Source organism: Ammodytes marinus (genome assembly GCF_949987685.1).
Source record: "Ammodytes marinus genome assembly, chromosome: 23".
NCBI classification, from domain to species: domain Eukaryota; kingdom Metazoa; phylum Chordata; class Actinopteri; order Uranoscopiformes; family Ammodytidae; genus Ammodytes; species Ammodytes marinus.
Genome location: NC_137227.1, coordinates 5406917 through 5540327, shown reverse-complemented (window position 1 = coordinate 5540327; position 133411 = coordinate 5406917). Strand labels below are relative to the sequence as shown.

The following is a 133411-nucleotide window of genomic DNA, read 5'->3' as shown; positions in this document are numbered from 1 at the left end:
AATTGCACCCTCACACAAGCACACACACACACACACACACACACACACACACACACACACACACATACACACTCAAATACACACACTGATTTCCATGTACTTGTAATGAAGACAAAGTGCCCCATTAGTTCTCCATTAATGACTTAGAACAACAGCATGTCCAATCAAGTGATTTGGTCCACTGTTCATTTTTTTGGTTTCTATGGTGACAGACCTAGTTGAACCTCTCAACACTTGTACAGTAACAGTGAAGAGTGTGCATCATAGTGTAATCCATTATGATGCACTCCATCCATTGTTAATCAGGACAATTAACAATGCAATCACTCAGCACGTGGCTTATACGTCTGCTGAATAAAATAAAACACTTCGGGTCTCTTGCTTCGATCCACTATCTACTTTTCCAACATTCACCCAATATCAACATCTTTCCTAACCACAACCAAACCATGTGAGTGCCTACATTTGAGTCAATCATGGTTTAGTTGCTGTTTAGCAGATATTGTAAAAGACTTGGCAGGAGCATTCATTTCCATGATGCGAAACATCATTTCGGCAGCTTTACATGACGCTCAAAGGGAATTCGAAAATAAAAATGATGAACCATATCAACATAATCTTTTGGCAGACCGGGTGGCTTGACATCAAAGTGAGCCCGTTATTCCTCTAAGCATAACTTCTAAACAAGACTAACGTCAGAAAATGTAAATTGCCTAGCAGAAAAAAAATCATACAAATAGAATATCCTAATGCATGTCTAGAAGCGGAGGAAAATATTACTAAACTACAAACATTGTCCTACTACACAAACTAAGCGATGTGTGCAGTCTGGAGGATTTAGAAGGACTACATCAGTAGAAAGGGTCCATATCTCCCAACACTCACACTCAGTGTTTCAGGCCTGGCAGGGTAATTAAAACTGGCCACTACGCATCAGTACCAAAGAGACTAAAGGCATTCAGCTCTATCTATTTTGGGATGGTTAAGCGCCTAGCAGCCTGTTTTTTTTTTCTTTGTGAATTGAGCCGTTTCTGGCCCAAAGCAATTAGGCAAACTTGCTAGCCCTGTCAGCGAATGCATTGAATGCAATCCTGCTTTGAGAAATGAACCATCAGGCAGATACTATGTCTACCTTCCATCACTACAACATTCACTACATCTCTTTCTACCTCATTTTTCTTCCTTTTGATGAAATGACAGAAAGAGTAATTAACTTCTGAAATCCGCCTGTTGCCCCCCTCACACACACACACACACACACACACACACACACACACGCACAGTCACACATGAAAACTCAAATTCATCATTCATGTTTCATGCGAGGGGCCGCTGAACAGTGCCGCTTGGAGAGCCCAATTTCCATGACAACAGGTCTGAGGATTAGGGTGAAAAACTGTCATTCCAGAGCAATTGTCAGGGCACCTTGATTTAGAGGAGCACTTAAGAGGCAAAGGAAGGAGCGGAGGGCAGCGGTGGAAACGGAAGAATTTGGCTCTGTGGGAAGGATCAAGGAAGAAATGGAAGATTGGGTAATGATCCTGCTGAAAATCACCTTACCTCCACATCCCCATATGCATAGTAAGTCACTATGGATAGAGGGTAAACAGCTAAAATGCAAAACGTACAGCAGTAAGATATGAAAAGATGAGAGAGAGAAGGATGAGTAGAATCAGGGGGAAGGGAGGAGAAGAGGGGCTTGTGCCGACAAAGAAGGATGGGAAAGGGAGCGAAAAGAAAAACAGTCCAACAGTCCCTCCAACTGCTGCAGCCTCCACTCTCTGCAAGGTGGCTTAAGGTGCTGAATAATAGGCTAACAAATCCTTTGTAGCTCAAAATATGTGGATGTTACATTTGTGATTTGTGCTGGGAATTAGGTAGGAAGAGGATGAGAGAGAGAAACATTTTTCAGCAAATTAATGTGAAATCAAAGTCAAACTATGACCAAATATCGTATCTGCACAGTGAAGGCCAGTCATCCAAGCAAGGTGACAACCAGCCAAACACATTTTTGAGTGGAAGGGGACAGTGGGGGGAGGGGGGGTTGGCTTTCAGACATGTATGCGACAGGATGTCTTAAAAAGGGGCTCAGGCAGGTACAGTAGGTGGAAGGCGGCAGGAAAACATGACATGACCATGAAGAATTCTCAGCTGCAGAGGTAATTTTAGGCATGCTAGATAAACATGGAGGGGACTGGAGGCAGATTAAAGGAACACCTTGACATTTTTAAATTCTGGCTTCATTTTTAAATTCTGGCTAATCTTTCTTTGACAGAAGGATCTTTTCAAAGCGCAGCCAGGAAGCAAAACCATCTTGTGTGGGCATGTGGCACATGTGACAGCTTGTCAGTCTCTTCTCTAAAGTTTATAACCAGCTTTGTGTATTTTCAAACCTCTGCCTTTTCATTTGAACGAGAATCTGACAGGTTGTCTTATCCTGATCCATATGTTTTTTCTCCTGCTTGGAAGTGATTCCCTCCGTTACACACAAATCTTCAGCCCACCCGCAATGCAATTTAAGGCTCTTTTCATTCAGCACAGTCTCTTCTATGAGGATCGGGCTTGGAACAATGTTTGCTCGGGTGGATGCAGCCACCCTCCAATTAGCTGTTCCTCAGCTAGCAGCCACTCATGTTCATCTCTAAGCATCTGCTTTGGTTAAATGTACAATATAACACAATACCATATATCAGGAGTCACGAAAGCTAAATTGCACGTGGTAGAGGATGTTACACATTAGGTATTATGCCAAAACATACACGCACATGACATGAATGTTTAACTTATGATCAACAAGATTCATGAATATGTTAAACAAGCTCCTTGTGCAGGACACTACGGTCCATCCATTCATATACAAAGACACAAACAGACACACACACACATACATCAGTGAGCTGTGAGCGGATGTAAAACACAGGGGGAGAGCGGTGACATCGTTACCATGATGTGCTTAGCTCCATAGTCAACACACCTCTAGTGCCACACACAAGTGAGAGTGTACAAACATACTGTGTTAGGAATGGCTGCCTGACCATATTTCATATTTCAACCATCAAATCACTGGAACTGATCAACAAACCCATCAATCAATGGACTTTCATTGAATTTTCTAAATATAACCACTGACATGCAATCTTTAAAAAGATGCACAGCCTTAAGGTCATTAACATGTCGGGCCACCACAGCTGGCACAATCTCTAGTCTATGCCGCTGCTTGTTCCTTCTCTGAATGTGGAACAGAGTGCATGGGAACAAAGAGCAACAACAGGGTGGATTGTTGGAGAGTCACGTGACCCATGGGGCAGATCCGATGAGACCGTGCGGTGCCGCGACTGTTACTGTACGGAGCCGTGCCCTCTATACCGTCCCACAGCAGAGATAAGCAGGAAGCGCTTCCTGACATCTTGACAGCAACACATGTGGTGAGAGGACACAAAGAACACCAATGTACACTTTTTGAAGGCGACATGTATACACAGTATGCCATGTCTGGGCCCATTCCACCATCCGCTGATAGTCTGTGTTGTGAGCTTAAATCGTGTTTTACTCTATGTATTATATTATATCATTTTTCAGTTTGGTATCAGATGGGCGTGGCTTCTCCTCTTATGATGTCATAAGGGGAAGAAATCTGACTAGGGTTTCTGAACACAGGTTTTAAGAAAAGTGTAGGGGAAGAAAAAGTTAGGTTTGTTTTTTTCTAATACCCTGTAAAAATCGAGGCCTTTTTTGTAGAGATATACCAATTAGGAATATAACAAATATATTTGCATTTGTATTTGCCATCAATAGCATGTTAGTGGAAAGTAAATATGGCAATAGCATGTAATCCTACTGTAGGTCTATTTAAGAAAGGCTAGGCCAAATGAAGGCACCGCATACCCTGTGGTTACATAATGATGATGTAACAAGTCACATGGATATAATAGAATAATTAATGAGATCACAGGACACACAGGACCTGACCTGATCAGCAGAACATCATGGAACTCTAACGCATTAGCCCTAGAGGTGTTGCTGTGCGCTCCGAGATGAGTCATCCATGTTCACAAGGACTCTCTCTGGAGTGTGTTCCCCCAGAGAGCATCACTCCTGTTCCGGTGGTACTTTAGGAAGACTGACTTATTGATGAGGCTGCTGCAGTCACAGGATCATCAGGAGCTTCTGTAGCCTGATAGACAATCTGTGTCCTATATGGATTTTGTCACACGGCCGACGGAAAGCGCCTTTCGAATGAGCTCACACAGCCAAGATGAAACAAATGCTAAGCTAAGCTGAGCCTGGAAACAGTGATGGTGATGTGGTTCGGACTGGAAGAGAGTATCCCTGTTGCCAATCATGTATCAGTTGCATGTTCATCTCAAAGATATCAGGGAGTGGCACCTCTCCTGCTCCTGGCAGAAGACCAGCAAAGACTCTCCATCCATCATCTCATTAGAGAGGGAAGAGACCCCAGGCTTTCTCTAACAAATTAGATTGCCGTTGATATGTAATGCATGATTACATTCAGCGGCACTTGAATGGTATCAGTTACATGCTGAGCAAGCAAGGCGGAATACTCTGCGGAATGAATTGCTCCAGTAGGAGGCTGTTGCCTGCTCAAATCGGTTTCTAAATTAGAAAGAAAGAAAGAAAGAAAGAAAGAAAGAAAGAAAGAAAGAAAGAAAGAAAGAAAGAAAGAAAGAAAGAAAGAAAGAAAGAAAGAAAGAAAGAAAGAAAGAAAGAAAGAAAGAAAGAAAGAAAGAAAGAAAGAAAGAAATATATATATAAATAAAATAAAGGACACGCTAAATTAAGTGTAAATATTTTAAGAATTTTTAATGGTTTCTATTTAAGTCTGGGCCCTGCAACCTCCCTACCACCCCCTACTCATTACTCTAAAAAACATTCAGTTATGTCCGTCTCCAAGAGCTATATTCTTTTGTTTAGACATGGGGGCAGCACTTAGCAGCACTCAGGAAGCATTAATGGCCTCTGATGGTACTTGTAGATCAGGAAAGTAATCTTTCTGATGTCTGGGAACCATCTGAGCTGATTTGTACCAATACAGACCAGAACACCTCCCTCCCCACTTTGAATGAATGCAACTAAGCAAAGAAACAGGTAGCTATCTTGATGCTAATGCTCTCTATTGAGGAAGACATGCTACATGTCACATACTGGTAAGCAGAAGCCCCCCCCCCCCCCCCCCCCCACATTAGACCATTAAGCCATAAAGGGTCTACACCCATCCTTTTACTGTAAAGCACTCCCATCATGGCAACCAACCATTATATTCATCCACCCTTTTAGCTACATGTGCTCCTGTGCTGCTCGACTATAATCTGTGGCAGCAGTAAACCCCAAAAAGCCACAGTAAACAGCTTTGGCTTTGTGTTCTCACGCACAAAGCCTTGCTTCACGTGTGCACAAACATGCACAATCACACGCACACCCAGCCAAAGACGCATTCCAGTGAGGTCCTTTTCCCACCAAGATTAAAGTATTGATGTATTAACCACCTCTTAAGTCCACAACACAAACACACAGACTTCCGAAACAAATCTTCTGTAACAATAGTATGATTGGTTCTGAAATGTCGATAAATAACAGAATTGTGGTCGCTTGTCCATATTTGTACTTCTGTCGCCCAGCGTATTCAAAGTGGTGTCTCCCTCGAAAAATCGAGTGATTTTGTCATGGCGGTTCGCAGTTGCCTACGGGTACAAAGCTTGAAATATTTGTATGTACAGGAAATTTTAATTTAATGAAAGCAATTTTGCTACAGAGACGGAAAAGCAATGGCCTCTGAATAAATTGTTGGTAATGTGCCGTTGCCAGGAGCGAAAATATATCATTTATGAACTCAAATAGTTATACTGAAATGTGGGAATTTCAAACAAAGGCATACCAGTGCAGGTAGAAGACATAGTAAGACGGAGCTTCAAGTCAGTTACATCCCCTCCTCAGGGTAAATGCCTTCAGGTGGTTTAGCTACATCCTTGTGAATGTTTACACTTGTGTATAACATGTCAGGCAGAATTTAGCTACCCCAGATAGCCAGATACATAGCACCCTGCTGTGATGTCTTCACATTCTCAGTCTCAGTTGACTTGATTCAGAAAGTTGAACAATCTCTTCACCTGTCTCCTTGAGGAGTGCTATCTAGTTTCAACATAACAAAAATAAATATCTGAAACCGCACTGTGACGCTTTGTGATGCAAATACCTGCAGTGGTGGTTCAATGGAAGTCCGACCTCTTGCGTAAAAGACGGGATGCGTGAGAGATGTGCTGTGCTGATACTGTTAACGAGCAATTTTCGCAATCCATGTTTACCTCTAAAACAGCTCTTTCCATAAAACGATAACGTGGATAACGTGCTGAAACAAGCCTTTTGTTTTAACAGTTACTGCACATACACAATGGTAAAAGTCAACGTGCAATAACCAGGGTGGATGAGGGTATTATTTTTTTTCTCTGAACAAATTCAACATGCAACTCTGACACATTATTCCTGCTAAAGGAATAGGTGGACCTTTTGAGGAAATTCTTCATGTGCTTACATGCCAAAACTAGATGGACTGATTCCACTGTTATGTCCGTATACTGTAAATATGATGCTAATGCCTAGCTCAGTACAAAAACTGAAAGCAGTTGGATCGTACAGCTAACATGGCTCTGTCTGAAAGCATCACAATCGACCCATCACCACCTCATTGGGATTAATAAGCAAATAACCTAAATAATTATTTGAGTTTAGAACTAATTTATATGTTGTAGGAGCAGCCTCTGCCTGCTTTCCACTCCCATCTGACCCGAGCTCTTCAACTTAAACTGCTAGGACGTACTGGGGGGATTTTTTTAATTGCATGCTCCTGTTCCCATCTGAAGGAATTAAACAAATAAAGTTCTCAAAAGAGCAAACAACTTAACACAGCCTACTTCACGCCAATTCAACTTCAGTCACACATCGAATCAGACTAAATCCAAAAGTAAGAGTTAAAAACGTTGCAAGAACCACACTGGACCTAAAAAAAAAGGCAACTAGTGTGGAAAATAAGTGATGAAACTAGAGCACAAAACCCCAATGCCCTCAGAGTGAATCAAAAAAGCACAGCAGATTAGTACACTCTGGCAAAGCCCATATTGCCCTCCAAGTATTTGTGTTCATCAAAACTAAATTAGGAAGAACGTGCGTATTTTATGACATGTGTATTTGCGCGTTTGTGAGTGTGTGCCTGTGCATAAGAGCAGTTAAGCTCCAATCATATTGGTGCACCTAATCCCCTTACACGGACCTTCACATTCAAGTGTGAGAGCTCAACATCCGACTCAGTGGAAGATCCTCATGATGAAATGCAAACCACCACTGTTAATCTCATGCACAGAATATACATAGAGATACAAATTAAAACATCAAGCACTGACAGCTAGGGGGGCTGTAGAGGAGGGGGAGTGATTGGACAGTATATGAAAGAAAGAGAAGATCTGTATGAGGAAGCAGGTGTGTGTGAAAATTTTAACCAGCAAAGAAATAAGGGAGCCAAGATGGAGAGGTTCCAGCAGTGCCTTCTATACATAAGATTTGGGGAAGAAAACTTGCTGTTCTGAAAAATCCTCAGCCAACTCCCAAGCAGCGGCATTAAGCTCTGATCATCTGTTCACACACACACACACACACACACACACACACACACACACACACACACACACACACACACACACACACACACACACACACACACACACACACACACTGCTGTCAAATCAGGACTTTCACTCTGCACCAATTCATCTGGAAAGGATTTTTGCCAGGTACCTAGAGCTGAAGTTAGTTTTCCTTTCTCTCCTTACACACACACACACACACACACACACACACACACACACACACACACACACACACACACACACACACACACACACACACCTCATCTTATCTCCCAAGAGCAGATGTGCATCCTCCTCATTGGGCCATGTCAATCTCAAACACCCCGACAAAGTTAAAGGTTGTGTGTGAGAAATAGATGAGAGAGAGAGTCAGAAAGAGAAAGAAAAAAAAAAGCTTTGTGACTTAACATCAGTCAGCCAAACCAGCGTTCACCAAAGCCTCTTACATGGACCACAGCACTTTACAAAAAACCCTTCATACACCCCACAGACACACAGGCACACACACACACACACACACACACACACACACACACACACACACACACACACACACACACACACACACATCCATCAAAAATCATACATTGCGTTTTTGCCAGCTCCAACTCCTTGCATCTTTATCGTACCTTTCCCTTCTTATAGAAATAATGAATGGCTAGTAAACACATGGAATGAGGACAGGACGGCATGCAAAAGTTATGAGGTCAACTTCATATTTCCAAAAAGTTTTTTTTTTTTTTTTTTTTTTCTTTCAGACATCAAGAGAGAAGCAGTAGCTTACTTTGAGTTGTTGCGTTTGCTTTCATGTGCTTGTTTATCTGTTACAGACAAAGCAAATGCTCAAAACGTCCTTGTGTATACTATTAAAGATTTAAAACAGCTTTGTTAAAACATGCTCGGGGTGATCTGGGTGAATAACTCTCCAGTGCAATCACAATTATTTTCTAAAAGCACGTGGTTTGCCCTTATCTGCCTGTTTTTAATTGAATTCCTTCAATAAATGAAACACTGAAATAGGACAGCAACTAATGATTTATTTAAAGTGGCTACAAAGAACTTTCAGTTTTTGTTGATTCTAGCTTTGGACAAAATCTTTAGTGTATTTACAGTGAAGCAGATTAGAATTTGATTCAGCACTGTTGTGTGTGGAAACAAAGGATGTTCCGGCCTGTCATAAATAGGCCATATGTTTATGTATCTTGGTTCCCGGGATATAGGAGGACCAGAGCAACATCATTAAAGGTGAAGTAAGCAGTTTATTTATATAAATAGAAGTGTTAAATCGCTCTTTATTCATACAGCGATCACTTACATAATGTGCGCATTTCATAAAGCCGATCTCTCAATCAACTCCTCCGTATGTAATCGGCAATTAAACTTGTTGGAGGATACCGAAATTTGTATCCATTCATAAGAGACAACGGTACAAACCGACACCCGTCTCACTCATGGTCTCACTGCGGTTGCACGCCAGAGCAACATATGGGTGAATGTGTATGCGCCTACAATGGCGGAGCAGGTACAAATCCTTCCCAATGTCTGTTTTGATGGTTTTTATCATGTTTTATCACACTTATGGATCTGAGATGATGCTAGATAACTCGCTGCTTGAAGACTGCAGTGCATTAATGTGGTGACGTAGGGACGAGGGAGGGGACTGCTAACTGCAGTCACTGACAGGAAGTTAGCTACACTGACCATTCTGCTTACTGAACCTTAAACAAAAACAAGAGCAAAAGAAAAGAAGAAAAGTTCCAAACTTCTCACTTCACTCATAATCTGAATAAATAGCGTGACCAGGTGAGATTGTAGAACTGGAAAATAGCCTCGTTTGAGTAGGAGCCATCTGGCTCAGAGCTGCGCAATTATGACGCGCGTCTTGCTGAGCGCACAGCATTTTTGCAGCATTTTTGCTGTGCGCTCAGCAAGAGCAAGACGGCTCCTACTCAAACGAGGCTATTATCTGTGGGCTATTATGTAGCCTATATATATAAAATACGCTACTTTACTTCCAGGTCAGTCCGATAAATGTACCACTCAACATTCACAACTAAGCTGTAGTGAATCAAAATAAAACAGAAAGTTTCAGCGTGTTTAATGCGATACGAACGATTATTTTTTTCATTGTGTTGAGTAGCCTAATTCATCTTACCAAAATAGACAATCTTTGGTTCGCTCGCGCCACTGAGCTGACAGCGCGAAGTCAGAAGAACCTGCGCGTGCATCTACTTTGTTTCAGGTTATTCGCTAATACGTCGTGACATGGTAATTCCCCCACTGTTAGTTAGCGTTAGACTACTACTAGCTATTTATTTAGTTAGCTGTTAACATTTTGTTCACTTGAGAAGTCTTTCGGCTCATAGTTTAGTGAATATCCAATATTTACTGCTTTTATGGAAACTATTCCAGCTGAGGCCAACTGAGGAAGCGGAACTTGACCTAGCAAAGGTAACGGCTAGCTAAAGGTGGCTATAATGTTTCTTAAGTTAGCTAATGTTTACTGAAAAAAAAACAATAGAATAAAAAGGTCAATGAAGTTAGTTTTATTTCTTGCCAGCCAACTGTTATTTTGTTGTGGCTGTGGTCTGACTGCTCTTTTCCATTTATTTCGACACACTGTCAATGTACTTTGTCATCTTTCCAAAAAGTCAATTTGGCCTATAAACATTGCCAACATGGCTCATCACATACGTACCTCAGAAAAAGTAGAAGAAAGAATTAGAAAATTCACATTCTGTATATTTTTTATTGTCTATTTGAAGCATTTATGTGGTTGAATAAATGTACCTAAACTGACACCAATCCCATACAGGTGAAAAAGAAACGAAAATGTTATGAAGCTGTTAAACTGAATCTCATTGCATTTATGTTTACTGTAAAATATAGAATTCGGTTTAAAAGAGGAGAATTGAGTCAGAGAGAGATGAGAAAGGCAGAAGATCAAACGGCAAACACACTTTCACACAATATGCCCTTTATTACCAACAGAGTAGCCCCCTTGTCTCTGAAGATCAGAACAGAGCAGCATTTCAGGACAGTGGGTTTAAGAGCTCGGATGATAAAGAGTGCTCAGAGCTCAGCTTTCGATCTGAAGGGATTAGTCCTGTCGATGGCTTTTACTCTGATGAGAGTAGCGCAAGCCTTCGGGTATTTTCCATAGGATGTGGTTATGTCTAGCTCCATTGTGGGCTTCAAAAAGCCTTTATGACTGTTTGTGTGTGCGTGTGTGTGTGTGTGTTTGTCACTCAGGTGTGTTGCCTGCTTCTCCGAAAAAGTCTCAGCTAATCCCTTCTGCTTCCTGGATCTGAGAGGAAATAGAAAAAAGGTAACAAAGAAAGACAAGTATATTAATATTCTGGTTTGCCGCTATGAATCGATCCTCAAAGAAAATTTGGTAAAATAACAGAAAAATCCCGCACAGCTTCTACCATGGTCTTGTTGAAATTGGAGTGTAATCAGTGCCTTGTTTCTTCACACTCCTCCTGTCTGTTCTCGCCCACTTAGGTGTGGAAATGAAAGGACTACTTCTATTGATGTGTGTCAGAGTAATGGAGTCATTGATGTTGCTAAATTAGGGGTTTCCCTTCAGTAATGATGATGCCTGTGACCAGAAACATAAAGACGGATTCACACGGGACATATATCACGTAATGACTGAGTTTTAGACGTTGTGATTGGATTTGTGAAGCGTGAGGGTTTTTCCCCTTTCAATCCGTCGCCACATCCTCTATGACCCTCTGCCCTTTCCATCTATTGGCTGTTATCTGTCAGATCTTTTTTTTTTTAATGCAAAGGAGTACTACATTAAGAATTGTTTAACTCCATTTACCAATTGACAAAAATGTATCGCTAACAATTTTAATAGTTGAATAATAATTTGTAATTTTTCAAGCAGAAGAACCAAACATTTGCTTATTCCGGCGTATGAATCGGAGGATTGTGCCTTGGTGACTTGGAAAATAAAAACATTTCACTATTATTACCCAACTTAGAAACACAGATGATGCATCAAATGAAAAAGTAATCGATAATCAAAATATCAAGTGGCAGCCCATATTAACATTAATGCAACATTATCACTCTATTACATTATAACTCTGTCGTTTAAGTTCTATTTTTCCATTCAGTGTTAATTTGTGCTTCTATGCCTATGACCCATTTTCCCACTTGAATCATTCTTTCTGTTATAGTCCAGTCCTTGTATCCTAACGCTGTAAGGCTGAACATTCCTTTTTGGTGGACTTTTGACAGCTGTAGTGCAAGTTTAGCATTTAGCTGGAATGTCCTTTATACTGTAAGTCGATTCTAATTATAGACAACACATTAACAATCTTTATTCATTCAGCGCAAAGTGAGGACCTGCTGTGTATAATAAACTCTTAGTTAACTTGCCCACTCCAGGGAGAATTAGCAGCAAATGGTGTATTATGTTGTCTGCCTTACAGTGTAGTTCCACTAGAAATTCCTGCCTTCAAAATGTCTCATTTTTAGCCATTAAATTGTTTTACTTCCAGTCATTGGTTGAAAAAAGCTACAACAGTTGTCACTTTTTCATGTAAGCACCAGCAAAAGTCCTGCATAGCCCCGGAGTTATGTGATAACCAGCCATGTATAACCTACATTCTTACATAATGCTCACCCTAGCCTATTTATTCCTCTTCTATTTACAGTCCTACTTAAGGCTCTTGATTATGACTGAGGCTAATGTGCTTTAATGTTGTTGACTGCATGAGCTGACTATCATTACCGGGCATTTTGGTAATTACTTGTTTTCCTCGTCTTGGTCTTCATATATTTTTGCATATTTTTGCATGTTTGCTTACTCAGGTTTCAGATACTTGAGGAGTTCAATTTTATATGCAAATTAGAATTTTTATCTCACTCTCAGCACAAACCATGACATGGTTACCTCAAACGCACCATTCACATCTTCAGTGGGATGTAATGTTCCTTCCTTTAAAAGCTTTTGTTCGCCTTTTCTCATCTCTTGGCATTTATTGCTTTTCAGATGTCCATGGACAACAGGAAGAGGCCGACGGGTTCCTCCAACTCTGGGAATATGGTCTACTGGTCCTCCTCGTTTCCCCGGCAACCGGCCAGGGTGCTGATCGTGGAGACGCTGCCTCCCAGGTGGTCAGAGACCTGTACGGTGATCTGTGAGGCCCTGGACAACTTCCTGTCTCTGGCCTGCAGTCTGGAGGGACCCTGTAGGGTACCTCTACTCAGCTTGTATGCCATCAGCAAGCAGCAGGAATGTCTGCTGCCATTTGTGGTAAGATAGATGATAGTGTTTATAAGAACCATTATTGCTTTTTCCTGTTCCTCCTCCCTCATCCCTCTTTCCCTTTGTTGCTTTCCGTCACACACATTGTCCGTCCCTTTTTTGCCCCTTTTCTTCTCTGTGCCTCTTTACCCTTTAAGCAGGTGCGTGGTAACCTGGCCAGGCTGCGTTCCTGTGTGGAGGAGCTGAGGTCTATTCCAGGAGATGGTTGCGTCAGAGGAGTGGCCAGAGGAGGCGAGCTGCTGCGACAGGCAGTGCTGGACAGCATGCAGCAGTTTAAACAGTACACAAGACACACCAGTACTGGGAACCAGGCCAACAACCACCCTTATATGGAGGTGAGCATAGATAGACCCTATATACAGTATATGCTCAACAAGAAAGATTCATGCTACAGCTCACAAGAAATCTGTACAGAAACCAATTAAAACAGAGAGCTACAGACATATGAAGCATCCTGATGGCCTTCAGTAAGACATGCATCTCAGGTTATCTAGCTCCTAAACAAGCTTGTCATAGGCCTGCACAATATTACTCCCTCATTAGGGTTCACGGTCCCCTTATTACAGGTTTGAGGAAGCCCTTGGAGTGGAGATGCTGGGGATTGAATCCAGGACCTCATACATGCGAAGCACGCGCTCTACCACTGAGCTACATCCCCTTGGTTTTAAAAAATCTAAAGAATAAAAAATATCAAAAGGTCCACAAAAATAACCTGGCTGTGTAAACAATGTGCACTACTGTCAGGTCATTTTTGTAAAGATTTCTATCAATTGGTATCATTTTAACAGTTAGAAAACGTCCTGAAACTTTCCTTTGTTGTTAAATTTTGACGAGTAACAAATATATACAACATTTGATCCATCTGAGTCTTTGCCGGTTAAACCTCTGTTCAGCTATGGGATCACCTGTGCTGTGTTAGAACTGTTAATGAATACAATTATTGATATGATTTGATGAGGAGCACCCCGGTGGCTCACCGGGTAGAGTGCTTACCATTACGTAAGTCCTTGTTTACAATGACCTGTATTCTATTCTGCTCCTAGTTTTTAAATAATGTCAATGTGACAAAGCTTCATATTCATAAGTGAAACAGTTCTTCAACGGTGATTACCTGTCAATTTCTGAACCCTTCTTCTGCATAGAGTAATAAGAAATGGATATTTTGGGGATTGAACCCAGAACCTCATGCATTAGCTCCACCATGGGCTACATCCTCTTGTTCAATAGCCTGACTGAATAATTTTTTGTGTCTTGATGGTGAAAGACACAGCATGATAGCTGTGCCATGTAAGAGCTCTGTACTTCCTTTCCTGCTCTCCATAATAACCTTTGTGTTATTTTAGTAAATCTTTATGTTTTAATATGTTGCATCTTAATTCGTGGTAAATGATTTTTGCACAAGATTTGGAGATGCTGGGGATTGAACCCAGGACCTCATACATGCAAAGCATGCGCTCTACCACTGAGCTACATCCCCTCTCTATATCCTTTGATTGCAGAGACATCAAATCCTTTAGCGGGTAAAACCAGGATCTGTCTGAGCTTGGAATTAGACAAATTCCATCATAACATACACTATCCTCTTTGTTTGCACAACGTTATTGTATATAATTTCCAATAAGTATTGGTCCAATTCTGAATCTGAATCCGAATCTCTCCAGATCCATTATGAAGGAGTGTCTCTTCAGCTGCAGACTAGCTCAGACTGAAAAGACGCCTTTGATATTCAAGCCCTGTACTTCATGTTAATGTGGGGCAGAGGCCACACTTATATGTGTTAAATGATCTCTCTTCAGGTCCATTTCAATGCATTTAACAGCTGCAAAAACTTATTGGATAAGGAGACTAATTTACATCATTAAGAGCTTAAAACATTCTTTGTTAACATTCCATTTTAGTAGCTGAGAACTACTCACATCTTAAATCAGACATTCCACATAAAACCAACGTGTGCATATTTCAAATGCAGCCTCCAGTCTTCTGCTGCTGAGCCATCTGTATATGAAGAGTTGTAAATATGGGTAAAGCTCCAGTAGTTTTCAGTGCCTTTCTGCCAGAATAACCAAGCTATCACCTTTAAGCAGCAGTTGAGTTGAGTGCATAACGTATTTAAAACATTTTCCTTTTGAGTCCACTTGTGTTCAGTCCATTGAATTGTTGACATTAAATAAAATACTATAGTTAGCATATTTAAAAGAACAATTCCTATTTTTTAATATGATTAAAATCTAGTTTACATTCTGTGCATGCTTTAGGCCCAATATTTGAGACTCTAATACAACATTTTAGATCATGTCAGCAAAATACTGTTTAGGGTGATTGGAATACTATATACTGTATTTTGTATTTTATTTAAATGTTGGACATATGGCGAGCGAAATGAGAAAAGAGCCACTGTTCTTGTTACATTTGAACAACATGTCCTCTGTGCACACAGCTTTGGGCTGTTGACGAGGATTTCTCCGATCCAAGCAGATTCATTAGAAGGCTCTGGACAGATGATAACACTAAGACCCACTGTATTCCGACAGCAACAGATATGAATAGCACTATTAGGAGACAGAGATACACTAAGCAGGGACATATGCTTGTCTGTCTGTGTGTTGCTGATCCACTTATAAAATGCACGTTTTCATCCATATGCTTCTAGCATTCATGTGTGTGTATGTGTCTAGCTCCATGCTGTGTTCAGCGGCATATTACTTTTGGCCAACCAGCAGGCAGCAGACAGCATAATTCATCGATAATCTAATCAGTAATCATCTTTTAATGCCACTGTTAATGTGATTCAGTTGGACGTGCACCATCAGTCTAACATTAGTTTATCTGCTTTCCCCTCATTAAGCCTATAAATGCCACAAAAAACTGATTTCATCTATTTACATCACAAGACAAGACTTTATTTTATGATGTTGTCATTTCATGCAAATCTACTGCAGAATTCTTCATTAATTCTATAGATATAATAAAAATTATACAATTATATAGATATAAAAATATACTGTATATATAGCCTATATATATATAAAAAGATATAGAATATATAACAACTTTAAAGAACACAAACTCTATCTTTCATAAAGCCAGCTGTTACAATTCAGAAGCTTTTTATGGGTCCCTTTTTTCAACTCTTTAGGCCTGTCACCGTAACATATTTTTTATTTGAGTTAGGATCCTTTGAGGGCTTTTTGTTCCAGGTGAGGCCTCTCATAATATTTTGTGTCGCTACATTCGTAGGCTACTGTGGTGACCACCCAGCCGGGGCGGAGCGTCGTTCGCCAGTTGGAGATGGGGCTCAAAGACGCTGACCTGGCGTCACTGAAGCGGCTCCTGGTGGTGCAGATTGAAAATGAGGCAGACTGGGGCCAGGAGAACCCCCCACCTGAGGAGGAACACATTGAGTCTGAAGGTAGGAAACAAAAATACAGCACATGCAAACACACTCACACTGCTAGTTTACAGTACATGAGTTAAAAGCTGCAAATACAAGAGCTTTTATCAATGGGTCATGTGCTCAATCACCATTGTTTTAACTCACTCTTTAATAGATAGTAACTTAACACAACATTAACTAGATGAAAAGTACAGCTTTAAGTCACAACTTGAAGGAGGCTTTTTATCTCGCTCGTGAACAACTACTCCCCTTTGTCCTCCACATTCTTTACTCCTTCGCTTTCTTAATTATCCTCAGTGGAGGTGTGTAGCACACTCAGGTCGCAATTTATAGCTACAGTCCAAACATTTGCCATTCCTCTGAGTGAGACTAATTTCGTAATGATATGTCATCTTTGTAATTACATGAAGGTTTAACTGCTGCGGTCAGGGTAAGTAGAGAGTGCAGTGAGGATTGGATAGGAATGAAGGCGTGGAAAAGAGGAGACTAAGAGAAATAGAAAGTTGGAGAAAGACATACAGCCAGGAGGGGAGGGGATGGGAGAAAAAATGAGAGCAAGTGTAAGAGAGAGAGAGGGGTGTGGTAAAAATATATTTACGAACCATATGAAATATTTATTCCATTGGGATAACTAGTTATCTGTATCAGTAGAGAGAGTGACTGAAATAGTTTCTCAAAGTGCTTGAGATGTTGGAAACACACTAATGATGCTGTGAGTTTTAACCCACCTGACACCGTTATGTAACCTTGTCGTGCTTGTTGTCATCAACCTCTCGCTGTTATTTTTACGTCTTATCCATAGGGAAATGTTATGGATTTGCCCCAGTTCACCCCATTAAACCTAGACCTTGTTCACATCTGAGTCATTCTTGCTTTGGCATGCCTCTCAAAAACAGACCTGCTTGGTCGTGGTAAAATATATATCTTCTTGGAAATGGGGTGCCACTTGTGAATTGAACACGGCGATAGAAGCCAACTATGAGGAACCACAATGGAAATAAGTTCTGGACTTTGTAGCGTTATCCTTGACATCAAAGCTGTAAGTTGTAAATCCTGTTAATTATATCAACCAAACTAAATGAAAGCAGAGAACATGGACGAAGAATGACCACAAGGGTGTTGAGAACAGATTTTTGTTGATAAAAGCAGATGGTTTCCAGTTTTCTGCTGCTTTTATGTTCTATAGTGCCCTGTCTTTTAAGCCAAAAGATTTTCTATGGGGCTCCCTAAAGGGGCCCCATAGAACATCTCAGGGATCACAACATAATTACAGAAATAAGAAAGACATACATTGACTGGGAAAAACTGGGAAACAATCCTAGAAGGAAACTTTTTTCCTTATGAACAGTACTAATGGCCTTTTTTACTGAGTGACTGCAAGATGATTAGGAAATAGGTATCATCTTTATTTAGCCCATCAGGGATATGTCCAAGTTAGAGGAAAAGTGAAGGTTGTACTGATACTAAAACCCAGCGTTTTTTAGATGATTGTTGCTACTTCCTTTGAGTCTGAACAGAAGGACCAGATCAACCATGATTCCTTCACATTTGTTCCAGGAGAATACTGTAGCTGAGTGCTAGTTTGTTTAAACTTGAGTTTGGGAGTGATAAAAAACGGTAGTCTCTGCCGTTTTGGGAGTTGATGGAGGACAACTGTATCTCAGTCCGCCACGTGTTTTCAGTTATTTCAGTGTCCAACTCTCGATATTTCACATTGTCTGTAGTGTTGCTTGAATTCCCACCGAATCAAAAGCTCTTTCAGCATTTAAAATGAGAATAATAGAGCTAACTTTTTCCTTTTTAACCTGTGCAATAGTTTGTAGGGCTCTTCTTATATTTACTGTTTTATATATCTTGTTTAATCCTCATCTATTAACAAAAGCATTGCAGTTTCCATCCCCTTTGGCGGTATACAGTTTATAGTCTGTTTTTATTTCACTGATAGGTCTATATCTTTTACAGCTCCTCTTATTCTTTCCTTCTATGGGTATAACTGAAATGAAGGGAGACAGAGCTTTAGTTGAACTGCTCACAACCCACATCCACAATGAGGCAATGTCCTGTAATGACAGTTTACAAGTAGACTTGGCTTCATTTTGAGGGGTAAAAAGGTACAATACTAGAGTGAATGTACGTTTTGAAACATCAGTTGATGCGGAGAGGGGGAAATTGTATGATGTTTGTGTGTGTGTGTGTGTGTGTGTGTGTGTGTGCGTGCGTGCGTGCGTGCGTGCGTGCGTGCGTGCGTGCGTGTGTGTCCGTGCGCTCTGACTGTCCCTGAGGCAGCTTCCCTCCTTTAGTATTTATTGTATTTATCGATCAATATGAGCAATGATTTTTTGTCTGTCTCTCTCTCTCTCTCTCTCTCTCTCTCTCTCTCTCTCTCTCTCTCTCTCTCTCTCTCTCTGTGTTAGTGTCTAATAAAAAAAAAGCAACACCATCCACTAAAAAATGTTTGGAATGGAGCCTTGGAGACACGGTTATGTCATAACTATAGTTTGATGATAGTGAGGTCGACACTCTTTTAGCTGCTGTGATACCACTGGGACAAGATCACAGCGTTCCTCTGCACTGTCTCCAAATGTTTATAGCACTTAGTGTTTTGAAATGGAGCTCTTTGATACTACGGCCTACGCCCTCTTCATCACGTCAACACCAGTGGTGCTACTGCTACACCACTGGTGTCCCACATAAAACGGCTTTATTTTAAGTGCTTTTTACCACAGTGGAAAAAACATGATCGTAACTAACTAACATCTTCATACGCCGTGATTTTGGTTTCCATTAGGGGTGTTCACGTGTACATGTGTGCACGTGTAACCGTTTGGTAAATCATAACCGTTTAGAAAAATCAATAAACAAAAAACTTTTTTTTAAGTTTTGAAAAAAAAAATTCAAGGAGTGGTAGGCGATGTGAGCTACTGTAGGCTACTAAAGCAGATTACACAATACATTATTGTGTTTGGTTACAAAAATTATTCATTGAACTATTTAACTGCTCCAGTCCACCTTCAGTTTCACTTTCTTTTTCATCTCTGTCTCAAACAGCTGGTCCGATCAGCTGTTCCGCTGCGAGCCGACAACGGCCCCGACAGCAGGAGTCAGTCCAATGACAGATGATCACTAGGCAGTTATAATCACTTCGAAGTCAAAAAGCAAAATAATGAAATAAAGGCCTCTCTGCCTTTGTCTATCTGTCTGCCTGACTTTCTCACTGCACACTGTCACTCCATAGCATCGGCAAAAAATAAAAATTATGTAGACCCCGCCCCATATCAAACGGTTAAACGTGTGCACGAAAAATGTACAGCCGTGTAACCGTTTAGACATTTTTGTAAACGTTCACACCCCTAGTTGCCATTGCTTTTGGGAGGGTCTCAGAGAGCAGATTTTTTTTGACTTAGTCTGTTTCACAGAAAGGATGGGTGTTCTTGACTTGTACCCCAGTTTCAGTTTCAATATGCGTCTACAGTTTCCTAATGATTACAAAATGTTTTAACTCAAATACTTGAGAAAACATGAAAAATAATATAACAGTGTTACACAGTTTACTTCTCTGTGATACATATTGGCTTGTGAAAATACACACTTTGAGACACCTCCTTAAAAATGGGACCACACAGTGTTTTTGTATAAAACCAGCTCCCTGAATTTACCCTGTAATGATGTTTAAGTCTGTGAGTCAAACCCCAAACATTTTGGATGAAGTTCTGTAAAATTCGGCTTACACAGAAAAGGGAATGGGGTTTGCACTGTATCCAAGTGCTAGACTGACCTCAGTGTTCAATTGACTGAAAACTGAGGCAGGCTAAATAGAAGACAAGAAGTGTATCTGTCTAGCCTGTATGAATTCTACATAGGCTTTCTGGATGCTTGCAAAGTTCCTGAAATAGATATGATAATATAGATATTATGTAGCAGAACTGATCGGCTGTGGGATATAACAAGCTTGTTGTACAGTTTATTCTTTCAATTTGTAATGCATACAGTCATTTTGATGTTGAAAAGGGATGAAAAACCAAACGTAGTATGCTAACATTTAGAAAGCAGTGTTTGTTTTTGGAATACTCTGGAATCTGGGAGCATTGTGGAATCTTAATCGTGTCAGTGTGTAAGATGCTGGGCTGGAATGCTCAAGGAGAGGTGGAGATTGCAGTAAAAAAAAACCTAACCCCATTTCACACCAGACTATTTATTTTAGTGTGAGTGTGTGTGTGTGTGTGTGTGTGTGTGTGTGTGTGTGTGTGTGTGTGTGTGTGTGTGTTTGTGTGTGTGTGTGTGTGTGTGTGTGTGTGTGTTTCAGTCCACAGAGTGCAGTATATAATGGGAATTGGGTGGAGTATCCATTTTTTATTTTGAAAGACAACTAATTGTTTTCTCTCTCTCTCTGTCTGTCATAGTCACTCACTTACACTAGCTCATAGATTGAAAAATGTGTCAAAGAAAAAGGAGAGGGTTTTTGCATAACGGTAATAAAAACATATTATTGAACAGACACACAGTACCTGGCAGCTGCTTGATAGAAAGATCAGTAAGAGGACACTTATGCAAATGTCTCTTTCTTCAAGACACCTATTTTGCTCAAGCCGCAAACTTTTGTGTTTGCATTTGTGACTGAGATGCTTTGCAGCACAACTATGAGGTCTGTGTAGTGTGTGGATATTTTTTTCTGTCTTTGTGCGGACAAATTTGAGTTTTACACCTTGAGATTGAGGACATTAGAAAGCGTGGACATTTTTGTTGATTCTCACTTCTATAAAGTGCTTTTTAAGGGTTAAGACTTGGGTTCGGGGTTAAACTGAGTTTAAGCATGTAGTTTAGATGGTTAAGGTTAGGGGCGACCCGGGCGAGGAAATGCTTTATGTCAGTAAGCGTTCCTACAAGTATGAAAGTACAAACGTGAGTGTGAGTGTGTGCAAAGGCCAACGCCTTGATAAGCATCCTGTTTTTGTTGAAACTCAACCAGTGTATCCTTGAATCCCCGGCCTGTTCTGTAATTGTACAGTACAGAACACCCTGGAGAAGATAGAGAGAAATGGGTCAAAGAGCGAGAGGAGCAGAGTGAGACAGAGACGGGAGGGGGGACCTCACAGATCTACGTACAATTAAGTGAGAATATGATATGAGATACAGACATGATACCTCGGTGTATCTGTGTGTTTATCAACGCAAAAGTGCCCAAACAAGTTTCTCCATATGATTATTTTCATGATCTCCATATTTAAATGTACATTTCCAAAAATCTTTTTCGACTTGAAGCATGTACGTGGCTGTTTCATAATGTTTGTTGAATAAGTTCTTGCTTTTATCACTAGGCATTTCATAGGGATGTGGCTCCTCCAGACAGTTTAGATTAGTCTTTCTTTTACTATTTCCCACGATGACATTGAGTTCAGACTTTGGTAAAAGTAGAGGAAATGATGCAATGCAGCATATTCAAAATAACATTGTTCTGGTCAAAAGGGAATGCAAGATTGTTACAGAATGTCCCAGAGAAGTGATCATATAATTCAGGGTTGACACTGTATTTGGTCTCTGTTGACCCCTCAGCGTGTTCTGTTGATGCAGTTTATTAAATGTAGTCACTTCACAGCTGTTTGCTTTACTGGCGTCTGCAACCGTGCTCAGACCGCAGGGACAAAAGGAGAGATGGACTTAGAGGTGAAGGAGTAGAGCCAGAAGAGAGATTAGGGAGGGAACAACGCCTGTCTTTTCACAGAGAAAAACATTGTGTTGGAGCAGAGAGAGACACAGAGAGGGAGAGAGAGAGAGAGAGAGAAAGAAATGTCGATGTAGGAGGGGTGTAATACAAAAATAAAGAGAGGATTTGACTGAAGACTCAAATGAAGACCAGGCAGGAACAGAGGTTGATAGCAGTAGCAGTGGGTGTGTAGATGCCAGCTGACCCTTGTCTAACTGAGGCCATGGAGACCTCACTTAAGGCTGAAGTGCTGGCTCTAATCCGAATATCTTTTGAGTTGCCACACCTATGGATTTATGGAGATTTTTGTGTGCTTTGACTTAGCTACAGCAGAGTCTGTCTCCTAGAGACCATCCAAACAAGTCTCCATCCATTGTGTTACTTACTATTGGATGCAACTCTGCAGCGTGGAGTGAAATTAAACTTGTCACATATTATTGGGACAAATGCAGTCCATTGTTAAAGGACTTGTATGAGAGTAACTTCATTTACTGCAAGACTTTTTTTTTTCTTTTTTTATTAGATATTTTTTGGGCATTTTTTATGCTTTATTGATAGTGCAGAGAGACAGAGGTGAAATGGGGCAGAGAGGGGAGTGACATGCAGAGAACGACCACGGGTGGGAATCGAACCCGGGTCTGCTGCTGGGCCCGGCCCGGGAGGGGGACGCCTTACCAACTGAGCTAAAGGTGCCCCCAAGACTTTTTTTTAAAGTATTACCTTAAATGGAGATGCTGGGGATTGAACCCAGGACCTCATACATGCGAAGCATGCGCTCTACCACTGAGCTACATCCCCTCCTTTCAATTAATTTTTTAATCGATATGGTAGCCCTCTCAGATGGCAGATGCATGTCTAACATGGCACATTCACCCTTTATTTGACCCACACTCATGAGACTGCTGTCAGGTTTTCACCATACAAATCACTGCATGCAGAATAACTGATCTGTGGAGATCTTTCCAAACAGCTGCAATGTATTTCACTAATGGAAGCTAAAGAACGTACATGTCGCTGACATACTGTATATGTAAAGGTTGTTACTACAAGCTAAGGGGCTAACCAGTTGGCTGTTGTTTCTGAGTAACTCAAACTCTCTGATACAGACAATTCAGAGGCAGGGGAAGTGCTAGCTGCAAGTGTGGAGCAGAAAATACGATGGGTAAATTGGGTCCATCATTTATTCTGCACACCAAAGGACATAGCTGCCAGACGTGGCAGTTTAATACATTCCTCCTTTCAGACTGGAGATATATGGATGCTTATCTAGCTTCCCAAATCCCTCTGTCTGCTCCTGCTGTGTTTGTGTGTATGTGACACATCTCCATATAGAGGTTTTTGTGTGCAGGTGCAATCTGTTTCACATAGACAGTTTCCATACAGACTTGATTTCCAAATCGTTATTTAAAATCTTGGTAAAATTTGTGTAATTTTCTAAAAGTGTATCAAACGTTTTACAGCTCTTAGACATGGGTCTAATTTTACAAAATGTTCCTGTACAATCTGTACAGCATACAATAGAAAGGGTAGCATATCATGCAAACTAGGGAGAGAGGAAGAAAGAGGAGAGGTTGAATATCCCAGGAGACGATATTCAGTTGTCTGGATGAGGCAGGGACAAGGGAGCAGAGAGCAGTGCCACGAGAACTGATGTTCCATGACAGACAGCCTGAGTGCAAAGAGAGGACAAGGATGAGAAAACTATGGAGAAGAGAGGGAGAAGAGAGAACCAGAAAAAATTTAGATTTACTCTCAAGACAGAATCACAAGTTAAAAAAGAAGCATCTGCATTGGGACTCAGAAGTATTATTTTTGCGAAGTCATCTTCAGCACAATAGGACTCCCACTGGGAAAGACAGCGATGCACACACACAGAAACACCCATCCACATATACACCGTCTGGAGCGGCTACAGTGATAGATTACTTCGCCTGACGGTTTCCCATGAACACCTGGGCCTTTCTCCCTTGAGTTGCAGCTTTTTTAATGTCGGCCTCTGACAGTAAGCTAGACAAGAATTTGATTTACATAATTCTTTCAGAAATTGAGAGGAGCTCTAACATCTGATATCAAGCGTCAACTTTACTTCATCTCAGCCTATTTCATATTCTTCATGAGGTAGCAGAAGGATACAACTAAATAGTTGATATGCTGAACAGTGTATCAAAGGTTTACACAGCCCAATCCTGTTCCTCTATTAATACATAGTGGAGATGCTGGAGATTGAACCCAGGACCTCATACATGCGAAGCACGCGCTCTAACACTGAGCTACATCCCCTGTACAGCATATCTGAATTTATTTTTATTTTATTTTTATTTTTTCAAATAAATAAAATGAAAGCTGTAATATGAGTACTTGGGCCTGACACCAACTTTATGATTGGGTAAGAATACTCAAGTCTAAAGTCATGCACAAAGGAGTTTTAGGTGTTTGGTATTGTTCACAGTATTTATCGGCAAGGTAGGAAGAACTCAGCTGTCTACTTTGAATCTTTGCAGGAACATCAGCGCATGTTTGAAGTTGAGCTTTTTTGGAATGATAGCCAAGGCATGGACAGCATTTGACGCATCACCACATAAAGTAGCTGGTTGCACCGTTAATTATAAAGGGAGAGGGAGTCAGAGGGTCATATTGTACGGATAATGAATGATTAGGGTGATTAATTTAAGATGTATTGATTTTCAGCGGCAGAGTGTTTTCTTTAAAAACTCTTACAGAATGGATGTCCTCATGATCTATAATTCATCATTTACACAATCAAGAGAGAATTGAATATTCTGCGGGATAAGGAGAAAAAACAGGTCTTTATTTATGTGTATTTTTGGTCTTGCATCACCGATATGTACTGTATGTATAAGTATGTTACCCGTGTATGTTGAGTAGGTTCATTTTCCCTGTGGCATGTTGCATTTCTTGTGCAGATGTGGGGATCCTGATTCTCCGTATACAGTTAGTATAATTGCATAATTCTTGATGTATGCAATTATATAACATACTGTATACATGGTGTCTGCGTGTAGAGTTAACACAACAGCCGATATGTTAAGAGTTACAGAGGGACTGTGGCAAACTTGGTGCAAAAAATGTGTTTGTCAAGGCGCACAGTGACTTCTTTACAGTGTTTCATAACTGCACTGGGTCGGCTGTGAAGCAGAAACAGGCTGCTGCTGGAGGAATGCAGCCTTTGTTGCAAGCAACATATCTCTGAGTCTATAAATGGTGTGAATGTCCGGGAAATCACAGTAGGAGTTTGCATATGAATGATTTCTCTGCTACAGACTTGTTCCACCATATAGACGTTTCTATCGAAACGTTTCTCTCTGGAAAGATCATGTCACATTGCTATTAAACTCCTGTGATGGAACGTGACACCATTCCTTTGCAGAAAATGTAATCATTTGGTATTTTATAAATGATGGTGGTAACTGTCATCTTCAAAATATTTCTTTAAAAGTGTTCTGATCTGTTCTGTTCTAAAGTTCTAAACTTCTGTTTAAAGTTAAGTTAGAGTTGCATCAACAAACAACTGAGTGGAGAAGACACTTCGCTTAACTGGCCATTAGCTAGCAGGACATATATTATCTGATATTCTAAAATAAACATTTAGGCATTTTTCTGAACCTTGCAATTCAAAGCAGCATGTGTATGCCTAAATAATTGGATTCAGCTCATGTGTATATGATATGCTGCCCTCTCATGGATGGCTGTCTCAGTTCATTTTTTAGCATACAGTACACCATCCTTAGAGGAAAGTTTCCTTGTAAACAGACAAACGTTTATATTTTCATTACATTTTGTTGGTGTGTTTTACTTTGTGTCTTTTGGTGCACGAGTGTCACCTGTTGATTTGTTGAATAGTGGGAAAGCACCCGCGGGACAGTGTGGCGTCCAACACAAGCGCATGTGCACGAGATAAACCTGGTTGAGCTGCTCATAGATGTTAAAACTCCACAGATAACCTTTAAGCAAGCTTCTGTTGAGCATGGTCTCTGTGTTTGAAAGCAATTGTTTTTGACACTGTAGAACGTCACTAGCCTGGCTCCGCCCGCCCGCCTACTTCCGGCCAAATTTTATTTTCCCTTCAGTAGTCAGTCTGGGTGTACAGCCCATTTCCCAGTTTTGCCGGAGATTCGACAGCCGGTCCAATCAGCGAACAGAGTGAGTGGCTGAGAACGATGACGTCGAAGTCGCGCTCCAGTTTCAGTTGCCAGAAGCCGGCTCATGACACACGTGACGACCAAACGTTATGCGATTGGTTGGCTAATCCAGAGTGGCACTGGGCAGATCCAATAGTTTTAAACTTTAACAGACACCCGCCTCCATGAGTGAACGTTTGCCAATTACAGCACTGCCAGACCTTCTGTACAAATGAAATGAAGTACGATGGTCTGGTAGCACCAGGCTAGATCGTCTAACCTGGCATTCCCAGACCTGCCACTAGGCGCTGGCAAATTAAATTTGCTGCGCGTGTTGGTCTGGACACACTCCGTTGAAGCTTTATCAAGAAGACCAGAAATCTGGGCTCACGTTTCAATTGGTTCTATCTAATATGGGCGCGCCAGAGCCCTTTATATGGTGCTCTGGGGAGGACGTAACCGGATGACGACAGTGACGTGCATGCGACGTCGAAGCCGTGATAGTAAACATCAAAGATGGCTGCGGATATGTTGTGTGAGTTTGAGACTGCTTTGGCCTCGACCCTTAACGATTTGGAAGACGGCACTCAAATCTTTCATTAGCAAGTAAGTGGAATGTTCTATTTTGCCGACCGACAACGGCAAACGTTTAATTTAACAGTTTAACAGCTGTTCGCTAAACGAAAGGGGCTTACGTCGCCTTGTGCATTGCTCTGATTGGTTGTAGTGCTATCCAACTGCGTGCAGTGGCATATGAAATGCACGAGTAGGAGCCGCCCCTTGAGTTGAAAATTACTAATGATCGTGGCCAGACCCTCTATCGTTCAAGATATCAGGGTCTGGATTTCCAGGCTATAGAACGTCACCACTGATGGTCTATTAAAGTTGCCATCATTGAGGTACTAATCAGGATATAAATATCTGAATTGGAGATGCTGGGGATTGAACCCAGGACCTCATACATGCAAAGCATGCGCTCTACCACTGAGCTACATCCCCTCTACACTTTCACAATTTAAGTGAGATATCATCTTCTCAGCTCTTCTGGTAAATCAAGTTCTATTTTTTCTAGAATTTGCAAATGACAACACCATAAACCGTGTTTTTTCTTAAATGTTTAAAATACAGACGAAAAATCAATAATTTAGGTTTTAAAGTCCAATTTAGTCGCCCTTAAGAATTCACAACCCAATTCTAATCATGTAGGCTTTCTGCACCCAGATATATTTGCAGTATTTTATAACCTAGCAGGACTGCAAGAATGTACCAAGGTGTGGTTTCAACTAGCAGGGCCGGTGAAAGACTGCTTTTACCTTGACATTTAAATGTGCCTACTGCATTTTTGAACAGTGGAGATTCTGGGTATTGAACCAAGGACCTGATACATGTGAAGTAGAGCGATTTTTGGCTCGTTAGAATGTGGCTCATAAAAAGGTGCTGTATTACGAAAATCCATGAGCGGAAAGACCACCCTTTCAAACGGCCACATAAATGTGTTCCCTCATCATCATTGTTTGATACATTTTTATTCAAACAGTTTTAGTTTGTTTTCTCATCACAGATCTGTCAAAGCATTTATTTCATATATCTAGTTTATGAATGCCTCTCCAAGTGACAACACAGTCAACCTTCCCTACATATTTATTCTCAAAATCCAATTGACAGACAGCCGTTATTCTATTTAAACACCATCTGCAGAATGTTTTTTTTTCTTCATATTTTGGAGATTGCTTCTGAAGGGGTATATTATCCTTTCATCGATCTGTCCTCCACCCATCTGTCTCACATCAATAAACTCCTTTATTGCTTTCTTAGTTTAGCCCTGAGCCTTGAGGTAAACATTATTCTCCCGAACACAATGAGGATGCTCAGACAATGTGCTGCTCCAAGAGGCTGGCAGCTTTGTGACAGTATGCACAGGAATGAACTGAACATAGGAAGATCCCGTATGTGTTAACCACTAAACTACTTCCTCCACATCTAATGCCTCATTTCCACCGAGTAGAGCGGGTCGGATCGGAGCGGTTCGGTCCGGGTAGTTTGGCTTTTCATTTGTAAAAAGTTGGGTAGGGTACGGTTTAAGCGCACCTAACCGCTCTGAGCCGCTCCAGATCTCAGTACTCCTCCGTAGGGGTACTAGCCGCCTGAAAGCGGACCGAAAATGCGGAGCTACACGCTGCCGTCATTTGATTGGTTGGTCGAAAGAATCATTTCCGCCATGTGTATTCATCTCGGCAAGAGTGAAGAGAGTCTGTGTTTTGGTGAAAATGTGAGCACAGCACTGTTTATTGTTTGGTGTTTTTCCTCGTCATTAATAATCAGTTGGTTTAGTTACGTGTCCCACTGCTACTTAGCTGCCGCAGCCAGCACTGTTTGCTCACTGAGTTGCACCGAGCCCTCTCTGTGTTTACGCCATAGCCTAGATAGTTTTAGGCTAAATACACGCTCACAACACGGGGGGAATAAATAAAGAAAGCGGCTGGTTTGACCAAGCAAAAACGAGAGACCGCTGGCTTGACCACAGTTGGTGGAAAGAATCATTTCCGCCGTGTGTAGTCACCTCGGCTAGAGTGAAGAGAGTCTTGTTTTGGCGAAAATGTGAGCGCGGCACTGTTTATTGTGTGGTGTTTTCCTCTTCATTAAAATAATCAGTTGGCTACACTGTGTCCCACTGCTACGATGTCACGTAGCCAGCGCTGTTCGCTCACTGTCTATCAGTTGCACCGAGCAGTCTCTGTGCTCACAACAACACGGGGGGAATAAATAAAGAAGCGGCTGGTTTGACCAAGCAAAAACGAAAGACCGCTGGCTTGACCACAGTTGTTCCACAACCCTATAGTTTGACCCATATTCTGGCGGCGGATATCGCAGTCCAGCCTAAACCCCGCCCTACCAGTAAAGGGTAGGGTCATAAACCCCGCCCTACCAGTAAAGGTAGGGTCCGCGGTGGAAACAACACCGAGATTCTTAAAAGTGAGCTGTCCCGCTCTGATCCGACCCGCTCTACTCGGTGGAAATGAGGCATTATTGTGAATCTTTGAAGAGGACCTATTATACTACTTTTCTGGTCTTAATTTCTTGTTTTACACTGCTATAGAGCAACCTGACACGAATCACATCACAAAAAACTATCTAGATTTTCGGGAAGCTCTTTCTCTTATTTTGGCGATCCAGCACGTCCTGTCAACACTTGAGTGTGTGTGCTTCGGCAATCTCCGCTCCCTCCGCCTGTGCATCGGCCATCTCCGCTACCCTCCCCCCCCTCCTGCAAACCCCACTCCGTTGTGATTGGTTACCTTCCTTCCGGAACACTTTCAGTGGCGGGAAGCGCGAGCATGGACCTATAAGGGCGCGAGGCAGACGCGAGGCAGACGCGAACAGGGAAGTGACAGCATTACCATACATGGAAACATCCGCGTGGTGACGTCGCAGGGTTACATGCGACGTCACAGGGTTACAAAGGGTTAGACCGCTCTGAAGACGTGACTTCTCCACTGGCTAGAATAGTGTTTAGTGCTCGGCACAGACACCCCAGACGGTCAGCAGGGAATACGTTGAAATGCATGTAAGTCATTATTTGATAATTTAGTATGGTTAAGCATGACTATGAATCATCATAACAACGTTTATAGGTCATAAAAGTCAAAAAGCATCATAGGTCCTCTTTAACACAGATTACAATGATGTTGAGCTCCAGATTACAAATAGAGCTGGAGATGCTGGGGATTGAACCCAGGACCTCATACATGCGAAGCATGCGCTCTACCACTGAGCTACATCCCCTCTATAGTCTTTCTAACACGTTATATAATCATCTCCTGACTCTAATAATTGAAAGAATACTTTACGTGGCAAAGAGCATTTACAGGTAGATTTGAAAAAGGACATCATCTCAGAATTCAATTATCGTTATGTGTGGTTACTGGCTTTGCTAAATGTTCAAAAGTCAGAAGAAGGTCAAAGTAATGTCAATGTTGACCATTTGTAAGTGTCAAATTCTGTTAAAAACTACAACTTATACATCCTTCTCTTGTACTATTGAAATATCTGCCCAACATTGTTTGTCATATTACTTCCTATAACCTCGGAGGAGTAATGGCACCACTCTTTATATCACACTTTTGTCCATACCGTAAATTGGGAAACAGTAATGTATTTTCTTTTTTTTTACGAAAACCAAACAGCTACGTTTTTCAGTGCTCCTATTTAGAGTCTGAATGACATTGGAATTGAATAAACAATGCTTAGTCATGATTCAAATAGGATTGACATAGATATATGGAGAGGTCATCTAAATGTAGATGCTGTATCAGTGGATTGAAATGATTGTTGCAATTCTGCAAAAACATTGAGTAACCTTCATTATTACATTTTTACAAAAGTGAGTCTTCTGCTATTTATATCAACTGTGTGGCAGGCAGCGTGATTATGAGAAAAATAAATCAGAAGCTGTTCCAGTTGTTTAAAATGACTGTCTATATACATTCAGAAGCACAAATAGGAATATCACTAATGTTTGTGTTTATTATTAATACATAATTATTGTAAAGAAAATCAGAACAATTGTTACTGTAATTCTTGTTCTACCTGAGCTTGATCCAGTCTGAACGCACAGTACCTCATATCTTGGACAAATACTGTATCTCTTTGGAACTGACACCCTATCGCGGATCTTGGATCCATCTCTCAATGGAAAAGGATTAAAGCCCATTATATCTCCCCTAATCCTCTCCCTCGCCTTGCAATGTCTCTCTCTTCCTTTTCTTTTCTTTTCTTTCTTCCCTCTCCTCTCAAACTGTCCACAGCGCTACTCCAGATATTTATTTTCTTTTCCTCAAACTGTCTGTCCCAGTTTGTACAAGATAAGTAGCTTTTACAAGGAACAGATTAGAGTTGTTATGGTTAATTCTCAGAGAGAGAGAAAAAGAGTGTTTATGTGATTGCTCATGAACGATTGTAAGAGAACTTGTGTGTGTCCTGTGCTGGGGGACAAATATGTCTGTAAATTAATGTCTTCTGTGTGTGTGCATGTGTGTGTGTGTGTCATTTCTCCTTTAATCATACTCGGCTTCACAGGATCTGCCTTGCTTCATCAAAGCGTAACTGAGAGATGAGAGGACTTTTTCCTCTTTCCTTCTCTTCTGTTTCATTCCTTCATTACTTTCTCCTTCTCCTCCTCCTCCTCCTCCTCCTCCTCCTCCTCCTCCTCCTCCTCCTCCTCCTCTTCCTCCTCCTCCCATCTCCTACAGTATGTCTCTTTTAAGGAGGAGAAAGAAAATAAATTCTGTCATGTTTATGTCTCAAATTCCCTCTCCTCCCTCCTACTTTGCAGCCTCTCTGTACAGTTTTCCACTTCCTCTCTGCTTTTATCTTGTCCTCACCTTATCTCTCTTGTATAACCATAGATTTATCATGTATTAACCTAGATGTATTGTACTCCTCTGCCTTATCCACTTGTGACTCCTCTGCCTTATCTTCTTTTCTGCTAAGATTAAAATTAAACTCCATTCAATAATATTCTGCTTCTAAACCAATCTTAAACTTTGGAAAGTTTGCTGCAAGGGCATTCAACTTTTTTAGGTAGCAAAAAGTCATGTTTTGCAACATAAACCGAGTGCTGTGGTGTTATATCACCACTGTTGTGGAGACAAAAATGCATGTTGTAAACATGACAAAACAATACATATACAATAAAGGCAGTTATCAGACTATACACAATTCATCAGGTCACAATTGAACATAAACATTTTGCCAATATTGTGGGTGTTCTGTAAAGTGTAATCATATTAACTGTTACAAAGCCTGAGTTCTTTTTTATTTTGTGATTGCCACCTTGAATACTCAATGCTCTTTTAGTTTTTTTAGTGTTTCCCTACTCCTTATGTGCCTCCATGGGAGCACTTGAAGCCATTTCCACACCCCACACAGTTGCACTTGGATCCGCATACATCCCACTAATCCATTTTGAGTCGCAAGAAGAATGACTCTGAAAAATGTGTATCCCCTGAGAGGAGGATTATAATCCACTAGCCCAAGGCTAAGAAATATAGAACGATAAGACGCATCGTCATCCTCAATGCTAGCAGTGATCCTGATTGCTTGTATTACATTACAACTGATAATTTAAAACTTTATTTATCCCCAGAGGCAACTTATGTACTCAGTTCCCTTTCTCTCCACAGGGAGTTAAGAAGCACAGCAGAAACTCTAGAGCTCTTTTGAAAGATATTTTGAATCATTTGTTGATTATTAAGGGGTACTTTACAAGGTGACAACGTGACAGTTTTCCAGTGTTTTGTTCAAAAAAAAAAAAAAACCTGTTCTGATGCAATTTATTTGAAATATTCACTCGTACACATGTTTTCAGAGGAAACAGGCCGAAATCGCTGTAGTAGGCATACCAAGCCAATAGTCAGCGGTGACACTTAGCCTAGTAGATAGCTCTTCCGGTACAATTTGATGCATACAACCTTACTGTAACCGAAAATTAATGCCACTAATGTTCATAAAGCGGTTGGTGTAAGCTTGGGGTTACAAGTATTGTAAATGACAAGCTTTCTGTCCTCTTATTTCACCGCATTGAACTTGTGAAAACAGAAGACATGCTGATAGTGAAGGGGCTTTGTGAGCGGCTACTTTCCTGTTAGGCGTACTTCAAAATAAAAGTCAACTCACGTATGTCCAGTGAAATGCTATTAATGTTTAGCCAGTGAAATGCTTTTACTGTGAAACCGTAGCCTTAATGCTTCTTTTGTTGAACAGTAACTTAACCGCTGCGCGCTGAACTATGGATAGTGTTTTTTAATGTAGAGAGAGCCGTGTCCCTGGCATATAGAAGCTACACACGTTTATTTTGCTAGAAATACCGGCAGAGCACAAATCTTTCCCCAGACAAAGTGGCGGGTGGTCTCAATAACTTACTAATCGCTTAGAATAAATTGGCAAGTGTTATATTTGAGCCCTGCACGACACTCTCCGCTGATCACAGTGATGGTGCCACGGAGAGACCTTGCATGTTATGTTGTCTTCTAACTTTATAACTCGCGTGTGGGTATTTTGACAGCAAATGTTATAGACTACCATACGTGAAGTGGAGCCGTGACGACAGCGTTACCAGGGAAAATGGTTTCGGTGTTTACAAGAAACCAAAACCGTTGTGTTTTCCAAAAAATCCTCCCTGGGAGTTGATCTCAAAAACTTGCGGTTTCATGCCTGCGTTTGCTGTTTTCATGTAAATGATATAGTGCATCCGCGAAAATATTTTCGCGTATGCACCGTTTCGTGTTGTCGTATAAACAGCCTCTATGAGGTGCTGTGAGGCGGATTTTGCTCCCTCCAGACAAAGCCAAGATGGCTGTTTCCAGTCTTTATGCTAAACTAGGCTAATCTGTAGGCTCTAACCTCATGTTTATATTCATCTTCTCATCCTACTCTCTGCAAAAAAAAAAGGTTTGTCCGACTTTAAACTACTCTGAAGTAGTATTAAAGTTTACGTGAAATTAATATTTAGCCGTTAAACAAATCTTCACTTTATTTGTATTTTCCAAAAGTATTTTTCATAAAAAATTTTCCCTCTTTTTGTTACTTTCCTGCCACTGCAGCCAAGCATTCTATTTAATCATCAACATTCTTGAAAGTCCCATAAACCCTTTTATATTATTCATCTAATTTATTTTTTAAAGTTTGTAATTCATCATGTCATGATATATGCATGTTACCCTGGGATTAACTACAACATTTATTGATGGGATTTTCTGCTCAGTGGTTCAGTTTAGTGCAGCTGATCCCAGTGTAAACCCAACTCCTGTGGGATGTTAATAAACACCATTCCTACATTTTTCTGTAATTGCTGCTGTGTGAAAACAACTTTCCGCAAGACTTTTCCTTCTCAGCCAGTATAACAACAACACACCTGCAGTCATTCAACCCAGGGTCGCTCGCTCCCTCTCACTCTCTTTGCCTATTTCATTCAGTTAATTTTCCATCGTAGTCAGCTAGATCAGTTTAGTGTGTGGTGGTGGTTCAAAGTGCACAGAGGTTCTCAGGAGGAAACCCCACCCAGACCTGCTGTTGCACTCTCACACACCCAACGGCAGCTACTGCAAAACGTTCACACAGACAGGAAGCACACACACACTCACACACACACACACACACACACACACACACACACACACACACAGAAGACATATTACTGACTATATTCCTATTATCTGTAGTTTTATTTATTTAAAGGCACTACGAGTAAGATGGCACGTTGGCGTCCCCTTTGGACAAAAGCGGTAGTATTTTTACGACGCCCGCTGTCGCAAATGCTCGTGCCAGGCGCGTGAGCGTGGACTGAGAAGGGCGCAATATAGTGCATGTTCGTGTGTTGAAAGTGTGAGGACTCTTTTCGGCTCCGTGAGAGTGGTTTTGACACTGCATCAACTAATGCCAGTCAGTACACACACCTGCTTGCAATGAGTTGATTCAGCAGCGTCACCTAACTACTCTCTCTCTCACGGAGCTGTGTCCTCACAGAAAGCGAATGAATGAGAGACGGCAGTTAGTAGACTATGGATCACGATGAGGTAATGTGTTTGTGTTGTTGATGTAAATAATGACTATTTCAGATAATGGTTATCTGATGATGGTGAAGCAAAGCAAACTTTGTGTTAGTACCAACCGCTCATTCATTTAGCAGTCTAGTTTCGCTCTCGTGAAATTGTATACACGTTGCTTGGCAACGTCCTCCCGCCCGCCTATCACTCACTCTCCCTTTTCGCTTTTCTTCATTGCATTCTCTTTTTTTTCTTTGATGGTTCAGCCCCGTTATCAGTCATTTATGACGACAAATAACTGTCTCAAACAAGGCTCCCGCTCCCCTTCCCTCACCTGGAGGGATAGGCTTCTCAAATCGCGTTGCAGCGCCACACTGAAATCTGCAACCAATACGGATATGTGACCATAGAGCCTGCACGAGCGAACCGAAAATCGGACTGGGTGTGCGACCAGACCAAAAGCAGTAATAAAAACTATATAAAAACGTCTTTCTTTGCACTGATGGTCTCGTTTGCTGTTAAAGGTAATTTATGATTATCAGAGGAAACATGAGGCTGTTTAAAAGATATTTAAATGTTACTCGTATCCGCTTTAAATGTAAAGACTATTTTAAATGATTGATAGTGAAGATGAATGAATTTCAGTAGCACATGGCAAACACGCGGTGCCAAGGTCAGGCTGTTGACACCTCTGTGTGACGTTAGAGAGCAGCAGGTGGTGGTGCAGATGGAGACTGGCATCACTCTTCACACCAGGATATGGAACCTATTAGTCCCACACTGAGAGATGGCTGCTTGCTCTGCATCATGCACACACTTACTGTGCACACAACACCCCTCCAAAAAACCCTGTCTGTCTGTCAGCCTATCGCCATATTAAACTTTTTTTTATTTCTTTCAGCTTGACTGTTTAACTGTTGTCAGCCAAATGTGTCAAAAGATCATGAGAAAAATTACCGTACCGCCTGAACAGAAAACAAGTTGATAGTTGAATGTAATAGGGTGGGGTCTTTGTGGTTGCAGATTGCAGCCAAGAGAGCCGTTTCAGTTATCCCTCTCCCTCTCTTTCTTTATTGTTCGTTCAGATCAACAGATGGTGTCCTGAAGAAAGGACAAAAGAGTGAGTGGAAAGAGAATTATAGAGAAAATAAAGTTAAGGGCTCCTTCAGAGTGGCTCACAGCTACTAAACATTAACAGCCAGCCAGTGTACTTGCACTTTCTTTTCTCCATTTTCCCACTAGCTGCATAGTCAGATTTGCCAATATACTTCTCTGTCAATCATATTCCGTCTCTATAGTTTAAAAGAAAAAGTATAACACTAAACTGATACGCCATCCTAACTCAGGGCCCTATGATTTCTGCGCTAACGAAAACAATGACAAAATCACGGAATTTGGTGATAAAAACATAATCTTGTATTTAACATGGAACCCTGCGAAATTTGACATAATTTGAGTGTAATAACTTTATTTTGGAGAAAAAAATAAAACTGTTTTCATAGGGCCTTACCAACCTTCTGTAACAAACGTGAGTCATAAAAAGCCGTGATCTATCCAAATATTTATTTTCCTTGAAACATACTACTGTTGTTGCTTAAAATATGTTAAATGTTTTCATTTCAGTGCTTTTTAGGCATGGACACACCATACTAGAATTGCCTTATCACCATCACAGCAGACATTAAACTCATCATCTTTATTATTGACTTAATTTGCCTTAGGTTTGTTTATATGCTGTAGGCAACACAACTCTTGAATCTAAAAGATAAGATAATCTCCCATGCAGTCTGTGCCTTCCAAATATCACTCTCTAAGTCTCCTTCTCTCTCAACTCTCAACACACTCTCCATTACTTCCTGCTCTACTTTCATCTCATTTCCTCTCTTCTGTGTCCACTCTTCTCTCTGTCCGACCACCTGCTCCTCGAGTCGTGTCCCAACTATCTCCCCTTCCGTCATCTTTATCTGCGTCTGAGCCCGCACAGATAGACCGCGTGTCTCTTTCATCTCAGCTTTTAAGCCACTTAAGGAAAACAAGGCCACTCTTCCCTTCTCTTTAAGAGGTTTGCTATTCACTATCGCCTCTCCAATCTCTCAACTGTGCTTCCATCTCGTCTCTGCACCTCCTTTTATAGGTCTGCTCTGACCTTCCTTCTTCGTCTGAATTCACATACGCATATGGGCCCTCATTTATCAACCGTGCATAGACCAGAAAAATTGGTGTATGTACATTTCCACGCAAATCTCGGCATTTATCAATATGGACGTGAGCGTAGGATACGCTCAAATCCCACGCCAGCTCTCAGCTCGTGTACGCAAGTTTGTAAACAGCATGGACTCGCAGTGCAGGCTGTGCCGGGTAGCCGATGAATTTGTTGGACAATTATTAGAAGGTAATACAAATGCAGTGTTTGCTCAGACCGAAATAAAGATATTAATCACTTAAAATTGTGCAGCTTATGGTGTGAAACTGAGTAGGAGAGCTGATTCAATAGTACGCACACCGGCCACTTAGGAGCGCTGCATGGGACTGCGTAAGGGCAGTTATCTTCGACTTGGAGCAGCTGGGGGGACACTGAGGCACGGGGGCTGCATTCATTCAAAATGTTAGCCTAACTATTAAATATGTAGTAGGCGTACACTGCTCTTTATGATAAAAAATACACGGCACAACATTCAATTTAACATTTTATTTATTTGACACACTTTTTAGATGTTAGTTCCTCTTTTAATGTGTCATTGATCGCTTAAGCGAGCGATTTATTTCCACCGTTAACCGGCACGTTTTTCCGATCTGCTAGTGGAGCAGCTCAGCAGGACAGTGGGCGCTCTCACAGCTGATCGTTGCCGGGTCGGCTTGTGCAGCTGACGGCCGGGCTGACCACTCGTGCCAAGCGCATGCTGTCATACAGTAAAATGCAAAATGTGTTATTTTTAGTTTTTAAACCCCTTTTGAGTAGTGCTATCTAAAAGTGCCAATACATTTTAATCATTCAAATCTCTGCAGACGTGTATTTATTTTATGGGGACCATTATCGGACAGTTGGTGCGTCTTTTTCTCCTCTACCACTTATATTATGCCTGCACGTTGGTTGCATTTCAGAACAGCAACACGCTTTTTTTAGTGGCGATTTTTGAGTCAGACCACTTTTATTTCATCTATGTAAAGAAATGGCGACATATAATTGTATATGCTGTTATAGCATTTGAGCGCTGGAGATCGTTTGTTGTCAACATCAACGCTGTTGACCGCAGGAGTTATTTCCTTCCTAACTGCTGCCTTCTGTCGTTCTTTGATGCCGCTTGTAATGCTCCGAAATGAAACTCTTTTTTTTTTTTTCTTTCGCTGTTATTTTGTCAATTTCTACTTCAGAGAAGTTCCTCTTCTGTGCCGTAATGCGCATATCCATGTCGTAAAACCTCTGGGCAAGGCCTCTTAACTGAGAAAATATAGGGGCGTGATACGATTGTTTTCAGCCGCCGCATTTATCAATAATGGCCTGGCGTACGCCGAGATTGGCGAGATACGACTGTTTGATAAATCCCACGCGATACCTGGCGTAGGGAGGTATTTGCGCCAGAATCTGCACCAGTTTCCACGCAAGTTTGATAAATGAGGGCCATGGTGTGGTTAGGACATAACATGACAATGATTATTAAAAAACGTGCGTGGGATGATAGAGTTTTTGTTGATTTCCTGACAAGCGGACATTTTTCAGCTATGGATGTTACAGCTGGGATAAATCACTGGCTATGTATGTAAACACCCCCTGAAAAAGTAGGCATCTGTTTTTCCTCCAAGAATTCTGTCAGAGTCTTATTCAAGTGCTTCAAAGAGGTCGTCCAGCTACTCTCCTCTCTTGAGTCTCCAACTCCTTCTCTTCCATCCAACCCTCTCCTGTTTCCAGATTCTGCTTGAAACCAGCAGGCATGGCATAAACTTCTCTCGATCTACTGATCCATAACAGGATTTATATGTCCTAACACGTAGAAGGTCGTCACCGTAACCATAAAAGTATGTCCCCTTTGTTTGACCTTCTTTCAAGTATGTGTCACAACGTCTCCTCCTTATTTCTCTTCTCTCCTTATTCGCCCTCTACGATGACAGCCAGATATGGGTGCTGTTATTGCCTCCCCTCGTCCTCTTGTCCTTTTCAAGCGTCCGACTGCTTAGATTGTCTCCATGACCGCATGTCTTTATCATAAGTAACTTTGAGGCAATTAGGTCACACAGCCGCTGGTGTGTCGAGTACCTTTGTTTAGGGCCAGATGATCAATGTCTTTATGTGTCACAGTCTCAAGCTACATCAATGAGCTATTCATCATTAATGCTCACACAGTCACACTGACCGACAAGGACAGAGTGTGTGTTGTTATCGTTGCTCTGTAAGTGAAATGTGGATGTTGGAGGGAAATTCCGCAGACAGACATTCATCATCGCTTCCTTCATGTCATGTTAACTTTCTGATGTTTGTGTCAGGGGATGCTTTAGTTTGATAACACTGTTTTGCATCACCCGCATATTTTTATTTGGATTATATAAAAACAGTAACGTTGTGAATTTAGAGAGATTTTCTAATAGGATGTAAGCATCAGTTAGAAAGGCGTTGTGGAAAACTTTCATATTTACGCGTCAGCAACAACTCAAAAGTACTTTTTAGTGATATAAGGATAGCTTAAAGCAATTTTGGTGAGTACAATGCTAGTTCAACCAAAAGTGTTGATGGTCAAACCTAAAAAATAAGGGCCATGCTGGAATTATCCTTTAATGAAAGAGAACAACCCCTGTAAGAATTCACTCAGTATCAATTAGAAAGAAGCTATTTCCTTCCAAATCTAACTCGATAGCTATTTAGCTTCTTATCTTTTCCGCATCTGACCACAATCAAGGGAAACCATTATGTTCTAAATATTCTCATATCATATCATCAATACAATGCTACAATGAATCTACATGAAAGTTCTGACAATGGATAAAAACGCCTTGCAAGAGACCTTAAATTGGATCAAGTAAAGTGAATTCCTCATCATGAACAATTCCAAACTATTGAATTTTAAATTTAGAGAACTTCAGAGTAATTCTCCATTACTACTATCTTTTCGGTGTCCATTAGCTGTATCAGTTAATTCTGATCCATATCTACATGAAAGAGTAACAAATCAGGGTTCAAGAGCAGTGCTCTGCTTCCTCTTCTTGTACTGTATTGGATAACTGCATCACTAATTGCCCCACACAAGCTAATGTTACGTTGGTCGATGGTCATGAGGATGATGCACATTTCCTAATGCACAGTAAAGGGAACCATTACTGGGCGTGGGCCAGGGTTGGTTTGGGGGTCAGGAAACGAAATAGCACAGATATGGTCAATAAGGAGAAGACACTGAGAGGGAGGACACATCAGTTACATAAGACAGGGGAGGTAGTGATCTCCCCAGAGTGATTTATATGTTTTTATATTATATTCCAGATACTGATTTGATAAGCAAAAATAGTTGCCCAACTGGTTGGGGAGCACTGATACACTGATGTTCTATTGGGTTTTAAGAGGTTTTTATTTGGAATATTTGGAATATTTTCCCCACAGTCAAGTTTCAAATTAAAAGACTCTACCCCGTTGGCAGAGGTGTAAAAAATATCCCAACCTTGAAATCACTCATCCGCCATTCATTTAAATACAAAACAACTCATGTCTCCAGGGTAATGAGGGCAATGTTGCATTACATATTTATCTAATCTTAATTTAATTTAAGGTTTTATGTGTGTGTGTGTGTGCGTGTGCATGTGCGTATGTAATCATAAATGACTTATCTGGACAGGAAGAACCCTCCGATCATTAGTGAGGTGCTAATGTACGAGTGAGCACGCAAAGGCATTAGCAGCCGTCCTCTTAGGCATACAGTATGTGTATCCAGGGATGTGATGAGTCAGCAGCGGGAATTCAGTTCCTGCCGTTAAAATCTAAACCGCCTCAACTGTTACAACACATGTGGCATAGAGGCTTCAAGGCATCTTGGTGGTCTTGTGGTTTTAAGAGGATATAAATGAAAAAGTCCAGGTTCTTCCCCAATAGTTAAACCAATATGACATGCTACTGTTTGGCATACTAAAGCACATCTCCCTTTATTTATTTTAAAAACATTAGTTGAATTATTTAAATTGCAGAAAAAGCTGTAAACAGAATAATTACATATCTTCAACTTAAAAAGTATAAGCAGTATGAAGGTTTTAGCCAACAGCTATCTGCCTGTTTTCACATTCAGCAGACATTGACCAATATTAGCATGTTGTAAGTCGTGTTGTGGAACGTACGTTCAATATTCACTCCCCTCTCTCAGCTTTGTTTTGGTCTCTATCAACTCCTGAGCAAAGTAGCTCCCAAAATGATTCACTATGCTCACCAAAAGTAATTTAAACATAAATAGATATAGGAATGTATGTTGTTGTGGAGTAAATGGAGTCTGAAATACTGCCACTCACTCACTCACTCACTCACTCACTCACTCACTCACTCACTCACTCACTCACTCGTGTTTGTGCTTGTTAACTTATAAGACAGACACACACACACACACACACACATACACACACACACACGTAATGAGATTTAACTGCCACCTACCTCAGCATGTGTGTCACACTCTATCTTCTCATATATACAGACCCCCCCCAACACACACAAACACACACACACACACATACACACACACACACACAAACAATCAGACAGAGAGGGCTGCCAATGAGATGCAGGAGCGCAATTAGACTTGTAGGTGATAGGGCCACTTGGATTGGCTCTTAAATTTACAGAGCAAAAGAGAGGACACAGGCCAAGATTAAGAGGCGTGTAGAGATAGTGCTGGGTAGAGACCAATGATAACACATAATTGTTTTGTATATATTTTTTAATCTTTCATATCGGCAGTAAACACACACGTTATGAACTCAGTATATTCAGACGGAGAGCCATCTGTTGGAGGATTTAGCAGTGTAAACACATTCTTCATGAAGTAGGATAAGCTGAGGGGAACACACAGACGCCATCCCTTCACACATCACGTCGCATCACTGTCTCGCCGAACGCACAAGTCGTGGAGGTTAACTATGCTCACCAAATGTCCTCAGTCAGTGATGTATTGCATTGTGGGGACCATTATGACGCACGCACGCACGCACGCACGCACGCACACACACACACACACACACACACACACACACACACACACACACACACACAAGATGGACTGTCTTGAGTTTTTTATGCTGCTGTCAGAGGCAACAAAGCTCACTTACTCCCTTTGCACTCTTAAAACCACACCCTCTCTCTCACACACACACACACATATACACAGATACACACTCCTTGGTCTTGTTACAAGTGTTTCTGACGCTGTTGTCCATCGTCCATCAGCCACCATCCATCTCTTCTCTATCTCATTATCCCGCTGTCTTTACTCCCTCTCCCTCCTGATCTTGCTCTCTTTGTAATTTATAGTTTTTTCCTTCTCTTATCTATACCAACTTGCATATGTCTCTCTCTCTCCCTCTCTCTCTCTCTCTCTCTCTCTCTCTCTCTCTCTCTCTCTCTCTCTCTCTCTCTCTCTCACTTATTCAGCCTCCTCTTCCTTCCATTCCCACTCCCCAGACATACATTATCTGAGGGAATGACAATTGATTTTTCTTCAACCCGTTTCCCTGCCTTCTCTTAAGTTTTTTTCTCTAATCTCTGCATCGCCATTTCCATAACAGCTAAAACATGTGCCTTCTTTATCTTCCCTGTCCTCCTCAGTTGACTGTATATCATATGTCTTTGTCCACCAGCTCTTAATCCATATTAAGGGCAACGTGACTTTTATCAAAATTGAAAGCTTGAAATTTTGACACATATAAGGGGAAAGCAAAAGTGCCATTGTACATGCTTTGTTATCCTCTTAAAATGATCTCTTTCTCTCTCTCCATTCCTTCATCCTTCTTGCTTTCACTCAGCAGGGATCTGCCCGTAAATGTCTACATAGCGAAAAAAAGCCCCAAACACAGTTCTCTCCCCTCGGATCAAGTACTTAATTCTGGATCAGGCACTTCTGGAAAAGTTTGGCCCAGAACCAGGAATAGCTTCCGTACTGTAGCCTCCTATTACAGATTTGAGCAATGACATATTTCATTCTAGGTATTTAAAGTTTCTCTCTCTCCCCCCACCTAAACGTTCCTGGCAGAGGAAGAGTTTAAATACTAAATCTTTTCCTCATCCATCTTCCCTGCTCTTTCTCAGTAATATCCAACATTCGCTGTCAACTTCTCCTCCATGTGTACATATCCTCCCTTCCCTCTCACAGTGCCTCCTGATCCTCTCCTCTCCCTCTACTCCCATTAGTTATCTCCCGATGGGTCATTAAGTATTAAACGCCAGATAGAGGGGTAAAGGAGTAGAGGGGCGTTCTGTAAGGTTTGTGTCTAGTCTGCAATAATAAATGGACATTAGGGAATGACAACACAGAGAGATCAGGAGAGGAGGGTGGGGCAAGGCCATAGGGTCTCTTTTCCTTTTCCGTAATGATAAGTGGGACTCTGTGGACTAAGAGACAGAGCATCAAAGTAACATCTTAAAAATAGCCAGACTAGTTTGAGTATGGACCACTTTTACACAGGCTGCGTTTTCTCTGTATAGTCTGCCTTCGCTAAAAACAAGTCTGTTCTCATCCACAAATGCATCCCTGCTTCTTTCCCTTAGGGCACATGTGTCAAACTCAAGGCCCGGGGCCAGATGTGGCCCGCGATACGTTTTGATCTGGCCCGCGAATCAATTCGGCCGATTTGAATCAATTCTGAAAAGAAATTCTTCATGGAGCCATATCCGCACGTAGCATACGCTCCCAACTGTTAGGAAACTTACGTGGCTTACAGCTAGGAATGTCTGCTGAAAGTTCTACAGCTCAGGATTTTAAGCCATGAATTGATGAACTTGCATCTAAGAAGAGCTGTCAGTTTTCTGAGGGCTGTAAATAGGCCAATATATGTGGCCAAATAGCATGCTAATATTGATGATTGATTGTGTCAAGTGTCTAAGGCAGTGGTGTCAAACATCCGGCCCGCGACTTGTAGAGCACACATTTCTGACCATTTAAAAAAAAAAGTAAGTTCAATTAAAATTAAATTAAATTGGGAAAAACGTATTCCAAAACAACCAATAACCTCTGTATTTAAAAATAAATCGAAACAGTAGAAGTTGCACTTTTATTTAATTGTATTTTGTACAGTCTGCATGTTTGCACAAAATGTGTTCCTGTACATATAGTAAACAAAATTGGACAACTGTAAGGTCTGTGCCTGTTGTATTTGTGTATTCAAATAAACAGTTGTTTATTTCATTAGTGCGTATTGGCATCTTTGAGCAAAATACCCCCAAAGTTTTTGCTGAGGCGCTCTGAAAAACAAAGCTAAATATTTGGAGTTGACATACGTATGTACATTATTTTACTGGTCCGGCCCACTTGAGATCAGAGAGGCTGTATGTGGCCCTCGAACCAAAATTAGTTTGACACCCCTGCCTTAGGGCAACAGTGGCAGGGCTTCTTCATACAGTCAAGCTTAAGAAGGCTTAATACAAAGATGCTGAGGCCTTCAGATGGCAACAAGTTCAAAGTGTTCAGTGTCTGCCCAGAAACAGGGCCATACTGTTAATTGGATTTTGCTTCCATCTAGTGGTAATAGATAGACATGTTGATTTCCCCCTGAAATGTATTTGAAGGAAGTTTGTTGCCTCATTCTCAGGCTCAAGGCAAGGCACGCACAGCTAAAGGAATGGTTTCTGTTGCCTTTTTGAACTATTCCTTATTGCACCTGATGTCTGTGTAAAACATGGGTTTGGAAAACACAATTTTTTTTTCAGCTTTAGCAACATTCAGATTCTCTGTCATAAGGATCTTCTTTTAATCCAAATATCGATGTCTGTGTGCGTCCGCCTTCAGAAGGTCTGATGTTGGGAACGGAGATCGACCTCCAACGGGTGGAAAACAGCGCCTTCGCCATGGAGACGGTGTTTAAGGCGTGGCTTCATGAGCAGGGAGGAGACAGGGAGCACCTCCACCTCTTGCTGCCCAGTTCCCTGGACACGCCAGTTCCAGGTACAGCCACTGCACACCATCATGTGCTGTACCTACATCCTGTATGTCTAGTAGTAGTAGTTTATTAGCAGCGTGGATGCTCTTGATTTTCCTTGACAAGACTAGTTTGTGTATGGATCAATAACAATAATAATCAATAAGTACAGAATGATCTATGTGAATTAAGTTTCAGTTCACGTTTTGTTATGGCATTTTGTCACCTGTGCAGTGTGCTTGAAGTGCGACATGCAGGAGCGTCTGATCAGCCCCGCCCTCATCCCCCTAAGCCCCAACCTGGGAGTGAAGACCGAGAGTGTCCGGGACTTCCTGCCCTCCACCAAGGGAACAACCAATCAGAGCATAGCGCCACAGAGACTGAAAGTGATCAAGTAAGAGACGGGGCGGCTGGGAATGAATGCGTGTCAATCTGTTGATTCAATCCTTTCATTACAACCAGTCAAAAGTAATTTCATTCAAATCCATGTGTTTGAACATAGAATGAAACTGTAACTGTATATTCACTATCTTTCAAGGCCCATCGATGCTTCCTTGTGAGGGAGATATGAAGCGTGTGTGTGTGTGTTTGTGTGATAATGTGTTCATGTGTGTTGCATTGTGTGTATTCAGTAAAACCCAGCGTGTGTCTCTGAATGGCTCTATTCTGAAAGCAGGGAGAAGTGGAATATTTATTAGATGGAACTCTCCCATCACATCAGAGTCTCCTTTGTCATCTGTTTGGGCGCTGGAAAACACTTTAAAACTCCTAGTTGTGTTGAGAGTGCAAAGAAATTGCCATGTAAGAGTCTTGTTGAGCTATAACCAAATGTATCCATGTAAGTCTATTTTTATCCCTACACAAACTTTTCTCCACTGATGATAGAAAGCACACATGCAGGCCGAACAGTTTCTTCTTCTTTTTCCCTAATTTGCATTGACTTTGCATTTTCAGGAGCTGCAGTAGAATATACTGTATGGTTGTGAGTGTGTGTGTCTGTTTTGCATACCAGTTTTTTGGAAAGTAATTGTGCTCTATGGGTGTGTGTGTGTGTGTTTGTTTGTGTGCTTTACATACGGATGAGTCATGATTTACAGCAGTGACATTGAAATGGAGCTTGAGGACGGTCACAGGGATGATGTCATTCCCTGTGTCAGGATCTCGATCACATCTTCTTTGAAGTCAAACATTTGACGATTTGTGTGTGTGTGTGTGTGTGTGTGTGTGTGTGTGTGTGTGTGTGTGTGTGTGTGTGTGTGTGTGTGTGTTGAAGGACTCTGCGTGCAGACGGGGTCTGTGAGAGTGTATTGTACGGCCTGCCACTGGTAATCCGCCCCAGCACCTGCTGGAAGATGGACTGGGATGAAATGGAGAGCAACCACAACCTGTTCCACGCTCTCTGCCACACACTCAGGGTGTGTGCATGTGTTACTGTAACTGTTTGATCAAATTAAGACAACTTTCTCTACAATTTTGACATTTTAGATTGCAGCATTACACTAAGCAAGCCAGATGTATTTTCCCCTTTAAACAAAACTTCTTACAGTAAAATCTCTCTCTCCTTCCTCTTCTCCTTAGCTGGCCTGTTAAACCCTCTCATTGACACCTTGTAACATTCACAGTATTCCCCTGTGCAATACAGATAAATCATTTGTTTTATCTGTTTCCCCTGCAGAGCCGCGAACTGTTCCTGTTACTGCAGGTGGAACCCACACAGAGGTCTACAGCTGGAGGCTCTGGTCTGTAGTGTGTGTGTGTGTGTGTGTGTGTGTGTGTGTGTGTGTGTGTGTGTGCGTGTGAGAAAGTTTAACAAATATATCAGTCCTTGTGAATTCACTCACACGCCCTTTGTGTGCGTGTTTGTGTGCTACACAGGTGTGTTTTCTCACTACATCCTGCAGCCATCCCCGACTCTTTCCCTCCTCATGAAGCCTGTGGCCTCCAGGGAGCTGCTGCTGCCCTGCTCACTGCCTGTCTCCACTCAGGACCCTGCACCTGATGCTCTGCAGGTCGTACAGGTTAGGCAACCCAAGTTCATTGTAAAATAAGTAATAGCAGTAGACAGAGCCAAACCACAACACAGAGGCAGAAATAGATACGTTTTTCTCACCAAGGCATAACCTGACACCAGGAATTGAATATGGCACTGGTGAAAGAAAAAAATAAATCTCTCTTCACCTACTATGATATCACATATCTGATCAAATATGCACAGAAGAAAAACTGACAGATAGAGTTAAGGAATATGAATGTAGAAAATGAAATCTGAATTCCCAAGTACAGTGTGTGTGGAACATAAATTCTACTTATCATGTTCTCAATATTAAGTTATTATATGTTATATGTTTTATATGATATGCGTTAGTTTTTGTTCAGAAATTGATAAATTATTCAAATGTTCATCACCAAATAAGAGATAGAATGTATTATTGTTAGTGGTGGGCCGATAACGGCGTTAACGTGCTGCGTTAACGCCAGACTCTTATCGGCGATAAAAAAAATATCGCCGTTAATCTCTTGTTCCTCTTATTTTAGCGCGGATATATACCTGGCCGAATTGCACTGTAGTGCACGAGTCAGAACGAGTCCGACTTCGCATCTGTGTAGCCTACCACATCAAACGTAACGTGCTGACATGGATGCAGCTAGGAAGCCGCCGGGTTTGCTTCAGGGAAAATGTATTTTTAAGAAGCTTCCCAATGGAAACCTCGACAAGACCAAGGTTGTTTGCACCTTGTGCAATGCGGAATTGGTTTACTGTAGGAGTTCTAACAGTCTGTGCTCTCGGAAGCGGCCGGGGCATGCGTGTGTGCAATGGGAGAGCTTTGTGTGGAGAGAAAAAAAAGAGGCAAGGGAAATCGCCAAAGCCAATGCATAGCCTCGACTCATTAAAGGTTGAAAATCACTGAATTACACAACATGTAGGCAAGCCTATGGCTTAAGGCTATGGAAATCATTATGGAAACAATATTTTTTTTTATCAGTGATAGCTCAGCTGATCTCGTTGCTATAGAGACCACGTCCGTCCGCTTTGTTTGACAACTGACAGAGCTGCCAAGTCTCACCCTTTTGGCCGTGAGACACACTCATATCAACCAGCTCACACTCTCACACGCTAGCCTACAACTCAAATTTCTCACGCGGAGAAGTTAATCCCCAAAATAACGATTGTTTTGCGGGACTTTTATTTTGACAGTCTTATATTGAAAAGCTAACGGACATGAGTTCCGTGACATCCTCTTTCTGCACGCAAGTTAACTTGATGCATTAGGTGTGCACCTGCACAGGAGATGAGCCCCTGGTCTGATGCGCCACCTGTCTTGAGAAACACGTTCTCAAAGACTTACTTTGAGTCATTATTTAGGGAGCACACACATATTATGAATGAATTCAAATGAGCCATTTTAATCTAGATTAATCTAGATTAATTCCAAAATTAATCTAGATTAATCTAGATTAAAAGAATTAATCTATGCCCACCTCTAATTATTGTATATTTTGGGTTTTATACATTTTTGGGCCTGTTACCAAAGTATAAACAGTGTGCACACATTTTCAAAGCCCACAAACATGAGCCCAGATTGATGTATGTCTTGTGTCTGTTTCTCTCTTCAGCGTTGTCTCACTCAGCTGGATGAGGAGTTTGTTTTCAACCCTCTGACTCTGAGCAGTAACCTGTACCAGCACCTCAGGAGTCGAACCCTGCTCTCACAGCCACGCTACCCATACAGGTCAGAGGAGGGTTGATGGGATGCAAATGAACCTGTTCATTAATTGTGAAAATGTTTGGAACTATATTTGTTATTACATATTACATATAATGGATGTAGAGGTTAATGACATAACCTCCTCTCTTCACAATGGCCATTAAGGCTGTGATGAAAATACTGGTGATGGTTATTTAACACATGAGTATGGCAGCGATGATTGTGTAAGATTAAATAGAAAAGTGAATAAAGATGTTAACTATAAGGTCATTATTTTGATTCCAGTATGCAACCAGCAGCTGCCAAGAGAGACCAGTCACAGCCACTAGAGGGCACTAAGAACACAGGCAGCAGACAGCCACGGCAGGTAAACACAACAGCTTTATGATGGTTTAAAGGTCAGCTTGTGATGCTTATATAAATGAGCACAATAGTTATGACAAGAACCAAGCTGAGTTCATGAGCCAAGGACAATTTCATAAAGAATATTTTTTATAAACCTCATTAAAGATGTGTGCATGGGGGGGAGTGTTTGCTTTACTAATGCAAGGTCCTCCTCACTTATCACTTCCGTATTTACTCAATAGATGGAAGCACTCCACACCAGCATAAACCAGCCCTTTAGTAATATGATGTGTTTAATTTTTCACATTAAGAGGAGTGAATAATTTGAAAGAAAAGCAGGTAGTTTGCATTGAATTCAGGAGTTTTTTTTATAATCCCAAAACTAACAGCAAAGACTCTGCAATCAGGAACAGAAGTATAAGTAAAAGTTCATTGAATCAGAGGTTGCTGTTATCTGGGTTGTTGCAATAAGACCTCAAAAGTCCCCAGTGTGTGTGTGTGTGTGTGTGTGTGTGTGTGTGTGTGTGTGTGTGTGTGTGTGTGTGTGTGTGTGTGTGTGTGTGTTAGTGGTCGGTTGGGTCTATTTTAGTTAAATACTAAGTAATAAGTACAGAAGTTGTTATCAGCTCAAGTTACATTAGGTCTTAACATTAAAAGTATCCTCTGTGAGTGTTATATGCTTGCATCTTCGCCTTGATATGTTGGATAATTGTTTAATCAAGAGCAAAACAGTGGTTGACACTAACGGTTGCCCGCTTGCCCGGGGCAACTGAAAATAATGTTTGGGCAAGTTGAGATTGCTTCTTGGTTGCCCGGACGGGCAAGTGGATTTTAGAGGGTTTGTCTGTAGTGTAGGCTATGTATTCATGTGTTTTACAGACTGCAAAACATTTTTTTTCCCGCTAACTCACACAAAATAGATCGGCTATATTCGCAATTGAGCAGCTGCGCGCGACAACCAGCAGCATCACGGTCGCTCTTTCGCACTCGATCTCTCTATCTCTCTCTCACACACACACACACACACACACAGCCTGTGTGCGCACAGTTTCTCTGTCTACGTTCCGAAAGCCGGCTCTATCCTACGGACCTGGTTCCGCTATATTAAAAACCCAGAAATCAATAACGTTTGAGCTTATCGATACCGCTATGGAGTCCAGTAGGCTAGGTCACATTATATAATTTTAAATATCGAGTCGGGTCATCTTCATCTAATTAGGCCTACTTCAGCGTATTATTCCATCACTGGACCGCATCATGGACTGTAAAAGTGTTCTACCTTCGACTGTCTTGAAGAAACTCCTTCAACCCGCTCCGTCTCCAAAAAAACGGCTCCGCACCGTCTCATCATTCATTCAATGCAGCGGTGATCAACAAACGAGAGACTCTGTAGCAAGTCCCGCATTTAAAAAATCGGATAGTTTTTAAATCCATATTAAAATCTGCAGGATAAGACCTAGTTAGCTAAAAGAAATCGCAAACGGTTCAAATGTGATGTGTTCAGGTCGGCTCAGTAAAATGATTATTAGGCAAAGGTCAATAAAATGACATCATGATGGCCTAAACTGTGACAGCTGAGAAAATAAGAAATTTGAGTTTTTCGTGGGAAGTTTGAATAATAGCCTACAGTTTGGGTAAAAAACTTGTTTTCCCAGCAATATAAGGGTCAATGACGAATAAGGGTTGTCATGATGGTTTTTTGAAAATCTTTCAAAAATATATTTTAAAAGCATCCTTGAATCAATTTAAAATATACATTTTGTGTTTCTGTTAGTTTTATTTCATGGGAAATGGGATTTACACAATTTTCTACTAAAAGTAGGCCCAAATGGACCTGACAATGTCAAATGGTGTAACCACAAAAGAATAAGAAATATTCATTATTTTGTCCTCCATAGTGTAATATGAGTGTAACTCATAAGAATAATAACTTCCATTTCAAAATATCACATGAAAACAGATTTTATTTGGATAACCCCTAAATCAAAATTTTATGCGTTTTTGCAATTTTGACCGGGACGTTAGCTGGAAACATCTTGTTTTCTAAATAATTGTTGACCAATCATGTTAAAAGTGTTAAAAATGATTTAATACATTTAAGAAGAGTAATCAATTCTGGCCTACATTAATTTACATGTACATTTAGATTTTTTTAGGAAAAATACTGGTTACACCATTTGACACAAACCAGTTACACCACTTGACGGTGTTGCTTCTACAGCCAAAAAGTTTAATAAACAACACTGAAATCAGGCACTACAGTCAAGATAGTTACTGTGTTTGGACTTGCCATTGGATTTTGTTTTCATGTATTTAAAACATTGGTCAACAAATACCATTAAGGTGACTATGGAGTAATTATTCTATCTTTATTCACGAGCGTGGTCTTCTGGTTCAAGAGCATGACTTATTGTTTACACATTCAGATTTTGTAATTATATGCTCTTAAACCTAAAGAAAAAACACTCTTAAATAAAGATCTCCATGGATGACAAAAATGTTCTAGGGTCAAACTCATTTGATTGTATTTATGGAAAAAATTCAATCAACAACAAAAAGTCTTAACAAATTGTGTATTTGTGCGTTTAAGTGTGTCTATGTTTGTTTGTGAGAAAGAGCTAGGTGGATGGGTAGAAGAGACTAGGAGATTCATGTATGTTAAGGGTCCTGCTCCTACATGCCCTTTTAAACAGTGAATTCATATCTAGTTATATTTATCTGAAAGTAAGGTATTATTTGGTTGACGTTATGCCTTGTGATCTGATTACATTTAAGAAAAAAGCTTGCAGCAGCACATGTGAGTGTGAGTGCACGCTTGTTTCTGTTCATGAAAACTACCTTTCCTGTCCTCTTTTTGCAAGGTAATTGGCTTGTTTCCTCTTTTGAATGTGTCATCTATTGTAGAGAAAGTTGCTCAATTCTGCAGCCTAAATTTGATTAACATTTTCTACTATTCACAAATTGTTGGAGTTCTAGGTATTTAAAGCTGCTGTTCATCCTTCCACATTAGGTGTCACTGTTCATATGCTTCATTTATATAATTTATTCATGTATTATGAAATTATGTGACATTAAAATGAAAAGGAATGATATAAAAATATGCATTGAAGCTAAGCATGAATTAAAAAATCACAAAATCATGCCACTTAATGATTTTATCCTAGCTTTGGTGATAAAGTTGTGGAAATACCAACTGTTTTAGAAGATACAAACAATAATAACCTAAAACTGGTTTAAAAAGTAACTGAACTCATATTTCATTTTAAACCAGTATCATAAACTAGTGAATTTTGAAAAAAATTGACAAAAACCGAGATGTTTGTCAAATTAGTCAAATGGTGTAACCGGTTACACCATTTGACATTTCGACTAAAAATCGATTTTGACAGGCATTATCATGGACTCATATCTAAGGACATGTTCTTGGTGTGAATAAATCAAATATAATTCTTAAAACAAATAATACTATTGTAAAAAATATTTTTTCAACGTTTTATTTGGGTTACACCATTTGACATGTAACCCAAATGATACTTGACATACCCTAAAAGTGCAAATATCTTATATTTCTTGGAGAGCTCTTAACTTTGGAATGCAGCAGTCATGTTCATCAGGGGTCCTTTACTGTTCTTAAAGATTTGAACAAAATGGCACCTTGAATGATGGTTACACCACTTGACAATTCAGGACATTCGCTCGCTCCCCAAATTATTAGAACAAATATGAAAGTTGTATTTAAATATAATTTATATACTCATAATGACCTCCATTTTAGGATAATGCCAAAATAGTTTATAGGATGTTATATTGAGAAATTCACTGTATTTAAGCAAGTTACATTTTGTGGTACGAAGTTTTGACGGTTACACCACTTAGACATTTTTGCCTTTTATCTCCAAATATTCTCTCAAAATTGAATAAAACCAAAAACTTTCTAATAGGGTCTCTAGAAATTAATGTGTTACAGTAATGTGTAGGCTTTTTTTTTGTTTCCACATTTTCAAATTTAATTTAACCTTACGGACACAAAAAAATGGGCGTCACGTCATTGACCCATAAACTAAATAGTAGGCCTAAATATGGAATTATGACCTGCTTAAAGTCCTATCCTGAGCTCTGCTCATCTTATAAGCAATTAAAGCAATAATACCAGTTCTCTTTAAACAAAATAATAGAAAGGTATCGATAAAGATTTGGATTGTGGAGTCTTTATAATGGTATCAACATGAATAGAAATTAATGATCCCCCTCCTTACAGTATAACTGGGCAATAGCTTTAACATGGTGGACTTTAATCATTTTATGGCACACGATCACTTTTTGGCACAATGTGACCGTTTTAAATAAGTAAAATGTTTCTGTGGAAGCTAACATTCAGCTTGACTCTGAGCTAGACTGAGTTTTCTGAGCCCCTGGGCCAGGTGCGTGGCAAAAAGAGGCCCTTTCACGATGCTGCAGCAGGACCAAGCTCTTGGCTATGTGTGATGTCATGATATATAGACTTATATGAATTGTTGTTGGTTGTTTGTGGTCAGGATGAGACTAGTAAGCAGTGTTTGCATTTAAGAGATAAGGTTCGCTAAAATTTATAATTTAATTAGCCTATACTGTATATATCATTGTTTAACAGTTTTTTTGGGCAAGTGAACACAACATTCGGGCAAGTAAAACATTACCCGTACTTGCCCTATGGGCAAGTGCATTTGAAACCTTAGTGTCAACCCCTGCAAAAAATGTGGGAATCAGTGGCTCATCTTTAACAGTGCTCTTTCATTTCATAAGCTTGTCAGGATTTTGTCTCTAATCTATTTATCTGAAAAATGACTGGTAACTAAATACATGTAGTACAATATTTCCCTAGAAGCACCTAAAATGTACTTAAGTAAAGTACTTTACTAAATGTACAAATTGTATTCCACCCCTGATTATAACAACCCTGGGAAAAACTTGGTTTCAGTGCAACCAAAAGTAAAATGTTGATACAGGAAAAGATAAGATTATCTCACTGAATAGGCTGTGTGAATCACACTGTTGTTTGATTTTATAGTGAGTTCATAGTGAGTTATACACACTGATAAAACAAGCTGACATGCCATTACTGAACCAAAAAATAAAATAAGTGTCTTTCGAGGAGTCTGGCGAAAGTTCTAGAGAAAATAATAGTAGGTATCCCAATTTTACAGAGTCCCACTTTCAAAGATCTTAACATTTCATCCTTCCATGTTATTTTGTTATGTCAACCGAGGCCTACTGCAATCTGAGAGTGTGGGACTGTTGGCGGTGTGACTCATCAGGGTTGATAAGGCTGCTGACATGCAAATAGTTCACTGCAGTGGCAAAACACAGAGAGAAAAATGTTCGTCCTTTCTGCTTTTGTTTTGTTCTGCTCTTTGGCTTGCTCTCTTTCTGTTTGCTACAGTAGAACTCAAGCCGTAGCTGATAGCGTGTTTATAAGTAGCCTCCATGTCTTCCTCTTCTCAAATTATTTATCTCTCTTTTCTATCTATACCTCCTTCAAAGCCTCCTCATCTTCTTCTCTTTTAAATCACTCTTTCTTTCTTGTCGAAGACATCAAAGCTCACAGCTCAATATTTAGTCAAAGTTGGCAATTAATTGTCTTGTTTAAATAGCATTCTTAATTGCATTAAAGGTGAAGTCAGCCATTCTGGAGCATGCTTGTTGCCAAAGATGTCTCCTGAATATCACCTCATGATCTGCAACCTGTACAAACTGTGTGTGTGCGCTGAAAAGCAATCCTAACCAATGTTAATACCAAGCGTGTTGCTAGCTACGGTGGCCCCTTTGTATACATACAAGTTTACAGAGACTAGGCTGTGTATTTTAACCTGATTTTCAACACAAACAATACGGACAGGTTTCTGATCATGAGGAGATGTTCACTGATTTCGACAAAAAGCTACCAGCCTTCTCCAGAATTCACTGACCTTTAAACAAGTGTTTTCAAAAAGTATAAAGACGTTTTTGAAATATAATGGCTGTGTGTTGTTGTCTCCACGAAACCAGGGTCGCACAGTGGGAGCGAACAGCAAGGTCAGGGCCACTGTGGCTCCCTTCCCCTCTTCCTCCTCCCACACATTCTCCTCCTTTTCCTCCATGGGACCCCCTCCTGCTAAGGCCTCTCGTCCGCCCCTGACGCTCCTCAGCAGCGGCAGCGCAGTCCGCCGGGCCCCGGCCCCGACTCAACAACACCAGGAAAATGAAAACGATGAACCCATGGTGATACAGTAAGAACTTTGGAGTGTGGGTGGACCAATGTTCTATACAAAGACAATGTACTCTATTCTCAACATGTCAGTTAGCACACACACACTTTGAAATCCTGCAATATCCTGATCTGTCACTTCAAAGAGTTTTCCAGTGAGCTACAAGGTTGCTTAGTCAGCACGCGCACACACACACAGACATCTGGCTAATGGGTCTCCATTGTAAAGTTTCTGAGTAATCGAGCAGCTCATAAAGGCTTTAAAGACTAAAGGGAGGGAAAGACACGCACTAATTTGCACGTAAACACCACACACATGGGGTCGCACACTGTGAACAATACACACTATTCTTCACTGCTCTCTGGGTGGTTACAGCTTCCTTTGATACTTTCAATTCATCTATTTATTGTCACCACACAAACCGTATGAGCCGGGCCTGCGTTTGACTGGCCTCCTCCGTGAGTGTGCACGCGCGTGAGAAAGGAAAGTTTAAAGTCACCGCCGTCTGTGGATTGCTGAGGCAGCAGAACTTGAAAATGTGGGAGAAAAGGATGAAAAGGAAGGAAACAGCAGGACAAAGAAAGAATGGAAGAGTGAGAGATGGAAGGAGGGAATAGAAAGCGAGAAGAAACTATGAAAAAAAGGACAAAGGGTCGGTGGTGTGGGAGATCAGACGAAGACTAAAGGACGTATAAAAAGCATTGTTACAGCACACCCGTACCAAGGAAAAGTTAACGTATAGTTCTGGCTTAATAAAGCAGACATGCATAAGCTACACAATAGTATACTGACATATAGACAAACACACACATATGCACATTCCAGTTCTATTTTGCCCTTAAGCCCCCGTCTGAACACAGCTCCACTGTTTTAATGAGACGGAGAATAAAGCGGCAGACAGAGGGGCCTCTCTGCTCTCCTTCACCCCACAGCCGGCTCTCTCTCCGGGGGCTGAGAGGGAGCGTGCGAGGGGGGGAGGCAGGATGCACGAGGGAAATGGATCAACTGAAAAACTGCAGTGTTCTATGGAATAGTGAAGATGACTATTACTCAATACTACTCAAAACAATACTGCTATATTGCAATGAAGGCAATTTTATATTTGATGGCGGTCGAATCCGGTTCGTGCAGTGACATCGCTCCTGATTTCTGTACAGCCTTACATCCACGCACATCTAACTGTGGATTCTTGCTCATACACACATATTGCTCATTTGGAAATTCTCAGTATTTTTCATTTGTACCTCTTCAAGGAGCTTTGTCATCCACACAAACACACACACACACACACACACACACACACACACACACACACACACACACACTCACTCACACATAAAGGCTTAATGAGTCTCCCGCCATTCCACCCCCTTGTTGAACCTTATAACATTAGGGACTACCCGGTGGCAAAGGACTTTATGATGTTGTGATGTCACAGGACTTCCGCATTCACCAACTGCTTCCACAACGATCCTTTTGTCAGAACTATGCGCTGACATTTTACCCACTTCTCTTTCGCTCTCTCCGTCCTTTTCCCCTTTCCCTCTCACTCAGTACAGTACAGTCCACACCAGCTCAGAAGTTTTGTCAACGTGTGCGAATTTCATACATTTGTTCAAAAAGGACAACGACAGCCTCTGTGTCCTGGCAATGGGTCATAAGGCTAAAGGCAAAGTTCCTCTGATTAATCCCGGACGACATCGGCCACACTCCCCCATTAAATGTCACAACTGTAAGAGATTGTAATGGAGCGCCACCAGCAACCAACATAACTGTCCCTATTTGAAAATTCTGTTCAATTTTTCAGGTTTTGGCGAGTTTGGGAGCCATAGCAGCTGTTGTTTTTCAAAGAAAGTTCTTTGTTCATTGTTGTTCTTATTGCAACGCACGCACATCCTTATCTCAGTGTTGACTCACTCATGTTCCTGTTCAGCTCTTATGTTGTGGTTGTCTGTTGACTGTTTTTAATCTAAGTTATTATCTGAGCTGCAAAGGAAATTGACATGACTTGATGCCATTTGTTCACTCTGTTACATTCATATCAGTTTGTGATATTTGCGCTGATGTGTCATTTCATGATCCTGTAATCTCTACATATTTATATTTATATTTATATTTATATTTACATCTATATATTTATTGACTTTCTATCGGATTTGTATGCTATCACTGTTTATGAACTGTTAATAAATTGTCCTTTACAAAAAGTATCATCTTGGTGGGAAGATTATTGTTTTGTCTTTCCTTAGAGCTTATGTCACTTGACATACCTTTGCTTTGAAAACAGGTCATCTCACCACCTTTAACATTTAACTGCCACTGGGTCGTCACAGAACATTAGCACTATGTACAACTTCCAGAGGCACATATTACCATGGAAACTACATGCATTATGAACATTTCATATGTGTATTAATAGATTAGACTGTCATCTTGGCAGTCATTGTTGTCCCTTTTTAAACAACAACAACCTTAAATTAAAAATAATCCAGACACAATGCGTTAAAAGAGTGAACGATGGAAAATCAATTAAAAAGTCAGTATATCTTCGAAAATGATTTGCCAAAATGTATCACAAAGACCTAAAGATCAAAAGGAGAGCAATAAGTTTAATTGGGCAGACCATGACCAAATGATAACAATATAACCACGTTTAACCTTTTACCACCTACTGTTTCACCCACAGCACATTAGCACTGTATAAGACTTTGACAGACTACTAGTGCTATGTAAAGTTACATCAACATGTAATAGTATCTATACTGATTAAATCTCTTTCTAGAAGGGCGGCGTATTTGTGGCCAGTTGAAGGCTGCATATGTGGTTGGCTTTTGTCAACGTTGTGTTGACTCACTTAGTGTACTCCCCTGCAATGACACACAGTGCTGCTACTTCACAATAAAAATGTACCTTTATACACTGTTGACTGTGTCACAAACAGCACCTAGTGTGCAATCACTAGGGTCGCTTACATCCATATATTTGCAATGGCTGTTGTGTGAATTGGTACATTAGAATTTGCTCTAGAAACATAATCTCAACCCCTCAGAGCATTTCATCTACAGTAATGATAGTTTGTCCAACAGCAACATTATAATACAGTAAAAAATCAAATACCTGTAATTAACTAAATCTGTTGTGAAAAATGACAATACATTCTAAAAACTGCAACTTGAAAAATCTCATGCAATCCTACAAGTCCTAAACAATTATTTTCAAATTGATTGCATCTAAAATTCGAAAAAGTTTACGTTTACCAACCAACCCTGTCTGTGATGCTTCACACCAGAACAAATCCTTTCTGAGTGCAGGAGGAGACAGTTTGCCTCGTACTTTTTAACTTCTGATTCATTATTTTGTGAGGGTGGAGAGATGACCTTCTTTCCCCGCACCATTTTTGTCTCTTTCTGCAGACAGTGACTACATGTCTGTGTCTGTGTTAGCATGGGCAGTACACCCTTCTGTTTCTGGCTGATAAGCTCTGTATTTTTATATAGAAAGCTTGGCTTCCTCTTTTTGTAATATTTTGCCATTTCAGAATGTTTTTGCATTTTTTCCACTCTGATCTAAAAAAAATATATCTGTGGTCGGCCTGGCTACAAGTGAATAGTATTTCTTATAGTCTCATCAGTTTCTATACTTGAGTCAGGATAATATTAGTGCTGGGACTTCCTGCTCTATTTTCATTCAATCATTTCCTTTGCTGCAATGTGCAGAAGAGAAGAAAAAAGACTCTACTGTCCAGACTCTATCTGTGTCACAAACTGTCTCTTTCCTGTAATTGTCCTGACTGGCCAAAACGACGGGAGAGGACTCTGATATACACGCAGACGGGCAGAGCATGAACAAACACACACACACACACACACACACACACATACACACACAGGCGTCACAATTCATATACAGAATAATCAGCTCTCTCATAAGCAGAGCTGAGCGAGAACAGAAAGAGGAAGTGTATCTATGTGTGGAGGAAGTGAGGAGGTGAAGTCAGGAGGCTACAGGAGCTTCACTATGCATCGTACTGACAACAATCTGAAAGGTTTGCCCTCCAACGCAGGCCTGAGAAAACCTACATTGAATTTTTCCCTACAGAATTTTGCAGTTAAATTTGCATCAAACTTTACTTTCAAACTCTTCTTAGTTTGTTCCTCTTTGACTGTTTAGCAAGGTGTTGCAAAGGCATACCTATTTGTCATTGCAAACATTGCAGTAGATATATTTAGCTCACGTCATTTTATTTACACACCGCCGAGATCTGAGAGAGTGAATGAAACCCTCTCTCTCTCTCTCTCTTTTAGACACATTTAGCCACAAACTGCTAAATATAAAAGCTGGTGGTCTGCAGAGTCACAGACAAGAGGAAACCGGACAGTTTCAGGTGTTTGAAGGCAGAACACACGGATCCTCGTGAGATGTACACAGAAGAAAGGTCTCATATTTTGAGTACCGCAATCTTAAAACAGAATGAGGAAATACAGCCGAGTTTCAGCTCAAGGGGTGTTTTATATTCAGAAGTGCAGCTGACAGGTGTGAAACATTCCCAAGATTAGAAACAAGCGGGTTCTCAACACGTCCGTGCGGTCTGCACTGGATATGATTCAGTTTCCAGATGCTGAAATTTCAAGTTACTCAACAAACACATATTATGACTTTATAACATTATTACGTTTACTAGTAGTAGTAGCAATAGAAATTCTTATAAACTTACTTGGTCGCTTTGCTGGATGTTTAAATAGGAAATTGGTTGCTAGCAGATTTGTACCATAGAAGCTTTATGTCAGTGCTGTGTTTACAGCTTTTTCACTTCCCCCAAACAGCTGTAACAAATGTACCAACTGCACGGACGTTACCTGTTAGCTACAGTATATAGCAGCAGACTACTGTGTATTTTTGTTGCCTTCGACTCAACTCCCATTTCTTATTGTTCATGATCTGTATGTCTGTAAAGCGACTTCATAAAGCTCTGGGATATGCGTATATTAATTATAATTTTTTAGTCATTTTCCACTCTTGCCTCAACTTTGCACGCAAATGTTTCAATCTAATCTTTAAAGATATTTTTGAGATGTGTTTTCCAGCATGTAAAGACAGATTGGCCTCCATGCGTCGTTGTAAAGCCTGGTTTCAGTGCCTGCTGTTGCTGGACTGATGCTCTTCTCTTTATGTAAGCCTGACATGACCTTTAAAAAAAGAGAGACGGAGCGAGAGACCTTGACTGGAACACAACGGTCACACAATGTCAGTGATAGACTGTGACTGATGAGATAATAGTTGAAGATTGTGTGCGTACATGCCGACATGCAGAGAGATCTTAAACCTACAAATAAAACCATCTGGACAAAAATGGCGCCATGTGGCTGGAAACAACACACGCAAAAAGACGCCCACACAAGCAAGTAGAGCTGTGTCTATCCTTTTAAAGGCAATGTATCTATCTGTCGATGTGGCTTTTTTGTCTCCTACTTTAACATGTATCAATAAATACCCACTTTTGTAATCCAGTATTGTTGTTTTTTTTGTTTTTGTGTCATGTGTCCTGCAGCAAAACAATAAAGAGGCTTCCTATCGACTTGACATTTCTCCAAAAACATGATAAAACATACAGATGTTAATCTGAAATTATGAAGTGAGGTCCCTTATATTCTTTTCAGTATGAGGCTACAAACATTGAGCTCACACAACACAGGAATGCACATAACATGATAGTGCAGCGTTGGTGGAATGTATAGACACATCGCATAGTCCAACCCTGATATACCGTAGACAGAGCTAACTTGACAACAGCGGGCCCGTTTGTAGATTTCTCACGCTCGTCTATAGCTGTCGCACACACACACTCAAAGACACATTCACACACACTCAGTTGAGCTGTTCTGCAGATGTGTGAAAGGTCAAAGCAGATGAGGAGAGCATTGTGAAGAAGGAGGGAGAGGAGGTGACAAATAAGAGCAGAGGGTGTTTTTTAACACAGGAACAAGACTTGAAGTTCGGCAGGCCACACCAAAATCAGACAATATGTTACTCTACTAGTATAAAAGAAAATATTAAGGAACTGCATTTGAACTTAATGACATACTGAAACTTTTCATTTAAACCCAGATACTGTAATACTTATTTAATCGTTTGTGCAAAAGTGTAATAAATGACATGATGTGTGGCTTCACAGGTTTAGCTTGTGTTGGACTATTTCTTGGCCGGGTGCAGCAGACTCTTGTTCCACACAGCAACTAGGCTAGCAGCTTCCCCCTTTCTCTTTGACTTTATGACCGGGATTTAGGCTTTAACACACACAAACACTTGCAATGACTGTAAATGTGCTAACTGCTTGTTTGGGATATTCCAATGAGGAAGTGCTGAATCGTATTAAAGAAGCAAATGTCAACAGCATGGAAACAGTGCCCTATACTGTGTGTGTGTGTGTGTGTGTGTGTGTGTGTGTGTGTGTGTGTGTGTGTGTGTGTGTGTGTGTGTAGGTGTGTGTGTGTGTGTGTGTGTGTGTGTGTGTGTGTGTGTGTGTGTGTGTGTGTGTGTGTGTGTGTGTGTGTGTGTGTGTGTAGGTGTGTGTGTGTGTGTGTGTGTGTGTGTAAAGCTTATTTTTTCCATACAGTAGTTCAACCAGAGTTTAATGAGAAAGACAGACATTTGTCGCTCCTTCTTTCTGTTTTTCTTCCTCCACTAAGTCTGACAGAGATGGGGGGGGGGGGGGTTGGAAGTATTCCCCCTTAAAATCTAAAGGTGGGGTCAGCGATTCTGGAGAACACTTGTTGTCAGAATCCTTTTTTTTTCAGCGCACACAGTACGGACATGAAGTGGATCGTGAGGAGATATTCACTGAACTTGACCAAAACAGATTTTGACAATAAGCATTCTGGAGAATCGCTCACTCCACCTTTAATCCTGTGTCTTTAAGAGGGATTTTATTTTCCAGAAAGCAGGTGGGGAAATAAAGGAAGAAAAAGGAGGGGTTAAAGGGGGATGACGGGGATAAAGAGCAGCAGCAGTGACGGGAACAGTCTGTACCTGTTATGCAAGCCAAGCAGACACAGACAGGTCCTTACAGCCAGCAGCATTCATCATGTCAGCATCTTTTTCATCCCCTTTCTCCAACTTTTCAGCCGCTTTCCATCCAACGCTTTCGTCATCCACAGCTCGGGAAAAACACCCACATGTTCCTCCGTCCTGTGCAGCATTCTCCAATATGTCAATTAGTATTTTTTTCTTCTTTTCACCTTGTATTCCTTCTGCCCTCCTCACACAGTATCTCCCCGCAGTTAAAATGCACAGCATGTCTGACACAAACCAGCAGCCATTAACTGTCACCGGAGCAACCGCACAACAGAACTAATGCAGGGAGGGGGAAAAGGAGAGGAAGAAAGAGAAGGAAAGAAAGAGAGTCTTTGTTTTTGTGTTTTTCCTTTTTTTTCTTTTTGGAGGTCCGACTTTAACGGTGTGATTAAGTGGTTGGAAACCGACTGAAACAACAAAAACAGAGCGTGGCCGAGGGGAGGGAAGTGGAGGATGAGGTCAGACTGTTTTACCGTCCCTTTTGGTCCAGGAAAGAAAGTCTTTGACACACTGAAAAAAACTGCGTCTGATTGGCTCCTGACAGGACAAACACACTGAGGGGAAGTAGGGTTGAAGCAATTAGGGAAGTTCTCTTGTTTATAGACCCACTATGGAGAAATATTTAAAGTTTTTAGAGCCATATTTATTAAAAGTTATATTTACAGACAGCACAGCTGTTTTTTCCGACACAAACATACACATACTGACACATTGCAAGGGATTGATTAGTTTCATATTTAGATTGTCTGTACATAGAAACACGAGGGATTCAAATAATATTATCTTGTGCAACAAATCGTCTCTGTAATTTCATGGCCACATGAGGACCATGTGACCTCATGAGACCTTCATATCCCATTTTCTTCTGTATTCAAGACCCACATTGGGTTTTTAAAGTCCCACTTTTCATGCTTTCTCAACACCAGAAGCAACAATGATTTTCCATTTAGCAAAAATGTTGCAGTCCCAGTTTCCTGGGCTGAAAATTATGTAAATATCACAGTTTAATTGGATTAATGATAGAAAAAAGAATCAGGGAAAGATCAGCTCCTTTTGGTAAAGTCCTAGCCTCAAAGACAATCCAAACTTGTAGAACAATAACTCTTTGCTGTCACATAGTCTCATATTGCAGAAAAACACAAAGGCAGGGGTGCAAATACACGTCTCCAGTCACCTCATAAGCACAGCAGATATTTTATAAACGAAGAGCCAAGTTGCTCTCGCAGCTTGTTAAAGTGAAGCCTGCAGACCAAGCTCATTTTGGCAAATCCATACGGAGTGTGTGTGTGAGAGAGTGTGTGTGTGTGTGAGAGAGTGAAGTGGCTGGTTCCAACCACATTGTGGATTGGTACGCCAATTATGGGTTTGACTTTGACCATGCAAACACTCTCACTTTCTCAAAAGCACACACACACACACACACACACATACTGTAGAGAGGGTGGCCCTACAATAGTGGCACTCCATGTTTCAAAATTCAGGCATAATGTGGTTTTCTCATAGTCGTGAGCTAATCCGCTCCAAATAAATCGACTGTCTCAATTAATTATTCCAGTCAACCGATGGAAGAAATGTGCATGGTCCAAAAGTTTGCTTTTCAGCCTCCTGTATTCCGCATTAGCATTCTCCTCTTTTCACAAAGAAGATAGACATTACATTTCAGACCCTGTAGAAAAGGAAGAATGTCAAACATCTCCCAAGTTGTCGTAGATGATATCGGGTGCTCTCTGTTGGTGCTGGCTGTACCACAAATTAGCAGGTGGAGGTTTCTGCTTCGACACTCTGCTGTACAGCTCCCTGCCCCCTCCTTCAACTCCCCAAACATTTTTGCTGTTGTTGTTGTTCATATTGCTGCCGGGACCACCATGTTTCCCAGGGGGCAGTGGCACCGGCTCCTTCCGAGCAAGAGCGCTCCTTGGCGGCTTGGGGGCGGTAAACGGTTTGGGCCACCTCGGAGCCGGCGGTTGTGGCGTGCCACGGCTTTGGCCGAAGTGCAGAGGCGATTGTCTTTGGGATTCAGACACCTCTTCCTGTCTCCTCGTGCTGTGAGGCTCCAGACGGGCCTCATCGTAAATAGTCAGCCCCAAACTTGTCGACACCCTAGCGCCTGCTTTGGCGCAGCCCTCCGGTTCGTCGTATATGTGTTCCTTCAGTAGAGAGGGAGGCGACGAAGCTCCTTCTGCTTGACCTCCTGAGGCTCGCCTGTTACTGTTCGTCCCTCTGCCTCCCCCCGTAGCCCCGTTCAGACTCAGCGCGCTGGCTTTTTGGTTCAACTCTAAGGTGATGCGGTCATACACGTGCGAGTAAAGGTCCGGTTGCTTCCTGGGGTTGCTGCTGCTTCCTTGACGATGGTCTCCTTGGACGCCGCCTAGCGACGCCTCGTCTCCTAGCGGTCGGAGTCGTGGGGTGGGCACTGGAGGGCTGTTGCTGCTAGTTTGGCTCTGACCCTTGATGCTGTCCACCGGGTCTGAGTAGAGGCAGTCGGGGCCGTGCTGAGGCAGGCGGACGGAATCTACTGGTTCGGAATAAAGACCAGCGTTTTCATCGGCCAAGGAAGGACCTTTAGCTCCCGTCTGTGCCCTGGGAGACCTCGGAGGAGTCCCCCCTCCTCCCAAAACCCCCAGCATGGCTGGCGGTTCTGGTAAACTTCTCCCTTTAAGTCCTCCTGCCGTTCCTTGCCCCCTTACTCCTCCATCTCCTCCCTCTCTCTTCCCCAGCACGCCGTCAGCAGAGCCCGGTTTGCTGCCGCCCGAGTCTCCGTCCGCCTCGCGACTGCTGCAGCTGCTGCTGTCTCCACCACTTCCCGCTGTGGTCCCACCGGCGCTGGGAACGGCGTTGCGTATGAGCTGCAGCGACGCGGGGCACTCCACCTCAAAGTTGGAGCTGAGATGGCGCTCTTCGGCCATCACTTTCTGAGACTGGATGGCCTGGTCCACCAGCAGGAAGATCTCGTTGCCTTGCTTGGTCTCAAAGGTGAAGTTGCCGGGGCCCGAGTCGCAGCGACGGCCCGCCTCGAATGAAAACATCACCTGGAGAAAGAAAGAAAAGGTGCAACTCAGTATGTAAGTATTGATGTATCACTGAAGCATACTGCGTAACCGTGTTTTAACCTAATGTATTTTTCCTGGATGCCTCATGAGATGCCAATCACTAGCACTTTAAGATATTGGCACACATCAAGCATGCTGTATGCGTATTAGTTCACTGACATTGATGAGATTAATCCCTTAGTTATTGAAATCTGGTATTGGACAACTTGATGGTTTTGAGGTATTTCGGTCGGTGTCAAAAAAGTATCAGACTGCGATACCCAGCCCTTCATGTGACAGTTAGTGAAGTGTTAGTGACTAAAGGTGACAAAATGGGACTGTAATAATGGAAGCTAGGCACAGATGTCTGCACTCTTTTCGAGGTATCACTAATTTATCGTTTTTCTTGGCAATCAGAATGCTTACTTCCTTTTTCCACAAAATGTTATAAGTCAGTTTTCTCAGCATATCTGTTATGTTACTTCACTGCTTTCACTTACTGTTACATTCTATTTCATTATCATGTACTTTTTTTTGCCCTACCGACCGACACCTACAGTTCAATAATGTAACATCCATTCTTTTTATTTAATATGTGCATGAAAGTTAACATAAGTGTCAAACGACGACACAAATAAACACACATAGACAAACCAGCCAGACCCTTTAAAGGTCATCAGTCGTTTATAAATCCTAGTCTCGAGCTCTGAAGCATCAAAGTGACACAAAAACAACCACATAAGCTAAATAACGACAGTGACGTGGAGGCTCCGACCACATGCGAACACAAAACTGCTAGAAGTACCATTTCAAATTAAAAGGTCGCAGTCTGGGTTTAAATTTAACACACTGTACTTCCTCATCAGTTTGCCACAGATCAAAATCAATCTTGTTTTCTCACCCGGTCTCGCCCGTATCTTCTCAGCAGCTTGTACGGCCACACCAGAATGTTCCTCTTGGTCTTTGGCTCCCTCAAGATTAACACGTCGCTTTCTGCCTTCAGCCAGTAGCTGCCAGTCAGTCCGCAGCGCTCCGACGCCTCGGTGCGCTGAACGCTCACCCAAAACTCATTCACTGCAATGAGAAGAGCTTCACTTACACTCTCTTCATTTCAAACGATCTCATGTGCTGCTATGTTTTCTTGAGATCTTAAAGGTGCAGTCAGCGATTGTGGAGAATGCTTGTAGTGAAACTCACTTTTTGTCAAAATCAGTCAATATCTCCTCAAAGTCAGCTTCAGAGCCTAGGCTGTGTATAAACACCACATGTCTTTTCACACCACACACAGTACCCACAGGTAGCGGATAGTGAGGAAATTCACTCATTTTGACAAAAGGTTACTTCGACAACAATTATTCTCCACAATCGCTGACTGCCCCTTTAAGCGTATGTAAGGCTAGACTGTTTTATGTCCTTACCCTCCTCTCTGGAATAGTAGATGAGGTTTTCAGACATCTGCAGGTCCTGCGCGCCTCCATTAGGGTCGTCAGCAATACTATTGCTGCCACTTCCTCCCTGTGGACGGACAGAGACAATGACAGTCAACCATCTGAGAAAGATTACAAATAAGGATTTTCATAGTTATGACCGAGTGGAGTTCGTTTTGGGTTTATGTGCTGTATGCATGAACAAAAGGAGTTCAAACCTAGAAAAACAGGGAGCTTTCCAGTATAACCGGTGGAAGGATAGGGCAGGCAAGGGAAAGAGAAAAATAATACATAGTCCAAAAACAGAGAACGAAGCGGATGAAGTCTTCCTACTGGAAACTCCCTCCGGCTTCCTCTCTGCAAATATGTTTAATGTCTGTGTTTGTGTATGTGTGCGTGAGTGAGTGAGTGAGTGCGCACAATAGAAGCTGTGGCCTGTACAGACACTCCGGGGGCATGTGGGAAATGTTGGCAAAACTCTCTCACACACACACACACACACACACAAACGTAAACGAATTAAACTGCAGTTGAAAACTAAATTCAAAGCAGCAGTTCTTCAGCTTTTTTTCCTTCCAAAGTAAGGACATTTTTTTCTCCATTTAAACATTTCTGGTAACAGTCAGCCTCAGACAAACAGGAGGGCAAATAGAAAAATAAAAAAGCATTTTGGAGATAAGCCCAAAGATACCTGAAATGCAATGTCACACATGGTGTCCATCCAGTCCTGAGTGGCGCTCTTCTCTGCCGCGAACACGTGCGTCTTGTCGTTGGTCTCCACGCAGAACGCCGCCATGTTTTCTTTGGGACAGCTCTCGGTCAGCGCCGGCAGGATAGAGATGCACTCGGACAAGCGGATAATCTTCTTGTCCAGCTTCCTGGTTTTCTCATTGGAGGAGCTTCCCGAGCCTCCACTGGTCCCGCCCCCTCCGCCCGACGGCGCGTCGTAGAACTCCAGCCGGGCGATGCCGTTTTGGCTGGCGGGGTAGAGGACAAACCAGTTCTTCTTCCATTTCTGATGAGTGGGGGAAAAAAATTAACAGAAAAAAAAGTTATAGTTATATGCCTTTGCGTCTTATCAGTTCATTGTTTTGTTTTGAATGTTTAGGTTCACACCCACAGCTCTCATCAGCGTTGTTTTCAGGGCAGCGGGTAGTTTTTCCTGTGCGTGATCAAGAAATGAGGAAACAATTAAAGGTGGAGTCAGCGATTCTGGAGAATGTTTGTTGCCGAAATCCCTTTTTATTCAAAATCAGTGAATATGTCCTCACGATCCGCTACCTGGTGTATTGTGTGTGCGCTGAAAAAAATGTTATCAGGTTTTAATACATAGCCTAAGCTTTGTACAATCATATGTAAACAAAGGGGGGCCCACAATAGCTAGCAACATACCCGTTTACAGAGCCTAGGCAGTGTACTCAGATTGGATTTTTTTCAGCGGACACAGTAAAGACAGGTATCAGTTCTTGAGGAGATATTCACTGATTTTGACAAAAAGGGATTTTGACAACAAGCATTCTCCAGAAAAGGTTGTAAAACAGAAGATCTGATTCAGCTTTTTTTTAGCTGTTCCGTTCACATCTGTCATCGGGAGATGGAGGAGAACAAATTTGCATGCGGTTTGTTCAGGCAGTAATAGGGAAGAGCAAAACGCAGAGTTTGCCACTAAATAATCAAAAACTGACGGAGGGAGAAGTGGCGAATGTTAACATTTGAGGTCCACAGAAGACACCAGTCAAAATGATACTTCCGGGTCTCTCTTACTTCCACTCTGCTCTACCGACTGAGGCTTAATGTAGGAGGCATGTGGTGATCAGTCTAATGCAGTTTGACTCAGACCCGTTGCGCTCACCATTCTTTCCTCTACAATCAATATACAGCAGCGAAACCACAGTTATGGCACTAGTCACCGCCGCCTTTAGGGAAAAGAACAAATCCCCTCCCCCAAATCAAACAGGTTTTAACAGTTCTACTTAAATGAGTTTACTGTGACGACCTTCATCACAACTAAAACTGGGGCAAATAACAAGATGTAACCAGGTATAACCACAGAACAAGAATGTTGTGACCAATAACAAGGATATTATCTTCGATATTTTAAAGGATAAAGGACAAGTATGATGAATGCATTTATTTTGTAGGAGTAGTCACTTTTTAACATGGCTAAATCTAAATCTGCGTATGTGACCATCTATTCCAAGTCTGCTGTGCTGGAGTAAACACTCATTTTGGCTCTTAATTTAAAAGTACACCTGCTTTAGAAAAAATACTACTAAAAACACTATGAGATTTACTGTATGATTATAGGATAATATGCATAAATAATATATAATTAATTTCCCCTGATTCAATGATTTGTGAAGTGCCACTTGGAAGTAATAAAAAACATGACATATAGCAGACTGTTTAGAGTGTGCTGCGACCCCTAACAGGTTAAAAATATGCAGTGAGGAAGCAACAGTTAACAATGATCGTTTCCTCTGCAGGGACCAAAAAGGACATGACCATACAACATGAGACACAATGCTTAACAATAACACACACAGCATGTGTGTCGGACTCCAGATGTTCAGTGTAACAATGGAAGTAATGACACACTACATGCGCAATTAATAAAGAATTATGTTTGACTGCGATAGAAGTGCGTGAGACACCAGAGGTCAACACTAGTTTTGGGAAGTCCCTGTCGACCCCTGTGACATCTCTATACGTGTGTGTGTGTGTGTGTGTGTGTGTGTGTGTGTGTGTGTGTGTGTGTGTGTGTGTGTGTGTGTGTGTGTGTGTGTGTGTGTGTGTGTGTGTTGGGGAAATCAAACTAACAGAGAAAAACCCTACAACTACAGGTCCTCAAATGGTCCCTAACCAGGGAGATGTTATTGATTCTGGTCAGACAATGTTCTTAAATGAATTAATAAATAAATCATCCATAAAGTTTGAAAACAGGTGTGTCGGTGTGTCCAGTGTACCGGCAACTACAGACATATACAGTACCTCTGTGGCCGATATCGGTCAGGATTACAACAAACATCTGATTACGAAATATCGGCCAATATAATTTTCATAAATTAACACAAAAACAAAAAAAGATTTCTGGAAATTATTGCTCAAGTGTGTTCTATTCAGGTGTCCCAGTTAGCCACGATAGCGTGACAGTATGCCTGCGTCTACAATACTACGACCCTGAAACTGCAGCAGCTAAATGGAATTCAGCCATCACTCCTTTTATTACTCATACATGTGCTTTTCCTTCTGTGACATGTCAAAATGTTTTCTGTGAAAATCGCCTATAAACCAAACGAGTGGTTCTAGTAGTACACAGAAGTGAGATGATGACTGATGATAAATAGAAATTAAATCATTAGGACCTGTAGATTGACAGAGGCTGTATGTATTGAAATTCCTATTTGCATATCCGCTGAGATAAACAGCGGCCCATTATGTCAGCCTGCTAATCTATTGGCTAGGCACACACTGGCTCTGTCGGCTGTACAAGAAGTTTGCCGCGGCAGAAACACACTCTATTAAGTAAAAGTCTTGCATCCAAGTACAACATTCCTAACCAATAACTAACTGTCTCTGTCTCTGTCCCATGCGCACACGCACGCATGCATGCACGCACACACACACACACACACACACCAGATTTCATAAGTTAACACATAAACATGTGCATATATGCTCTCCAGCCCTGTTGCAATTAACTGCCAGAAAGGACAGGAAGTGTGTGGGACTGTTATTACCCATGATTCCCTTTGCTTTCTTCTTCTGCATCCAGGTGTGTCTCAGTGTATTGTGTGTTTGTACATATGTTAATGTGCATCTGTTTATATTGTCTGTTTGTTTTTATCATTCCCTTGGTGCGTTCGAGTCCATCTGTGGATGTGCACGATCGCATGCATTTACATACAGAATGTCAGCTCAAACTTGTGATTGTGCAGGACACATGAAAATGGAGTGAAATATTAACCCCTGTTGCAAAGAAGTCCTCAGTGTGTGTGTGTGTGTGTGTGTGTGTCTCTCTCTCTCTGTGGGTGAAACAGCTGCTCCATATAAGGCAACAGACCGTTATCAACCACTAATACACTGTGTGGAAATTATGCAAAAAAAAAAAAAAAAAAAGATCATGACAGAGAGAGAGAGGGAGAGAGACTTCCTCACTGACGTCCTGCCTGTTGGAGAGCTGAACTAAACTTTAGCCAAAGGGCAGGTGTGTGTTTGTGTTTCTCCTCTTGACTGCCCAAACAATACATTAGCTGTCACATTTAGAAAACTGACACAGTTAGGAAAGGTCACAAACAAATGACGGCGTAACTTTCACTCATTTTGAACACAGTCTCTTTGTGAGTGATATACAGTCTGCATTTAGACAAGTATACTAAACTTTCTTGAGTGCAAGACACGTTTATTATTTTCAGCTGTTTATATAATACATCTGTTCATATATTAATACGCATACATTTATATACTTGCTTGTTTACACCATTATGTTTATGTGTTCATAGTTAACATCTGTTCATATGTAAGCAGATCAATACCTTTATTTATATAGTGTCTATCTTATGCTTTGGATTATCTTGTGTGTTCTTCTTTCGTCGTTTTGGTATGTTGCATTGTTGGAGGGAGCCGGAGACATTAGAATTTTATTGCCAACAATTGCTCCTCAATTTGTTGTGCATATGACAAGGGAAGAAACTAGAAACTTTCATTTGACTTGAGTGCCCGTGGCCAATGTGACACAATACTGCTTTGTTGTTGAGTTATTTTAGACATGTTATTTAATGCAGAATGAATGCAAGAAAATGAGTGTGCCACATATGAACCTTGAGGAATAACAGATGGTTCATTTGTATCAGTAACTTCTTCTCCAGGATTAAGGACTATAGCTGCTTTACCTGTCATTGAACACTGAAGGTGACTTAGCGGCGGTTTTGTTTTCTTGTGAAATAGTTTTTTGTATAAATGACAAAGATTATTCGAATTCTGTCCCCTCTTCAAAGCTGTCATTTGTTTATCATATCTTTGTTGTGCACGCATCTACCATAAGCTGTCAATTTAATTAGAAGAATATTATTACAACGTGTGTGTGTTTGCATGCAGAGAAATAGCTCCGTATATCCACAACTGTCGTAGCTCAAACCCAGGATCCTATTTATCCGTCATGTTGCTAACCGCTGCACTATGTTGCCACTGGCCACAGACAGACCTCAATGACACAAGCAGAAGCAGGGTGTGTGTGTGTGGCTGTCTGTGTGTTTAAGAGAGTGAAGGAGGGTGTGTAGCAATGTGTGTTCAAGACAGAGGAAAGCTGTGTGACTGTATGTGTCATGTATGCCTTGTGTAATGTGTCTTTAAGAGACGGAGAGAATGATGGAGAGGAGGACAGCAGAAGAGGAGTTGTGAAGAGCAGATTGGAGTAAACAGTTCACTGACAAGCTTTAAGAATGTTTATTTGGCAACCAGAAACAAAATAACCAGAACTGCAACAAATGTGATTTAAACAATCTCGTAAAAAAAAATTAAGTTACAATGAATTACATTATTGAGTAAAACTGACCAGTATCTTTTTGTGGTACTGCAACATGGCGAGTCCAGGAAGAAATGTGCCACATTTGAATATAACGCATGAGGTACTGTTGTAAACGTGTCATGCAGCCTCAGACAAATGTATTTTTGTAGCGCGGACACATTTTCTAAGAGGTATCAATGTCAGTAAGTAGGTCAAATTAGGTAGCACAATTGACCGCATGCTAACTCTTCTTGTGATACCGCACAAACCTTAATGAAGAATCATTTCCTATAGCATGGTAGGAGAATGCACCGTCTCTGATGACCCCAATAACAGGCACAGTCCCACACATTCTAAAGTACCCATAGCATGCCCAACTCATGCAGAAAGATGAGTGAAAACAGCAAACATTACATTTGTGCTGAAAAAGGTTGGTTTTGCGATCAACTTATTTTTGTTTTATTTTCCTGGTCAAATAATGTTTCAAAAATAGGAACCAGGATAAGAATCAAAATCATAGAAATCTAAATGATGGCCCACCCAACCCAGTCTCACCCCATCATCGTCTGCTGCACTGAGCTAGAGGAAAGGAACCAATGAGCAGAGATCTTAAAGATTGGTTTGTGGAAGTATAAAAATGGTGCATAATCGCTTTATCATAAGCTCAACATAGGATTTTTGGTTTTCCTTTTCCACCAATAGTCTTCCTGGAACAGAACTTTCCATTCACCAATAAACTCCTTTTTTTATGTGTTTCTCAAGAGTTGCTTTACCAACACCACAGATTTTAATTGCACTTCTCAAATGTGAGCTTTTGCTTCATTATAAAACAGATAGCAAGAATTGCTTGTTTGTGTGTGTGAGTGAGTGAGTGAGTGTGTGTGTGTGTGTGTGTGTGTGCGTGCTTCGCGTAAGGCTGAACCCGATATAAAAAGCTGAAATACCACAACCTGTCGTGAGCTTTTTGCTTAATTATACATTTGGGCCACAGCTACAATTCTGTCTGCACAAATCCGTCACTTATTTGTATAGTACAGATGACAGTTATTGTTGAGAACCTAACGAGCAAAGTTACAGAAGTTCACAATGACTTGCATGAAAAAAAAGGAAACACAATTTTGCTATGGAAAGAATCCTTCAAATGAAAATGTGTGGAAATAAATTGCAACCACTGTGAGTTAGTTTGTTTTTTCGTACAAAATCACCAAATCATGCCATTCTTCTTTTGTTATAAACGTGACTTGGAATTGCTCCCTGGGATGAAAAAAACAAAGCGAAGACAAACTGCAATCCTGTTAATCCATTAGGCCAAGGTTATTACTTCAGACATAAAGCCTCAGGGTGTGTAGACTACTTCCTTACCCTGACACACCCCGTCTGCTGGAGAAGCAGATAGCTCCTGGATGAAGCTATCGTTCATCCTCTATCATGCCCACATCTTCTGCCTACACTGGTACTGGCCACAAAATAGCTGCCAATGTCAACATCAAACAGCAGGTCCAGACATCTTAGATCTGAATAACATGCATGGCAGACAAGTAGACGCAAGTACAGACTTCGGCTATCATCTCACTTAATCATGCACACAGACAGACAGACAGTCAATTGGCTCTGCTTCACATGTTTTAGCCGCAAATTACAAAATCAATTGTCAGCTCAACAAGTGTAAAAGCTGTCATCGCCGCTACAGCCACGACTCTTTCATCTAGCACCAGGCCCACACACTGTAAACACATTAACTGTCAAACTAACAGTGTCAAGTGCAGCTCAACAGCCGCATCACCACAAATAAGCTAGCATGCTTTACACACTGTCATTTGTTCAGATGGGATTGTGCTTGGCTGAGTCTGTGACATGCTTTGAATGTTATCCATAATGCACTGTGCGTCACACTTCAGAGGGAATGGCAGATGTGTTTTTCAATGCCATGCATCAGTGTCTCAGACGTTTACATTTTCTTAAGTGTTAAGGGGCAAAGTGCGGCTAATTGTCACAAGGACTTCAGTTGCGAGAACAGCTTTTAAATGGCTTCTGTGTCTCCGGAGGGGCTACTCAAAGTGTGAAAAATGCTGTCATTATTAATAAATCCGTCAAATTTGGGCATACTGTTTGCCTAGAGCTCTCCTATACCTATACTGGGTAGACTCAAATAAAGGCAAACTACTTCTATTAGAATACAATTAGAATCAGACAATTTTCTCAATTGCTAGATACATTTTTTAGGGAAAACTCCTACGACAAATGACAAAAGTCTCATCTCTCCAATTCAGTTAGTTGGTCTGAGCAAAAGTTTTAAAAAAAACTAATAATCCAGTTCATACTGGTACAAGACAGAGAATATATGCAACTGTAAGAGCTTGAAACCAAAACCTGTTGGCCATTTTTTAGCAAATCATTTTAAATGACTGACAAACATATTCTTCAAATTGTTATTCCATGGACTCATGGTCTAACTGCTCCCGAGCTGGGGTTGGAGCCAGTGATGACAAGCTTAGGACAAGTTGGCTTAATGAGATTCTTTAGGCAATATCAAACAAACAGATTGAATATAGACTGTGAAGATACTTCAATCTGTAAAGACAGAAATAGATCCATCTTGAAGGTGTACATCCACAATGGCTATTACTTTGCACACACACTTCAACAACAGAAAAAGCAGTCCGAAACCAAAACCTGGGTTGGACGTTGACACTGCACAGATAAGTCACATTTTCCGACCATACACGTGGTTACGAGCCTATCTGAGAGGGTGTGTGTGTGTGTGTGTGTGTGTGTGTGTGTGTGTGTGTGTGTGTGTGTGTGTGTGCGCGTCCACTGACAGCTCTACCGGTTGCATATTTCACCCTGCAAACCTCAGGCCAGTTTCAACACTTACAGATCGGCCGACATTACAGCTTCCTGTGCAGTTCTGCTCTGCTTTTCTATCCAATCCTGTTCCTCTCTTCTACGCTACAAAAAAAGATTGCTTAGTAGATCATTTCTGTGCATTGTATTTTCCTGTTCCTTATAAAAGGCATTGAAAGAATGTTTTCTGGAGTATGAATATCTATTGTGGTGTGGTGATTTCTGGGCAGGAAACAGGGCCCGGACGGGTTTATTTTATTTTTTGTTGTTGATCCATGTCATATGACTGAAGAGAGAGAGACGGAGATAGAGACAAAGACCTTCTTACAAATCTTAGATCGTAAATGAGCTCTTATCCAGCGGCTGCACTGAGACCAAAGGGGAGGTTGTGAGGAGGCCAAGGACTGGCACACACACACACACACACACACAAACACACACACACACACACACACACACACACACACACACACACACACACACACACACACACACACACACAGGTGTTATCACTGACATTAAACAATGTCCAGTTCTGCTGTGTGATCTCCTACGCCAAAAAATGTGTGATGACATAGTGTCTGGCGGGGTTTGTTGACAGTATTGTACGATGGTGTAAACAGATGAATTTATATTATGTGGAAATACTGTATGTCAGCCAAGTTTTGTTTGTTTGGCCTGTTTCTTTATTTCTTCTCAACTTTCCAGCTCGGTGAATGTCAGTTTTGCCACCTCTTGCTTTTGTTGTGGAAAGTCCCAAAATGCAACTGGGCTTTAAAAAAAGTGTCAGCCCTTCATCGTGCAGCTCTATTGGCTACACCAATGAAGTGAGGTGCAACCTGCTCACACACACACACACACACACACACACACACACACACACACACACACACACACACACACGCGTACACACACACAAACAAACAAACAACTCTCAAACCATTCAACCTCTTTGTGCTAATTTACTTTATGCAAGTGCTTTATTCCACTTTGGTTTCCTGTTTTCTTTCCATTTACTTAATGTTAACCACAATGCACCATCCCTTACCAGCTCATGATCACATGCAAACACACACACATGCAGGTTACTCCAAAGCACCACATCAAAACAAGGCCAGATCAGTCAAACCCAGCAGCAGTATAGTCTGAGGGTCTGTGAAGACACTGGGCACAATGGTTGCTCTATAATTGCACCAATGTGTGCGTTTGTCGGACTTGTGCTCCATTTTATTTGTCATTACGTGTAAAATGCTCCTTTCTGCCTTTGAAAATAGGAAAAACACATGAATTAAAATGACGTATAAGACTTAATGGGACGTTAAAAAAACAACCTACAGCACTGCTATGAGGATTTGTAATGCCTTTATCCTGACTTGAACTGACATCAACAGGCTATAATTGTATCATAAACACATGGTACTAGTTTATCATTCTTAGAATGTTCCTGGAGAGATTTTTTTTTTATTTTATTTTTTTTACACCGAAAACATCACCAGTTCATTCCTATAGGGTCTGTTTATGAGGCAGACTGTTTTTGCATTTTAGCAAGTTTTAAAGTGACCTCAGAAGGCTTTGTCTCCTCATATAGCCTACTATTACTGCTTCATTATAGTCATGTTAATTATTTATTTTTATCCCACTTCATAATTTGGTTGTCTTGTAGCATCCTGAAAGTATTTTAAAATGGGATCTACAAGTGCAGTTATATTTTCGTTTAGGTCATTTCTGTCACCGCCATTTACAGTATAGCGACATAAATCTTGGCACTTACCTTTCCAAACTTTTGATGCTGCACATAAAGTTGTCCCTCCTTAACGTGGGTGTCCATGCCCCCAAACACTCCAGGGACACCCGTCCTCCAGAAAGACGAAATCTGACTTGAACTTGACGCAAGCAGAGAGAGAGAGAAACAACTTTTTAGGGGTTTATTTTTCCTATATCCCCTAACAACTTCCCCCTTCTCTCACTTCCGCTCCCCAGGCGCTACAAAAAACGCAGTTGCCGTGCTGGCCGCTCGCGCACACTTCAAGGTGTCATGGTGGAAATAAACAGGGTCCAGAAAGACACTTGGTGGTCCCGACAAAGTGAAATAATGTCCAAATGTTGTCGCTGCGTCGCCTATCTGTCTCCTCTCACTCCTCCTGTAGGGTTGGACCAGTGGAAAGCTACACGCGACGGACAGCGTTAAGCTTCTGGTTAAAACTTCCAGAATACAAGTCGGTTGTAGGCTAATGAAAATCAGCTTTGGAAAAAACAGCTATGCTTGAGGTTCTGTTTTATCTTTTTTGTTTTATTGACCTCCCTGTTTCTCCACCCAACCAAATCACATAGGCCTGTGTGTGTATTTGTTGGCTGAGCAATTATGTGGTAACTTGATGGAGAACCTAGTAGGCTATATTATTCAGTTAATTATCCTTATTACATGAAACAATTTTTCCCATACACATCCAATCATTCACTTTCACAGCTGACCGCTCTCTCTTTACAGACCCATTTGCTCACAAAGTAGGCCTAGTTGGCAAAAAAACTACTATGTTTTGGGGTCCCTCAGATTACCCTTAAACATCTGTTTGCTTTCATTTTTCTGTATATTTAAAACCACTTCACAAATCTGATTGATGTGTTTTCAATAATACAAGTTGTGAAGGAAGTTCTGTTAAGGTTGGAGGTCAACTCAGGTGGAGGAATATTTCAGGAGACTTGGATGAATTATGAAGCAATATTTATTACAGATTTGGCCAAGGAGAACCGGACTGCAACTCTCGTGACTTGCACTTCAATTCTGAAAAACTCATGCTTAGAGCTGTGTATTAACCTCGCGCTATCTCTAACACCTCCCCGGCTCGGGCACCAAGCGTACCAATGTTTTGGTTCAGAGCTGAACACAGTGAACCATAACATTCTGGAGTAGAAGGAGATGAGACTTTATCTATACAGCTGACCTAAGTGTCTCCTAACAGGCTCCAAGGCTGACCTAGAGTCTGTGAGACAGACACACAAGATGCATATATGGCCTATTAATCTTTACCATTAATATTACAACTAAAGACCCAAAATTCCCTCACACAAGTCACTGGCTCAATGCGTATAACTTGGTACAGTATAAAGTAAGGTTAGCATGCGTTTTTTCATTATATTGAGGCCCTATATCTATATATAGCCTATAGATCTACCTTATCAAGAGGGCTATGTCAAAATGAAGCCTATTTTCCAGGCCGATACTGTTTTAATTTGCATTGTGCACAGATGGTGCACAAGCACATGCCTGAATCAAATATTTCAGGTAACACGTTACAATAAGGTACACAAAAAAGAGTAGTTACTCTTTTTAAAAGAGTAACTACTCTTTTTGGAAGGGTAACTACTCTTTTTTGGAAGAGTAACTACTCTTTGTTGTGTACCTTATTGTAAAGTGTTACCATATTTTATGCTACTACAAACTAATTGAGACAGAAAACCAGTCAATAAATAACCTAAGTTCTGGTTGGTTACTGATCATTTAATCAAGCATGTAGGTATACATTGTTTCTTGACTTAACACACAGTTCTAACGTGAAAATAATAAATAAATCATATTTCTGAAATAATGCTAGGATAAATATGTTGTCTATGAATCAAGTTATGATCACGCCTATGTGTGTTTATTGTGAAATCTAAATGAACTAACATCCGGGGCTGTGTGTTGACTGTGCGGCGCTTGACGCAGCTCTGTCCCCGCGGGAGGAGTGAGCAGCGCGTGGTGAGCGCACCGAGCCGCTCTTCTTCTTCTTCCTCCCCTCCCACCTCCTCGCTCTTGTGTAACTTCTCTGTTGCTTTCAGCTCTGACACAAGCCTTTTCCACCGCGAAGAGAAACTTTATGCATGATGTAAACTATAGGCCTACTAAAGACTTAAACTAGGCAGATGTTTTTTTAATGTGACGGCATTTAATACGTTTTTTGTGATGTGCTACATAGGACGTCACAACAAACTTATGAATACCACAGCAAACTGCACTTACTCCCCATGCGAGACAATTGTAATGAAGTCAAACCCGGTGTCTCACTTTTTGAAGGCTACATAAAGAAGATAGGCCTATGTTAAAAGGAATTTTGATAGTTATTTTTTTAAGGAGCCTTTCTTGGCGAAGATAAATTGGCCCCAAAAAATTAATGTGTTGCAGATGCCTCCTGCTGGCTCGCAGTGTAACTAAAAAGTTTCCCTTGTTTTCAACCCATAACCAAATGGTGCAAAAATCTCTTTCATTATTAATGTTGACAACGAGCAGGCCTATAGATTTTTCTACAAGAGTAGAAGACGTATTCTCATTCTGTCCGTTTTTGTCGACACAGAAGTAGACGAACATCAGTAGGCCAAATGTTTACACCAACCTTGCCTGCTGTAGGCTACTGTGTGTTTATGGGTTTATTCTTGTAAAAAAAAAAATCATCCTCACAGCATAACGGTATCTGTCAAGTTTTTAACCTGAACACAGGTCCCACCTACTGGTTATTCGTCCACATTGCAGGTTGGAGCTCAGCTGCCGCTCTCGCGATATTTTCGGACTTACAACCAAAACAGGAACTGAGACATGGCAGCGGTGTTCGGCGGTGTAGAGGGGTAAGAATGAGTTAAAATATACAACAAAACTTGATCAGTTTTGTTTTTTGGGATTATTATTTAAAGCTGATGTGTATGGCTTTCAGTCGTGTTTTACCGCTTCTAATTTTGAAACTAAGGTTACTACTAGCTTTTACTAATGGAGTTTGACACTGTGTTTATGTGTCTCATGATCACCTCCCTTCCTGATAGGCTATGTGGGATGTTTTCAGTTTAAGATTTTTTTTTTAATCGTGTGTGCAAGTCAAAGTGTATTTATATAGCACCTTTAAAACAACCTCAGTTGACCAAGTGCTGTACAGGCTCAAAACACAATATACAGTAGGCTACTAATAGGCTACAACATATACCATATCATACATATTGCATATCTGTGTTTTGTTTGTTTAGTTGTATGATCCGGTTTGGTGTGTTTCTGTCTCTCTAGTGGAGGCACACAGTCCAGAGCGGTGTTGTTGGCAGCAGATGGAAAGATCCTGGCAGAGACGGAGGGACCATCCACTAACCACTGGGTGAGCAAGAGGACAGGATGCCAGGGATTTTAATTGATTGCGTAATCAAAACAAATGCTGACAAACAACAAAATATGATCGCATGTATGTCTTTTCAGTTGGTGGGGGTGGAAAAATGCATTGAAGCCATTAACGACATGATCCAGAGAGCCAAGGTGGAGGCAGGGCTGGATCCAAACACGCCACTGCGTTCATTGGTCAGACAGACTGCTTGTCAAAGTATGCCTATACATTTTAGTTGAGCTCCAAGAAATGAAAAGATTTTAAACACTGATTTTTTGTGTGTGTGTGTGTGTGTGTGTGTGTGTGTGTGTGTGTGTGTGTGTGTGTGTGTGTGTGTGTGTGTGTGTGTGTGTGTGTGTGTGTGTGTGTGTGTGTGTGTGTGTGTGTGTGTGTGTGTGTGTGTGTGTGTGTGTGTGTGTGTGTGTGTGTGCGCGTGCGTGCGTGAAGGGTATGTCTCTGAGTGGAGGGGAGCAGAAGGACGCCATTAACAAACTGATCGATCAGATGAAGGAACAGTTCCCCGCTCTCAGCCAACATTACTTCATCACCACTGATGCCATCGGCGCCGTAGCGACTGCCAGCGACCGCGGTAAGTAGCGGTTGTACTGCAGTCAAAGACATGAAAGTAGGACTGGCCTGCACTTCATATCAATCCTCTATATGTATTCCTATTTTTGACTATTTTTTACCACATGAATTTGCACAACATGACCATAGAAATTTTACATATATAATAATGCACATCAAGTATTGTTAAGCGAATGTAACTACAAATTGTGCTATCTCCATTAAGAATGAAAGAAAGATACTCTGTTACAGATACAGTTGAAATCACCACCATAAAATGTCCCAACAAGCCATGGTTTGATACTTTACCCCCTTGGGTGTGGCTATATAAAGTGATATTATACAGTGTGTGTGTATTACAAAACTTTTCTCTGTAGGAGGTGTGGTGCTGATATCAGGGACCGGCTCCAACTGCAAGTTAGTCAATCCCGATGGCTCACAGATCGGCTGTGGAGGCTGGGGTCACTTGATGGGGGACGAAGGGTCAGGTAACCACGGTCAAACGTGTATGAATGATGTATAGCTTTATGGATTGGACCAAATTCTTTAGATGTCTTCTGCTATTACCTCAGCATTCTGGATTGCTCATTTGGCGGTGAAGACGGTTTTTGATGCCCGAGACAACCTGGTCGCTCCCCCTCATGACACCACACACGCCAGGAAAGCCATGGAGGAATACTTCCAGGTCAGATTGCAAACGACAGGGCGAAACGTGTTCAGAAATTAAGACAGCAGTGTTTCCCCTACCATTATACAGGCCTGGCGGGCCTGCCAGGCCAACGGGACCCCCCGCCAGGCCAACAGCTGCCCAAAAAAAAAAAAAAAAAGTAAAAAAAAAAAAATATATTAATATTTTTTTTTTTTTTTTTTTTTGTCTGCGCTACGCCGCGCGATGCACGTGTGCATTCGGAGCGCACATGTCAAACAGGGAAACTGACGAGAAAGAACCTTCCTTTATAGGTCCATGGCATAGGCTACACTGGAGATATTTAGGACTCAGTAACAGGGAGTTGAACAAAAGTGATGAGCAAAACTTAGAAAGTTAAAGTTGCTACGTCGCCATGGCAACCAATCTGTATCAACAGCTGAGACAGCGCAGCAAGTTATCTTGAAAGTAGCCCTACAAGCTTTATTTTTTGGTATTTTCAATGCTACTTTATTTTTATGTTTTAAATTGAGAACTAGGCTACATGAAATATAATGGGTCAGAATACAAAATGTTGCTTATTTTGCACACATTTTGATTGATAGGCTAATCATGATGTGTAGCCTAGGTTAATTCATTTATTTTAAATTAATATTTGATAAATTAAAGAAAATGTTTCATGATCCAGATTATTCCAGAAATTAATACTAGACAGGATATACCTGTCTATATTAGGTCTTCGTGTTTATTGTATTTTATTTTCATATCTATGTGTTTTTCTTCAATAGTTTATATGGCTTGTGTCTCCAAATTATTCCATAAAATTGTTTTAGGCAGGACATATGACAGCTGTTTACAGAGCAAAAAAAATAAAATCAGATTTAGCTTCTCAAAGTGCACCAGTTTGATGCATTTAACTTTAAAAAGGTAAAGGTTTTCTTCCGCAGGGGCATGCCCCAAGACCCCACTAGAAGGTCCATTCTCCCCCAGCAGTCTCAAAAAATCCTGAGGGAAACACAAAATGTACAAACGTACCGAATGTGAAGGCATAACCCTATGCCCTGATTTGTAGCGGGCTGTCAAAAGAGGCTCATCCATAATACAGTTAGTTTTGGTCAATTTCTACTACAAATTTGGTACGCACGCCGCGCGCATACTCTTTATCAGCTTTTACCACCGGGCCTAAAAGCAATTCTAGGGGAAACACTGGACAGCAAGCATTCTCCAGAATCGCTGTCTCCACCATTGAACAGGAGCTAGTGCCAAAAACACCCCGGAGAAACCAAAATGTATTAGTTTGATCTGAATGTTCTCTCTTCTGATGTTTTACATTGTGAAAAACATGTCCAATTCATCACAGGTGTCGGATCTGATGGGCATGCTGCCGCACCTGTACAGAAACTTCCAGAAGTCCCACTTTGCTGGTTTCTGCAAGAAGCTGGCTGAAGGTAGGGTGGCCCATCACTTCCTGCTCGTTTCTGTTTGGGGGGGGGGGAATAAGAGATACGAATGGAATGAAAAGTATCTGCCTGCATTGGTTTCAGGGGCCGAGGCAGGGGATGCGCTCTGTCAGTATGTGTTCACTCAGGCTGGGAGAGTCCTGGCAAAACATGTAGAAGCGGTCTTACCTGCAGCTCAAGAGGTAACGTCCACACAAACACACGTATACTGTGCTTTCACTCATTTCTTATAAGAGCCCAAATCCACAAAATCCTTTTCTAACTATGTTATTTTGGGAGTTAGTTGCATGATAGTCTTTTCAGGGATATTTATCAATCCAAATTGAAGATATTGTTATTTAAGTTTGATAAACTTTACGGTGATGAGGCGGGCTGTGGTTCTTATGATACAATAAGTATTTTGAACCAATCATGACAGTTCTCTGCCCGAGCGTTCTATAAAAACAATAAATGTTGCCATGGAAATCGTTTGATACGTCCACACCCACAAAGTCCTGTCAAAGGGTCTACCCTCTAGACAATAGACAAGCTTTTTTTTAAACACATTTTTATAATATTTATTATCATTTACTTTTAAAATCATATTTTTTTGCAAAAGCTTATTGAGACACCGAACTGTGATATCATATATGCATTTTTACTATTTGAGACCAGAGGCTTCAACTTTTACTAAATGAATTCCTTGTCCTGTCTTGATCCCTCTGTCATGACAGCCTCTGTTGAGTGGTGACCTCGGCCTGCCCATCCTGTGTGTGGGCTCAGTGTGGAAGAGCTGGGAGCTGCTGAAGCCAGGTCAGTGTCCTTCAAATGAAGAAGATGAGGTCCTTAACTGGTTCTTCCATCATTTTGACACTGAAACCAATTGGGGTGAAGCAGTTGAAAGTTCTGTTAAATCTCATTTCCTCTCTTTCTTTCTGTGTCTCTCTGTCTCCGACCAGGGTTCACTGAGGTCTTGGCTAAGGTGGCATCATCTGAGAAGTTCAAGGGCCGTTTCCATGGCTACAGCCTCCTGATTTTGCAGCAGTCCTCAGCCCTCGGCGGTGCTAGTCTGGGGGCTCAGAGTATTAGCGCCCCCCTAGCCATGGATTACACAGCCAACGCCAAAGTCTTCTACAAACACACTTTGAATAGCGGACAATGAGAGTTCAGCAGCACCTCACCTGGATCCTAACCTTTCAGTGATGGCCAAAGGGAAAATGCATTGACCAGTTAATGATTTTAAGCATCCAATATTTACTATAATGATAATGATAATCATGAGTGTAACAATGGTATAGCACTCACTTTGATCTCATTACGAAGTGATACGAAGTTGATGGTTGAAAACCTTCCAAATCTTTGCACTTTTACTACAATTGTTTTTTATAAATTAATAAACTGTTAACTTGACAGAAAATTCATCCAGGGTTGCAAATAAGTTCTTTTTAAGCTTTGATACCAAAGTCACTGTTATTGCTTTAGGGTTGATTGGTGATTATTGATTATTTTTAAGTTGAATGTAATGCTTTTGGAGGTATTGAAGATAAAACAATCTTTTTTTTCTGTGCAAGGAATTCTATGATAGTAATCCATATGCGCTCTGAGTGAGAGAAAAGCGCTATATAAATAACATTTATTATTATTATTATTATTATATGCCTACAATAACCAGTTGCCACGGTTACTCCAGTGGTTTGGAAGGAGTGGCAGGAACAGAAGCTTCTGTGATTGTTTTTGCAAAATTCCTGAACACACATGGTTGGTCCTGCTGGTTTCACAAAATAAAACCTGTGGATCTACCATGCCATATTGTGGTTTGACAGTGCTCAACATCAATCCATATTAGAGGCTGTAGGTTGACCAGATACCATAATCTTTATTATGTCCTAATGGCGTTAATACCATAATCAAATATTGTTTGTAAATTGTCAGTGGAAAGGCAAACAGGAATAATAAAGGGTTTGTGTGAGTCACCAGTTACAATGACCGAAATATGAATTAAGTGCACTGAGCTGTCAAGGCTTTGCAAGTCTTCACAGTGCTATATCTGTAACATAACATAAGATCAGTGGTAATGTTTGATTTATCATAAAAGCAGTAGCACTTGGTCAGGAATGCAGCAAAAGTAGCAGTTGTGTGAGCTGCCACGGTAAATAGAATGAATAAGATGTTTAATTATAAACAGTAGCAGTAACATTCCACTGTCTCACACAGAGAGCATTGAGTGCGGTTCAGCTTCACAGCTGGGATGCAGCAGTAAAACCACTCTGCAGAAGAGGAATCAAAAAAACATCAGATGATTCCCTCAAAAAACGTGAAGGTAAATAGGCTGCTCTTTAGAATTGGATTTGTCTTCCTGTTTATTTCCTCTCATATTTGGGTTGTGCAACAGTGTTGTTTTTGTTGTTGTTCCTAGTATGTTTTGAATTGAAATGAAGAGGTAAAAAGAAAACACATCACTCTTGGTTTCATAGCTATTACCAATACTTGAGGGTAGCTGAGCATTTTAACCTGCAATAGCCTATGTCCTGCAAGTTACAAAACCTAAAAAAATCTCAATCTAGGCCTACATCTCATGTAGGCCTACGCTATAGGCCTCCCAACTTTACTCTAGGCTAACCTCTGAAAATGCACCAAGGTCAGCCTACCACAGGGATTATCTCACCATATCACTGAAATTTAAATAAATATTTATTTATTTTCCACAAAAATAATGCCTGTGACATGTGATTCTTTGCTATGATGCATTGTCCTACGGTGAAAAATTATAATTAATTCAAGGTTTTGGACTCTGAACCTTTTGTGACAGTAGTATTTTAAATGTTTAAATGTGACCTATCTTTCAACCTGCATTAATTGATGCTCTGCTCGGCCACTGGGGGGCAACCTGTGAACATAAAACTGACGCAGTAGATTACCAACTTTTAGTTGCATTTTTACAAGGCCAGCAGATATGGAGCAACATTATTATTCTTAAAGAGACGTGTTTGTGGCCTCTTACAGAATGTAAAACCATATTTTTCTTCTCTTTTCTTAACACATACTCTTGTCAAAATATAGCTAGTCAGTCAGTTGCTAAATGCTGCATGTTTTACTAACTCGCTAAACTAAGGCTAGGCCTACTCTCCAGTTGGATCTTGTCCGGCATTGTTGTTTTTCTGTTTTTTTTTAGCCTTCTCACCTTAAATAGCTCCCTGCCAGGGGCGGTTCTACAGGGGGGCAAGGGGGGGCAGTGGCCCCCCCACTGAAGAGCCTTGCCCCCCCAGCTGCCCCCCTAACTTTTGCATTCTCAAAAATGTACTTGTAAGAACAAACCTCCACTATGTCAACAAGCCACACAAATAATTTAAACAAACAATAAATTGAACAAAAGTAAATAATTTTGAATCTAATCTTATGCCCTGCCCCTCAAATACTTAGCCACGGCCCTGCATCATATGCGCATATCGGCGATCACACAGTTTGTCACACACAGCGAGTCAGCGCGCTGCTGTGCCATGCAGCCCTGCGAAGAGTTACTGACCTGCTCCGAGCATCTGAAGGTGAAGTCAGTTTACCCTTGTGAATTTTAAACACACCAATTTAACTTAAAGTTATATTTGTAATTAATGTAATGCAATGCAAAAGTAGCTAATTCATCAATAAGAGCACAACCATTAATCGTTGGCCAAAAGGGAAATCACTCGCTTGTGACGTGTAGAAGCATATTGCCCTTTTATTAATTTGTAGGCCTGTTGTAGTACAGGCAAGAGCTTGATAAAAATATTTAAAAAAAAGACCTGGATGTTCGGATCCATACAATTTAACACTGGGTCGCCGTTTCGAGAGAGAGAGAGAAAGAGAGAGAGTTGCCGTTTCTGAGGCATTAAGTTACTACAGTGACACTGACAGTGCTAGCTAGGAGATCGATACTTTTTGTATGAACAGCCAAACATAGCCTACTAAAAACTCTCACATAGGCTATCACAGCAAACGAGCTGCACAAATTAAACCAGGTTACATAATCATATGTTAAAGACATGAATAAATAAGTGAAGGAATAGAGGGAAAAGAAGAAATAAATGTGAGGGATGAAGAGGAGGTTTTATATTCAGACAGAGGGACAGACGACAGAGGCAGGTAGTGATCAGCAGGCAACATGGGAGATAGAGAGAGAGAGACATAGGGTTAACATGGCTGAAAGGTAAGCAGAGGGTCTGACTGCAGTCCCAGCCTAAACTACTGTAGCCTATTGTTATTCTCCTTCCATATAAATTCCACTACACTAGAGTGATATGTCATGTCACTCAAAATAACATGTTTCAATTATTGCCTGTTTTCTGTTGTTGCAATGTGTTGTATAGGGTAAGCTATGTAGGCTTAAGATATAGGCTACACATGTCTTATTTTATCAGAAATGATGATCAATATAATATATATGGGGATTCCCGCTACCGTCCTCCCATGCCCCCCTGCCAAGACCTCTTGCCCCCCCTTCGCCACCCCATGTAAAATGTTCTAGATCCTCCCCTGCTCCCTGCTGTGGTCGAAAATTTCGCTAATTTTGAAAAAGGTTATTGCCCCCAAAAAGAAAATTATAGTGACCTATTAGCCCACATTTTGCACACGAAGGTGGAGCGTTTACCTGTGACGACACTCAAATATAAGGTAGCATACTTTTACTTCATTATACTCAAGTAGGCCTATTTCAATTCCCAGCTACTTAACTACAATGAGTAGTGTAGTTACTTTTTATACACGTTTTATTGACAGTTGGTAAGAATGTTTTAAGTAGGCCTAGTTTTCATTTAGATTTTCTTATCTCTTTTTTTCTTCCATTTATCTAATAATAGGCTACTTAAAATATAAAATAAAATATAGTCCTACTAAAATGTAATATTTTTACATTAGCCTACTTTGTGCTGTTTTAAGTTTAATTAAGGATCTAAATACGTCCATTTGCCATAAAGCTGTAGCCTACATGTTCTACCAATTGTTTCTAATTGTGTAGTAATAGGGTGTGAATGTGAATCCTCGCTCTGGACTATCCTGCAGTCTTGATTATGTCTGACCTTCCTCTCTCTCACACACACACACACACACACACACACACACACACACACACACACACACACACACACACACACACACACCTGCCTGTGAGGTAACACTGTCTGTCACAATCATAGACTGTATATGGGTCACACAATACATGCTCTTCCCTTTTAGATACTGGGGCCGCCTGGGGACAGATTCATCACTACTTACGGTAGTGACTTCAAACCCCTCAAAGAGCGCAGCAAACCCAAGACCTACGGGCCACAGAACCATGGAACTGAAGCTAAAAATGCTCCCACATGTTTGAACCTACCACACGTACCACGTGAAAACTGGCCCGTGTTTAACCACTACATTTACAAGACAACTAACAGCACCTATGGTTCAGGTGGCTGTCCACAGGTGAACCATCGCAACTACACACACTAGTTCACAACTAGTAGCTTCCTTTTACCACATCCACCCTAACTCTTTTCTGTACTCTCTGTCTCAGCCTCCCTCTTATTCAATCTTCCCTGCGTACTTGGCTCCGTTTGCCGTCCTAGCTCCTAGTGTTCCCCAGCCGTGTGGAGGTGTTGGCTCTGTCCCCACACAGGCCAGGGCACAGGATGTGGGCATGGCCTATCAGAATGGGCCTTTACCTGGCGAACAGGAGAGAGGTCGGCTGCACTATATTTTTGGTAGAAAGGGTGAGGAGTTTTCTCCGTCTTGCTTAAACACACACACACACACACACACACACACACACACACACCTAAGCTGGCAGCTGCGTCACTGCTCACTCCATTTTTTATTCTGTTGACAGGAAATCCGTTGGATCAGCAGGAGGCAAGAGACGCTCCACAGAGAAATATTGATATTCTCTACGAGGAAGGTCAGTTAGAACGTCTGCTTTTACTTCGGGACCTTTCGTTTGACTCCTCCAGCCCCTTTCCACTTAGGCTGGAATCTTTAAAATACGGAAACCTTTCCAAGTGCTTTTGGCCTGTGCTCTCTGAAATTAGGTTATTTGCCAAAGTGGCTCTTGGAGTAGAGAACTGCAATTTTCATAAAACCACTTAGTATTTGTGCTCTTTTTACTTTTAGGTTTGATCGTGTTGTCCGCTCTTGTCAGTCCGCCCGGCTGTGAAGACATTAGATCTGTCTGCAATGAGGCCGGACTGCAGCGCCTGCTCCCTCCGAATGTGGCTTCTGGACCAATTATCACAATGAACGGTTGAGCATCCCTCTTTATCTCACTCACACACAAACAAACACACACACACACATACACACAGGCACACTTGTACAGAGATGCATAACCTTCAACCCAAACACTTATCCTTTTTTAGTCACATCAAATAAATAACCACTTTTGTGATTTCACTTGGAGTAAGTTAGAACCAAGCACAAAATTAAATCAAATTATTATGTGTTTACTTTTTTTTTAAGTAAATTCCTGATAGTGAGCAGGTATAATGTTGACCATTGTCACGTACATTTAACCATGCTAGCATATGGTATTGGCACTTAAAAGTTCATTAGTGAGCCTCATTGGTTCTTGCAGCCATATTTTGTTAGGTTTGGGTTGAGTTTAGCTTGTTTTCCTCATTGTATTAATGCTAGGCTTATAACAGCTGCTGGCCGTAGCTTCATTATTTACCAGAAAGACATGACAGTGGCATTGATGTTCTCATCTGACCCTTGTCAACAAGGCAAAATCTGTGTGTTTCCCAAAACCTTTTTCTGTCGCTTTAGTTATTTAAAAAATATATATTTATTAACCTGTACACAGTGGTATAAAATATATTCTTGCTGCACATGGTAAGGTGGAAGTAAAGTGTACATAAGCGTTTTTCACTCCTTCTCATCAGATGCTGAAAATTGGGACAGCACTGCCTACTTGGGGGCGTTGAGATCGGCCCTAGGACTGAGAGATAACAACTACCTTCCGCCTACTTCAACGCAGTGCAGTGGGTAAGACAAAGACGCAGACCACACTTTTTTTTACCACTCATACTGTACATGTCACTTCTCACATACCCCTCATTTGTGTAATTCTCTCTCCTTTCCACTTTTTCTCAGAAACTGTGAACAGGAGACTGAGGTTCCTGAAAGTTGTCGCTTTAGGATGCTGACCGGCATCCCTAGTTACAACAGTCCACCTCTGGCCCGTGAACAGCCCACTTTCAACTGCACAGGGCCTGTGATAAAGCCACAGATGACAGAGTACCAATCCAGCTTCACAGCTGAGGTAAGGAGAGGGTTGAGAGGGCTACTGAGTGTGTGTGTGTGTGTGTGTGTGTGTGTGTGTGTATAAATGTGATGATCACCAAATTCTGTCCCTGTCCACTAGCTTAATCATGTTCTTGTATAGTTGTCTAATGACCTTGTGTGTCTCCCCCTAGTGGACCCGGCCTGACGCCCAGCTGTCTTACTTTAATCAACGTCCTGCACCTCGCCACCAGATGCTTTATCTTCCAATCTGAGTCTCAACTTTTGCCTCTGAACAAAGCAGATGAAAAAAAATAAACATTGTTTGTGTTTTGTGTCAAACACGATGAACCAGTTCAAAGTGCATCGTGTCAGCATTAAATGTTAAAAGGTGCTTCCCTATCGTTTATATACGGCTGCATTTTTTCGGGCACATTTAGTTTCCACACAGGAGAAAAGAAAAATCCTTCCTGAGGGAGCGGTCAAGGCTTGTGTCTGTGTTTCTCAGTTATCTGGCCTCAGGATACAGGGAGCTGAGGATGAGTCATAACACAGCAGTAAACCATATGCTGGCTGGCATCCAAAGGAGACAGTTAAATGTGTGTTCTTGCTCACGTCCTACTGTTTGGAAGAGATTCAAATGTGCATGCGGCATGGGTTTTATTTCCTAGCAGACTTTGTAGAAATTAATTATAATATCCATAAGTACGTTTAATTTAGTGCATGATAGCTGAAAAGAAAATGTAGAATTATTTTATTTTTCCTTAGAAAGGGTCTCATATATGTCCATATTTCTCCATACCTTGGACCAAGGCATTGGCTCCGCCATGTTGGAAGGCGTCATGGTTGGAATGTCATCAGGTGCATTGTTTAGAATTTAGAATTGTTCTTGTCCTTGAAGGCCACTGTCGCTTCTGTTATTATTCAAAAGGGGTGGGTTTACCCAGGGAGCGTTGCAATCTAGAACTTTCTAGAATTTTCTAGAACTTTCTTGATGTCATTTTACACACTGTGTGTGTGTAATATGACATCATCAAGAAAGTTCTAGAATGCAACATATATGAGACCCTTTCAAAGGGAAAAAAAAGAATTATAAATTTTATGCACTAAATTAAACGTACTCGTGGCTAATATAATTACTTTCTACAAAATCTGTTAGGAAATAAAACCCAAAATTCTACACACTGCAGGTTTAAAGGTGCAGTGTGTAATATGACATCATCAAGAAAGTTCTAGAAAATTCTAGAATGCAACGCTCCCTGGGTAACCCCACCCCTTTCGAATAATAACAGAAGCTACAGTGGCCTTCAAGAACAAGAACAATTCTAAATTCTTAACAATGTACCTGATGACATTCCAATTATGACGCTTCCAAAATGGCGGCGCCCATGCCTTGGTCCATGGTATGGAGATATAAGAGACCCTTTCTAAGGGAAAAAATAAAAAAATCTGCTATTAAAGGGACACTGTGTAATATGACATCATCAAGAACGTTCTAGAATGCAATGCCCCCTGGGTAACTCCACCCCTTTTGAATAATAACAGAAGCTACAGTGGCCTTCAAGGACAAGAACAATTCAAAATTTTAAACAATGCACCTGATGACATTCCAACCAACATGGATTCCTCCATAAGACTTACCCTCTCAATGTACAAAATGTATATCAATATTTGTGATTCTCCGCTCAGGAGGATAATTCAGATTATTGGCAGAGGTGATTTTACACCAATGAGGACATATTTATGAATGAGGATATTGATTTTAGCTAATAAATTACTTAAAATGTTAGTGTCCCTTTAAATTATAAATTAAAACGTACTTATGGATATTATAATTATTTTTTACCAAGTCTGATCTGGAAAAAAATCCCTAAATTCTACACACTGCAGGTGTGTAGAATTTAAATAAAGTACATCTGGGTTTTAAGTTGTGATATTTCTTGATTTCTATTACGATAGAAATGAAAATAGCCAATATAAAACATGTGGCAACCCCAGCTAGAGAGGTCAATGCCGTTTTGTTGTACTAGAATATCACTAAAACAGGTATGTACTCATACATATTTTGAGTCTAATGTATGAGTGTAGTCTGCCCCCAAGTACAACCAAAGTGTATGGTCCAGCTTGGTTCTTGTCCAGTGTGTTTAAAACATGACGAAAGACAGAGAGAAAGAATTTGTCTTTAACATCTTTATTCATCTTTTTTCATTATTTTTATTTGTAATGAAATTCATACTCTGTGTCTTCTGGACCTTTTTATTTTTTTTCGGCTTCTGTCATCTAACTCTTCTAAACAAAATCACCAAAAATGATTTCATGTTGTACAATCCACCTGGCGGACATTCCTATTGGCTTCACCAGGGTGCCAATCAACAGCTGTGGTCCCGACACTGTGAGGAAGTTCCATTTTAACCAACATTTCAATGGTTCTACTGCATGCTTTAAGAACACACTTGAGCACTTGTAAGGCGGAAAGTTTGAAAAGCCGCATTGAAATTAAGAAGTGCCGTCACCTGGAAGACATTTTTTGACTCAATGAAGTGCAAGTGTCTACTCAATACTTTTACAGCAAAATACACAAGACATTATTGTCCCTGGTGATACCACAAATGAACAGTGGCATGAAGACAATACTGCCTCTGCATTTTCGAGCCAAGGTGGCCCGAGAACTAGAAAAACTGACTCCGTAATTCATGATTTTACTGTCGTTAGGGATCTGGGTTACCTAAAAAGCATCCTCACATATACAGCCTTTTCCTATTGGCTCACAACTTAACAAAGCTATACCTGCACAAAGGAGCGATGCTTCAGAGAAAGCCAGATCACAAGCAGTTATGGTTAAAAAAACAAGAACCTCCTCAAAAAGTCAACCTACAAAGAGAAGGACAGCGAGGCATCCATACTCTGTCAACCACTTTTTCCTTTCCGCTTTTTTCTGATCAGACCATGACAACATTGTCCCCTCAAGTTTCCTCCTGCAAATAGGACTGAGCGGACACCACAGGCTACTGCACCCAGTAGACAAAATGCCTCATCCTCAAAACATGAAGGGGAAAAAATAAAAGCAAAAAAGAGGAGGCGGCGGCTATTTGAAAACCTGATTTGGATATGGACACTTGATCTGATGCTGGACAAACCAAGTTGTTTTCGGCAGAAAGATGCAGTGGCATTGTTCCAGACCAAATACTCCCCTGTAACAAGGATATTCACAACATCCCATAAATCCAAATTGAACTGAAGAATGAAGCCGTGAACAAAAAAAATCACAATAACCGAGTTTATTATTTTATAGGTTCCAAAGCTCGATATCCTTTGATAACATTTTCTTGCTAAACGGGACTTGAAACTCACGCCTCTGTTCTAATAAGCTGCACAAAATATAAACATGGAATTCCACAAAAATTGGGAAAATAACTTCTCATCCATGATTACGTCTCTGTCTGTCTGTTAAGATCACCTCAAAAAACAAGCCTGCGGGGAGGGTGGGGTCTGTATTTGGTTTGGAACAGAGCCGCTGCAGATACACTTAAGAACAAGCATTTCTAGATGTGATGTCACAGTGAGCTTGTGACATCGTAGGATCAAACGTTAACTGGTTGGACTGACTGTGATGACTACAGAGCAGCGGCAGAAACCCATCAAGTCCCCTGAAATATTAGTCGCTCTCTAACCTCACTGTCGTGGAAACCCTCTATCTACTCACTTTGACAGCACACAAATTAACAAGTATGTGAAGTAATTTTTCTTCAAGTTTATTCGATGTTTTGGATTGAAGTTTTTGTCCTGGCATCACTCCTTGGTAGCTGCCTCAGTTCCAAGGGGACATCAATGAGATCTGCGTACTCTGTAAACTTCAACAGTGTCATCTGAAATGCAATGATGAGCTAGCGCCCGCAGTAAGGCGGTGCTGATATTACACCCATCCCCCACCCCTGTTCCCAATGTCCCTCAGTTTACAAGAAACAAACAGGAAATAAAAAGATTAAAGAAACAAAAAAGGAAAAAAGAAATCCCCCCACCCCCCAACTGGGCCTGCCAGCACGCCACTGACTTCAGTATGTGGGTGTGTGTGTTGTGTGTGCATGCGTGTGTGTTTGAGAATCAGTGTGTGTGCGGTCACAGCCGCCAGAGTCTCTGAGAACATGTGAGGACTGGTGTGTGTGTTTGTGTGTGCGTGTGGAAGCTCCATGGGGGTGAGGGGGACTCCTAGTATTTCTTCCCCGGGACGAACTCCTTCGCTTCGGGATTCAACATACTCTTCCTCTGCAGAAATAGAAAGGAAATAAGATAAGAACAGGTTCCTTTTAACCTAAACTCATCTTAGAAACCATTTCTAAATTGAGCTTGTTAAAAAGAAAAACAGAAATCTAATCTCGTTATCACATTAGTTGCATCTCTGACTCACCGCCATTTCCTCAGCGTTGCCGTGGTGATCGTTGACCGACAGGCCGTTAAGCTGCTGCTGCAGCTGTGACACCCCCTGGCTGTTGAGATCGCGCGAAGGGATGAACCAATCCTGGTCTTCCTCTTCAAGCATTTCCTGGAAACAGCGTTCCAAGAACTCCTGCTCCAACAGCTCTTCTTCCACCTGGGAGATGAAGAGAGAGAATACAAACAGAGAGATGAGTGACATTAATGTAAGGGCAGATAAATTGAGGTAAGAAAAAACCAAGGGGATGGCTTGACAGAAAGAGGAATGTATTAAAGAATATTTGCATAAGAAGGAGGTCGGAGGTTTCCCTAAAGGAAATCGTTCTAATGTGGTGGCAATAAAACAGCCAAGAAAGCAGGACACTGAAAAGGTCACAGAATATAGAAAAAAGATGCATTTGAAAAAGGCACATTTCTATCTATCCATCCTTAATCATGTAGCTCAAGTCACTAGCATGAGGCCAAATTAACCTCAGCACCAACAAGGGGGAAAAAACTTCAAGAACAGGAAGGGTGAGGAATAAAGGGCGCGTCTGTGACACAAGGGAAGGCAGCAGCTCTGTTGAGTTGTGACTGGTTATCAGTCATCAGCTGCACTGAATACAATGCAATGAGTTACGCAAACATGCAAAAGTCTGTGTTAGCATGGGCATGCTGCTGCATGTACTGGTGAGAAAATGAAACATGATCCTAGGGTGAGGGGTGGGTCCGGCCTACATGAAGAAGAGCACGTCCCTACTTAAAGTTTGGCCAGAGACTTAAGGTGCATGTTGTTCCTCATCTCATATCACCCCTCCTCTTCAACACATCTCTCTAGTGTTTACTCTTAGGTAAAGTGCCTAAGAAACACCACTAAAAATAATACATTTAATTACAAGTCTAATTTTAATATGAGATCCATTAGTTTGTATGCTCATCAGGCACAGAAGAATGCAAGACTATCCCTTTCGTTTTTTGTTTTTTTTTTAAACAGTGGGCCATAGTGTCAAAATGAACACATTAGTGGTGGACAAAAATCACTTGGGGCCTGTGTCCACCTACGGCCTTTTTCCGAGCGCTATTGTGTTGTGTTGAAGCAAAAGTTGAGATGGGTTTACATTTTGACAGACCAGACCACTATGAATGCTCTTGCTGAAATGAATAAGGAGACTTCACCGTTTTAGACAGTTGGGTGTGAAGGAAACCTTAAGAGTAGCACTGAATTCATATTCAGAACTCACAATAGAAGACATTGTTATTGTATGTGGGGGGTATGAACAGAAAAATAGGGCCTGGAACTAAATTGAAAAAGGGAAGAGTATAAAAAGATGAACGCATCAAGCATCTCCAAAATCAGTTTGACCAGACTAGTGAAAGGTGACTAGTGAAAGGTGCAGTCAGCGATTCTGAAGAACGCTTCTTGTCAAATCAGTGAATATCTCCTCATTACTGTCCGTACTGTGTGCCCACTGGAGGAAAAAATCTGGTGTTTATACACAGCCTAGGCTCTGTGACCTGATGTGTTAACACCTTAGAGCCTAGACTGTGTTTTATCACTGGATTTTTGTTCAGCGCAAACACAGTACGGACAGGTAACGGATCTTGAGGAGATAGTCACTGATTTTGACAAAAAGGGCCTTCTCCAGAATTGCAGCTATGTGTCTCTTAAACATGTGGTATGATGAGCACACACACACCTGTCTGTTATACTCTTCTTCATTCTCCATCCACATGTACTCGGCGAAGGGGTTGGCATCGTTGCCCCCCTCTCCTGCGTGCCCATTAGCCACTGGCTCCTTTCCCTCTTTGCCTGGAGCTCCGCCTCCCGGTGTCTTGGCCACTTCTGGACCGCTCATCTCAGCCGGCTCTGCACGAGGACAAAGTCACGTCAGTGTAATCATGGCTAGAAAAACTAGACGTCTTCATTTAACTACAGCTCAGAACATCATGGTGATAAAGCATGCAAAGATAAGATACGTTTCAAATCACACACTTGCTCCCAACAACAAAATCACATGCATATTTCAATTTCTTCCACTCTTAAAAAGGACAGATAACTTTGACTCATCTCCTATTTATGAGCCAGCAGCTGGGTCTTATTGGTTGGTATATTTATCCAATCTGAAACTAGGCCTCAAAGCCCAGGATCCCAGTTGAAAAATCAGCAGCATCTCAATTACTTTTCAGCTACAGCTGGAAATCTGCTCAGATGGGTAGAAAAGTCTCGGGGTCTCACTGCTCATAAACAATAAAAGTGCCAAGATTGCCCTTATGGCATGATCGGAATAAGAAACAGACTGAACTCCAGCTAGGTCTCCAAACCTGCTCTCCACATTTCTAAAACAAAGTTCTCATTTCAAAACACCTAGATGAGTCTGGAGTCGTTGACATTTTACCACCGCAATCAATAGTGTTTCAGGTTGTTCAATTTCAGTGCTGCGGTGGAAAGGCCAGAGTGCATTATTATGAAGCACACAGGCCCAGATTCACACCACAAACACATACAAAAGCATTCACAGGTAAACAAATGCCAGCCAGTGAGTGTTACATTTTTAGTTTACTTAAGCGAATAAAAAAAAAAGACATTTAGCACAATGAGGAAGTCTTAATTGTCATACTTCAATGTAACAATACATTTTTGAAAAACTAGAGTTAAGAATCATTTTTTGGCTAAGGTAGATTTACCATGTCACTAATAAGTAGTTAATCGCTGGGCTTTGTTTGCAAAGTCGTAATGATTGTATATGTTATGTAGTTGCTGGCTTTGGGACATGCAAGTACAAAGAGCAAGCTTCATTATAAATCTAAGCCACATTGTATTGGGAATTTTAATACCTTTTATTTTCTGCCACATAATCAAAATTTGAAAAAAATACACTACATACAAAAGTGATACTATATTGAATTATGACAGTAGTAGTGATCATCACAGATCTATTGCTCCAATGATAAATGTCCTTTATAATGATATAATCCCTAGACTAACAGCCAGCTCCAACAGACTCTCATGACTCAACTGCAGCCTCCTCACAGTGGGGAGAGTGGGGAGGGGGAGGGAAAAAAAAAGGAAAAGGATGATCTCAACCTAGCATTGCAGTACACACAGCCCCAGGGTCAACCTGATGCAGACACACACCAATGAGATGTTTGACGTGCAAGGACTGATTTGACTTCCCCATACACCAAGCAGCTACACCCACATGATTAACCAATACAAGACAGAATGTTACTCTGACGTCATTCCTTGTTGTTTCTGTCGAGGTCAATGTGGCAAATCAGCTGTTTTAGACCCGGGGCAGATTACTGTGTATTGTATGCATGCACTGACAGTAGGGACCGAATGTCCATCAGAAGAGTTCAAATAAACATTTAATCTAAATAGGTTAGTGGACTTGGAAGAGGAGGTGGTGTGTGTGTAATTATGCAGGGTAACCATGTACAGGTGATGGTAGCTATGACAGCAATAGAGCGAGAGTGTTTGAAAGATTACAACAACAAGCCTAAATATAATCTGTACTTGTCAAACAAGGTGCCAGCATGTTCAAAGTGTTTGAAATCTGCATATGGAGGTGTGTTCAAATTAATTTCTAGTCTATAAAGTGTACAACACAATTGCCAAAGTTTGCTGGACCTCTTAACACTAATACATCAATCTTAAAAAAGGGGGAGTCAGCAATATTGGAAAACGTTTTTTTGTCAAATCATTTTGTCAAAATCGGTGAATAACTCCCCACGATCCGCAACCTGTCCGTACTGTGTGTGCGCTGAAAGAAAATCCAGTGTTTATACACAGCCTAGGCTATGGAAACGTAGGGTATGTAAACAGGCCCATCCTAGCTAGCAACAAGCCCGTTCACAGAGTCTAGGCTGTGTGACATTCTGACTCCACCTTTATGCCTCGTTTCCACCGAGTAGAGCGGGTCGGGTCGGCTCAGAGCGGGACAGCTCACTTTTAAGAATCTCTGTGGTGTTTCTACCGCGGACCCTACCCTTACTGGTGGGGCGGGGTTTAGGCTGGACTGCGATAGCCGCCGCCAGAATGTGGGTCAAACTATCGGGCTGTGGAACATCTGTGGTCAAACCAGCGGTCTCTCGTTTTTGCTTGGTCAAACCAGCCACTTCTTTATTTATTCCCCCCCGTGTTGTGAGCACAGAGACGGCTCGGTGCAACTGATAGACAGTGAGCGAACAGCGCTGGCTGCGGCAGCTACGTGGCATCGTAGCAGTGGGACACAGTGTAGCCAACTGATTCATTTAATGACGAGGAAAAACACCACACAATAAACAGTGCCGCGCTCACATTTTCGCCAAAACACAAGACTTCACTCTAGCCGAGGTGACTACACACGGCAGAAATGATTATTTCGACCAACTGTGGTCAAGCCAGCGGTCTCTCGTTTTTGCTTGGTCAAACCAGCCGCTTCTTTATTTATTCCCCGTGTTGTTGTGAGAGTGTATTTACTACTATCTATGGCGTAAACACACAGAGACGGCTCGGTGCAACTCATAGAGAAAGTGAGCGAACAGTGCTGGCTGCGGCAGCTACGTGACTAGCAGTGGGACACAGTGTAACCAACTGATTAATTTATTGACGAGGAAAAACACCACACAACAAACAGTGCTGTGCTCACATTTTCGCCAAAACACAAGACTCTCTCCACTCTTGCCGAGATGACTACACATAGCGGAAATTATTCTTTCGGCCAATCAAATGACAGCAGTGTGTAGCTCCACCTTTTCGGCACCCTTTCAGGCGGCTAGTACCCCAACGGAGGAGTACTGAGATTAGGAGCGGCTCAGAGCGGTTAGGTCAGGTGCGCTTAAACCGTACCCTACCCAACTTTTGGCAAATGAAAAGCCAAAATATCCAGACCGAACCGCTCCGACCCGCTCTACTCGGTGGAAACGAGGCATTATGGTGTGTTACAATCAACTCCATATATCAAGTCATGAAATTAAGAATAAACTAAGCGAACAACAGTGAAGTTTTTTTTCTTTTCGTTTTTAGATGTCTATCAGGCTAAATTTCAACCAGAAATGCACAAGAGGTAGAGCTTAGGTTATTATTCAAGTGTAATAAATCTATTAAATGCCAAACAGATTTCTGCACCAGGCTTCTCAAAAGGCTGTTTTTTTCCACTTTAAATTGAATGTAACTGGGTTTTGGTAACAACTGACAATAAATGGAGCAATACAATTCTTCAAATGAAAAAATAATGAACAGATACATCAATTAAAAACAGAATACTTAGCTGCATCTATATAGATGTTTTTTATAAAAATAGAAAACCCCTAAAAAAAAGGTAAAAATATCATGTGAATCCCAACCGTAGAAATCAATTCCAACAGTTGCTTAGGATCCCTGTAAGTGAGCCTCTGCTTGGAGAAAACACAAGTGCATGTTGGGTGAACGGTAATGAATAAGGAAAAGTGCAGACAGTGAGCAGTGGGCCATTATGTACCGAGCCATTATGTACTGCATGTAGCACTTGACATGTTCACGTTGCGTAACCATGTGTTGGTCACCATGTAATATTTAGTTTAGCGGAGTCTAGCAACCTCCATGCCTCTCAGCCGAGTGTGATTTCATCTGATTGGATGAGGAAGCAGCATAAACAAAAAAGGTAAAAAAAATACTGTTCTTCAGGACTACACAGAAGAGAGAAAGTTATCAAAGACTGGTATGTTTGAGCTTCATCTCTGAGTCATATTTGCCTTGTGTTGTTACCTAAAACACAGTCAGTTGCACAGTGATGTCAACATTTTCTGACGGCATGATCCTGATGACCAACCCCCTTGTCACTGTAATGTAGTATTTCTAAGCTCAAATGAGGCCCTCCTCTTGTTTAACACCAATTATGAACATTCATTTTGCTGTGTTGTAAATGTACCGCATTCATCCTATATTTTCTCACATGTGAGGAGTAAATAACTTATTTTGATTGACATTAGGATGAAATGTGCGCAGAAATGACATCCTTACAACTGAGATGGACACAATAATTTCCATTTAAACATTTTCAGATGCAAATATTATATATTATAAAAAAAAAAAAAAGTGTGTTGTGTTGGTCAAACAGAAACATTTGAAGCAACACTTTGGGCTCTGGGATAACTATGATGGACATTTATTTTAACATTTCCTCCCACTTAAGAAACTGAAGACATCTGTGACAATATGAATATCCACGTAATTAGTCAAGCCATTTTAAAAGCAAAAATGCTAAACATTTTATGGGTTTCACGTTGTCAACTCACACTATTTAGATTTTACAGCCCAAACAAATACATGACAATAATTAGAAGATCAAAATCATTTGAGATGCATCCCTTAAAATCGTCAATAGTTCATATATTCACTGACATTACTCCAAGTCAACCCAATTGTACGTAAACAGTTGAAAGGAACGGGATAACAATAAAAGCTTTGATACTGATATCATGAGAAGGGGGCTTTACAAAGGGTCAAAATATTAATCCCAACAAAATGTTAGTCAATGTGAAAATGTCAGGTCAGTCTGCTGAGGAGTTTTAATATCATTTGTAGATTTTACCTGGATTTGACACATGAAACCGATCAAATGTAAGGAGCCACAACGAGTTGGGGACCACGGGAAGCCGAAAATAAGTTAGTGAAATTTAATTATCTGTTCATAAAAAGGTGGCTATAAAAGCAAGTTATAGCCTGCTACATAACATATTATGTAATGTAACAGTTAGTGTGCTGCTGTATGTAAGAAGAGCTGTGTCGTAGTGGCTTATAGCCCGCTAACGTCTTCAGAGAACCAACCTGCTAAACCAGGTGTCTGGGCCTACCTGGAAACTTGGGTTAATGGATCGGACGGTTTTAGCCGAAGGGATGCTAAGTGGCTAACTCGCAAGATAACACGTAGCTGTGCTGTCAGTGAGCGGGCCTAAGGTGAAAGCTATCCCAGCAACAACAAAGGGTGCAAGGCTATGTAGCTGAAAACTGTTATTTCCGCCAAGTGCGTTAGCGTAAATCGGCTTAAAAGCAGTCAAAACCCGAATGAAAAATACACGATATAGATATTTGAACATGTAAACCACGCGCTGAGGTCAAACCCCGTCCCAGTTTATACGCTCGTGGGCCAAACAAAGTCCGCGGCTAGCTCTGTGAGCTCTGTGAGCTAGCACGCTGCTACAGCATGGCAGCTTCAGTGAAGCAGGTCAACAAAACAAGCCTATGCTCCGCAGATTACAACAGCTTCACACACAGAACACGAACCGACAAAAATGCACCGCGTTTTAAACATGTACGTTACCTGGCATTGTGCTTTTGGTGTTCGCTTCGACGTTACACGTCACAAAGTAATTACAACTACACGACGAGGACTGCGTGTTCGTCGTTTTCTCCGGTGGGGATTTGCTCTGTGCTGTGATGCAACGTAGCTCAATTTAGCTAAATCCTGTTAGCCACCTTGCTAACGTTAGAAAGCTGGGGTGGTCACGTGGTCTGGTGCCGCGTTCACGTACCGACGGAAATGTGGGAATTAAAAGAATATATATATAATTAATTTATTTGGGGTTAGAAAAAGGAAAACTCTTAATTCTTGCTTTAGGCCACACATATGATTGACTGACAACATTGGTTCTTCAATAAAGCTCTATTTTTAAGCAAACTGTAAAACTAACAAGATTTGTTTTTGAAGTTTTTGTTTCACAGATATGAAGAATCAGTGGAACAATGGAATGCAGTTTGTTGCTTTGGACATTTTATTTGTAGTTATATTGCAAAAAAACATGATATATCCTGTGCTATACTTATCAATGCTGTTATAATAATTTTGACCAGCCCTAGTGAAATCGTCTAAATTAATCGGGAAAAAAAAAGTGGGCGAGCGACATTACAGATCATGCTGACGTTGTTGTGCGGGTAGACAGTTCATGTGGAGCGCAAATGAAAAACAAACTGACCAAATCGCAATAAGAAAAAAATAATTTTGTTTATAGTACAGGGACATACTTAGAGTGATTGCAGAAGTGGCCCGGATGTGCAAGCTGCTAAACTAGTAAACTACAACATCTGGTGATATTCCACCCCAGTGTTTCCATTTATTTTGATTAGTCCCTGACAGCAGCTGACATTATGGTTGCACTAGCAGGACACAAGGAACCACCCTGATGCTTCTGTCTGTAATAATCTCAAGAAAAAGTTATCATCACTTATCAGTTCCAGTTTCACAATGAAGAAATGACTACAGGGAATACACAAAAGCCATGAGTTTGTCTTTTTTGCAAGACAAATTCTGCCAGGACCTGTGGAAGTGACTACAATGATTTCAATGAAAGGTTTATAGACGGTGTGTGGAGGCTCTATTTTGTGGCACTTTTGAGTCAGTTGCATTACACTGTGAAGTGTAAGTGTTTCTAATATTTGGTCCGTCATGTTATAGTAGACTATATTAAAAACTCCTCCACTTAAACAACTTCACAAACTACGTCCTGCAAAATGTACTAGAATAAACACCTACTGTACCTAAAACATTTTAAACCAAAACTAACTTTGACTTTGTTTAGCTAGGTGTACCTAATGAACTGGCAACTGATTGTATTAAGCCACTTATTTGGATAAAGACCGTGATTTTGCTATTGGAAATAAACACATTAGCAGGGCTGCTATTACAGCATATTCTTGTTGTAAACATTCAGACAGTTAGACTGTTTTAACTTAAATTATCGTTTGGTTTTAGTCTTTAAAAAAATCAAGAAATAGTTACAACATTTAGGCTAACTATAGCTCAAGGTAGGCTATATTGTAGTTGAATTTGCGTGTTAAACCTGCAGTGTGCAGAATTTTGGGTTTTATTTCATAGCAGACGTTGTAGAAAATAATTTTAATATCCATAAGTATGTTTAATTTAGTGCATAATAGCTGATTTTTTTTTTTTTAGAATTATAATATTTTCCCTTAGAAAGGGTCTATATGTCCATATTTCTCCATCCCATGGACCAAGGCCTGGGCACCGCCATGTTGGAAGCGTCATAGTTGGAATGTCATCAGGTGCATTGTTTAGAATTTAGAATTGTTCTTGTCCTTGAAGGCCACTGTATCTTCTGTTATTATTCAAAGGGGTGGGGTTACCCAGGGAGCGTTGCATTCTAGAACTTTCTAGAATTTTCTAGAACTTTCTTGATGATGTCATATTACACACTGCACCTTTAAAAAGGTGCAGTGTGTAATATGACATCATCAAGAAAGTTCTACAAAGTTCTAGAATGCAACACTCCCTGGATAACCCCAACCCTTTCGAATAATAACAGAAGCTACAGTGGCCTTCAAGGACAAGAACAATTCTAAATTTTAAACAATGCACCTGATGACATTCCAACTATGACACTTTCAAGATGGCGGCACTAGGCCTTGGTCCAAAATATGCAGAAATATGGACATATATGAGACCCTTTCTAAAGGAAAAAATAAAAATTCATTTTGCACTAAATTAAATGTACTTATGGATATTATAATTACTTTCTACAAAATCTGCTAGGAAATAAAACCCAAAATTCTACACACTGCAGGTTTAAGTCCAAACAACAGCCCAAAATGTTAAATTTTCCATTATATATAAGAGAGAAAAGCAGCGTATCCTCGCTATTGACAACTGGAGCCAGTTGGTATTTTGGCTTGCAAAATTAAGAAATCAATCAGTAGGCCTAGTAGCCTATATAACAATCTCACAAGGGAATGTCGATTTTGGGGGGTTTGCAACTACAAAAGCAAAGGAGTCGTTCCTTTTAAAGGGTCGTTAGCCAAAAAGTTGAGGAACCATTGAACTAATCGATTCATTTAATCAATATAGCCTACACGTCACACTTACGTCGAAGCTGAGAAGACGGGGCTCGACAATGAGTACTTGAATGCAGCATGTGAACAAACATCCCACAAGCTCCGCCACACCAACAACACACTCTTTACTCTTTTCCAAAACATAAATGCCTGCTTGGCTTCGAAAATAAAGGCATTCCTGTATATCAATAAAAGATCATCCAACTAGTTGCACCTTAATTTACTTTTATGTGTAGGACTAAATGATAAGGATAACCAATATGCTAAAAGTAGCCTGTAAGGTAGCCTATTATGCTTGAATCTTTGTCTGTAAAGCACATTAGGCCTACTCTACACATGTAGCCTACTGATCTGAGTAAAGATGGTTAAATCCAACATTCGAACAGTGCATATTAACTCTAACTTGACAATGCTCCCACGTCGTAGTCAACTATTACTAGGAGAAGATTCTTGAGCTGTTTACCACCTTTTCATTATAGTTTAACCATCTTTTCAAACATAGCCTATTATGATGAAAAAAGTGGTGCAAGGAAATAAGTAGCCTAGCTCTATGTAACTGGTGGGAGTTATGAAGAAATAGGCTCTTGTACAGAAAATAAAACAAGTTAATGACTTTTTATTGAAAATGTTTGACCGTTAAGTCTTTCATCCAGCTTTATTGCTGGACCTTCTTTCTGCATTTCTTTCTTTTATGTAGCAAGCAGCTAGCTTCCCCTCTCTACTACTCCACCAATAACAACAACACTCACCAACACAACTTCAAGAGCAATAGGGGGAATCCGCAAACCAGCTGTGGGGGAGAAAACGGCTCCTTTCCGGTCCCGACTGTCACAAGAAAACCACACAGTAAAGAAATGATTCTAAAAATCTCCAATACGCTAAACAAACACGTGTCCCTGACAGTTTGCTTTGCGTTATCGGGTGAAAAAATAGACGGTTAAATCCACAGTTTCTTTGGCGAAACGTCGAGGGGGGAGAAAACGTTGTGTTGTGTCGTGTCGTGTCGTTTTTGTCCAGCTGCAAGGCTTCAGTCATTGGCTGGAATCCTCATCAGTCAACGTTTCCCAGTGAAGTCATTGGTTCAGACGAAATCAAGACCGGCCCACCTCCCCATTCACCTAAGTAAACAAAATATTACCCATTTCTCGGTGTGAGCAATGTGACCACCAATAAGCTATTATTTAACAACGTGGCAGTATCAAATAGGCGAAAAGCTTCGTTTAAAAGATAGTGCCCCTGCCAGTGCGACAGCAAGAGGAAATACAAAAGAGAAAAGGTAGTAGGGCCTACAGCAGATGAATATAATTTAGTGAGTGAGTGTGAGCAGTGGCGGTCACCCAGTTTGGGCCTCATCAAGGCTACTACCTGATTTTAAAACAGATGCAAAGACTATTTGCTGATATTTCAGTAAGCTTATTTGTTTTAATAGTCCTGGTGATTCTTGAAATATAGACCATCAGAAGATAGCCTTATAGTTTTCTATTTGGTACCCCAATATGATATTATTCTAAATAAAAGTCACTTAACAACTGTTCTAAATGTATTTCTACATTATTCACAGAGAATCTTGATAAAAAATATATTCCTTCCGCTGCATGTTAAGAAATGTCATGTTGCCTATCACCACCGACTATCAAGTCAAAAGAAGCTTGAAAAGGAAACTTCTGATGCAGATCAAAAGTAAAGCCACCAAAGCTTCTTCACACACAGATAAGTCATAATTCATGCCTTACTTCATATACAAATTTTTTTTTATATAGAATTCTGTGCATAAATCAGTCCCTTGAATTATTCCAAAGGTTCAGTGTCATTCATGTGGTGTCATGTAAGCCAAGCGTCTTGTGTCGGACTAATAGTGAATACATTAGCATATACGTTAATATCAATGCTTAGGCCTACACCACTGCTTCTATGTAAATGCCTTATTAACCCTGGATGTTATAGAGATTTTATTAGAAAATGTATGATTTTTTTTATTTGTACAAAATCCTCATTCAGCCTTAGTCCTGTGCACCTTGCGAGTACTCAGGTGAAATCAATATTACGTGAAGAGGACAACTTTTACCCAGATCCACCACAGCTGTCTTCATGAGTGGTCCTAAAGCATTTACAGTGCCTTGCAAAAGTATTCATACCCCTTGGAATTTTCCACATTTGGTCACATTAAAACCACACACGTACATTTATTTTATTGGGATTTCATGTGATAGACCACAATGTGCATCATTGTGAAGTGGAATGAAAATGAAATATGGTTTTACATTTTTTTTAGAAATAAAAAACTGAAAAGTGTGGCGTGCATAAGTATTCAGCCCCCTTGAGTCAATACTTTGTAGAACCACCTATCGCTGCAATTACAGCTGCAAGTCTATTGGGGTATGTCTCCGCCAGCTTTGTACATCTAGAGACTGATATTTTTGCCCATTCTTTTTTGTAAAATAGCTCAAGCTTCAGATTCAGCATCAGATTGGATGGAGAGCATCTGTCAACAGCAATTTTCAAGTCTTTCCAGATATTCTCAATTGTATTGAGGTCTGGACTTTGACTGGGCCATTCTAACACATGACTATGCTTTGATTTGAACCATTCCATAGTAGATCAAGCTATTTTTTAAAGAAGAATGGGCAAAAATGTCAGTCTGTAATAGGCAAAGCTGGTGGAGACATACCCAAGTAGATTTGCAGCTGTAATTGCAGCGATAGGTGGTTCTACAACGTATTGACTCAGGGGGTTGAATACTTTTGCACGCCACACTTTTCAGTTTTTTATTTCTAAAAAAAAAATGTAAAACCATGTTTCATTTTCATTCCACTTCACAATTATGCGCCACTTTGTATTGGTCTTTCACATACAATCCCAATAAAATGAATGTACGTGTGTGGATATAACGTGACTAAATGTCGAAAATTTCAAGGGGTATGAATACTTTTGCAAGGCACTGTAGACTGATGGGACGTCCTGGGTCAGCAGTAAATTAGAAAGTGCATTACCTCTAACTCACAGCGGAGGGCGACTGTAACACACACTGTGGTTTGTTGGGGAGTGTAAAGTGTCCACTTGCAGAAACCTTAGCTGTTAATTTGAAGATGTGTAGATGGAACAACTAAGGACGTAAACACTGCACCCTAATATCCCATGCCCGGCCAGTTACCAGACTAGTACTCCATTTAGTGTGACCTACGCAGACAAAAAGTACTCAACATTGACACTTAAGTTACAACAGAACAGGAAGGAGATTTCATTTGATTTTGTTAACTTACCACCAGCCCTCAGCTCACTAAGAGCATCAAATCAGGGTACATTGTATGCACAATGTCTCTATTTATGATTAGATATTCAGTGTTAAATGCTGTATACATAATACATAATGGCCACTGAAAACAAGAGACTATCCCAGACTGTGTGTGTGTGTGTGTGTGTGTGTGTGTGTGTGTGTGTGTGTGTGTGTGTGTGTGTGTGTGTGTGTGTGTGTGTGTGTGTGTGTGTGTGTGTGTGTGTGTCTGTACTGTATATACTGTGTGTGTACTGTATACTGTATCTTCATGTATGAGTCTCGGCCTTAACTGTGGTTTCCGCACTGTTCACGCATGACAAAAAGACACATTTAAAGTAAGAGACAAATTTGGGCAAAATCTGAGACCCCTTAGTGCACATTTAATATCCATCCAGCCCACACCCACCACATAATATATTGTCATGGGAGTGCACAGCAATAGCATGTGTGCACAGTGCACACACACACCAACAATTCACATGCTCAAAATTTAGTTACGGATACAAAGAGGTACTGCGCTTTTACTCTTTCGCTAACTCTCTTCACTGCTGTTTCATGACTTTCATTCCCGTTCTGCAATAAATTTCCCCCTCTGCCTTTGCTATTGAATTATAAATCATACATTCCCTTCCTGTACCTTTTTCTCCCTCTCTGTGTCTCTCTCCGTCTCTCTCTCACTTAGTTTTTTTATTACACAATAGCCCAGACCTGATGTCAGAGGGCAGTCATGCTAAATATGTGTGTCCGTGTGTGTGTGTGTGTGTGTGTGTGTGTGTGTGTGTGTGTGTGTGTGTGTGTGTGTGTGTGTGTGTGTGTGTGTGTGTGTGTGTGCGTACGTGTGCGAGTGTGTGTATCTTCTACTCAAGCTTTTCCTGTGGCCCTGGGTCCCCACCCCAGACCTTCGCCGGTGAGTTCGTCCAATGCCACACGGACACATGCACGCTCACACACACACACACACACACACTGAAACATATGACACACCCTTGTGCACACATGAGCAGGAAGTGGCACGTTTGCACGCACTCAGCAGTACAATATTGCCTTCATTATTTTTCTGCACCAATATTCCTGCATGAGCAAGCGCATACAGTCGGAGGTCCTGAGGCGCTGTTAACACTCCAATAAGAAACAGGCCTATGGTGTGTCTGGGTTTTAACAAGGACTTTGATGGACTTTTGTGCCAGAAACCGTACATGCAGATATTTGTACCTCATCCCCCCCCCCCCCCCCCCCCCCAATGGTTCTCTGGTGTGTTTTAAACTCGAATGTTAAGGCTGTGGGCCCCTCGTGTGTTAACCATATTGGCTTTAAAAATAGTGCAAAAAGTCATGCATTACTTGTGCTAGAATATTTATCTAAAGAAACTAAAGGTTGTGTATACATATACATACAAATATTGTAACCTACCATACTAATGCAGGGCAAGTAGATCTGCATATTCATTTACCTTGTTGGAAGAATAGGGAATAGGGATTTTGCGGTTCATTTTTTGACCTAAGAACCGGCACAAACTTAGCTCGAGGTTCACACACTCCCTTTATTCTGGAGCTTTCTACCACATGTCTTCTCCATCATCAGCAGAAACTATACAGTGGAACTACATATGTTCACATGTTTTTGTTATTCTGTGCTCCTCAAACGACTTCTCATCTATGTTGACATATAACTCCATAAAATAATGAACAGCTTGTGACATAGTCAAAAGCGCCAAAATGAGCTAATGTAATTGATTTGCCTTTCACAAATGCAAATGATTAAAATGAACTCTAGTATGTATACAAAATGTTGGACTGCTGTTTTAACATAAATGTATGTTGAAGCTAAGATACCAACTGCCTTTACATGTGTGTTGACTTCACCTTTGATGCTAACTGGAGAGGAAGTAACAGGTTCTCGTTTAGACTGCGGTCGAGATTGACGTCTATTTAAAGGAGCTAGAAGAGGAGCAGTGTGTGTGTGTGTGTGTGTGTGTGTGTGTGTCTGTGTGTGTGTGTGTGTGTGTGTGTGTTTGTGTGTGTGTCTGTGTGTGTGTGTGTGTGTGTGTGTGTGGTGTATGTTACAGGCGTGTTTCCGTCTCTCCCAGGGTCCCAGAGATAATGTGGAATTCATGAGGGGCATGGCGCGCAGGGGTTCCTTCCTGTCACCTGACTCCATCACTTCCTGCGTGGAGGCTTCCGGCGTCTGGAGTAGAAGGGTGAGGCTGCAGCTCCACCACCTCTCAAGGAACAGTTTCATAAGCTTTGTGACTAAAGGCCGGGGTCAGTGACTATCTCCAGTCCTACTGTGGGTGCGCTGAAAAAATCTCTGGAGTTAATACACAGCCTAGCTTCTGTAAACTGGTATGTAAACAAAGGGCATGTAAACAAAGGGCCCACCGTATAGCTGGAATTGCTGACTCCACCTTTACTGCAGGGTTAGCACAGAGCTGATTCCCAAACGCTCAAAATCATGAAATGCTCAGATTTGAGAGCAAAGCTGTTGAAATTCTACCACCCGACTGCTTATGTTAGTGGTTAGAAAATAAGGGGGAGGAGTGGGGGGGGACAAATGAACGCAGGCAGGGGATCAAACATAATAGCTTGAGCAAAGAAAGAAAGCGAAAAGAGAGAAGAATGGCCCTTTTGGCAGAGTAGGGACAGATTTAGAATAATAACAAAAGAGCCAATAAAGTGAAAGAAAAGAGCAGAAAAAGAGGGTGATGGCAGGATCTGCATGGGGCCCTCTTGGTGTGTTTGGGCAGCCGAGGGGAGACGTGCCAGGTAATGGCTTCCAGACCAACACACACACACACACACACACACACACACACACACACACACACACACACACACACACACACACACACACACACACACACACACACACACACACACACACACACTAATTTGATTTGGAAATCTGACAAGGAGACTGAGTGTATGTGGATGTGTGTGTATATACCAGAGGCCTTTTTCGTTCGCATACTCAAGAGGTCTAACTTCCTCTGCCCATTGGGAGAGGGGGCTGCTGGTTTCAGTGTGTGTGTGTGTGTGTGTGTGCGTGTGTGTGTGTGTGTGTGTGTGTGTGTGTGTGTGTGCGCGCGCGCGCGCAAGTGCTGGAGGTTAATGTATGCTTTCAATCACAGCTCTAGTGGGGGGAAATCAGATCCCTGCTGCATTGATGTGGACCTCGAGATCCACAAACTGCACTCACACACAGCCTAAGGAAAACACAGATATGAAGCTACACACAGCAGCAGCAGTTACCTTTTGAGCACAAAGACTGGAAGCAAAGGGGCTAGCCTGGCTCCATCCGAAGGTCACAAAATCCACTAGCACCTCTAAAGCGCATTCATTTCCACGTATATCTTGTTTGAGGTGGCGGTACGCACATTTTGTGACCTGTGGAAATAGCCTGCCTAGCTGTTCTCCTAGTCTCAATGCTAAGCTAAACCGAATGGCTGTTTGCTGTCGCTTCATTTTGAAAGAACAGATGTGAGAGCGGCATAGCTCTTCATCCAACTTTCGGCAAGAGAGCATGAAATGTATTTCTGGAGAATGTCAAACTATTCCTTTAAACTAGATTGGAACCTTTGGAGTGAGTGAAGCAGGTCATTTGTTTGAAGTTGACCGAACACCTGGCTGCTTCCTGCTTTTGTCTGCAAAGTTAGAAAGTTGTACATGCGTGTTACATAAGGGTAAGGGCAGCAGCAAGTCAAGTAGTCAGGGGTGAAGGGACAAAGACAACAGACGTGGAAGGAGATGAAGAGAGAGAAAAAAAAGTGAAAAGAAAGCAACAGCATCAGAAGAGAAATGAATGGGGGCCGAGATGAAAAGAGGAAGACAGGAAGAGATAATTAAACAGAGGAAGGATACATATGGAGGAGTATAGGGAGGGGAACGAGAGGGCAAGATGACTTAACTGGGATACACCGCATGCTCAGGAATACTCCACCCCTCGCTCTCCAACACTCGCACACACATACACACACTCAATCTCTCACACACACACACACACACAAAGAGAAGTTTACCAGTGAGGTAAACCCCCTAGCATCCCCCCCCCCCCATACGCTGTCACAGCCCTCCCACTCCTGCAACTCGTATGTGTGTGTGTGAGTGTGTGTGTGCATGCGTGTCACCACTTTTCTCTGACATTCCAGTGCAGAGCAGAGAGGCGGCGAGCTCGGCTGCAGGGAGACAGAGCTACAAATCCAAACTCACAACTTCCTTAAGAAGAACTTGGATTTTTCTCCTCAGAAGAAGAGGAGGAGGAGGAGGTTGCAAATGTTCCTCCCTGCATCACTTTTTATTGGGATACTTTTGGGAAATCTGCCCGCAAGAAAAATGGGAACTGTTACTTTTTTTTAACAAGCGGATTTCTAGAAAAAGCATCTTCTTTCTAGTAACAGTTTCCTCCTGTTCTGCTTCCACTCCATCTCCTTCCTTGGACGCAAATCCAGATTTGGGGAATACTTATTGGAGAGGCAAAAGAAAAAAGAGAGACAAGGGCATAGTGTTGCAACAGCATTCACAGAGGTGAGTTGATTCTCATTTAATAACGTTTTAATAACTTTATTCACACCTTTGTGTTTTGTGCTATTCCGTTTTTTACCCGTCAGGGACAAAGCTGCATGATAATGAGCCCTAATAACTAGTGTTCCCTTTACTTTACAGTGAGAAAGCCCTGTGGTTAATGGTGCATTAAAGTGTCCCTAGTGTAATCTCTAAGGGGATTTAACATTTGCTTGTCCTGGTGATCTCCTGCCAGACCCCAGGCATAATATTGAGAAAGAGAGAGAAAGAAGAAAAGAATTGAGGGGATGGGGGGGGGAGGTATAAATCGATGATGCACACATTATGTCGAAATGTTTAAGGAGGGGGGGGGGCACCCTTGAAATAAGTGGACACAGATGTTGCATGCATGTCAATACAACTTGTGGTCTCTTTATCACTCTCACTTTCTCAATCACACACAAACACACACACATGTTCGGCCAGAGAGATCTATTTGAAAACACATTATTGTCCCCCTGGCACGCATGGGTTTAGTTTGGGCTTGGCACAGATCACAGAGCCAATGAAAACAACACACAAATGCATACAAAGTAGATGCATGTGCAGCAGGCTATGCAGTCCACATTGAGACAGTTAGGACTTCTATCAAATGAAACACACATACGCACTTGGGTAAAACAGTACACTATACATGTCTTCATCTACCATTTTATCGTCCTCCATCATTCATTCATTTATTCTCCTGTCACACTCTGAATCGACTCCAGTTTGGGTTCACATTATCGTCACATAGCGTATACATGTATGTTATTTGGCAGCCATTTTCATTCCTTAACTTTGATTTATAACAATTATAACAACAAAGTTTTGCCTTGACAGTTGCTGTGAAAAATGGTTGGGGTGTGTCTTCTTCACTTCCCCTCCTTGGCTGATGAATAACTTTGGTGTGTCCAAAATGACTCCCTGTTCTCTACCTAGTGCATTTATTTTTTACGCAATTTTATTTGAGGTCTGAAACTCATTACTTTGGTACATGGCATGCAGCTGTAACAGGTTTCTATCTTTTTCTACCGCACACAGACAACGTTAGCAACACACAAGTGAACATAGTGAACCATTTAGCAGATGAAGAGCCAGATATTTCTCCCAGAGTCGGTGGAGACCAAAACAGTGCTGAGTCAATATGAGGCACAAAAACAACAACAAATGAATTATAAAATTGTAAATGCAGGTGTAGGGCTCACCTTTAAGAAACACTTTTTTTTTTAGAAATGTCAAAACTATTTCCTTTTATGAAATCGTGTAAAATATATTTATACTTCTAATCATGTATTTTTTTTTGCTATTGATTAAGGATTGTATCTATTGTATAAACGGGTCTAATTCTATATTTTTATTTGAATTACAAAGCTGTATCACAAATACGCTCCTGACCATCCCACTGATGTTAAAGTGGAAGCCATGAAGCAGTGTTTTTTTCCTCATTATAATGACTTCATCTTAATTATGAATATTCATGCAGATGTTGACGTATGTCTCTGCAGACCCTGGCTCCTGTAAAGATGGCTGACGTTGTGCAGCCAGACCCCAACAGCTTGCAGATACCCGGCGGTGAGACACACACACACACTCTTCGTTACTATGGCAAATAAATGGCAAAAAAAATGACTCACTTTCCCTTCCTCTCTATCTGTCGAGGCGTGAAACACCCTGACCTTTCCGTATCCCTCTCCCACTTGGGAATATTACTCACTTCAGATTCCAGCGACATTCCACTCATTCCAGTTCATTAAAAAAAATATCCAATCTCAAATGTACAGTAGAGAGCGGCGGGTCAAGTGTGTCTCACTCCGGATGACAAACTCACTCACTTCTGCTGTGTGTCTCACTGAGGAATCAGGGGGTGAGACTCACTCACGTCCGCAGTGAAAAAATAAGGTGTTTCCTGCATCTGAAATGGAATCTTAGTATTAGCAGTTGATGACTATCCCATAACCGGCTCTTTCCTTGTGATAAGACTTATTTTCTCATTGCTGTATATACCGTAGCTTCAAACACACAGATTCTTATGTTTATTTTCCAGTGGCGCAGCCTAGTAGTGGCCCTTGCCTTTTCCAATGCACTTTAATAATGATATTTGAAAAAGTTGGCCATATGTTTTAAATGTCTTTTTTTCCCTTCTATTCTCTCGTCCATGAATTCCCAGGTGATGATTTATCTGCCCCTTCGTCGCCTGCCACAGCTAGAAATGACTGCAGCATCACACCCCTCACACCCTCACCCTCACCGGTAACTATGCACACACACACACACACACACACACACACACAACACACACACACACACACACACACACACACACACACCACACACACACACCACAGACACTCCTACACACCCTTTCCTCTCTCTACTTACTTATTTTCTCTATATAGAGCTTGAACGCAACCCATAAAACCCACATCCACTGTTATTAGCGGTTTTTAATAACACCGACACTCACATTTTAAAGTGGAGTGTAGGCTTAAAACAAGTTCCCAGTAGAGTCTGTGGCAAAGAAATACACTAAAAGAATTAGCAAAGCCTCTAGAACTCTCTGTGTTTCTGCATAAATGTGAACCTTGAGCTTTATCAGTTATTTTGAACAGGATAATGGGAGTGAGACGTTTGAATTAATGGGCTGACAATAAGGCAATCAAATAGCGATCCACTCTCTAAAAAAATAGCTTTGTTTAACCTGAAGGCTATTGGTAAGAGTGTTTTGTGGACGGATGAGATCTAAATAAAACTACTTTGGTTTGAATGATAAGTGGCGAAAACCAAACACTGCATTCCAGCAAATAAACCTCATCCCAACTATGAAGCGCGGTGATGGCAGGATCATGGTTTGGAGTTACTTTGCTGCCTCAGGACAAGGGCCGAATCGAAGTCACTGATGGAACTATTGATGGAATTGGATTGAACCAGCAAATTCTACAAGACAATGTCAGGAGTTTAACAAAAAGGTTGATCATGCAGCCAAATAATGACCTGAAATGCACACGGGTCAGTGTGAAAAAATAATGGTTAAAGCAGAAAAAACGGCTAACGTCAAATTACAGGTCTTTGTCCAACACAAATGTTGTGGGAAGACCTGAAGGGAGCGTTTCATGCAAGGAAGCCCACCAACCTCCCTGAAGTTCACTGAAGCACTTTCTTGAGGAGGAATGGGCCAAAATTCCTCTGAACTGATTGCGTGGGGGCTGGTCAAACAGTTGAAGAAAACATTTGTTTGAAGTTATTGCTGCTCAAGGGGGTTCACAGCAGGTACGGCAAGAATCGGTTTATGTACTTAATATTGGGTAATTTTGCTCAAAACAAAATAAAGAATGTATGATGTGTTTTTGTTAGTTGTCTCATTAGGTCCATTTTGTGTATTTTTAGAAGTAAGAAGAAGAACTGATCACATTTGAAGTTACTTTTATGCCGAAATTTGGTATAGCCTAATATTTTTTCTTTTTTGCCGTCTTTGTATAGCTAGTTAGCATGCTAGTATTTGCTGGGTTCACTCCCAATGGGCCTTAGTGTTCCACCGCTATAGCTTGGCTAATAAAAAAGCAAGGGAGTTGACGAAAGGAAGATGAATGCGCACAGGAGTTATTCTTCTACAGTATGAGTGCCAGCTACAACACACACAAATCTCCCTCTTGTCTTTGGCCAACTCTCTCTCTCTCTCTCTCTCTCTCTCTCTCTCTCAGAGGGTGGAGGACAAACCCAGGATGGCCTGTCCGTTCTCGGTTGTTGTGGCGATAGACTTTGGGACGACCTCCAGCGGCTATGCCTTCAGCTCCACACAGGACCCTGAAGCCATACACATGATGAAGTAAGAGTCTGTGGCTGTGTTCGGAAAGCCATACTAACGTCTTACTCATACTAGTTTTGACGTCAATTTGAGTATGTTGTGGTTGTGTATGCGAGTTTCTGTGGGCGAGAAAATGCCCGGATGAGTACTTACTTCCGGGAAGATTTTGTGTATGGATCCATAGGTTACTTTTCCTACTCAGCCGGCCCACAATGCATTGCGTCTTTTCAAACGACATGGCCTTTTTTTTTATTCTATATTGCTTCTGTATAGGCTACTTCAGTGTAAACGGTCCGACGAACCTCGCATACACAATCGATCGTTAAGTAGACAGTATGTAGTATATACTGTGTTGAGTATGTAGGAAGGAGGACGTTAGTAGGGCTTTTAGAACACAGCCTGTGCTTTATGTCCTAGATTACATTTTTACTCTTTTAATTGATTACTAACCATGAAAGCTTTTCCCACCTATCCGCGCAGGCGCTGGGAGGGCGGCGACCCTGGGGTGGCCAATCAGAAGAGCCCGACGTGTCTGCTGCTGACTCCAGAGTTGCGGTTCCATAGTTTTGGGTTTGCGGCGCGGGACTTCTACCATGACCTGGACCCAGAGGAGGCCCCACACTGGCTCTACTTCGACAAGTTCAAGATGAAGATCCACAGCACGAGTGTAAGAGGAATGAGGGAAATCAGATGAGAAAGATGTAGCAGACTCAGAGTAGCAGCAGAAAGACCATTTTACTTCATGAATTCATACTGAAAAAATCAGCTTTACTCATCTAGATCAATTTATTATACTTGAGACCAGCCTTCACACGTGAGCTTCACATTTGGTTCTCTCCCGCAGACCAGTCTGGACTTTCTCCAATCTCCATGGGGATGAGCCTCATCAAAAAAATTACAGCGACAATTAGGAGGCGCGTTCTGACCTAACCATTGTCCCTTATAGTGGAAGGCAGCTTCTGATTGGTTTGTGTTGTTGTCAATCAAGCATTGTGAACCAAGCTATATCTCACAAGCTTATTTGTCGATCCTTTTTGACGACAACGACAAGAAGAACCAATCAGGGCTGCCTTCCACTAACGGACGGGGCCAGAATCCTCCCACACGGAGATTGGATATATTGGATATCACAGCTAAGAATTAAAGTGTTATAACTGTGTGAGAGACATGGCTGTTACCAGGCAAGGAGAGTCTAGAACATTATTGAGTTGCATTGTGGGAAGTGCAGGATCCAGTGTGTTTTTGTAGTTTGAACCACACCATGGTTTAAAAATCAAGATAGCCTACTTCATGAAATTATATCGCTAAATTGCTGAAAACTCTCAAGGCTTTAGGCATCATCAGCAGCGTTTGAGTGGTTGTCATTGTTTTGGCTGCAGGACCTCAGCATGGAGACAGAGCTGGAGGCGGTCAACGGTCGGAGGGTGAAGGCCATCGAGGTGTTTGCTCACGCCCTGCACTTCTTCAGAGAACATGCTCTCAAGGTAACATCTCAGAGGAACTTTCTTCACTTTGAAAGCCAGGTTTGGTCGTGCTGTAGTAGTTCATTTTAAGTTAACTTTGCTGTGATGAAAGTTCATGTCTTGAGTTGGATCTTCTGCGTTAACTGTTTTTTAGGAGGTGAAGGACCAGTGGTCATCGGTGTTGGAGGGAGATGAGATCAGATGGGTACTAACGGTGCCCGCTGTGTGGAGACAACCGGCCAAACAGTTCATGAGAGAGGCTGCATACCTGGTGGGAAAACACACACACACACACACACACACACACACACACACACACACACACACACACACACACACACACACACGCACACACACACGCACGCACACACACACACACACACACACACACACACAGACGCACCACATCACACCACACACACATATTGTAGATACATATACTGTACATACAAAAACTATTCTGGAACTACAATCCATCCATCCATCCACATACTGTATGTTGTTGTTGTTGCCTGATGGGTTGAGTAAATACTACCTCATCTTACGCCAAATTTGCATAAGTATATACGAAGCAGATTTTGTTGAAATAAGAATTGGTTTTTGGTATGGTTTACTTCTTTAGTTTTTTTTTCCTTTGGTTTGTTTTTTCTGTTGTTTTGTTATTTCGTAAATGTCCACTTTACACAATTTCTCCCCATGGATTTAAAACAGTGTGTGACATAGCGAGAGGAAGAACAGTGAGATAGAATGGAAAGGCGGCATATAAAGCATGGAATTAAAGCTGTTTTATTAAAGCTTACAAAGAAGATCACTTACTACACACACACACACACACACACACACACACACACACACACACACATGTATACACGTAGAGGTCATAACACTGAACTTTTGCCTCTGTTCCCCCTGTATTTCTTATCAACACAGACACTCCCCCTCTGTGTACTGTACGCTGTACAATGACTTTTAGGAAGCGTGCGTACAGGGACAAGAATGCAGGGGGTCCTATCACAGTACACATCAATGAGAAAGTACAAGTGTGTGTGTATGTGAGTGTGTACTTCTGCAGTGCATACGCAATCGTTCATGGGACACAACCTTTAACTTTTAATGTCACGCTTTCTTCATTCTCATTTGCTCTTTTTACACACACACACCAACACACACACACACACACAGAGATCAGTTTATCTAACCACTATCTCTCATCTGCCCTTCACTCACCCAGGTACATACATAAATAGTCACACACTTTCACACGCACACCCACGTACAGTATAGGCACGCACACACACAACACCCTGCACTGGCTCCCAGTTTGAGGCCGTCGGGGTGTGTATGCTTCCTGCTGCTGATGATGTCACCGCAAGCGAACAATGAGGGAGACCGGCGTACAAACACAGGAAGTGGTGTCCAGACCCCCGCCCTGCACTGAGCACACACACACACACACACACACACACACACACACACACACACACACACACACACACACACACACACACACACACACACACACACACGCACATCATTCCAGCTACTCAACTTTTCCCCAATACATCAAGACTAATGCTTATATACCAAGTCTCCTTTCCTCTCCCATTGTCACTCAGCAATGCATGAGTAGGTCCTTATATATGACAAAACAGAATCTACACGTACAGTATGTCTGAGAGCATGATGGATTTTTGAAAACCACTTTTTCTTCATTTCTAGTCTGACTTTCTCTGTATGTCTGACTTTCTCTGGTTCATTCCCTAAATCAAATCCAGTTCAGTGCAAGATAATAAAATCCTTCCCCTAAATGATTTCTCTCCCTCTCTGTCTCCTGTCTTTGTCTCATACAGGCTGGTCTGGTGTCTCGCGACTGCCCCGAGCAGCTCCTCATCGCCCTGGAGCCCGAAGCTGCCTCCATATACTGCCGCAAGCTCCGCCTCCACCAGGTGATTGACCTGAGCCTGCAGCCAATCACCAATGGTCTGGATCTGGATGGGTCCCGGCCCTTCGACTCCAGCTTCAGACAAGGTAGGAAAGTCAGAGAGTGTGGATGTGCGTGTGTGTGTGTGTGTGTGTGTGTGTGTGTGTGTGTGTGTGTGCGTGCGTGCGTGCATGTACATTTTTTTTGGTGTGTTTGTCATTAACATGAGCATAAAACCGCACTACATTCCTGGAAATGTTGTTGTTTGATTGCACCCGGGGATTGTGGTTTTGTGCAGAGGATGGACTGTGTTTGTTTGTTTGTTTGTGTGTGAGAGAAAGGGCAAAGATCTGACTACAGATACTACTCACGGTTTTGCCTCATGACTTTGCAGTTTTCAGTGTGTATGTGTGTGTGTGTGTGTGTGTGTGTGTGTGTGTGTGTGTGTGTGTGTGTGTGTGTGTGCGTGTGTCAGTTGTGTGTGGCCATACATGTCATGTAGAGCACACAAACTACTTTTTGAATAAAATAAATTTCTTTAGATTGTGAAGTATTCTGTGTATTATTCGCATTTTGTGGTAGTATGGTAATGACTTATATAAAATAGAGCATGGGCTTGAAACTCATAAAGGAATAAGATCATTGAACTGATACTCTAATAATGCAATAGTGCACAGTTAGTGAATTCTGTCGTCACTAAAGGTAAACCGAGCGTGAGGGTACACTGTACCATCACACTACATTCAGTATTTTAAATAGTTTCACCATCATTTTGGATGAATTAGGAAACCACGATTTCTGCTCATAATTGCAATGAGAAAGCGCATAGAATTTGCTGTTTTTATAGCACTATATAGCACTTGGGGGGGAGTTGCACAACAAGCTGTAAACACAACAGGAGACATATTATCACTTTATAAAGTGAATTGGGCAAACGTGTCAGAAGACTAGTAGAAGAATAATTCATCTTTACACATCCAAAAGAGGCCTCATTAGATGCTAATTGGAAATAAGCCTGCAAACGACTCTGATGGAGGCAGTAAAATGGGTTATATAAGGCTCTTTTCATTCGGGTAACAAGCTCATTTAAGGCCATTGTTTAAATACAACTATTGAATAGTTCAGCTTTAAAACAAAGCTTTCCAATGGGAATTTACAATGAGGAGAAAATATCTCCAGGGTCAGCTATTCCTCAATAGCGTGTACTGTATGAGTGCACGACATCCAAACTACTCTAATCAGGGCTTCACTGAAAACATTTGTCTTTGCAGCAGCCACAGGAAAATGCTACTTAACTGCAGCAAAGGAACAAAGGGCGAGTTCAGGCTTGGGGGGGGTGGAGACCAATGCATAATTCAGCAAGCGAACATGCCGTCCAAAATCCCCTGCACCGGCCAATTTATACATATGCAGTCAGCGGCACATACACACACACACACACACACACACACACACACACACACACACACAAAGACACACACTAAACACAGGATATTGTAATTGGAACAAGGTGCAGTGATCTCACCCCCTCCTGGCCTGTCATTCTCCCTCTCTCTCACATTCATTTTTCTTTCTTTTCCCACCTCGCTTCATCTGGCGTTTGCTCCCTCTCTCTCACTTTATTTTGGCGGGTCACACTCTTTCGCAAGGACATCACACAAACAAACAGACACGCTGTATTTATACACACACACACATACACACCCTTGGCAATGCGGTCACGGTTTGTACTATCTTTAGCTTCTCGTTCACCTCATTTCGACTCCAAAGACAGCACAGGGGGAGTTATTTACACACATATACACACACACTCTCACACACAGACACACAAACACACACACTCTCACACTCACAGACACACACAAGAACACACCCACATACACAAGAACACACCCACATATATTTTACTTTCTGCCGTTTCAAATAGTTTCAAATGGTTTCAAATGGTTTCCAGACATGTATTTTATTCACCACCCCCATACAAAGACGCACACACACACACACACACACACACACACACACACACACACACACACACACACACACACACACACACACACACACACACACACACACACACACATACATTACCTCCTGCGTCATCCAGGCCTTAAAGCAACTGTTCTTGCTTGCAAGACAATGTAATCATTGTTGCGCAATAAGTATATAATCTATTGTCAATCTTTCTTTCTTTTTCCCTATCTTGCCTCACATCTCTTTTACCCTTATTCTTAATGATGTGGTGTTTAGTACTCCAGGGATTCTAAATTACACAAACACTTCACTTCAGACTGTCAACCATGTGACTTACGACACAGACACACACACACACACACACACACACACACACACACACACACACACACACACACACACTCAAACACACACACACTTTTACTTCAGGACCGCAGCTTGCCCACAACTCTGCCAAAGAAGTTGCTTCATTAAAAAAGAAGAGACAAAAAATATAAAGTCTTTACATCTTTGTCGCTTCTTTGATCTTTAATAATGTCTCATATTAAAGCCATTTCGCCTGTATATAAGAGTGTCTGCTCCGTCAAACAGGCCGTCAGGCATTTTGTATATTTAATGTCAGCTGTGTTTGAGTGTGCTCTGTTTTCCTTGGCCTCCATCCATGCTCCTAACCGGCCAGCCAGGCAGTTTACATGTTGAAATGTGAGAGTGTTCTTCATTTGTAACAAATTGCTCCTGTCATGCAAAAACATTATGACTCTGGTTTGAGTATGTTCTTTTTATACTTACACTGTATACTATTTAATGGATATGTCATGACCTCATTGCTTATGAACCTTTATGAATACTTTATGTAGTGTATACATTAAAAACATTAATCTTCATTAGGTTGGAAGTGATGATGTTTATGTTTTCTGCTTGAGCTGGTTTGCGTTGAGCGTTAGTTAAACACAAGCCTAAGTGCCTGACCCTACAGTGTGTTTACACAGACGCACAAAAAAATGTTGCAGGCAAAGTGCAGGGTGGTGAAAGGCTAGGATTCCTCTCGGGGCCCAGAGTTGGAGAGAGTCCATAAAAATTCTCATTGAATTTCTTTTGAATTAGAAAAGGAAAAGGCCAAGAGCAATATTTCAGGGGTGGTGGGGGTGGAGGGGGGGGGGGCAAGAACTCCTGCTGTTGCCCCTGGGCCCTGGAAATCCTTGCTAGGCCCCTGAAGCCGTCTATGGAAGATGGAGAATGGCACTTTAGGCTACACCTTGATTTGAACTCTTTCCATTTCCAATTAGCTTCAATTGATGGATGGTGAGTTTGTACAATCTGCAACACTATGTGTACAAGTTCTATAATGTTACATATCTAAACCTGCATTGCTTCATTTTTTGGCCACCTGGAGTAAAGTGATAACCAGCTTAAAACACAACATTGATATATTATCGCTTTTAAGTTATTACAGCAAATGTCTTAGCAAAACAGTTGCTTAGGCTATACCTATATTCAACTGAAGACACACACTGTGACTTTTTGAACTGATTTAATAATGTGCAAGGGAAACAGAAATCATATCTAGGTATCAAAGGAAATGAAAATAAACAGCTGAATGTTATCTATGTGTATTGAGCTTTGTGTGTTTTTCTGTTGCAGCGAGGGAGCAGCTGAGGAGATCCAGACACAGCAGGACCTTCCTGGTGGAGAGTGGAACCGGAGAGCTGTGGTCAGAGCTACAGACTGGTGAGAAAGTCCTATAGTGTGTGTGTGTGTGTGTGTGTGTGTGTGTGTGTGTGTGTGTGTGTGTGTGTGTGTGTGTGTGTGTGTGTGTGTGTGTGTGTGTGTGTGTGTGTGTGTGTGTGAGAGAGAGAGAGGGAGAGAGAGAGAGAGACAGACGGACGGGTCCCATATGTCGATGATATAGATGGTTTTGACTTTTGACCCTAGCAGGCTGACAAGGAAAAGCTAACACACTTCATTTCTACTTCTTTCTTTCTTTACTTTCTAATTTCTCACTTGTATTAACTGGACAAATATTATTACTGTTCCTCTCTGCATATCATCACCTACCGCTGTAGTTACTGTGGTGTCATCATCTACATTATATCTGCACTGTTAGTATAGGCTGTTCAAAAAGAAACATTTATGGGGGCGCCCTTAGCTCAGTTGGTAGGGCGTCCCCCCCATGGGCCTCGGCCAGCAGCTGACCCGGGTTCGATTCCAGCCCGCGGTCGTTCTCTGCATGTCACTCCCCTCTCTGCCCCATTTCAACTCTGTCTCTACACTATCAATAAAGCATAAAAATGCCCAAAAAATAGTTTACCAAATGTTCCCGTATTACATTTTTTACGGAGCTTCCAACCACTTTTTCACAGCTGTCACCAGTTGGGCTTTGATTGAAGGGTTCAAGGTCAACTTCACACTTTCACGCTCAACTGGAACTCTGATTGGCCAGACGCAACCAACATCTAACAGCTAACCAATAAGGGTTCCTGTAGAGCATAACTGTGGGATCTGCTTGAGTGGAGTAAAGATTTTATTTATTTAATGTAAAATGATGTCTGTTACTCTCATTGCGTGGCACACTTTACGATCCTTATATTTTAGTCTCCTCTCTTGGCTGGTACACAACATTCAGTTTTTATGCCAGAAAATGTTCAACCCACAGTGTAAATCTTTGCCTGGGATGAAAAAATCCTACCCACGAACGACTTAACTGTTTTACTCAGAGCATTTTTTTACTGTTGAGCCATGACAACAATCTGAGGAGCCACGCGCCCCTGCTGAGCCTTTCTGCTCCCTTTCCTGTCCTCACACACACACACACACACACACACACACACACACACACACACACACACACACACACACTCACACACACACAGGAAGGACCCAGCCCATGGGAATATGTGCCTCTGCATTGTAAATAAACTTAGGGAGTAGAACGCCTGTTTTATCACCCTTGGCCTTCTCTTGCATTCACTTCTCTCATCCATCCCTACATTTTTGTTCATTAGTGTTGCTCGCCCTTCTGTTTCTTTCTCCCTCACCGATACTCTCCCTCTGGTGTTTAGGGTGTGGTCACATTAACTCGGGCTAACTGAGCCACAGCCAGCTCTTATCGCTGGACACATCGTAAACACACACGCAAACACGCACTAGCAGAGTGATGGCAGCAATCACAGAGGGCTGGAGGTTGTTTATGTAAGAGGGTCCACTGGTTGAAGAATTTTAGGGGAAATACACACACACACACACACACACACACACACTGGAAATCTGACATGTGGACATTCCACAAAAATGAAGACACACATTTAGGAGAAACATCATATTCTTACGTAGCTGTGCAAAATATTTCCTGGCCCTGAAATCAAACTGATAAGCAAGTTTTCCCTGTTCATTAAAAAGAACAGATTTTCATCCACTTCAGGTTTTACAATTGTGTGTGTGTGTGTGTGTGTGTTTGTGTGTGTGTGTGTGTGTGTGTCTGTGCGTGCATGCGTGCGTGCGTGTGTGTGTGTGTGTGTGTGCGTCTATGTTTGTGCTCTTTCTGCAGGTGACAGGTATATGGTTGCAGACTGCGGAGGGGGAACAGTTGACCTGACAGTCCATCAGATTGAGCAGCCACAGGGAACACTCAAGGAGCTCTACAAGGCCTCGGGTATATGATCTTTTTCCAACCTACTAAAAACACAAAAAAAAGGCCTAACCAAATTTCCTACAATATTCAAAGCTATAAACCTATTTTTTTCTTCCAGGCGGTCCGTATGGCGCGGTGGGAGTGGACCTGGCCTTTGAAGCCATGCTGTGCCAAATCTTCGGTGAAGACTTTATCCAGAGCTTCAAATCCAAACGTCCGGCGGCCTGGGTGGACCTGACCATCGCGTTCGAGGCCAGGAAACGGACTGCGACGCCGGGAAGGGCCAACGCTCTCAACATCTCCCTGCCCTTCTCCTTCATCGACTACTACAAGAGACACAGGGGCCAGAGTGTGGAGGCAGCCCTGAGGAGGAGCAAGTGAGTGTAGTGTATGTAGTGTAGTGTAGTGTGTGTGTGTGTGTGTGTGTGTGTGTGTGCGTGCGTGCGTGTGTGCGAGTGAGTGAGTGAGTGAGTGAGTGAGTGAGTGCGTGTGTGTGTGTGTGTGTGTGTGTGTGTTGAGCAGGGTTTGATGAGTGGATTGATTAAGTATAGGTAACAATAAAGATTTGCTTTCCTCTATGTGGCCCACAGTATGAACATTGTGAAGTGGTCGTCCCAGGGCATGCTGCGGCTGACACAGGAAGCCATGAACGAGCTCTTCCAGCCCACCATCATCAACATTGTCAAACACATTGGTGAGCAACACACACAAAGGCACAGACTACAGGGTTGCACACATACACATACAAGTATTGACGTGCATATTAATAGTACAGGCATGCAGTAGCAAGTAGGCTAGGTGAAATATATGCAGAGATACCTAAAAAAATAGGTACAGTATAAATGTGAATATGAATAAAAGGCACAGTGTGTAAAGGGAATTGGTAAAAATGGAATATAATGTGCATAATTATGTTTAAATAAGTGTATAGTCCCTTGAAAATAAATGTGTTTTTTGTGGCCACTGTTTGTGGGATAAAAAAAAATTAAAATCTTTTTAGCTTTGCCAAGACAAATCAAAGTCAGAACATGGAGAGTGTCTGTTTTAAATCAGCCACATTCCAGTGGTGCAGTCCAAACCAGGGGGACCGTTTTTTTTTATTAGCAGCATTTAGTTCCGTCGGATCCACCTCTAGACAAAAAGGCAAGAAAGAGTTTTACACTTAGCCAATCAAATGAAAGAAATAGCATCAATTTGTCAATATTCCCTATTGAAACTTCCAGTGATCGGACACTCCTCCGTGCTTCTCCTACAGATCCTTCTAGTCTTGATTCGCTTTTTTCTCTGTAACTTTTCACACACATAAAAAAAAAACACACACACACTCACTTTGCTTGTACAGTCCAAAGAAGTGCATTTTTTTAGACATATCCTTTATTTCTTCCCTGACAGAGGAGCTGATGGCTAGGCCGGAGGTGCAAGGTGTGCGTTTCCTCTTCTTGGTGGGTGGTTTTGCTGAGTCGCCCATGCTTCAGAAAGCCGTCCAGAAGGCACTGGGGCGCATGTGTCGCATCATCATCCCCCATGATGTGGGACTGACTATACTGAAGGGGGCCGTGCTCTTCGGGCTGGATCCCACCGTGGTGAGTGTTCAGAAGTTACTGATTAAACCCAGAGTAGCTCTAAGGAAAAGCACTCACACTTGGCCCGGTTGATCCGTACTTTGCTGCTTAGTCGCATTTGTCCACACCTCTTCCAACCGTGCCAGGGCCAGGGTAGTGTACCAATGCTTGAGCGTGGCACGAAGAACGCACAATGGTCAAACAAACTAGACTTTAGCTGCCAATAGTGGTAAGATGGCTTAGAGGAAAGAGAGACCGAGCAGTAAACATGAGGTCGCTGGTTTGATCCCCGGCACCGGACAGGAGGGTGTTATTTGTTACACTAGTGGTGGCTGGTATTACATGTACGGTGCCCACCGTCTCTACCATTGTGTCCTTGAGCAAGGCACTTAACCCCAAACTGCTCCAGGGTCGCTGTACCATGGCTGACCCTGCGCTCGGACCCCCTCCGAAGTGTGGTTACTTGAGAGGGGATATGCGAAAAGACGAATATCATTGTGCCTCAAAAATATAGTGTTTAGGCAAGGTACGAATGCCTAGTGTGAGCTAGACACACGTTCTAACCACCTCTCTCTCTCTCTCTCGCAGGTCAGAGTGCGTCGCTGCCCGCTGACCTATGGCGTGGGCGTGTTGAACCGCTTCGTGGAGGGACGCCACCCCCGCGACAAACTGCTCATCAAGGAAGGCCGGGAGTGGTGCACCGACATCCTGGACCGCTTCGTGTGCGTGGACCAGTCTGTGGCTCTGGGCGAGCTGGTGAAGAGGAGCTACACCCCGGCACGCGTGGGCCAGCGCAAGATCATCATCAACATCTACTGCAGCGCCACGGACGACGTCACCTACATCTCAGACCCCGGGGTGAGGAAGTGCGGCACCATAACGTTGGACCTGCCGGAGCCTCTGCCCCAGCCAGGAGCGGTGGGGGGCGCGGGGGCCGGCCCGGAGAGGAGAGAGATAAGAGCCACCATGCAGTTCGGAGACACGGAGATCAAAGTCACTGCCGTCGACGTCATGTCCAGCCGCTCCGTCCGGGCTTCCATAGACTTCCTGTCCAACTGAGGATGGAGCAGGACGTTTGAGAAACAGAAAAGGATTGTGGGAAATAACACACAGACAGAACTGATTTCTGGGGGATGACATTTTTTTATATAAAAGCGGTACTTTGGGAGAGGGCGTCGAGTTTTTTTTTTGTTTTTTTTTCGGAAACAGGGACTTTGATAATTCTTCAGAAGAAATTCACGTTGTGTTATTCCAACATTTACATTTGATTTACTCCAAATACAGGGCTGAGTACATGTCCCTACTGCAACAGATACTTTAATAAATGAACTAGTTACACAAAGAAACTGCACATAATTCATTATACTACCTAGAGTAAAACTCGCTAATATTAATTGCTAGATATGAAGTTTGTAGCCCTTTCTATCATTTAATGAATTATACAGGGATGTGTCAAGTTCTGGTCCGAAACCTCATTTAAATCCTATTCCACTATCAATGTATGAGATATTGATACAACTACCTGGACTGACTCTTTGGTGCTGGCTATGTAGGTGCTTTACATAGTGGTGAAAAGACCTATTTGAGCTGAAAATCCCCTGAGGATAAAAACTATCGGGATGCATCAAAACACCTATAGTCTATGCAAAGCACAGACCTAAGAGTGCTTTACTAAGAGGGACTGTGTCATTGCATACGTATGGTCTCAAAGTACTACATTGGTCACATTCAGGTGTTTGTTCGGTCATTCATAACAGTTCAGGACAATTTTTTTTGCATTTCAGGAAAAGAGCCACATCTGTGTCACAAGTTATTTCTTTTCCAGATTATTTTCCACTCGCCTACAAAAATGGGAAACTTAAACCAAACTGTTGTGCAGACGCTCGTTTGACATAAAAATCTTAACTCAAGGTCCAGTCACTTATCTTTGTAGGTGCTTTCAACTACATTAGTCATCATAGCGGATGGAGTTTTTTCAATTTGAATGAGACTTCAGTACACACTAAAGACCAGATTTAGCTTTAAGTTTTTTTTGTCCAACTACTGTCTGTTTCAAAGGGGAATTTTATGAAGGGACTTTCTCACTTAAGCTTCTATTTAAATCCAACTGTAATAATTATATATTTTGTCTTTATATAGGGTGAGCTCCTGCAGAAAGAAAAGATGTTGTTGGCACCAAGTACCACATGCATCCAAAAAATAGAGTGGCTTTAAGTTCCTCACCATCAGAGTTGCATTTTTTTAAATGTTGTATGCTGGAAGATTGTATTCATGTTTATGTTCATTGGTTATTAAGAATCACTGTACCATGTTCAACCCGTTTCCCTTGAGTTATTTTCCCGTCCATTTTTTCTTAAAATCTGTGCAGAAAAAATTGTATACACACACAAAGCATCATCCATACGCTATCCTAATAATTCCACAGCAATACCATATATTTTTTTGTTATTTAAAGACAACACTACAGTTTACCTTCTAATGATGTGTTGATCCACACATATTTGAAATAACACAGTCAGCAGTACTATTTCAGCTGTCAATTTATTGATCTTTATTGAGAATGGTCCAATAAATAGTTTTACACAGCGTAACCAATGAATGGTTCAGAACATCTCGACATCCAATCAGTGCTTAACTTTCCATGTTCCACGTCAAGTTGTCACATAACACAAAACCAGAGTGGAAAATGAAACAGCTCTTTCAGGATCAGTGAGGAAGAGCTGACATGGAGCAGGAGTGTGTTTGTTTCAAAACCAAGGGGGGGACTGCATTTCTCAGTTAAGTGGCTACACATGGAAAGATACAGTGCTTGAAATGTTAGAGACATTACCAAGTGAAAGCTTCAGTAGAAAAAACTACAGGTGACAAAGAAATGACAAGTAACGTCAGCCATCTTTGAGAGAATGTTAAGAACCTGTCTTGAAATTGCAAGATAAACTTTTCCCCCTTTTGTTTTGTTTCCTTACACCTGCCATGTATCTGTAACTGGTTATGACACCTCATTTTATCTAGAATTCAAATCCAAAAGCAAGTCAAAAGTGCCAAGCTACAATCAACACAACCTTTGTCAACATCATGTTTAAATGTGACCTGAAACTTCTATTTGCATTTGGATTTTAATGCCAGTTTAAAATAAGGCTTGGCTCTTGCTTCCCTCTTAGTGAGCATGTGGCCTCCCGCGGCCTCTGCCCCTACCGCCCCCTGGTGGTCCATCTGCAGAGCTGCGTGGGTTCTTGATGGTCTCATCCACAGACAGGATGAGGCAGGCTGCCTCTGAAGCTGCTGTCAGAGCATTGATACGCACGATGGCTGGCTCCCACACGCAGGCAACAAAGTTGTCTGCAATGTCCTCGTTGTTGATATCCACACCGTACCACATACCGCCCTGCAGACAAATGACAAACACACAACATTCAATTTACGTTAAAGCTGCAGTTGAGAGTTTCAGCCGTTGGGATCCCAGCGGCTGTTTTCCCAACGCTCTACCTTCTGTAGTTCCTCCCTCCGAACGACAGCTATGCGCGTTCATGTGAATTCAGTTACATTGACAGGAGACAAACACCATGTCCGATTCCGAGGTGATTAAACATTAGTAATGATAACTACATACGTACATATTGAGCATCTACATTTTAATCACAGACAGACCATGTATGTTAGCTTAAAATCATTGTAAGTGTGCTGGTAGGCCTAACAAAAGTAGCTGTAACAGCCAGGCAAGATAGCAAACTAATTGTAACAGAGCGGAGAGGTGTGTGTGTATCTCCTACTATCTATGCTCCTGCTCTGACCGCAGCTGGGAGGGGCTGCTGCGCGAGGAGCGGGCTGTGTGTCAGTGCTCCCGCTGCTCGTTGAGAAGAGATGATACTTGCTTTGGCGAAAAAAAGTCACCAATAACACCAGAAAAAAAGCTAGATTTGTCGCTTGTCGCTGTTATGAAAAGAAAAGTCGCCAGGGGGGCTGAAAAGTCACTAAATATAGCGACAAAATCGCTTTGAGTTGGCAACACTGAGCACAGGACGAGGGCTATATAGGGCCAGCGGACGTCCTGCTGCTAGCGGCAGGCAGCCGAGGGGCAGAGGAAGGGGACGAGGTCGCGGTCGGAGAGGTCTTGATGTGATAGGGCAAGAAGACATGGCCGGTGTACTTTTTTTCGAGCTCTCTCCGTCTCCCTTTCAGCAGTTAACTTTTCAACATTCGTCTTTCCTCGTTTTTTTGCTGTCTTAGCGGTGTTAGTTGTTGGTATCCTGGGAATGGTAAATTGAGGGTTCGTTTGTGAAGACATTGCTACTCGCTGTCCGCCGTAGTAGCCTAGTACCAAACAGTAGGCTAGTGTCAGACTGCTAGGGTCGTGAACGCTCACGCAACTGACGCATCAACGTCGTTGCCAAGGTCCCACAGCCAATAAGAACGGAGAATCTGACCTCGCTCTGATTGGTCAAAATTAACATGAGCGGTGGCAATTTTGGGGGGCAGCACACAGAGGCAGGGGGGAGCAAAGTGATAAAAAAATATTTTCAGACCACTTCACCTACATATAGCTGAATGGCTATTATGACAGTTTTGCCAAATATTACAGTAAAAAAACTCTCAACTGCAGCGTTAACTTCCTCTTTTCCAAAACTGCACTCAAAGTGCCCTTATGCCTAGTGCTTTATTGTGTGTGGTGTAGGATAAGGTACGGAATGCACGTTATAATTCCTACCGCTGCGTGTTTGGCGCGCAGTTTGTTGAGGATGTTGGTGGCGTCAAAGCCTGCGTTGTCACACAGCTGTCTGGGGATGATCTCCAGGGCCTTGGCGTACGCTCCGATCAGCAGCTGCTGTTTTCCGGGGATGGTCCTGGAATAATCCCGCAGGTATTTGGACAGCTCCATCTCGATGGCTCCTCCACCAGCTACAATAGAGTCGTTCTGGAAGAGGATAATGTACATTCAGTTTTTTTGGTCAGTTTCCAATACATTTTGTAGAGAGCAACCAATCAATATGGATTTTCCAACTCTGAAAGTGATACATGGATTATGTTATACAGCTACTTTGATTTAAAACCAGTTCTAAACAGCATTTTTTGGGACAAATTCAACAACATAAAATGGTTCAGAGCTAAATTTAGCTATCGGTAATCTCCGCATTGCACCCCTCTCCTGCTCCTCCTAAGTAAGATGCTTCCCCCATAAAAGTTTCATGACAACACAGCTTGACATCTCAACATTTTGCTAAACATCCAGTAGTGGCATAAAATATGATAAGTGGCACCACAAGCCTCACTACACGCAGACAGAGAAATAGAGATAAATGTTAACGCCATTGATAACAAGCTTTAGAAAAGAATGCCTTAACATAAAGTTTGCCTAATCGAAGGTCACAAATTAGTATACAGATTATAAATGTATTAATATCGTGATTAAACCAAGATGGCCTCCATTGCCCTCTTTAACAACAAATAAACAAAAACTGACACATTGATGTGTATAATATAAAACTAAAATCAAATTGTAACTAATGTTAACTATTGTAATATTGTTACACAACAAATAGCATCGAGGAATGGTAGAATTACCCATTTTTCAAACGAGACGCGAGAATCTGCAGATCTCTTTATACAAATCAAGTGACAGACTCCTGAGTCCTTATAACAACTTAACTAAAGAAGTCATAGATGGAATTAACAGTCACAAAATTCTGTTCATCAATTTACATCGTAATGTGCATAAGAGTGAGCCTTCTTGGGAGTGACTACAAAAACACGCACACCACACACACACACTGCATTGTGGACCCACCTTAATGGCTCTGCGTACGATCATGATGGCGTCGTGCAGCGATCGCTCCGTCTCCTCTGTGAACTGCTCTGCCCCGCCCCTCAGGAGGATGGTGCACGTCTTGGCCTTGGTACAGCCCTTGAAGAAGTTATACCTACACACAGACAGAGACCATGGTAGGAGTTAGCAGTCCTACAGGTCAGCTCTAAAGATGGGGTTCTCTCAAGAGCCACGGGCTAAAGATCTCAACTGGTCCCTCTTACCTTTCTCCTCCGACCTGGACCTCCTCAAAGAGCTCACAGCGTCCCAGCACGTCGTCTTTCATGTCTCCTACTGACGTCTGGATGGAGCCGCCGCACGCCTGCACGTCACACACAACCAGTCTTTATCAAGCTCATTACTTTTTTTTTTTTTTTTTTTTTTTTTAAACCTACCCATCTTAAATAACGAGTAAATGTAATTTTGTGGTGAATAATTGAAAAACATTTAGCTGTTCTGTCACAATACTTTAAACGTTGATTCTTTTCAGTGAGTCTGATGTAAACAGACAGCTGGAAGCCGTAACTATTATCTAATCAAATGCTGAGACTTCATCCTTTAAAGATTCAGGTGATTTTGTTATATAGTAGTATGGAGGGCGCCCTGCACCTATTTAGATATAAAAGGCTCATTCTAAGATACTTTTTTAAAAAATACACATTTTGAAGTGATTATACACTAATCAAAACATACTTATGCATATTATATTCCATTTCTACCAAGTCTGTTCTGAAAAACGCCAGTTCCCTTTATACACTGCACCTCTAAAGGGGTGTGTGTGTGTGTGTGTGTGTGTGTGTGTGTGTGTGTGTGTGTGTGTGTGTGTGTGTGTGTGTGTGCGTGTGTGTCCTACCATCATGGTCCTCTTCAGGTCCTCCTCCTGCACCCTGCCAGCACAGAACAGGTCTCTGTCTGCAAAGTACTGGGTGGCCACATCGCCGATGGGCAACTTGGACAAAACCACCTTGGCTCCTGACAGGTGGATCTTCTCCAACTTGTCGTACAGGATGTTCCACTCTGCGTCCACGATGGCCTGGTAGTCCTGCAGAAAAGACGGTTAAAAAAACAAACCCAGGGAGCAAGGAGTAGAGACGTATATATTTGATATTCTGATGCTGTGTTTTCAGCCGTCTTACCTCTACATTCTTGACGCGGACCTCTGCGTTATCTTTCTCAGCCTTCAGCTCCAGCTCCACATTGAGTAAAGCAATCTTTGGGTTGTCGTAACGTTTGGGCTGCATCTCAAACCCGGCGTAGGAGAAGGTCTTCTT

At 41.6% G+C, this 133411-nt stretch overlaps 7 protein-coding genes across 8 annotated transcripts in view; 4 read left to right on the top strand and 3 right to left on the bottom strand.

Moving 5' to 3' along the window:
• Window positions 1–12666: 12666 nt before the first annotated feature.
• Window positions 12667–55112, top strand: m1ap (meiosis 1 associated protein; the record flags this gene model as incomplete). The annotated part of the gene is made up of 11 exons (XM_080052406.1): window positions 12667–12930; window positions 13080–13277; window positions 16180–16351; window positions 44682–44837; window positions 45046–45205; window positions 46085–46226; window positions 46487–46550; window positions 46687–46829; window positions 48427–48542; window positions 48804–48885; window positions 54876–55112. 11 exons carry the CDS (start codon window positions 12667–12669, stop codon window positions 55110–55112), a joined length of 1734 nt encoding a protein of 577 aa, XP_079908532.1.
• A 7679-nt stretch (window positions 55113–62791) lies between these two features.
• Window positions 62792–77094, bottom strand: dok1b (docking protein 1b). Its single transcript, XM_080052251.1, has 5 exons — window positions 76736–77094; window positions 67306–67629; window positions 66606–66702; window positions 66089–66261; window positions 62792–65187 (listed from the first exon to the last, which is right to left on the bottom strand). The coding sequence occupies exons 1-5, from the start codon at window positions 76790–76792 to the stop codon at window positions 63844–63846; spliced, it is 1995 nt and encodes a 664-aa protein (XP_079908377.1). The 5' UTR covers window positions 76793–77094; the 3' UTR covers window positions 62792–63843.
• A 2419-nt stretch (window positions 77095–79513) lies between these two features.
• nagk (N-acetylglucosamine kinase) lies at window positions 79514–84150 on the top strand. The gene is made up of 10 exons (XM_080052256.1): window positions 79514–79563; window positions 79991–80075; window positions 80174–80272; window positions 80526–80667; window positions 81023–81133; window positions 81218–81330; window positions 82652–82739; window positions 82836–82933; window positions 83465–83543; window positions 83690–84150. The coding sequence occupies exons 1-10, from the start codon at window positions 79535–79537 to the stop codon at window positions 83890–83892; spliced, it is 1047 nt and encodes a 348-aa protein (XP_079908382.1). The 5' UTR covers window positions 79514–79534; the 3' UTR covers window positions 83893–84150.
• Window positions 84151–86167: 2017 nt separating this feature from the next.
• LOC307269437 (uncharacterized protein) lies at window positions 86168–90273 on the top strand (the record flags this gene model as incomplete). The annotated part of the gene is made up of 8 exons (XM_080052405.1): window positions 86168–86272; window positions 87939–88169; window positions 88261–88456; window positions 88573–88641; window positions 88854–88982; window positions 89621–89723; window positions 89832–90000; window positions 90155–90273. 8 exons carry the CDS (start codon window positions 86168–86170, stop codon window positions 90233–90235), a joined length of 1083 nt encoding a protein of 360 aa, XP_079908531.1. The 3' UTR covers window positions 90236–90273.
• Window positions 90274–92141: 1868 nt separating this feature from the next.
• On the bottom strand, window positions 92142–105177 carry paip2b (poly(A) binding protein interacting protein 2B). Of its 2 annotated transcripts, none has more exons than XM_080052259.1 (4): window positions 104928–105177; window positions 96068–96237; window positions 94366–94548; window positions 92142–94223 (listed from the first exon to the last, which is right to left on the bottom strand). In XM_080052259.1, exons 2-4 carry the CDS (start codon window positions 96224–96226, stop codon window positions 94167–94169), a joined length of 399 nt encoding a protein of 132 aa, XP_079908385.1. In that variant the 5' UTR covers window positions 96227–96237; window positions 104928–105177; the 3' UTR covers window positions 92142–94166. The 2 variants fall into 2 exon arrangements, with proteins under 2 accessions (XP_079908385.1, XP_079908384.1); XM_080052258.1 differs by lacking the exon at window positions 104928–105177 and adding an exon at window positions 101654–101806.
• A 6587-nt stretch (window positions 105178–111764) lies between these two features.
• Window positions 111765–128641, top strand: hspa12b (heat shock protein 12B). Its single transcript, XM_080052250.1, has 14 exons — window positions 111765–111972; window positions 113496–113562; window positions 114158–114240; window positions 115689–115813; window positions 116273–116459; window positions 117172–117276; window positions 117410–117526; window positions 119106–119283; window positions 122792–122878; window positions 124695–124799; window positions 124897–125155; window positions 125369–125472; window positions 126171–126361; window positions 126929–128641. The coding sequence occupies exons 2-14, from the start codon at window positions 113514–113516 to the stop codon at window positions 127397–127399; spliced, it is 2061 nt and encodes a 686-aa protein (XP_079908376.1). The 5' UTR covers window positions 111765–111972; window positions 113496–113513; the 3' UTR covers window positions 127400–128641.
• Window positions 128642–128862: 221 nt separating this feature from the next.
• The window catches only part of cct7 (chaperonin containing TCP1, subunit 7 (eta)), a 7901-nt gene continuing 3352 nt past the window's right edge, over window positions 128863–133411 (bottom strand). The window contains exons 7-12 of the mRNA XM_080052254.1: window positions 133277–133411; window positions 132994–133182; window positions 132365–132462; window positions 132123–132255; window positions 131046–131252; window positions 128863–129725 (exon numbers count right to left, since the gene is read on the bottom strand). The exon at window positions 133277–133411 is cut by the window's right edge and continues 30 nt beyond it. Of these exons, the coding sequence (XP_079908380.1) occupies window positions 129498–129725; window positions 131046–131252; window positions 132123–132255; window positions 132365–132462; window positions 132994–133182; window positions 133277–133411 (990 nt within the window). The 3' untranslated portion in view covers window positions 128863–129497. The remainder of the gene's footprint in view (window positions 129726–131045; window positions 131253–132122; window positions 132256–132364; window positions 132463–132993; window positions 133183–133276) is intronic.

What these genes read in the sequence shown, in the direction of transcription:
- dok1b (XM_080052251.1), bottom strand. Translation starts at nt 76,792, where the DNA reads ATGGACACCCACGTTAAGGAGGGACAACTTTATGTGCAGCATCAAAAG. An exon ending in CTACTATTCCAGAGAGGAGG is followed by an intron (nt 66,262 to 66,605) that starts GTAAGGACATAA and finishes TTCTCATTGCAG; the next exon opens with TGAATGAGTTTTGGGTGAGC. An exon ending in GAAGATACGGGCGAGACCGG is followed by an intron (nt 65,188 to 66,088) that starts GTGAGAAAACAA and finishes TTCTTTCTCCAG; the next exon opens with GTGATGTTTTCATTCGAGGC.
- nagk (XM_080052256.1), top strand. Translation starts at nt 79,535, where the DNA reads ATGGCAGCGGTGTTCGGCGGTGTAGAGGG. An exon ending in TCTTACCTGCAGCTCAAGAG is followed by an intron (nt 82,934 to 83,464) that starts GTAACGTCCACA and finishes CTGTCATGACAG; the next exon opens with CCTCTGTTGAGTGGTGACCT. An exon ending in CTGGGAGCTGCTGAAGCCAG is followed by an intron (nt 83,544 to 83,689) that starts GTCAGTGTCCTT and finishes GTCTCCGACCAG; the next exon opens with GGTTCACTGAGGTCTTGGCT.
- paip2b (XM_080052258.1), bottom strand. An exon ending in AAGAAGAGTATAACAGACAG is followed by an intron (nt 94,549 to 96,067) that starts GTGTGTGTGTGC and finishes TTCATCTCCCAG; the next exon opens with GTGGAAGAAGAGCTGTTGGA. An exon ending in GCAACGCTGAGGAAATGGCG is followed by an intron (nt 94,224 to 94,365) that starts GTGAGTCAGAGA and finishes CTATTTCTGCAG; the next exon opens with AGGAAGAGTATGTTGAATCC.
- hspa12b (XM_080052250.1), top strand. Translation starts at nt 113,514, where the DNA reads ATGGCTGACGTTGTGCAGCCAGACCCCAACAGCTTGCAGATACCCGGC. An exon ending in TGAGAGAGGCTGCATACCTG is followed by an intron (nt 117,527 to 119,105) that starts GTGGGAAAACAC and finishes TGTCTCATACAG; the next exon opens with GCTGGTCTGGTGTCTCGCGA. An exon ending in CGACTCCAGCTTCAGACAAG is followed by an intron (nt 119,284 to 122,791) that starts GTAGGAAAGTCA and finishes TTTCTGTTGCAG; the next exon opens with CGAGGGAGCAGCTGAGGAGA.